Consider the following 121896-nt stretch of genomic DNA (forward strand, 5'->3'; position numbering starts at 1 on the left):
TTTTTATTGAATACTGTACATTTGATTTAACTTATATATGCAAAAGCAGAGTAATAATGTGTTCATTGAATGTTGTGTTAAGATTTGCATACATAAGTACGTCCACGTGGGGGCGATACTGACCGCATTTTCTGGAACTACTCCACTATCCTGTCTTCTGTGTTTGTGTGTGTGTGTGTGTGTGTGTGTGTGTGTGTGTGTGTGTGTGTGTGTGTGTATAAATGAATAAATCAGTAAAAAACAGCTGTTATTTGTTAAACTATGCAATGAAGTAAAAAAAATGCATCTTTTGACCATTATAATACTTTATTTATTATTATTATAACATTTAGATATCAAATTAAGTGATATGTTTGAAGTTAATTTAAAATAAGTTAAGATGAGTTGTTACCTTTACAATTAAAAAAAATTATTATCCATGTAGTTTGTCAAATGATAAATGTTTTCATGAAAAACTAATTCATCTTATTTCTATAACCCACTATTTCCCTCCAAATGTATGTAACAGAAGCTGTATTTAAGTTGCAATGCTGAGCATTACTATAGTATCCTTAAGAACATTTTCTGATGTCCAGCTTAAATCAAAAATATTGCAAGCATTGCTGCACACAGTCTCAAGACACACATCTGCAAATTTGTATTGGAAAATCTGTGTCGCTTTTAAATGCACCTCTAAATCTTGTTGCCTCCTACCTGCAACCTCAAGAACAATGAGGTCATGACTGCCATTACACAAAGCCTCTCTGAGCACTTGGACTGTCCACATGATTATTGCTATGGTATTGTCTGTTTGTTGAAGCGTCAGCCACTTGAGTTGAGTGTTAAGTTGACCATAAGTTTGAAAATGATGCATTTTGGTTCTTTGATTAGTTTTTGTTTCACATATTCAGACTGGTGTTTTGGGGGAATAAAGGTGTGAAACAAGCTCCAAATTTATCTAAAAATTATTTTATAAAAAATTTTAGTAGTGTGAATCTGAATGGATATTATGGATACTAAAAATATGAGTGCATATACTTTAATACTCAATTTATTTTGTTATGCTCATTCACTGTTTTGTCAATCGGGAGAGACTGCAGACCGTGACCCAGCCTAATTGGATGATCAAACCAGTTCAGGGTGACACGGAGTGGCGGCTTGACAAACCTGATCATCTGGATGGTCAGGGTTGAAGTGGTGGTGGTTGGCAGCTGCCCTTCCTCCTCAGCTGGGACTCCTGCCCCTGAGGTCAGGGCACCAGTCAAGGCCTCCAAATTGGCGGGGGGGGGGGGGGGGGGGGTCACTTGGCTGTGGAGGGGTGGAGAATTCTGGGTGTGGGTGGAGGGCAAGACAGCAAATTATCTAAAAAGGTTTTGAAGAGCACGATCTGGAGCCTTTCCAAATGACTAGTTCTGCATTATGTATTCTAATGGGGAAAGGCCTGAGGTGGTTTGGCTACAGATACCACTGCCAACTGAGACTGTCAGAGCACAGGCCAAGGCCAAATGTTCTAATCACCTCCGGGCTTCAGACGCCTGGCCATCAGCCAGATCTCCAGAACACTATCGTAAGATGATAGAACAAAGTTGTTCATTGCTAAATATCTTATTTCTGTAAAAATTGCATAGTAGCAGTTGCAAGAAAGCTAATTTTATTGGGGATTATGGCATATTGCATGAACATTTCTGTTTAAATAATTGAAAGATTACTAAATAAAAATGTACATTGACATTTTTGAGTATTTTCATTCACCTTTGATAACTGGATCTCTAAAACAGTTTAAATATTGAAAAATTCCCCTGAGTGAAACAAGTTAATCTTCCATCAGAAACATACCACCCATTGCTCCCAAAGGAGCTTTTCACAACTAAAGATCTTTGTCAATGTAGTGCACTTAAACACGAATAGATTTTGCTTGGGAGCCTGTTGGGGGATTCTCTCCATTCTTGAAACTATTATTCCAGCACCAGTGCTGGTCATAAGGGGGCTGCTGTTGTGTTTTTGTTCTGGCTAACTTATATGTCGTTTTGTTTTGTACTGGTTATATTCCTCATTGGATCCCATTAGCCCAAGTAGTCAAACATCAACTCCATCCCAACAAATGTGGTAGTACATTGTGTGCGCATTGCTTGCTTGTGTGAATGTTTGTGTGTAGTCATGAGTTTAATATATATATAGTTTTACACTCTTGAAAAACAAAGGGTTTAAAGGTTTTCTCAGCAGTGCCCTTTGGGGGTCCCCAAAGAACCTTCCATTGAACAATTCTTAAAATAAGAAATTTTTATTTATTTTTTTATTTGAATAACTTTTCCCTATATATATATATATATATATATATATATATATATATATATATATATATATATATATATATATATATATATATATATCCACCTTGGGCTGGGTGTAAAATCACAGCCTAAGGGATCAGTGAGGGACACATCGACTTATATCAAATCCCCTGCATTCTAACTTGGTGAATTGAAGAATGTACCAGCTTAACAGCAGGGTTTTTGGTCTGAGTTAATTAAGACCCATCCATTGGAAAACAGGGAGTAGAGATTGTCCTGAAAGGGCATCCTGGGTCACAAGATTAGCACCGGACATCCCAGATTTACTGATCCTGCTAAACAATGAAACTGACTGCAGGTCACTCCTCTATAGAAGCAATACAGCAATTTAAACAGATATCTATTTGAGATCTGCTGATAAGCCTTAGATTTCATTTAGCAGTTTCCTTTGGCCCATATCCCTTATTTCCGAACACAATGCATTTATATTTATATAATGGGGCGCTGAGATTATTGAATGTGGAACAGATTGTTTTGAGGTCAGACCTTCGTCTCTTTTAAGACACTGTGGGTAAAGAGTTGGACGAGGGGACAGAAGGTCCCCTTCAGCTGCATGGCCTGAAGCTCTCAAGACTGCTTCTGAATGGAGGTCATACCCGAGACTGACATTGATGTCATTCCGGCGAGGCAGAGTCCCCGCGCTCCATGCGGCTGCCTTGACACCTTAGAGCAATAAAGCTCCTTCTCTGAGCGTGCCCTTGATGAGCAGGATGGAGGCAGTGAAGGGGGCACCGCTGCCTGCCACTCAAGGCCCTGTGTGGGTAATGCCTGATCCCACTCATTTAGGAATGGGTATGTGAACACTGCAAGCATGTTTCATTTCTCTTACAATGTGTGTGTGAGACACTATTTCAAACATCCAGGTGTAAACAAGGATGTCTGAAATCATTCAAAAGAGAAATGGTTTAGTTTTAAAATATGTATGTGTAATTCTTTGCTTTTAAGGGTTGATTGACAAGAATTGTTTTTATTTATTTTTCATTATTATTATTATTTTTTTAACAAAATTTGTAGTGTCTATTACTTTACAAAGTACATAGTTTTTTTGTTTCATGAATGGCAGTTTTCTTTCTTTCTGGCAGTTGCTGTATTTGACTTGAACCACCCATGCCTTTTCATAAAAAGTATGAAAAATATCATTTAATTCCTAAGCCTTAATTCTTTTTAAAGGACCCTCCCTCCTCCATAAATATAACCTTTTAATGAGACCTTTAACCTTTTAACAGACCTTTTAACGTTCCTACATCTCTGGAACGTTACACACCTGACACATTTCTTTACTTTAAACCCCCCTAAACTAAAATACATATTGTATTTTTAACCTATTTTTATTTGTGAATGTCTTCCTTTATTTTACTTGTGAATACTTTACTTGTCTCGTTGAATAAATGTTCACAGCTGGTGAAACTGGATTAAACAACATATTGTCAGGTTGACCTTCTCTCTCTCCTCATCTTCTTGGACATAAATACGTGTACAGAACACCATGCGGTCGCTTGGCTAAGTCCATCTTTTCAACACCGATCTGCAGGAACGGATCCAAAGAGCGCGCGCCTGACGCTCATTAACTTTCCCCTTGGCGCGCTACAATGCGCCTCGCGAGCGCTTTGTGCCAAGAAGCAATGCTTCTCTTAACAAGGACTACAACTAGCCCGCTCTTCTCCAACTGGGAAAGAAATTGCTTTCCAAAATGATTGGGAGGAGGACGGTTTAATTAGAATTTCATTTGGGCTAAACTGAGAGAAACGATGTAGTTAACATTTGGTGGACTTAATTGGGGCCTTTTCTTCCTCGCCCCCTTAAAAATGCTGACGCTACCCCCGTTAATCTTCCATTTACAATCAATTGAGTTGACCAAACAAAAGTCTGGGTCTTTTTTTTTTTTCTGTCTCAGCCGGGCTTTTGTCGCTTGTAAATGCCTCAATTTCGGCTGGTCTGTGTCGTGTACATGCACTCCGCTGTTGACAGTTCATTAATGCGCTCTTGTCCCTATAATCCTCCTCGCCGCGTTACATGCGCATGCAGTAATGAGCTCCGTTGTCAATTAACATGTTTCTAGAAGCAAAGCTGGTTGCTCAGATGTTTGAGAGGTAAGTGCAGAAAAAGGCCAACGAGACTGCCTTTAGGTTATTTTCTTCTCTGCAGTCTTTTGTAGGAACTATAAGATAGGCAGCTTTGCACAAAAATTATTTTTTTTATACCCCACACAAACCTGTCTATCTTTATGAGACCCGCCTACACTGGTATTTTCCCAGACCTCTTCATCATCAGAAATTCTATGATCTTTTATGTCATCTTTTTTTATGTGCTATTTTGTTTAATCAATACTCGCATCAAATCGTCAACGCGTTAAAAATGTACGTAAAATAAAAGTTGCAACCTCTAGTGATTAGTTTAGTGCACTTTTAGACCACCTTGAATGTAATTAATTGTGAATAAAATCGAGCAGAAACCGAAAACCTAAGTAAAATGATGCATTTTGATACAGAACAAAATAGACAAGTGCTACTTATTTTTTTATTCAGTTGAAAAGACTAATATTTTCATATTAGCTAAATCAAACACTTCCAGTGGGCTACGTTTTATGCAAAATAACACATTGCATTAAATTAAATTGCAAAAATAATATAGTTTTTTTTTTTCTTTATTCTTTTAAATTGTTGTTTTACTAGTCTTTATTTAATAACTTTTTTCTGTTTTCGCTTTGCCCAAGAAAATGTACACTATAGGCTACTCAGAAAATGCGCATTATAAAATCTGTTGACTGTTTCGGATGCAGTGTCTGGAGACCCGATTATCCCTCACGAGTCATATCGTGATTTGTGTTTTAAAATCACGCCTACATTCCACATGGGACGACATTTGCATGCAGTTGAATGAAATAAAGACACTTCTGTTCACACACATTTTCGAACCTCTGCCTCTAAGGAGGTGAATAGCCCATTCAACTAGAAATATTAGTCTTTTTCGTGGTCCCAAGATGTGGGCATAATTGCTAATTGGGCTGTAATTGAGAGAGCGAGATTTGGGATCACGCGCTTGTCTCTCATCAGAACTTCTTTTAGCATGCAAGGATAATATTGTTCCAGGATCCGTGCGCGGAATACATTATTGTTTATTAAAGCTGCGTTATGAGGAGAAGTGTAGTCCATTTTCCACCTTCTAATGAACACGACTTGATGCGCTGAAGCTTCCCCTGGGGCTCTTTAGTTGATTAACGTAATAGGCTTTCAAGAGTCCATGTTTTATCTGATAATTTGAGCCATTAAACTGAAGTCAAGTGTACGGTCACACAGGCAGAGTCGTGTATCAGATGTCTGAGAGAAGCTTTGAACTCCACCAGACATGTCAGTAAAGCTTTAAATTTAACTGTGCACTGAATGGCTGCAGGCAAAAGATCGATAGTTATTCATTATATTTGATAGAGAAATTATTCTTGTTTTTCCCACTCTAAAATCACTCTAGCTGGAGGTTTATAATTTATGTGGCTAATAGTCTATTTCTTAACTCCCCTTCATTTTTACTTATAAAGACAAACTTTTTTTTTTTTTATTTTAGCCTATTTTTATTTTTTTTATTTTTTTTTACATTTTTTACAATAGCAAAAAAAAAAATAAAAATCGCGTTTCAATTAATTTTCAACTAACGTTAAATGCTGTGCACGGTTAGCTATATAAATATAAAAATCAATTAAACTTCATGTGAAACAGACAAGACACATTTTAATTATGAATGATAAACTCATTTTTTCCCCACAAAAAAATAAATAAATAAATAAATCCGACATTATTGTAATTATGATTTTATTATAGCATATTCGCTTTACTGCGTTAGCAATTGTCAACAAATGTACAAATTTATCAAACATTTCTTTTTACAGATAGGTTGCATTTATTTATAAAACACTTTTCCTTCATCTTGTCTACAAATAATTGCTTGGTAGGTCCGTATGGCAATGGTTTAATTAAATAATATTGAATTCTGTTTTATGTACAATTCCTCGATGATGTGGTGATTTTTTTCCCCCCATCCCTTCCATCGTCGTCAATTTCGGTGGAAGATGTTAAAGCACCACAAAAATCCAGTTGTTCATCAGTTGTCCAAGCTCAGTCAAAAAACTGGTCGAGTCTCAGTTTTGGTGTCCTCTGGAAGAATCATTTCCGCCGGATAAACTGCTGTTATCGTGCAATTTTCGTATGTGCTTTTTCAAGTCAAAGTTCCTACAGAAGCCTTTCCCGCAGGTCCCGCAGGTGAAGGGCTTCTTGTCGTTGTGCGTGTGCATGTGAAACGTGAGGTTATAGATCTGATGGAAGGCTTTGCTACAGACTGAACACTTGTACTGTTTCTCGCCACTGTGGGTCAATTTGTGATTCTTGTAATTCCCTGAAAAAAATAATAATAATAATTATGTCAGTTTTTCCCCCAACACGTCAACAGCTCACAATTAAGTTACATTTAACAGAAGAGATTCATTTCCAAGCCTTCACTAATCAGCACTCTGCATGTTGAAGTCAAGAAGTTGTCAAACTTAGTTAGGTCACATCGAGAACTGTCGATGTACAAAGGAGTTAAAGGTCTGTGTCTTGACCCATATGAAATGTAAAAATGTTGTAATGGTAAGTAGTTAACAGAGTGACAAATTGAACTCATTTAAAATTGATAAAGTCCTCATTTAAGAAGAAAAAAAAATAACGCAATCGAACGAAATATTTAGGGTCTATTTTATGCAAAAAAAATAAATAAATAAATGTTGCTTACCTTTTTGATGAAAGCCCTTTCCACAAAATTCGCAGATGAATGGTTTGTAGCCCGCATGAATTCGGATATGTGTGTTTAAAGTCGAGCTTCTGTTAAAAGCTTTTCCACACTGGTTACATTTATGAGGTTTCTCCTGTGAATGAATTCACAGCATCTGGTTAAGTAAATTATATCTTGCGTGTGCATTTTATTCATATGTATTCAAATGTTGGAGTAATAAAATTGCAGTTTATTTTTACTTACCTGTGTGTGAATAATTTTATGTCTACATAACGTGCTGGCCTGCCTGAAACCTTTCCCGCATACTTTACACACGAACGGCCTCGCGCCCGTGTGTACCGGCATGTGACGAGTCAGGTTATAGTGCGCGTTGAAGACCTATGGAAGAAAATGAAAGAGCTTAATAAATCGGTTATTTGTTTTATTTTGTGTGGAAATTATTTTAATTTCCCACATGTCGTCGTAACAGCTCAACAAATTGCGTAATTTACCTTTCCACAAACTTCACACGTGAAGTTCTTGGGTTTCCCGTCAGCAGAACAGTTATTCGTTTTGGTGTGCGCTTTCACTCCGTTCTTCTCGCTCAGACCGTGGTTCTCCCGCACAATCTGGTCCAGCTGCCCTGGCAGATGCTCTTTATGTGGGTACTGAGGTGTGGGGAATCTCTCGGGTGAAACGCACGCAAGTTTGGCGTTCTCCAACAAGAGGAGCTTCTGATGCGCGCTTATGGCTTGTGCTTGAGAGTTGGCGAATGCTGAGGAAAATAAATGTCCGCTCAGCAGCTCGGACTGATGATAAGCCGAGTCCAAGTAATTGAAGTAACACAAGGATCCGTTAGTGGGCATGGCCAGAGCTTGGTGTATCACCTGCGGTTTGATGACCCTGCTTCCCGGAAACACCGAGTGCTTGGTTCCCGCGTCCGATTTACTGCAGACGCCGCAGTTGGCTTTACACATTGCCGCTGAAGTGCATAGTGCTCCCCTGAAATTAACTTTCCAAAACTCGGAATAGTTCATTAAAGCCTTGGCCTGCAGGTCGTAGCTGAACGGCTGGATCGGGATCATGCAGGGAATCGGCGTACACAAGCCGACCGTCTTCTTCCCCTCGGATCCCTCAAATCCTCCACGGCGCTCCTCCGCGGCGGCGGCTTTTGGTTCCGACGTCTTGGACATGATTCTGTCGATGGAAAAGGCCAGGGACTTGGGTGCCGCTGTGGCCCCGCTCCTGTCGTCTAGTCTCTGGCAGGACATCACTGTTTCCAGAGGAAGAGAGCTCGCCATTTCTACTCAACTTGGTGTGAGCATCGACCAGCCTCCCCGTCCACTCCTGCTGAATTCCAGAGAAGCCAGGACACGAACCAGTTTAATAAGCACCTTGCTTTTACACTATCATCCATTTGCATTCAAATGGCCATCCCGGGAACAATAGCATCCAGGGGTACCCGATCAATGCTCATTAACTAGTACACACAAAATTAACAGGACATTACAGAGCTCGTTAAGCAGAGAATAAGACAAGACCCCTCCCAGAGTCGATTCCTATTCAGCACTTGCGAAAATCTTGCTGGAAACTTACGCCAGGGAGTCGATGTTGTAGTTTACCTTTTTCCTCCAAAGCGCACAGCAGATGTAGCCTATTTAGTGATCACGGCGTGACTGCACTGTCACATTTTACCCGCACACGTCCTCATCAGCGCGAGATCACTGTCTGGAGCGCTTAGCTGACATAGTGACATCACTAGCTACTACAGATTATCATTTAAGTTTCTTGCCTCAAATGGTCTGTCGCGCATCCGCGAGGTACAGGTGGGGAGCAGTGAAAGATAAAATAATGTCTGTAATTTGTAGATTATTTAATTACTTTATCCGAGTTCATATATAAAAATTAAACAAATAAAACGTAGCCTACTTTGTAATACTGGTTTATTGAAAATGATAGGTATTGACTATATGCTTTATGATTCTGTAATATTTGATTGATTTCTTTAATCGTGCGCTCAGTTTCACGGGAAATGCGCAGCTCAGGTCGGTTTAATTAGAAGGATTTGGGCACCGTCCGACCAGTTTCAATTTTCATTGCAAGTTGCTAATCCTTGTCACTGTAAATTGCTTTTCCATGCTGGTGTATACTTACTATTTGCACAATCGAGAAGGTGCCATTTCCACCTGTTTAAAGAGCAGACTGCGAGAGCAGAGCCTCCTTCGGATCCTATTAAACGTTTTTACTCCTTCACCTATTCAGAGGAACCAATTTTCCAGCGCAATTCAGAGTTCAGCCCCGAAAGAAGCAGCTCTTTCACTTTTAGCCACTAAAGCACTGCGTGGAACCTGGTTTTGTGTTTTTCTGAAATAAAGGGAAGGATTACAGCAGGGGAGAAAAGACTTTGCCTGGCCAGAGGTATAGCCCGAAATGAAAAAAAGCGAAACCCTTTTAAAGCTGTATAAAAAGTTTCCTGGAATCCAGAGTTTTGGGTGCTTGCTACAATGACCAGTCGCCCTCTTGTCTTTTTAAGAGGGCCAGCTTGAATTCATTTGTTTGCAGACGATTTCACCTGAGACTGACAACAAATTATTACAAAAAGGCCGAAACGCAGCTTTTCAAATTCAAACACATTGATTAGCTTTACATTGATGAATAACCTCTATATGGTTGAAGCTGCTCACACAGCATCGACTAATGAGGTTGACTTAACTTAACATGCAAGCACGACATGACAGTAATTAGTTTGTTTGGCTTTTACTGGAATGCTGTGGATTGACTGATTAATTTGTTCGTGAATGGGAATCTGAATCTAGTTTATAGTAGCCGTAGCCCATACATTTCTGCTGGCTTTGTAAATTGATTGCAGTTATTTGTTGTAGCTTAATTGGTGCTTATTTCCGTTATATTTAAACGAAATTAAACAAGCAAAAGAATCCCATTCCCCACACCTGCAGCCGCAACAGAGGACTTTAAACAGGTTCCACTAATTCTACTCATATGCAAATGGTCTAACTCTAATTTGAGTTTATTCAGGCACAATTAGCGGCTTGTCCACACAATACACATTGATCCTATTGCAGCAACTTCACTCTCAGCCCGCGCACCCGTTGAGAAATGAGCTCAAACTCCCATTCAGCGGATGAGCAAAAGACGGAGCACGATTTACATGACACATTGCTTGTGTATTAATGCGCGTTTTAACTAGACTTTAACTAGATTTTGAGAATAGGCTACAATAAAAACAGTGTTAATTCGAAAACTATATATTAAGAATTTGACATTTTGGTACTGTAGGGAACAAAATAAAATCTCGTTTTTGATCGAAATAATACTGCATCTTTATGAATATTCCAGTCGAATGGCCATCCTTCCAAGAATGAGTTACAGAATCTTGGAAGAGTATAATATATGTCATAAACGTCTAAACGAAAAAATATTTTATTTATTTATTTATTTATTTGGGGGTTGACTTAATATTTACATTTTTGGAAACTAAATCTTTAAATCCGTTAACCCTCATCCAGTGCTCTCATTACGTGTTATTATTTTTTGTTTTAAAAGAGCCAAAGCACAAGTTTGGTCTTTACGTCAGTGAGTGGACAGAATGAATGATGTGGTCAATCTGCATATTTGCGGTCTAATTCACTGTCTGACTGTTCATTTTCAGCAGGGCTACTTTTTCTTTGTCCAATTTGTTTAATTAAAACAAGTTGGGTTCTTTGATAATGAGTTCATCTTTACAACAGCAATAACAGCTTGCAAATCACATTAACAGTTTACATTAAGAGAAGAACTTAAAAGCATGTGTCCAAAACCAATGTGCGATGACACCCAGCAGCTTTTAATTCCAGGTGCACTATAGGTGTGTAACAGTTTAATTGTAAGATTTGCAGGACAGGAGAGACAAACAGAGCAAGACACAAGCACACCTCCAGAGGCACATTGTGCTACACTTTGTCGCAGGAATCCCACCCTTAGGTGCATTTAGAGACCAGCACTTCAAATCCACCTGTTCTCAGATCAATCAAAGAGTCTGAGTATGGATTTTAATTTAGCTCTGATCTGTGATTTGAGGATTCAGACGACAAATGTTGATTAGTTCACCTTTCATCATTGATTTGATTGAAGTATTCTGATTGCTTAAGTTAATGTTATCTTAAAAACAAATACATTTTGTCATTCATGTAACAATTAATGGAGTTGAAAAGATTACAATATGTTTGCAGCCAATTTATGAGATATTTGCATGCAAAGTAAACTAGGTGTGAAACACTGTGCTGTTTTGCATTTTCTTGAAATGGTTCCTGATACTCAATGTTGGATTAAATTGATTGTGCTGGCTCATGTTTAACATAAACAGTTCAAATGGCAGGGATAAAACATATATTATTACCATTCAGAAAGGTATGGCTTGTCAGAGAGGAGGGTAACTCTGTGTGGATGAGTTTAGGTTGCAAGTTGAAAATATGACACACACACCAAAACACAGATATAAATTTAAACTAAATAAACAAATAAAGTTCTGCTGAAATCCAACTTCTTAAAATGCAATAGCCAGATCTAATTCTAACTCAGCGTCCACTTGTCTCAAACCTTTATGCATTTCTTTCTTTTGTTTAACACAAAAGGAGATACTCTAAATAATTTATTTTATTTTATTTTATTTTATTACATTACATTACATTACAAAAGGCCCCAATATAAGCATTTAAACTGGGAAGTTACCAATTTGTACTTTACTATGTACTGTAAGTAATATTTATCATTTACTCTGTATTTGTGCTTATTTAATCTAAAGCTCTCTAAACACTGCCACGTAACCTAGAGTACACATCTCTGCAAATAGTTTCTTATGATTTCTAAAAAAATGCGAAACAAACATACAGTCTAATCAAAAACTGCTTGTAGTAATAGAAAGAGAAAAGAAAGTAGCTGTCAAAGTTTCTAAGAAAATGGTGACCAAGTAGAAAAGATGTGTTGTCAGGTAAATGCTGTGGACTGCAAAACAAAAGGCTGTTTTAATGCAGACTTGAATCCTTTTGTCAGCCAGGACATTCCAGCAGCCGTCAGAGTTTCTCACCTGCGCCTTACTGCCTGTCCGTTCACCTCTCTTCTGCATCCCAGAATCACTCAGATGTGCACATGTTTGCATGGTCACAGTTTTCCTTAATAGCTTTTTTTATTTTTTGTTGTGTGGTGTTGTCATATTCCTATCTAGTGCATGCTCTCTTAGCCAGCTCTTTTCTGTTATAAATTGTCTTTCAGTGCACCTTTCTTCTCTATTTTCCTTTTCAAGTTCTAACGTTCTTATAAAAAGGGCTGAGTGAACCACTTTTGCTCCTGTCTCTATTTTTCTGACCCTTGTCTGTGCACAGTACGTTCTCCATAATGTCAGCTCTGAATGGCGCAGTAGTCTCCAAAGCGAGGGGGGACTTGACCGCACCTTTGATGCTCCAAGCTAAAGGTTTGAATGCTTTTTCCAGAACAATGGCAAGAAAGGCTGACAAAGCCATGGGTGCAGGGCAACCTGAGTAACCCTACTTCACCTTCCTATTCACCATTCACGTCCCTCATCTGTCCACCAAATTAAATATGGTCCACAAAATGGACAAGGGAATGTCCCCTCCGGTGTTATGGGGACGGAGGAGACTCCAGGACACAGATGTTGTGTCTTGTGAGTAAGGCTAGGCATTAACATATTCACTTCAGGCTGCAGAACAGGTGGATAAGGGAAGAACGGGAATGAGAATGAGTGAAGGGTGGGATTCGAGCCATTTGATTGGCCACAGAGGATGTGTTCTCATTGCTCTCAAGGGCTTGATTATCCACTTTAAACTTATGTTATGCATATTTCTGTTTCTTTGAGGGGATGTCTCAAGTTATCAGACTTTTGCATTACATCACTGTCAAGAGGATAGGCGTCACGGCACCATAGACTTGTAATTATTTAATAATGCTGTTTATTAGTAATGCTGAGTATATATATATATATATATATATATATATATATATATATATATATATATATATATATATATATATATATATATATATATATCATTATTTTTTTTATTAGAATATAGCACAGCCTTTATATTATTGCTTTAAAATAACGTAATGATCTGAAATCTTTAAAAAGCACATCTTTGTTTGCCGAAGTTGACCAGCTAAAGCCATTTGGAAAAAAAAAGTCAAAAGTCAAAAACGGCAAAAGGTTTAAATTCCGCCTGCCAATAGTAAAATGAATATGCTAACTCTGATTGCAATATGTAATGGTGTCTCGATTTATCACAGCTCGCTTGAAGGGCAGATAGTCGAAAGGTAGCTACAGTATAAGCCAGGGCCAGATATGACACACTTTATCCTCTGAGCCATCTCTGATTAAAACAGGATGATGATCGTCATCTTCATGTCTCTGTCTCTCATTCACTCTCACACTGACGGCGATCCCATGAGCTGAACATAATGTGAGATTACTTCAAACATTAAGCTATTCATTTCACGGAAAAGGAAAATAAAATAATAATAATAATCAGACCCGCTGTACCCAGTCCTAATGCAGAGATAAGATCGTTGGCTTGCCTTTAAAAAAAAAAAAATCATAAGAGGCTTTGAATTGTCCTTGTTGAAGTGATCTGACATCTACCTGTTTACTCAGATGGTTTAAAGATGCAAGCTGGCACCCAATCGCTCCACACGAGCGCGCGCTACTACAGTCGTCATCTGCTCGAGCAAACAGGGTGAAACTACGCGCGCTGTGGGCCTCGAATTGAAACGTTCAAGTCTAACCCAACGTTGGCACACAAATGTAATCTTGTGCTACCCTGCCTGTGTATTCCTGTCTGAAGTTTCTGTTTTTCATTCGCCCACCGCATTCGTTCCGGAGGTCACACGCTGCGCTCGAAGCCGGGCCTCGCCTCGCATCCGCGTCTCCGAAACCCTCTCCCCCGCGGATGCGAGTGTGAACCTGGGCCCAGCTCTTGTTGCTCCGGTCAATTGGAGAATCTTTTATTTGGATACACTTATCATTCCTATTTCCTAACCTGATTGAGGCTTAAAAGCCAAAGCAGCTCAGATCGTGCCAGAATAAATCTCCTTGCCTATTAATCTGTCGCCGGGTCCTCTCCCTCTCAAAATTGTTGCATTGTGGCAGGATTTATGAGGAAATTAAATGCATGATATCCGAGCCTCTTCTTACGGCGACAGAGCATTTCTGTCCTCCTCTGTTGATTACAGTGAAATCAGCGCGAGAGTGGCGCCTCGGAGGAAGCGCACATTCCCACAATTAGGTCACAGCGGCGGGCCACGGGAACATATTCTAGCGCTGGGCCTCTCTCATTTGTCTTTCCCTGCCCTGTGCCCCCGCGCCAAGCAACACACCAAATTGTATCCGTGGGTTTGGATCGGAAAGAGTAAGGAGATGAAAAGGCAATTTCCATCTGCTAGTTAAAGCTCCTCCATTCCTTTCTCTGGTTCTGAGTGCTGCATTATTGCCCATAGTCTTTGCTCCAGGGGGTTCAATGAAACACTTCATATTTAACAATTATGTGCCAGTGGACAGTATGCAATGTTATTCAACAAGATCACGTATTAATACAGAATGACACATTATATAAGCATTGCTGGACCTTTATAGATAATAAAGACACTACAGCAGAACATATAGGCTATATTCTCAAATTCAGATCGTCGTATAGATATGTAAAAAAATATATAAAAAATATGTAATTGAATATTTTTCAAATACACAAAATTATTAAGCAGCACAGCTGTTGATGAAAGTGTGAAATGTTTCCTGAAACAAATCAGCTTATTAATTTCATTTCTGCTGTTTACTGGAGTATTGGCTGCTGAACGTTCAGTTTTCCCAGCAAAGGAATATATTACGTTTTAAAATATGTTAAAATAGAAGACATATATTTTAAATACATTAAATGCAGTCTTTGTGACCACAAGAAACTTCTTTCAAATCATAATACAATATTATTAAATAAAATGTGTTCCTTGATTGATGTATGTCCTCACTGACCACTCAATACTTCTGCATATCATTATAAAAAATAAGTACATTTATATTGAATATAAATCATTTGGCCAGTCAATCTCCTTCTGTACAAAAAAAATAATAATAATTATATCTGAAATATTATCTCTTTATTTAAATACATTTATATATCATTTGAATTTAAGATTCAGAGGTGGTTCCTCAATGATGTTAGTGATATTAAAATATGAAAAGTTTTCACTTCGTGTAATGTTTCATATTTGGTACCAAAGGTGTGTTTTTCTCCTAAAACCAGAGACCATTTCAAATCTCTTGGTATTTGTTTTTTTTCATCCAAGACTTGTTTTCGAGCAATCTGTTATAATTAAGATATTCCATCTTCTTTTAATATGTCATGGTATTAATATCTAATCCCTTACTGTCTTGAAGACCAGACTGATTTGTTTTGGATTGATCTGGTTGAGGAGATCTGCCTTGGGACTGGTCTGTGTCATCTTTAGTCGGTCAATCTCCATCTGTCCTGGAATATAGGCATTGAAGATGAGCTATGACTTAATCCTAAAATGTTAATCTCAGACTTTTTTCTTTTTCTTTTCTTTTCTTTTTGGTGGAAGTGGGTGGGTGTGGGGAGAGGTTAAGTCATAGTTGAAGTACTGTGTGCTTCATTTATACTGTTAGTACTGAATGAAGCCTGTGCTGTATGCAGGTGTTGCTTTTGAATTTGAAAACTTTGGGCATAACTTTATGTGTAAAAGTCTTAGAAATTGAATAAAGCATTATGACCTTTACTGTTATTCATTAAAAAACAAAAAACAAAAACAAAAACTTATGAGTTTTATTTTTACTTTTATTATGTAAGCCCAGATTCTTGCATTCCAACAGTGGGTTTTCATAAGGCCGACGCAAGATGAATCCACCATTTACTTTCCACAAAATCAAAGACTTCAGATAAGATTTCTGACAATTGGGACATGCAGCCACTGCACAGAGGGGAATATTAAACGCTGTATACACAAAACAACAATGGTAATGATGAAAACCTGCAAGCATTTAGAGGCTATCCTAATAGAAGGATCGGAAATGCTTTGTTGCAAAGAAACAAAAAGGATACAAACAAAAGCTTCTTTGTGACCCCCACCCCCACCCCCAAATACAGAATAAACATACTTTAGATTTTTTTTTTAAATTATGCATGGTTTAAAAACATAAAAAAAGTATCGACGTCAGTTTAACATATGGGAATCTATTGCATCTCTAAAATACAGCTACAAACATATCACCTTACCCAGTTTGTAAAAAAAAAGTGCCTTAAAACATTTTGGGTGTAAACACATTGTGGATTTGTGAGCTGAATATATAAACATCTGAACAAGTTAATACAATCAAGTCAGTTGGCCTACACTCCAAAAGAAAACAAGGTCTATGCACAGTTATGTACCATTACTGTATTTACAATACATTGAAGAAGCATTGTACAGGGACACGATGAGCAGTATTCCTTACCATCTCACACAACATCGTTTACAAATGGTACTCCATATTGCTTAGAAACATTTAGTAATGAATATCAGACCCCCCCCCCCCCAAAAAAAAAACTGTCTAATAAATTTTATTTTGGGTTAATATATGCTTTTGTTTCTGTCATCTGAATGGAAATGAATATATTTTTGTTTCATTTTAATTGAAGGTGGTCCCTTGATGTCACAGAGCATAAAGTAAACAACATCCAGACATGTATGAGTGATGGACAGTGGTACATGCATCATTTTAGGCCACGATAGATGTTGCTGAGCGAATTGTCCACACCTAATTGTCTCCAGCAGGATCTAGTCATCTTCCTCATCGCTGTCCTTCATGGATATGCCTTGCATGCCTCCCTCTCTAACAGATGCTGTAGCCTCTTCTAGAATCAGCCTGTTTCTCACCGTTTCATACATCTTGCTGTTCAGAGTGGAGTCCAGCACACCTTGTAGCCGGAAATCACGATACTTTTTCTGCAAAAACAGAAAGCATTGTGGGAATAGGTATAGAGGCATGAAGTGGATCTAGATTGTGTTTCTTGACATGTTTCTTCTTTTGTCTCTTGCATGAATATGGTAAAGCACTGACCCCAAGCTAGCACTGAGTGAAAACTTACATGAAAATAAACCATGATGTTAATCTTTATTTCATTCTCATGCAAATTCCTGCAAATACTTGGGCAGTTTTGGATCTATATCTGTTCTGCATTCAATTCAGATGGCCATCTTTACACACATTAGTGGTCAATGGTGGTGTAGGTTTTACCTTTACAATTCTGATGAGGATTTTCAGCTGATACACGTGCAACTGCAGGTCCATACGGTCTGTCAGCCAGGTGCCCAGGAGATTCATTGTGCTGGTGTACCATTGCTGAAACACAAATACATTGTTCTCCAGCAAAGACAAACACACATCTAGATGCTGCCACGCACAAACACACAAGAACATCTACAAAAACAACAAACAGATACCAATTGATGGCAGCAGATCTGTGTCAAGAGAGCAGATTATGTGAATGAAAATCCTTTTAGTACAAGATCTAAAAATACTCACCAACCTTTTCGAGCACAATTTTGAATCACCAAACAGACTGATAAACTATATACTGAATACGTTTTATATATATATATAAATTTACCTCAGTTTTACCAGTCATTTTCCTCCATATCTCCATATTATATAGGTTTTTTTTTTCTTATTTTTTTTCTTATGGTTTTTGCTGTTTAATATTTTTAACAAAAGATTTCAATTTCAAACAGATCAAGTCATCAAATAATCCTGAAAAAAAATGCATCACGGTTTCCACAAAATATTAAACAGCAAAACCAGATTTCAGCATAGATAATATATATATTTATGATGCAAATCAGTATATTACAATGATTTCTGAAGGATCATACAACACTGAGGAATGCAGAAGTGGGAGTAAGTCACACATGTGCAAGTCACAAGTAAGTCTCAAGTCTTAACCTTCAAGTCTCAAGCAAGTCCAAGTAAATTTTTGTGAGAATCAAGTCAAGTCAAGTCACTGCTTTTGTCAAGCAATTCAAGTCAAGTCATAGCTTGGGTCAAGCAAGTCACTGCCAAGTCATACAAATGTTTGATGATTTAACTGAATTTATATATTAAAATATCTTAAAACTACAGTAGTTATGGACTATGGGAGTTTTATTTGCAACTAAACAAAATACAGCTGAGTTGTTAATACAATTAAAATCTAAAATAAATAAATAAATAAATAAAGATGAAAACTGCATAGCCTAAGATGTAAATGTAACTGAAATTAGTCCAACATAAAATCATGAAAAGTATTTTGGTACAGCTGTTTCAATATACCTCATACCTGAAACCCATGAAAAAGTATTAAACAATTCACGTAAAATGGTTTCTATGCCGCCTTTCAACATGCATCTCCTTTATGGGACATGAACACATCATTAAAGGGGTTTTCCACCCCAAAATTTTGTAATTATTCCCTTACCTGCATTTCATTCCAAACCCGTAAAAGCTTTGTTCATCTTTGAAACAAAATGTAAAATATTTTGGATGAAAACCGGGAGGCTTGTGACTGTCCCATAGACTGCCAAATAAATAACAGTGTCAAGGTCCAGGGAAGTATGAAAAGCTTCGTCAGAATAGTCCATCTGCCATCAGTGATTCAGCCGTAACATTATGATGTGACGAGAATACTTTTTGTACACAAAGAAATAAAATATAACAACTTTATTAAACAAGTTGTCTCCTATGTGTCTCTCAAAATCGGCGTAACGCCATCAAAGTCCCTTTAATTTTGAAATAGCGTTATAAGGAATGCGGTCCTAAGTGCATGTCTCAGAATGCTGACTGTTTCAGTAAGTGATTAATGACAATTTTCATTTTGGGTTGGAGTATCCCTTTAAGTAAGATCCTTCCTTTTTAACAAAAGAATAGCAATAACAAAACCTAGCACCTGTTTATAATGTACATTATTAATATGTGTGTGTGTGTGTGTGTGTGTGAGAGAGAGAGAGAGAGAGAGAGGTGATTTGAGTGAGTGTGATTTATTAATATTTGTGAGTGAATGTGTGCATGGTTGTGCTTGCAGGTTTGTGTGTGTGTGTGTGTTTGCATGGTTGGGTTCATAACTGTAATTTTTTTTTTTTTTTTTTTTTTTATGTATCCCCATAAATTATCCACAGGCTTTTCACTCAAAGAGTAACACTGAAGACCAATTATTAGACAATGTACTGCACACATGCTACTGCCAAAAAAGCTGACTTTCCTTATAAAAAGTGAATAACCTTTTACAATGCATTCCACTTAAAAAAAAAAAAAATCCTTTGATACTGCTCACAAACTGTATTTTAATACAGCCAAAATACAGCCAATGTTTCTGTTGTAAAACAACGGGCTCAATATGAAATAGACTGAAAGCAGCCCATTAAGACTACCAGCTCTCCCTTATGTTAGTCTGTGCAGAAATCCTGATTCATAGTCATGACGTCGTCTAATGAAATCAAATACACATACGATAAAGACAATAACTGTGCTGTGATTTCGGCTATATTTGCATATAAAATAGAGTTAGAAGTGACAGAATATCTTGTTTAACTTAAAGCGCTGCTTCTCTCAGCTGCTCACTGAACAGATCAGACGCAGAGAGAGGGACCTCATGCTCGTGTGGCATTACCTGGTGAGTTTTTTAATGTTCTGGTGGCTCAAGTGGTAGATCATTGCATTAGCAGAGCAAGGTTGTGGGTTTGATTCCCAGGGAACACGTTAGGTAAAAAATGTTAGCATGAATGCACTGTAAGTTGCTTTGGATAAAAGCATCTGCTAAATGCATACATTTAATTTAAAATATGGTTTGTCCAAGAAGTCACTAGATTATACATTAAAATTAAATTAAAATTAAATGTATGCATTTAGCAGACGCTTTTATCCAAAGCGACTTACAGTGCATTCAGGCTATCAATTTTTACATATCATGTGTTCCCGGGGAATCGAACCCCCAACCTTGCGTTTGCTTGCTTGCTTGGGAGTTTTCTTATACTAAATTTAGCATCAAGTGTACTAGATTCACTTGTAGAGAGATATGGAGCAAAAGAACTGGTAGAACAGAGCTTGAAGTGTTAGTTCACCCAAAAATGAAAATTAGCCTATAAATTCAAGTCATCCTACATGTATATGACTTTCTACTTTCATATGAATCCAGTCAGAGTTATTTTTAAAATGCTCTTTGGTCTTTCAAGCTGTTTGATGCCACTCAGTGGTTGTTGCACTGCATCAGTCCATGAGAAGTTGAATAAAAAGCACATCCATTAAACAAAAGTGTCTCACCTGGCTCCATATTCAAAATGTAATAATCACTTGAATCTAGCTTGTGCTGACAATTGCAAAACGGAAGCAGTTCTGAGGGAATGAAGTATGGAGCCAGCTTTGCTCAAAAGTGACAAACGTGGAAACTCATGCGCAAAATTGACCTCACACGTCATTCCCCAGAACTGCTTCATTTATGTGAGCGCAAGCTAGATAAAAATGTTTATTACGTTTTGAATATGGATATTTAAAAAAAATGCATTGATTTTGCTTTGTTCACTCCACGGAGCCATATGAGACACTTATTTTAACGGATGAGCTTTTTATTACATTTCTTATGGACTGATGCAGTGCAACACCAGCTGAGTGCATCAAACAGCTTGAAAGATCAAAGACATTTTTTTTAATAACTCCAAATGAATTAATCTGAAAGAAGAAAGTCATATACACCTAGGATGACTTCAGGGTGAGTGATTTATGGATCCATTTTCATTTTTGGATGAACTAACCCTTTAAAGAGGCACTGAGAGTAAATTGGTGACATTACAAGGGGGGCTGTTCATAAAAGAGGTCCCAACAATCCCAGCCTTAGATGAAGTCCCTCTGTCACAGTCATGATCCTCACCCAAACCTCTCCCTGTCTCCACAGCTCCACCCAAGAACTGCTAATTGACAGTTTCGAATCCCATCAGCTATCTCATGTGCTCCTTTTGGACACTGATCATGAGAGATGTTGCCCATGTTAAGCCAGCAACAATCCTGCCCTCAGCCTGCGCTTCAAACCGTGGCACTTTCTGTCACATTGACGGAGAAACATCCATCTTTCCCAGCGGACATGTTGTCTTTACCGCAGTCACAATGAGCTTGCTAATGTAACCGTGGCTCAGGGTCTTTTTTTTTCTTAGTCTCAGCATTTTGCCCTGTACAGTTCTACTCACTGAACTCAAAGCACCTCCTAAATAGGCAGCGCATTTAGCTTTTGGGCTGCAGATGTTGGACCGTGGGGAGAATCTCGTTTGAAGTCTAATTGATTAGTTATGATCGAACTGGTCTGATGGTTATCTGAGCTGACTGAGTCTCAACGGTTTAGGTGCTGAGCAAATCGAGCCGGAGACACAGGAGATGTGTCTTCGGTAACTGCAGCACACTTGATAGTACCGTTATGAGGCCTTATGCATACAAACAATTAAAACTAAGAGAGAAAATGTTAGACTATTTCTGAATACCAGGGGTTTCATGTACCTATTGTTTTAGAGGGACACCAGTGAAATGACCAACATATATCAAGAAAATACTATATTACACACACACACACACACACACACACATGTACAGTATATTGTTCTGAAATCTAAGACCCCCTTTAAACCTGGCATTAACAATTTACATTTGTGACCCTGGACCACAAAACCAGTATTAAGTCACTGGGGTATATTTGGAGCAATAGCCAAAAATACATTGTATGGGTTGAAATTATCGAAAAATCATTAGGATATTAAGTAAAGATCATGTTCCTGCCTTCTGAATGTTCCATGAAGATATTTTGTAAATTTCCTACCACAAATATATTAAAGCTTAATTGAACAATAAGTAACTTTTTAGGTATTTTATTATCTAAAATCAATATTTTTATTCATAAATATGCCCTCAATGGTGTACAAATACCTATGCCAATGTTTAAACTAATCCTCGTAAATGAAGAATTTATTATCTTTATATACATGGGACGGGTAGGTCGACGGAGGCTTCCATGTAGTTCCGCCATCTTGCAAAACTATAATAGCAGAGAGGGACAAAAAGTACTAAGCCAACGCGTTTCCACAGCGCGTTTTCGGTCAGAGCCAGAAACGCAGGTGCAGAGCAGTGAGAGGCGCTTGAAACTGCACCGGCAAGTTTAAAAGTCTGGATTGCATTCTTATTATGGACCATACATATGCCGCGCCACAGGAGAAGAAAACATCGTCGCCAAAACAGTCAAAAATAGAACGTAAAAGGAAACGTGACCGTAGATTACAGAATACAAGAGTTAATGTCGGGGAAGCTTTTTCTAGGTGGAAAGAGCTAATGCTGGATAAAGATTTCAAAAGAGACGCTGAAGTGGCCAGTTTTCTTCTCGACAGGTAAGTCAGTGTTAACAATCTATATTAAAAATTTTTTTTATCTCTAACAATGCACATTATTCAGAAAATATAACGAATAAAGAAGACATAACTACTAATTACAATATTTCATGTTTTCCACAGTCAGTAATTCATACTGTAACATTCGTTTGTTTGTTGTCATGTTGCAGTTTGTTTGAAATAACACAGCTGTTCACCTGAAGGAAAACTCGACGAAGTGCTATTAGAAGACATCCCGTCAAAGCTTTTTGGTACATATCGCCTACAGTAGATGCAACGCGCATTTGAAAAAGCGAGGCGCTGGAGAGCAAAATTAGTTTGAATGCAAAATACAATTTCACCACTAGATGGGAGTAATTCCTACTTACTGTCCCTTTAAGTTTTGTTTAGTAATATGCACTGCTAAGAACTTAATTTGGACAAATTTAAAGGCACTTTTCTCAATATTTTAATATGTTGCACCCTCAGATTCCAGATTTTCAAATAGTTGTATCTTGGCCAAATACTGTCCTATCCTAACAAGCCATACATCAATGGAAAGCTTATTTATTCAGCTTTCAGGTGATGTACAAATCTAAATTTGTACAAATTTACACTTATGACTGTATGTTCTGAAACAGTGTCACATGTATACTTTACAATTATTATTTACACATTATTTTACAAATTATTTATTCATTTATGTTCTACTGCTTTTAATAATAATAATAATAAATCAACCAATGCTCAAATATTTTCCTTATTTGGAAAAAAAAAATTGTGTGTGTGTGTGTGTGTTCCACATGATATAAAACATACAAGTTTTTATATGATATGATGGGGTGACTTGATTAGATGAACCAAGTGTAGATATATGATGTCTGCAACAGTTTTTAGACAACTTTTTGTAACCTACGATGATCTTGCAGCCTAATTATCAAAATACATTTTTATGGACGTTCCATACAAAATCCACTTTGCACCTTCGTTCTGAAAAGGAGAAACACTTCTGATGATGATGGTAAAAAAAAGTGCAATTTCACCTTATCAAAAGCCTTGAGAAGGAAACATTACACAATTCGCTAAGCCAAATGTTTCATTGGTTAAGCAGTTTTATATGCGTTAAAGGGCAATCCACGGCTGTTTAAGAGGTACACTGGTAAAATTTTGCCACTAAGGTGTGTCTGAATAAACAAATGTACATTTTAGGATTCAATCTAAGCAGCCGAGCTTAGTGGCTTGTCCCTGCAGTGAATCAGAGCTTGGTGTTGCTCTGTGAGGGCTGGTGCTCTGTGCCTGTGAAAGATCGGGCAGCCGGGCCGCGATGGACCCCCACAGGGAGGCCAGACCTGGAGCAACTGCTCTCTCTCACACTCAGTCTTTCTCTAACGCTCACCCTGTATCTCCTACATTTGTTCCTATAATAGTGTGACCTCTCCGTCCTTTATCGTTTTAAAGGAATTAGTCACCCACAAATAAAAACACTGACATCATTTACTAAAAATGTGTCATTCTAAACCTGTATGATTGTTTTTTTCTGTGGAGCACAAAAGAAGACTGTTTTGTATATTATGAAGAATGGAAATTGGTTTTGTTAATACAATGAAAGTCAATGGGGCCATTTGTTTTTTCCAGAATATCTTTTTATAATCCACAGAAGAAAAAAGTTTGCAACAAAGTGAGTGATAACAGAAATTTCATTTTGGGGTGATAGTTTTTACCGAACTATCAATTCACTTAATGACATTATTAAAATGTAAAAATCAAAAATAATGAAAATAATTATAATTTAGAAGTTCCACTTGTGGGAACCAAATCAGATGACAAATCAAATGACATACAATGTGCACACTGGCGTGTTTTCTGATAAATCAGTATTTTAAACTCGTCCAGTAAGGATTTGTCCTCTTGGTCTTGGTTGTGAAATGAACAGTGCTGGCAGTGGGACATTGTTCTGCTGTCAGCAGAGAAACAGAAGAGTCTCCGAGAGCGTATTATGTACTGTGGCACTTTTTGGATATTGAGCAGCGGGAAGCTGGCAATAGCTGCTAGGCAAAACAGGAGTATCATGACTCTGAATGCATAATGAAAGAAGCGGATATGGGAGAGAAAAAAAAATCTGTGATCATCTAACGAGTTCCATCTGATATTGGAAAGCGAGAGGGCTGCGTGTACATACGTGTGTGTGTTGGACGCGTACGTTATGGTTACCGATACAACACACATGAACATCTGCAGGGCTCCCACACCTCTAGCAGGGAGCGCTGAAAGGCTGAGCGACCTCCTGCCCCCTGCCACACCACGCACATGCACAAGCCGAACTCCTAAGCTTGCGTTCACACTCTCATCTTTGACATGTTACAGGAAGCCATAGCGCCTAGCAGGGGGGCAACAAACAGAATTCAGTGTAAGGTTGCACATCCATCCACCCCCATTGCAGACACACACACACATGCTCGCGACTCGCTTTTAACGAATCCTGAAGCACCTGAAAGCTAGCGGCTCCTATTTGAAAACCAGGAGGAAGAAAGAGCTGGTAAGGGCCAAGCTCAGATTAGAAAAAACACACTCTTACAAAAGCAGGAATGCTGAGGAGGGGGCGGAGACTCGGTGGGGGGTAAAGGGGGGATTACAAGCAACCTGTGACTCTGCCTCTTTCTGCCCTTGCTGGTGGTAGTGGCTCTGTAAATGTGTGTGTGTGTGTGTGTGTGTCACTCGGCCTACTCTCAGAGGCCTAGGCTGTTTGAGAAGCGCTCCTGCTGGGACCCAGCTGTGTCTGCAATTAGCAGTAGGGATGGAATGATGATGGTTGCTAGCGCTGATGTTAATGCAAAGCGACAAGCCGGTGGAGATGAAAACAGGATGAGAGCGGTGCCTCCCCGTGCTCCCTGTCCTCTCTGTGCTCCTTGCGAATCAAAATCAAGAAAAAACACAAAAATCAAATGTCCAACCTTTCTACTAGGACTCATTACGTCCTTGTCTGTGCTTAATAGAGCCACCTCTCTCAGGCCAGCAGGACGTAGGGCACTCGTCCGTCTTGCTGGTCGGGCGAGTGAATCGGACCCCTTGCCGGGCCAGAGAGGGAGGCCCGAGGGCTGAGGAGTCTTTAAATCTGACTACAAGACATTATGCACTTAGGACAAAAGCTTGGGGTAATCCTACCTGCTTGCTGTTCACGGCCGCCACCGGCCCGTTATTGTTCGCATCATCCCTCCTAAGAGGAGGTCCATTGATGACTGAACTCAATCACCATGGTAACTCACACTGGTGACCCCACGCCTCCCGGTGCACGCTAGCTCTCCGCCGCAGGACCTTGCAGAAAAAATGCTGTGTAGGAAATACGCGAACCTAAACGCAGTCCACCAACATGGTGCTGCGTGAGCGTCCTCTCTCTCTCTTTCTCTCCAGAAATAGGTGCTTCTGAATGGCAGAACTGAACATAAAGTTTCAGGCTCAGCAAGCGAAACGGCTTCAAACTGCTTGCAATTGTGTTGTGGATACAAAGAGAACCCTGCTCGGGATTTGCACGCCTCACCAGATCCTTAAGTCCTTACTGTTTCTGAGCAAGCTCTGCTATACTTTTAAGTCTTTAATGTTTTTTTGTGTGTGTGCAAATTAAGGAATAACCTACTGAACGGTTTCTGGAGCAATTTTTTGGGCGGGGCCCAAAATGAATGAGCAGATCAAGAAGTATAATTGCAAAGAATGCATTTCTGCTATGGAAACCAGCACTTGTGTGTGACAGTGTCCAAACAGGTCCTTTCTTTAGAAAAACATGCTCCGAAAGAAGGAGCTTGTTGAGATGAACTACTCGGCGGGAATTACAGCCTGTGATCGTGTCATTGAGTAAACACACAATGAAGAAAAAGGGATGAGGGATAAAAACGGAATGGGAGAAAGAGAGAGAGAGTTTGGTCCGAGGGCAAAGTGAGCCATTCTGCTCACAAAGGAACGCTTAGGGGAGGATTGAGCCGAGCAGGAATGAGGAGCATAACACTTGTGGGGTTCGGCCTCAATGGGGGGAACGAAATGGAATAAACCAGCGAGCACTTGAGAGCCCCGCGGTGCACCTGAATGGATAAGGGGTGGGAGGGGGGTGGAGGGGGAGCGCAGAAGGTGAATGGGCTGCTTTTTTGGGACCAATTTGTTTCTTTTCACTCTTTTCCACTGCCTCTGTGCTGACAGATGTACAAAGGCGGACCCGCGCTGAGCCTCTCGTATACATGAACCCGCTAGCAGATGTCACTTTTGTCAGACAAGTTAATCAAACAAATGCCACCATACCTCACTTATATGTCACAGGGAGAGCAAGAGATGGAGAGAGAGCCAATAGACGGCTAATAGAGCCAGTTGAGAGCCGCAGTGCTCGAATACACTTCTGCTGCTGCACGTTTACTTTGCTAAAATCTCTAGCCGTTAAGTGTTGTTGCTGCGTGTTTATTTAAATTAGTCTCGGCTCACAATAAGTGACAATGAAAGCACCTCGGCCTCTGTAATTAACAGAAACCTGAACCACTAACATCTGCCCTGCATTCTGAAAGAGCCAAACCCTTTAACATATTTTGAACAAAATCTGGTCCCTTTTAGCCTTTTTTAAAAAAAAATTATACTGACCTACTAGCATTCAGATTATTTATCTAAATCTCCTTTTTGAATTGGTTTACCTCTAAAATAAAAGGATTAACTGGGGAGAAAAACAATAAGCATGCTTCCGCATCCCATATCGCATGATTATCTAAATGCAATCAGAGGCTTCAGTGAAATAAATAAAATGAAAACACATTTTTGGTTGTTGTTGTTCTGGATATCATAATCAACAATCAAAAAAACATTTTCTAAACAAAATTGTCATGATGGGGTTAAACTGGATAAAAATGTTGACAATATGTATTTTCTTCTCCGTGTTTTTTGCATGTTTGTGGATCAAAGTGTTCTTTTGCAAAACAAAATTCAAAGCAAAGCAAAAAAAAACCAAAAAAAAAACATCTTAATATATATATATATATATATATATTAATTTACCACAGCCCCAGAAAAGTTAAAAAATTTCATCCATTTATGTGTTAAATATATATATATATATATATATATATATATATATATATATATATATATATATATATATATATATATATATATAATAAATAAATTGGCATTTATAATAAAAACTTGTTGCCTACGTTTGTGTGCTAGCTAAAGTTGATTTATCTGTTCACTTGGGTCAGACAGATCTGCAAAGTGGTTAAGTGTCCCAGACAGTGAAGTGCTATTACAGGTCTGTGAAATGCAACACAAGCAGCAGCTCAGTCTAAACCCACCTTGTTTTCCAGTATCTCTAACCCTACTTGTTCCTTGCAGAATGATTAAACCGCATTAACTGTCACAGTAAAGTGCAATCTCGACGATCTGATAACTGCCAAGGTCAACAGGAATACTTCAAACCAATCAATGAGGGTAGGCTGCAATCTCTCCCAGAAGCAGATTAAGTGTATAATTGACGTGTGTAATCTGCCGTGTATCTGAGTCTCTCTGCTGGCACTTAGACACGCATGCATACACACACACACACACGTCTCAGTGAAGCGCTGGATTTGGAGAAGGCTTTTTTTAATCAATGATCTATGCGCTCCGCCCCAATCTGACAGATGAGCCCTCACGTTAAGCACAGCTGCCTTAATCCTGCTCTCCTCAGCTGTTCTTTCAAGAACTGGCAGGCTGGCGGAGTGAAATAAATTAATTTTCTCCCCCTCCCTCTCCCTTTCTGTCCCTCTCTCTGGTCCTTTTTCTGCAATTTGACAAACTTTATCCATCCACTGGCGAATGATTTGGGTCTCAGCAGGCAGCTTGTATCTGGAATTTGGCCTTCAAAAAAAAAAAAAAATTTCACAATCTTCTTTTTAATTAATTGAATTAATTACATTTATATATATATATATATATATATATATATATATATATATATATATATCAATCTTTTTTTTTTCAAATTGAATTAAGATAACTCTGTCTGAATATGTTAATAAATTAATATTAATGCATTTTAATTAATCTTAATTTATAGTTTAATTAATCTTAATTTACCACAGCCTCAGAAAAGTTAAAAAATTTCATCCATTTATGTGTTAAATAAATACATGAATGAACTTATCAATAATTAATCAAATGATCAATTAAGTTCTTCACTGTTTCTTATTAATTACTAGTATAATTTAACTCTCCATCCTTTTATGCATATCACTGGACTTAAATAATATCTATTTTTCTTTGTTTTCATTTTTAATACCTAATCCCATATGGTCGCTTTTTTCTGCATTATGAAATAAAGATATGAAAGCAGGGCACAGCCATATTTTGAATTAGTCAAACAGCAGGTATAATCTTCTTACTCTAGCCAATGTGCCATCTCTGTCTGTGAGAAATCAGCATCCTTGACCCCAGTTAACCCAAGCTTAGCGTGGGCCACATATATTTCAATATGACAACCATCCAATAACCACTAAGCAATTATACTACACCCACCTAACAGATCATTTCAAAGCGGATTACTTAAAACAATCAAAAATGAAAAAGTGTAAAAGGGGAGGAGGCCAAAATAACAAGTGAAAGCAAGATTTCGGCTGAAATTAGAAACCACAACACAGCATGAATGATGAAGAAAACAGCCCTTATAGAGACTGCAACTCCGGTCAAACTAAATTATGTAGCCTTTTAGTTATTAATCATTAACATATTAGTCAAATTGTGGATACATTTGTCTAAATTATTTCAATCTCACTGTGTAGTCTGAATAAACCAGAAAAGATGAGCCAATATAAATCTGACCAATATGAACAGACTAACATGTATTAACATATAGTGACAGTCATTTAACAAGAATCTTAACTAGCTATAATTAGAAAAAAAAAATTGTGATATGCTTAATTCAAATGTATTACTTAAACATTTATATTTTTTAAATATTCATGTTAGCATTACCTTCCTTTTGTCAAATGTGCTTTTCCAAATCAGCAAAATGTGAATGCTGCTGTTCTTTTAAACCAATTTAATTAGTTCCATTGACACTATAATCTCCTCTTTTTTTTTTTATAAACTGAGTGCTGTTTTTTTAACAGGGTGCATGTAGCAGGTTTAAAACAACAGAACGCGGTGTTATGGCTTATTGTGGAGGATGTTATGACATCTTTAACAAGTGAAATGACAAAATAACAAGAAAACATTTGAGCAGGTTGCCTGGAGCCCCCAAAGAGTGGTGAGTGGTGCTATTTCAATGGCTGTTTAGCATAACAGTGAGGACCAGAGTGTGTGTTAGCGTGCGTGAGACAGAGTGAGCATGCATGTGTGTATGCAAGCACACATGTTGTCGTTTTTCAACTGACTACGAAGGCCCGAACACTTCAGCGGGTGGAGAGGGGAGATGTGTGCCATGCGTGCCCATCTGGGGTTGAAGTTGGTGGGGTGGGAGGTTGGGGAGGGCGGTCTTGTTGGCTGGTGGTGTGGATGGATGTGTGTAAGTGCATGTAGGAGCTGAGTCTCTGGGGACATGGGCCATGCTAGTAGATGTACAAAGGAAGATTATTTGACTCTGAATAACGCCACTTGGCATAATGTGACAAAAACAACTCGACAGGAAGGATAAGTTTCATTTCAGGCGCAGAGAGATAGAGCAAGAAAAGAGGTGGAAAAACGTGAAAGGAAAATGGATAAATGGAATGAGAGGGTAGGTGAGACAGGACAGATGGGGATTTTTCTTGTTTGCATTCAAAGAAATGAAAGCAAATTCACAATGCAACTGGAAAATAAGCAACACCATCTCATTCCAAGCAAATAAACAAAGTAATAAACATGGGATCTTTTCAGACAACCCCCAGAAGGGGAGAAAGAAACCCAAGTAAAACCAGTACAAGCTGGCGTATAGTAGCAGATTCAAGCAGCTTTTTTGTAGGACACTCTAAAAACCAGAGCTCATATGTTTAAAGCATCTCATAGTAAGACACCCGATCCATGGTCAGTGGAAGTCAACACTGAACAACAATCAGGAGTCTTACTTGAATTGTTCACATATGACTCGAGGAGCCATATTCACAAAGCATTTCAGAGCGGGAGTGCTGTGTTCAGTTCACAAGAAGAGACATCAAGCAAACTGGCAGGAAAGATGATTCCAGACTGGCACTCCCGCTCTGTCTTTCTTTCTGAATATAAACACAAGTCTTTAGCCACACAATGCAAACACACTTCTCCAACAACACACACTTAACAAACTGGTCTACAGACATCACAAAAGGATTATAACCAACAGGATGACCTGGTCATCCCTTAAGACAGTGTTCTCCATTGTGTGCCCTCCCCTTCAGTGTTACTTATTCAACTCCTCTTTTTTGTGCCCTCAGTGTTTCCCCTCATTGTCTCCTTTTCTCTAAGCCTTTATCACAATAAGCCTAAGGTTTGGAGGGCTTCTCTCTATTTGGATCTCCTTAGTGGGAGATTTACTCTGGAAATAGGGCAGTTGCCTTTCTAACATCCCCATCCTAACTATCAGCTAAAATCAACAAAAAAAAAAAAAACATCCAACACACTCTGATAGTTTTAGTATATCCAATTTGTGTGGTTTCTACAGAAGCCCTTAGAGGAAATGCATTATTTTGTGCACTTTTTCATGATCTTGTCATGAGTTGTTTTCTTGTGATCACTACTTTTACAAAAAAAAAAAAAAAAAATTGTGAATTTTTTTTCTGGTTAGCTACAATCTCTAAAAGTCATTTGTCACACACACATGCAGATTTTCTAATGGCAATAAAATAGACCACATGTTCAGAGTCACTATAAGTATATAAACACTATTTGTGACATCTCAAGCATCACTGTAAATGTTACTAAAAATCTACACTACTATAAAAAAATAATTATTTTACATTATATATATATATATATATATATATTTTTTTTTGCATTTTTTAATTAAAAAAAATTGTAATAGTATTATAAAAATTTTAAATACTCATATTCTATTGTAATATATTCAAATGTAATTTCTTCCTGTGATGGTAAAGCTGAATTTTCGTCAGTCATTACTCACATGATTCTTCAGACATTTTTTAGCTGATTTGCTGCTCAATAAACTATTTTTATTGTTAAAAACAGATGTGCTGCTTGATATTTTTGCACATTTTTTTTTTTTTTTTACATTTTTAATATATATATATATATATATATATATATATATATATATATATATATATATATATATATATATATATATATATATATATATATATATATATATATATAAAATAGTTAAAAAAACATTTATTTGAATTAGAAATCTTATATGAAAAATGTCTATATTGTCCATTTTGATACATTTAATGTATCCTTGCTGAATAAAATAATGATTATTTTATTTTTCTAACTGACCCCAAATCATGTGTTGAGATCTAGGGGGATTTTTTTATACCGAGATTACAAGGAAATTGTGATCATGACAAAACAAGCCTGTCCACTTAGGGCTTCTGTATATCTCTATCTAGGGCTATGTAAACATCTGTAGATTCTCAGTTTCTCTCTTTAACTGCAGTTTGTTGTAGGTAGCTTGAACTACTTAAGCATATACATCTGCATGCCCATTTCTGTGAGAACACATCTTAAGATAATCCTCCTCAAAAATGTTGCACTAAGAATAACGAGCAGAGAAAAATAACTGTTCACACAAAAAAAAGGGATTAACGAGCAGAGCAAAGGGAATATTACAGCCAGAACATTCAGGAACACACACAGCACTGCAGAGTGGAAAGGTTAAGCTAAAGAAGCAGTGCAAGAGAGAAAGTTGAAGTCAAAGATTAAAAGATCGAGAAATTAACTGAGAAAGAGAGAGAAGCAGGGTCTCAAAATGTGACTTATCCCTCCTAGCTGGCTGTTATGTCACATTTTGGAGGGCCTCCCCCTTCACCGAAGGAGAAGACAGCCATTACTTACATCAAACAACCTTTCTATATACATCTCCTCATTGACCTTGTCCCGCAAGACATCCTGAGAGTGACGAGCGAATGTCACATAGCCGTCGGCAACATCCATCCCAGGTTTCTGCAGATGAAGAAAAGAAAGACAGAGATAGATGTATACCTGCTTAATGTCATTTCAATATTAGCATACAACAACTCCGCTCAAAAACCTTGTTAACTGCCAATATATAGGCAGCATCCTAAACATCATGGAACCTGCTTCTTGCAGTATTATGGATCTATATTTTGGCCAGAAGCAACATTTAAAAGATAAAACACCTAAATTATGGACTTGTCACTTCACACACTTGACCTGACACCTGACAGACGGATGAAAAGTGTGTTCTTTCTCATTTTCTTAGACGTCTAATAGGCAAAACCTGAGGTGTGCAAAATGAGCTGTCATTGTCATGATTCTACAGAGCGGCAGGATAACAATGCTATTTGATTAGTACGACTCTAGTCAACAAATAGCAAGTGAAAAATCAAGCCAAAAGTAAATCATCTGGGGTGTTTTGCACCCCCTGCTCAGCCCCAGTGGAGAATTTAACACTTCCTTAGCCAGCGGGCATATGAAGGTCATCAGAATTGGTAATTTGTCAGACGCTGTAAATTGAACTTACTTCCCACATCTATGGGTCCTTTCAGAGAGTGCAAATGAGCAAGTTTGTCAGACATAATTTATTTTGTGTATTAAGCAACAATTACCATGGAAACATAAGATTTGCTGACCCTCAGATCATAAAGAGAGAGTGAAAGAGAGTGAGAGGACGCTTCTGGCATTCGCTGTCAGGGTTTTAAATTAAAAACCCTCGCGTCATGACCAGATGTGTTGGCAGTTAAAGGAAACTCAGTGATGTGAATGCAATGAGTTGGACCCAGCGGCATCTTCACGATGGGCTTTTGTCGCACAACACACAAAATCAGACTGTCTGAGGGGTGAGCTTCACAGAGACCACTCTCTCTCACATATATATAAATGACCATTTGGTTAAGAGATGACCATCAATGCAGGCCATGGCAATTACAATAATAGTGTAACATGCTATTAATTCATTATTTAGATGATATGTTAAGGTTTCATGTCTACAAGAATTTTTTTTTTTATAAATTGACTAATGAACAATGAACTGTTTGATCGATAAATCAGTAAGCATCAGAAAAATCCTGTTGTCACTTACAGGTACGTCCACATATTTTGAAGCAGCTTTTACCTACAAATAAAATGGACATAAAAATGTAAATTAAAATAATAACTTAAAAATTAATATTTTTCTCGTACAGTATTGCAAAGTAAAAATATATATAACATTAACAAGTTCTAAACTTAAAACAAAGCTAAAATTATTATTTAATAAGTTTTAATATAAGATTAGATTATATATATATATGCATTAAAAAAAATTGTATTTGAATTTGTGTAAAAAAAAAAAAAGGTTCTTACTGTAAATGACAGGAAGGAGGAAAAAAGTGTGCCCTCATCATAACGTGACAACTTTGCCAGAACACTCTCTAGGATCACAACAAACTGTAAAAAAAAAAAAAAAAAAAAAAAAACAGAAGTAAAAATTAAAACATGTTGCCCTTCAAAATGTGGAATTATCATAACTGATTATTATTTTTATGTGAAGAATTTCAAGAGATTTAATAATGAATGTAAACCAACAGTAAGTTTTATCAAATTAAAATCTGCTTTTACTTTTTTAGGAATTAATTCTATGTAGATTAATAAATGAATGGGAATTTAGGAATATTGTATTCCTTGAATGCTACCTTTGCCACAAGTAAAGTAATCATTTCTTTCACCGTCTCCTCGATGAGATTGTCAATTTGCGAGTGGTACTGTCTCTGGAAAACAAAGACATAATGAGCACAAATGGCAACAAGATTTCTTGAGCTGTTTGTGGTTTTCACTTGGGATAATCTGTACAGACTCAGTCCCTTTGTCTCCATTTACCTCATATTAAATACATCTGGGTAATTAATTCAGTTCAGATCATTACCTGTCTCAAGATGCTACGGATATGAGATGTCTCACTTCTAGCACATGTATATTCAGAAGAAGCTACCACATATGGTAATATAATCAAAACAATTTAAGTGTCACAAGACTGGGGGAAACTGCTAGGATTGCTAATTATACCTTTGGGACATAAAGGTGAGAATTCAATTGAATTGTTAGCCACACTTACCCATTCTCTAACAAACTTTCACAAGATTGAGAAAAGGGATGAAAAGAAAGGTACGACAGACAAGGTGACAGTGACAATTAGAGAGCAACAGAGAGAAAAAGAAAACGTCTCATTCCAGCTCACAGTCAAATTAAATTCAACTTCTGAAACAATGGAAAACTGCCATGCTGGTGAATCATTCAGATCTACAGCAATAAATGCATTTAAATTATATATTTACAATAATAAAGAATATCTGTGTATACACATAAAAAAAATCATATATACCTACTGTATATATTATAGGGTGGTGCACAAGATGAATTCATGCATTTTAAAAGACTACAGAATAAGGGATTTAACAATTGATATTCAATCATAGATGTATACAGATCAGCACAATATGGGGGTGTTTTATTGGAAATTGTAGCAGAGAAAGTGTAGATTTGCAATGAAGAGAAAGAGAAAGAGAACATGAGAAAGTGTGGAAGGATTTAAGTAAGAACAGAAAGATACATTTGTTGGTGCTGTCTACCTCTTGACTGAGCTCCATGGCACATAGTTTGGCCGACTGGGCCTTGGCGTCCACCATAACATTGAACATGGTGCATATGGACTGAGGTACACGAAAGTCTGTAGTGCGTGGACTCTTCTGCAACTTCACCTCGAAGGCTGCTCTGGTCCTGAAACAAAAGAAAAAAGACTGAACTCTGACTGGTGGCTTTAACAATTAAGAATGGGGTAGGATTGCCCAAAAAAAATAAAAAAAAAGTCAGGAAATAAGACAAAATATATGCCAGTAATTGAGAGTTTCTGTGTTATACTCTAAGCAGCAACAGCAGGCGTTTTTAGTGGTACAGCAGTTATAGCCAAAATATTTATTCAGCAGAATCTTAGCTTTTGAAATGACTGAGATGCAATAAATAAGTGATTTTTTTTTTTTTTTTAATAAATTATTAATTTAATTAATTATTTTCAAATTCTTAACATATTAAGTATTTGTGTGGAGTGGAAGGGAAAACGGAACAGACTTTTTTACAAAGCCATATCATCTTCTGAATCAGCAAATTACCATGACGTTACTTACAACAGTTTTTCAAAGCACTTCTAATCACGTCTTCACTCACAGCAAGCGAGACAAAGAGTTTATCACACCTTAAGAGTGACTGGAAGAATGCAGCTAAGAAGACGTCCTGCTTGACATCCTCAAAACACATTCAACCGAAGGAGTACAGATGTGGGGCTGCACACTGAAAATCAGCTTGCCCTTTGCACTTAGTCCAATAGCAAAACTAACAGATTTAACAAATTAATATAAAATGAATTTGATTTGGCTATAAAGCAGCTCTACAGAGTGCAAGAGTGTTACCATTCAACTCAATACAGCTCCAGCCTTGTTCTCATATCATAGTTTCACTGCAGTCAAATCAGTAATATTACCATATATTACCTGGGTTCCAACTGTCAAGTCTCAAGTCTCACCTTTTTACACAGGACTCGATCATGTCACTGGACATGAGTTTGAGTCGGCTCTCCAGGTGTTTGGCGAACTCCTCTTCAGGCCAGTGCAGGTCTCTGATGAATGTCTGCAATGCATCCAGCTTCCAAAACAAATCTTCAGAAGTCCCCGAACCATTACTGCCAAAACCAGGACATGTGCAGAGGAGAAAGTCAGAGGGACATACAGTAAGTTATTTTCATCAAAGCTGTATATAAATAAGGGAATGCTCCGAGGTTGGGAAGTAGGAAGGTCAAAGGGCAGGGTTTTTTTTTTCTAAAGAAAACAAAACCTGTTTAAAGTCCACACTCCAGGGTGACACATTTGGTTTAGTTATTTTTACCACTTCCCGATCGCTGCAGAGTTGCTCTGATGGCTACAGATCAACTTCACCGGCGATCGTTCCATGGAAAAAATAAATAGTTAATCCTAAAACAAAATGATAAGCAGTCAGGCCTGGTTGTTTGAGTACAGGAGGTAAACATGTAAACAAGGTAAACATGCACAATGATGTCAAAGGAGAATTGCAAAATCAGAAGTAAAGGCTGTATGTGTATGAAGTGGCAGGAGAGGCTACAGTCCATGACAGGCATTGATCTGTTTGGATGGAGCCAATTTGAAATCCACATGGTCTGAAGTGAATGAAGAATTGATCACAGAAGAAAACAGAGACTGACTCTCACTCCATTCCTTACAGCCTGGTTATGAATCCTCAAACAGCCAGGAGGCCAAGGCATCTTCAGTGGAAACATACTTTAAGATCAACTGAAGCAATGTGAGCAAGATTTAGTTAGAAGACTCTAACAGAGAAGCAGTAGAAAGATTATTAATCAGTGTCTGTTGATAAATAGAATAAAATAATAATAAAAGAAAGACGGACACTCACTAATAGTCAATGATACTATCAATCTTTTATGTATTTATTCATTGATTCATTGATTCATTCATTCTAGTTGTTTTTAATAATGAAAGTATATTAAATTCAATCATATTTGATAAGCTTACTAAAATACAATATTTGCATATTCAAATTGTATTTTCTACTTTATAATTTTAGGTTATTTTATTATTATTATTATTATTATTTTTAATGAAGTTACTAAGACTTGTTTTGAATGTTTTGAAATGCAATTCTTAAGATAATAATAATAAATAAACTGGATTTATCTTATAAAACTGGCCAAATTAGACAGCAAACAAAAATTATGTTGAGCCATTGTGTGAATAAATAAATAAATAAATACAATGGAGTTTGGATTTGGGTTTCTCACACAATCAGTAAAGTCCTTTTAGAGTCTTATATTTCGTTTCCACTGAAAGCAGATGCCCGTTTTTCTGAAGCTTGTATTTCACTTCAGAGCATTGTCTGTCACACTGTAGATGAGGAAAACAGAACAGGGCCAAAAGTGGGACGGGGGGGTGATCTCCCTCAGTACTCCCGTCCTAACACCATATCATAAGACAGGCTACAGGTGGAGTGACTGCTACTACTCTAGGACCTTATACCCAGCAAATACAGCAGCAGGAATGAGGATGGACCCCTGTACCCTATTCTGTTCTAACAGAGAAAGAAAAGGAGGAAGATGTTGGAAAGATACAGGGTGTTAAAGCGGCATTATTTATTCATGGCATATACCAATGAATAGCATCTAATCATATGACCATGGTATTGTCAGTCATTTTTATTAAAGGCGAAATGTGTCATTTCTGCATCACTCACAGCACCAAACAAAATTGCAATCTGCTTGTTTTAGTGGCTTAAATTAACAATATTGGTTCAACCAATGGCATGAGTTTGGGGCCAGGGCTAACGGTTGACTGAACAAGAATTTGAATCAGATTTTAATTGTTTTCATTCTGGCTTGACATTTATGTGATCTCTCAGAACACATTAGAAACTATGGAAACTATGGGAATTTACAGTTTACATATCATTTTTTTCCCCTCAGAATTGCAAGAAATAAGTAGATAAAAAGTTGCAATTCAGTTTCCATAAGAAACTCTAAATGAGCAACCATTCAAAACACCTTTGCAACCAAGCAGCAGTATTTAGCAGTGTTAAAACTCTAGACTTTAGACTAGTCTGATCTCCTCTTCAGATTTAAGACAAGTCAAAATCATGTTTACGTGATTCTGTTTGGTGCAGCTACAGCAGAAATGACACACTTCAGCTTTAATATTGAGCTAGCAAAATGTGAGCATATTTCTATGGTGTGTTATTTGTATCTTCCAACCCTTCAACATGCTTAGGGCCTTTTTGGGTTAAAAAGTGTCTATCGGCTGTTTCCATGCTGTGGCCTTAGCATAACTGAAATTTGTAAACACTAATTTCTACAAAGTTGAAATAATTTAAGCTTAAGTCTGATATGTTATGACAGATATTTTGAGGTGGCTTCATCGAGTTTTGGCAACCTTTGGTGTTTACCCACTATTACACCTTAGAGATGGAATATTTACTGAGTCTCACTCAGCATGCATAATTATGTCTGCGTGTGGATGTGTAATTTTTTTTCCAACACATGCAGCGTGTAAGGTATTTCACTCTCGTCTGGAAAGCTGTAATATGCTAAGGTTTGGAGAATTGCTTTTTAATTATCATGTCTAAATTTAAGCTAAAATTCCCTTGGCTCACCTCTGTCAACCTCCTAAATCACAAATTCTTAATTCATAGGCAATATGTATGTAGAAAATTTCCAAACATGTAAAGAAATTAGATGATGAATGCACAGTTTTAAGAAAAACTTTGAGAACTGTTTGGAAATTAGATTTTATACTATAATTTTATCTTCATGTGAGATGTGATGCTTCCCTGTTTTATTTTTTGTTTGTTTTTTTATAGTTTTTTGCTGCAATATACTTCAAATTTTTATGAAGATACTATATAACGAAAGTTTTTTTTTAAAGTAGCTTGTTACACTAAGCTGCTTAAGAAAAAACAAATTAAATTCAAGAATATAATGTTGATTTTAAAACCAGAATTTAAAATCATATGATCCAATTAACAACATAAAATAAAATAAAATAAAATAAAATTACAAATGAAAAAAAAAAATCTATTAATACTGATCTTTTGCACAGCATCTGTTTGTCTATAGCAGAATGTCAAAGCATCTGTTTGTGTTTATTGTGTTTGTGTACATTATGACACACAACAATGATAGTAAATCAACAACAGATTGTGTTAAAAAGTAAATATATATATATATATATATATATATATATATATATATATATATATATATATATATATATATATATATATAAAATTTTACAATGTCATATATTTTTGTTGAGCTGCAGATCAATGTCTATATGCTTCTAAATTATGTATATATATATATATATATATATTAGTTGCATATAGAAATGTTCTTGAAACAAAAATATATGACATTGTAAAATGTTGTGTGATGCTCCATAATATCATTTTAAAAATTCAAGCTGATATGAGCTGAAAAACTTTTTTCTTACAACTGTAGATGCACCTCTAAAGACTTTCCAAATGAAAATCTTCAAATGAAACCTATACCTACAATTGTTATTGTAAATCTGAAGTTTAGTTAAGTGAATACTAAAGACAATTTATGTTCATGCTAAGGCCACACATGCATATATTAGATTCAAGTACAGACTCAGTACACACTCAGTATCAGATAAACCCGGTATCCAGTTGGGGGTGGAAAAGCTAGGCATTTGCATTGGTGGCAGATTAACTGACAATGGTAGATTTGGTACTTTAGGCATTTGTAGATTCACATTTGGTAGGTTGACACTGGGTAGATTACTCGTTAAACTCCTGCGGAAAAGGAAAAAAACAGAATAAAAGAATGCAGTGATGTAGATGCACAGAAGAAAGCGTGGGTGATAAAGAAACAGCATTACATACAGTATGTTTAGAGCACAAGATGAAGAATTAATTCAGAGATAAGATGGTGTTGTAGAGATGTGAAGTGCACATGAGAAGGAGTGAATCACATCATCACCACTTTGGCTCTGGTTTTACGAGAAAACACATTTGTTTCTGCTGAAGTGCAGATTGTTGATTCAATTAGCATTTACATTCTTACAGTCACACACTTTGTCTTATGTTGCTTTGTCTAGTGATTCCAAGTTATTCTGATGACTTGGGAATCATGTAAGAATGTTTGTAATGTTCAACAAGCATGGCTGGCTTGGTGTGTTAGAAAATTAGGGTTAGTTACAGAAAATGAAACCTGCATCTTGACAATAATTACTTTTAAGCTGTTAAAAAAACAAACAAGTAGGCAAGTGTTAATTCAAGAAAACAAAAAGACAGAAGACACTGTGGACACATTTTCATTTTGTTGGAATCCATCTAGCTGTGTTTGAACACAAGAAAACGTGTGTGTAAATGGTGAGACTGTGGAAGGCCAAGGGGCATGATTAATTACATGCTTATATATATATATATATATATATATATATATATATATATATATATATATATATATATATTTGTACTGAATTAACATCTCTAAAATAAAAGTCTAAAGCATAACGTGTTTTGCTTACTTGACAGGTTCCCAAGACTCTCGTTCAAATCCTCTGTGTATGGACTGAGCTATGGAGGACTCCATGAGATCCACATACCTCACCACTAGAGGGGCAAACAGGTCTTGAAGGTGCTTATGAAACTTCCCATTACATAAATTATCTGAAATAGCAAGACCAAAGTGGGAAAGAGAGAAAGAACACAGTGAATGACTGCTGACATACAGTAGTAATGGCAGAGAATGTGTGACTAAGCAAATCTGAAAAATGAAGCTGGCAAAAAAAATAGAAGTGTGACAACACTTTCATTTTCAGCAGATCAAACCAAATATCATATTAGTGGTTTTATTTTTGATTCATCTTATGGTTTTTGGAACATGCCTTAAAACTGGATTTGATCATAATAGGAATAAACAGAAGTAAACATAAAAACTTATTATAATATAAAATAAAATAAAAATACATTTTAAAATATATGAAAATAAAAAAGTTATTGCAGATTGTAATAATATTTCACGATAATACAGTTTTATCGCATTTCTGATCAAATAAACAGATCAAATAGTAAGCATAGGAGACATCTTTCAAAAACAATCATTCCAACCTTTGGACTGCTAGTGTAAAATGTATATATAAAAAAAAGGAATGAGATTATTTACTATCCTCCCATTATGCTATAGGGTCCAAAAACGTCTATGTTATTTTTATGTTAGATAACATTTTATCATACTACATCTAACAGCTCATTTAAAAACATATGGATTTGTGCATCTATACCAAGTAATTGGACACCAAAAGTGCACTGTATTGGTGGAAATTTTAGCATGTGATGACTAAGCATAGTATAAGCACAGCATCTCTAGTTCTCTTACTATCTCTCTCGCTGTACTCAAGGTCGATCATTCGCAGTAGGTGCCATGTTTGTTTGCTTCCCTGATTGCTCTGTTCCAATTAGCCACTTGAGCGGCGGTGGTTGTACACTTGGTTTGTCCGCGAGCGAGTGGCCGGGGCAGTGGGATCTCCCAGGCTCCTCTGTTTTAGACCTCATTAGCAACATGAATAGCTTCTGCTTTAGCGCCTGTCTGGTGTTAAGGCTGTTTCATGCCTAGCTCAGTGCTACAGGCACAGGAAGATAGTGACCTTCTATGTTGAATGTCCTGTTCCACAGATGTAGCTCATGCTGTAGGCTGATGCTCAATGGTGTTTACTTGTGTTTGTGTTTATGTGAGTGTGTTTGTGTGTGAGGAGGCCAGGGGGAGGTGATATGTGTCTCTGTGTTGTAGCGAGGACTAATATCTGTGTGAATTCATGAGAAATGCATGGATTTGGGAACTAGATTACACTTTTTTTTTAAAGACAAAATAAAATCTTTTGACAAAAAAAAAAAAAAAAGTTTCATGTGTGTGTTGTGATATATATCATATTATTGCATCAGGCTTTCACAGCTAATATACGCTATCGTGAGAATATTTTGTTTTATTCAGAGGACCAAACGAAGCAAAAATATTAAATTTGGAGATGATGATTTTTCAGAAAAAAAAAAAAATACTCAGTAAGTGTTCATCTTGAAATATAATTAACAATTTAAATTATTGTACGTTTGTTATAAAAAGTCCAGATTTCAAAGCAAAATTCATGTTACACAACATGAAAGTGGATGTTTTCAATACTACACAGACTTTTACTTACTAAAAAAAGTAAACCATGCATCAATGAAATAACAGAAGGCATGTAGTAGATAGTGTACAAAAGTTTTGATAATGTTTATAATTTAAAACCCTTAAAAATGTACATATCTAATATGACAGATTAGTCATTATGTGGGTAAAGAAGAGTTAACCAAAAAGAGGCTGATAGACCATTTATAAAAGACCATCTTTGCTCCCTTCTTTAAAAGAGATTATTAAAAATAATTCAATTTATTTATTTTTTTAAACAATCCCCCAAGGACCGATATAAAATAAACAAATGCAAGCAAAAAACAAGCAAATAAACAAACAGTTTAAAATTAATACTAAGCATGTTAATGTAATGTGAAATAAATAATAATAATAATTCAATTAAAAAAATCATTTAAAAAGGGAAATACTGCTAAATTGTTTATTTCATACACACAGTACACTCTTGCTTTCTCAAGCTCTAGCTCTCCCAGCAGAAAAAGCAATCCAATATCAAGAATAGGTTACCAGACAACAACCTGTCAAGCTGTGCAAAGAATGGCACTAGGATAATTAGTCAACTGCAGCCCATGGCAGTGTGGCTTTAGCACCATGGACAGCACCCCATTGACTTCAGTTCATTAGAGACGTGATAAGGCCTTGAGCAAACTCTTTACATTCAATGTATTGGTTTGACTCCCTGCAGGTTCTACTTTTTGGGCCTTAATTCTTCTATATAGTCTCTTAAAGCTCCGCTTTGTTGCAATTTGCAACCTATTGCAGGCAAGCAACGTCACAATTATGCCATAATGGACTGTAGATATGACAATTTCCAATTTCATTCATTTCATTGTCTTGTTTTATGATGACTATGATTACTCTCTCGCTCTCTCTCTCTCTTCTCTCTCTCTCTCTCTCCTTCTCTCTCTCTCTCTCTCTCTCTCTCTCTCTCTATATATATATATATATATATATTAAAATAAATTATTTATCTTAATTCAGTCTATGAGACACATTTGGTGTCAATAATTGTATTTAAAGTAGAATATTAATTTAATAAGGCATCAGATATATGGACCTGTCCAGAAAAGTTCACTGTAAATACTCACAGTCAATGCGCAGGAAGTCGTTGAGAAGCTGAAAGAGAGGGAAGCTGTCCCAGCTGTCTGGTGGTTGGATCTCCAGTGCCGCGTCCATGTCCACAGCATATAGAGACAGAAATGTCTCGGCATGTTCAACCATCAGATCTGACCACCATGCAAATGCCTGCAGTCAGAGGAAGAGAGACAGAGGCAACACAAGAGGCAGAAAAAAGGGGATGAAATGAAAGCAAAAATAAAAACAGCCTTGTAATACAGACATACAATGAAGTTAAGTCCTTTCTCTTATGCATAAGGGCATGACAGTCCACAGATCTATAAAAATTACACTGGTCTTCAAACAGTTTTGAGATCTTTGCCTGACTGTCCTGTGATGTAATTTTACATCTTTGTGCCTGTGGAGCATCATGCGCTTATTTCATGCACTGAAACTCCATGCTACTCCCTCTTCTAAAAAGCACATCTAATGTCTAATTCACTAATACACTGATTTTTATTTAAAGTACATCCTTATTTACTTCCCATTTTGCAGATGTGAAGTCCATGCACAGGAATTTATGCATAAATTCCCAGCATACAGCAGCAGCAGTGATTAGCAGCACAATCTCAGTAGTTATTGGTATAATTTTTCAGTTTAAAACAAAATTGTTTTCAAAGCACTCTTGAAAATAAAGATTCTTAATTAGCATTGTTGGTTCCATGAAGAACCTTTAACATTCATGGAACCTTCCCATTAAGGTTCTTTGGGCAATCTACAAAGGTTCTTCTACTGCACCCTTTTTTATTTTTAAGAGTGTAATTATGTCTTGTGTAAGTAAGATTTCTCTGCTGCTGATCCAACCGCTCTTCTGTGTGTAACACATCTGGCCTGTAGACATGCATCAAGCATGTTAGACAAATAAAATAAAAAATGTTAATGTAAATCATGGCTTCCTCTCCTTTAAAAAATCAAATACAAAAATCATACTGTTGTCACTGGCCACTCAAACAAACCTTTCATACCAATATAATTTTTTAGACCAGTATAGCAGATTTGTTTTCTTGCAACTTCTCTCCCAAAATTCACAGAGAATTTTTGCATTTGTTATAAAGTTTAATATTTGAAGTTAGAGCTGGCAAGTGAAGCTAGCAGACCAAACCACGCTGAAGGACACAAAACAGAGGAGAGTTTGATATTATCGGGGTTGTGCAAGAGTGAAAATGAGACCAAACTCATTTTCATTGAGGTTCTTTTTTTTTTTTTTTTTTTGAGGGGTCTGCTTCCACAGGTGAAGCACTGTCCCCTCATGCTTGTGGAAACACAAGCAACTTGCTCAACACTCCATAGGGACAGCTGATCTGGGGAAGGATGGGGTGTCCAGGCAGAGATGGGGAGGACGAAATTAGGAGGAAAAATCCCTCCATCCATGGTGCAGGGGCTGTGACATGCACATGGTGGGGGACTCTACGGTCTACATACCTCTTTACCCTGTCCAACGTTTTCCAGCCAACAAACAAGTAATGAAAAACAGTGAGAATTACATGAGATTTTTTTTGCTGTGGTTTAGTTTGAGTACTTCATTATCATAAAACCCATTAACATTAAAGAGCTTTAAAATGCAATTGAAAAACATTGTGAAAATACTTAAGAATGATTGACAGTGATCTTGATCAAAAAGAAACAAAAAATATGAATAATATTTAATAATTAATAATAAAAAATAATCTTATGCTTAAGACAGTTTGGTACACTTGTAAAGGTTCTAGGTTTTGGAATGTGCAATTGTCACTGATGCTGTAAAAATGATATACTATGTACATCCATTTAATCCACCAGATTTATTCAATTATGAACATGCAGTTTTGCAGCATGATAAATGACTGGACTATGTAAAATACTATAAACCATGCATTTTAGTGGACATATTTATAAAAAATGGTTTTATGTGCATAAAGGGATAAGCCACCCAAAAATGAATAATTCTAGTGAGTAAAGAATGACTATGTTGTTCCAAACATGTAGCCATTTCTGTAGGCAGATATTTTGTATAATCCTTTTGTTTGTATAATTAAAGTCAGTGTGGTCCTAACCAACACTGGACCTGACTGACTTTCATTCTATGGACGACGAACGAACAAACAAACAAACAGACAGACAGAAAGACAAACAAAAAACATGAAGACATAATTCAAAATATCTTATTTTTTATTTTGGGGGATCTATTCCTTTAATGGTTTAATGAACCTGGCACTAGAAGTGTAAATGGCATATACAAACTAAACCAAACTTAAAACAAAACAAATCTGAATAACAGACTTGACATAAACCAAAATGAAGATGCATAAATAAGCACAACTGTAGTAATTTTGTCCATTGACTATGGCCTGGAATGCATTCAGTCAATGTGACATCAATTTCAGTTCAGTTGATTCTGAAGATGAATTGCTGATTCTACAATATCTATCTATCTATCTATCTATCTATCTATCTATCTATCTATCTATCTATCTATCTATCTATCTATCTATCTATCTATCTATCTATCTATCTATCTATCTATCTATCTGTCTATCTGTCTGTCTGTCTGTCTGTCTGTCTGTCTGTCTGTCTGTAAGTTCTGAATGTAATCCTTTAATGAACTTAGAATGAACTGAACTGAAATCCACCCTGCAGGTGCCTGACTCCTGATTTGCTATGCCCATGTAATGCCTCTTTCAGTGCAGGTCAGATCATGAGGCTAGCATGCAAGAGCAGGGTACGTCATGGATGACAGCAAAAAAAAAAAAAAAGACTGTACCGCCTGACCTCCCGTACTTGGGCGTGTGGCCTGCAGAGCACATAATTTAAAAACACAAAAACACACATATATTCTGCTGTTTTCTGAGACAATGGCTGCTCTAATGGGGAATGTTACCTAAATAGTGCTAGCAGCCACTGAAGACCCTAACATAGGTTTTTCAATATTGCAAATATTTTTAAAGTTGTTTTTATTTCTTATTAGTGAAGCAATATTGTTTGTTTTCACATATAAATAAGTGCTTGAGGTAATTCTTTAAATGCTTGTGTTCATGCAATATGTCTGCCACGTCATGTCTGGCACACCCACCTCTGCGTGATGTTCCTCATTCTGCTGGAGAACCTCTATGACCAGCTCGGCCAGACGGAGCGTGTCCTCAAGCCTTTTGGCAGGTGTGATTAAGCGCCCTACATTTTCTGAAGCACAAATGTACCACAGTTAACATACAGACAAACACACACACACACACAGAAAACACTGGACTTTCCTCAGCCTGTCTGATGCCAAAACTAAATTGTGATTTTAAAATGACAATTAAAATTACAGAGCAGGTAAGAGATGGGAAAAGTTCAGGATTACATCTAAATTTTCATTTTAATTTCATAAATGTTCTCTCTGAATAAAAAAAAAAACTGATTTAATGAACCACAAATTAGCTGCTGCATATATCAACTCTGCTGTCTTAGTTAACGACTTAGCATAATCTTGACACTCTGTCAACACTGAGCTCTGTAGACTTGAACCATAATGAGTCAATAAAGAGCAATGTAAGTATAATGAGTCAAACCAAGGAACTGAGGTGGGGAAAAAAGGATAAAAACAACAACAGATATGTTATAGTCATCATGCATAATGTTCAGCACATGCAGGCATTTATATCATCTCATTTCCTACCTCTCTCTGTCAATACAAGCAGGCAACACAGGCAGGTACATACTTAAATGTACCCTTCATTGCATATCTCATCTATCATTTTATGACACAGAGAACTACAGAAGTTGATATGAAATTAATAAAGACATCCTATTACAGTTACTACAAACTGTTGTGAAAATAGATATATGTTCAGTGGTCTTTAGCATCATGAATACACACAATACGAGGCAAACAGCAGTTTATTACTGCTTGTTAAGGATGGGAATGCAAAGTAAAAAGACATTTATAAGACCAAGCTGTGTATGGATACATGTTTTTTATAGCTCATAATGCTTCAATATAGGCTGAGTGATTTTTGGTTGTGCATCTGTTGGTTTTGAACAAATAAATGTTTGTGCTGTCAGTTTTTCAGATCTTTCAGCACTGTCTTTTTTTTAATCTTTTTTTTTGGATTGTGGTAAATGTGGCACTTTGTTGGAGGAACACAAAGACAGAAGAAATAGGAAGTGAAGTCATTTGCTTTGTGACAAATGTCAAAACAATTAACATTACCCCAATCTGAGTCAACAGTGCTTTCATCACTAAACACAAAAGCACACACCTCGAAATGGGAATTAACCCTCTGACCTTTCCTCTAATTGTATCTCAGTCCTCTTCAGCTCTTTCCATAGGACTAAATACTGTCAAAAATTATAATATCTGTGGCCTTTTAAATGGTTAATATCCATGCTGGAATGGAATGGCATGTACTAATGCAAAATCAGGTACTTCAATAGCAATTGCATTTTGACATTTGAATTCTTTTTCAAAAGCATCCAAAAAAAAACTGGTTTAGATATTTTGAAATACCTTGTTTCCCCAATTCAATAAAAATAAAGGGTTTCTAAATCAATCCATGATATATAATGTAGACTGTATATTAAATATACATATTTTTTCTGACATTTTTGTAAAGGTTTCAGAAACCATCACACTCACATGGAAAAACAGCAATATGATGTGAACTGAAAAACAGTGCATTTAACAGTGCATCAGTATTGATATTTCACCCATTTCAGTAACACTTAACACAAATGTTTAATTTTTTAACACTAGCCTTAAGTATTATAAACAAGCAATGAACATTTATTCTTTTTTTTTTTTTTTTTTTTACAACATTTATTAATCTGGGTTCATGCAAATTTATGAAATATGAATTATGAAATAATAATGTTATAAAACAACGTGGACAAACATGAAAATGAAAATTGTGTTGTGTAGTGGTATATATTTATATGCAATATATACTTTTAATATATAACAAACATATTAATCTAACCTAGATTAATAAATGTTGATGAAAAATATCTAATGTATTAATGGACAGATAATGGATAATGTTAAAGAAAGTGATACTATAATCACGCACTTGATGCAGAGAGAGTATCACTTTAATTGTAATTAAAACAGGCAGGCAATCTGCTATTTTTCATTTATTTATCCAATCTGCTAATATGTATTTATTTTGTTCATTTAGAATTACTCTGCTTGTTCCATGGACTGCTAATGCATACATACAGCTCTTACCAGCTCATGAAAAATGCATCTTCATTAAGATGCAATGTATAAACTGTAGACGACATTGGCATAACATTGTCTCAACATTCCCATGTTTACCTTTACGTCTGCTAATTGTGCCATGCGAATGCTGAGAGTTGGTTATGTTAAGAGCTGGGGGGGAGGGGGGGGGGTCTGTTTTAAAATGAATTTATTAGTAAGTCAGACAAAAGATGTCACCTGGATCCTTTTGATCCCTCTGAGATTTTTTTACTAAAAAGAAAGAAAGAGAAGGAAGGAAGAAAGAAGGGAGAAAGAAAGAGAAAAGGAAGAAGAGGTCAGCTTTCACTTTGTTTTAAGATGTGAGATCTGATGGGGAAATAGAAGGAAAAGGAAAGAAGAAGAAAGAAAGATTCATTCAAGACCAGAGCTGTCTAAGAGTGAAAGACCTGCAAACGATTTTGTGAAAGAAACTCTACCAGAGTGGTTGTTTTAGGTTGAAAACAAACCTTTTTTAAACAGGGGTGTAAAAGTACAGTGAAACATGAAAAACAGTGTAAAAGTAAAACATAAAAAGTGAACATAAAAAGTTTTCCAGTTTGGTATAAAAAAGTAAAAAGTGATGAAATTTCTACCCTCAAAACTTTACATTTAGCAGCAGTTGTTTGCACAGTGATCACTAGCTACAAAAATGCATTAATTAACAATTAATAATTGCTTGAAAGGCTATTTTGTGTTGCTCAAAAACAAGAATAACCACATTAACAAATTAAATCTGTTGGCTATTTGTAAATTACATTTAAAAAGTTCACCATTTAAAAGTGACTGCAAAGAATTTTCACTTATTAAAAAAAAAAACCTTTTTTACCATTTTGTTTCAATCTTCAGGCATTTTTTAATAAAGTATAATTCCACATATAGTAAAAAAAAAAAAATACAATTACTCAAGTACTTTAACACCTGCTGTACACCAGAAACCTGTCTGAAACCACGTTTGACCCAAGATAGAAACAATAACCCAAACATACTGAAAAACTGTGAAAACGCACTGTGATGAGTGGATAACAAAAACATACAGCGCTCGCGGTTGAAAACATGATTAAAAACACAATGACTCTGAAAACTGCATCAGAATCCCTGTTTTGTTCATGGGTTGGAGATGATTTGAATATTTTTTTTCCACCCTTTACCTGGCCTGTACTGTAAACCTGAGACACATCGATAACAGTACAAGGGTTGGGAGGAGTGACTTACACAAAAGCAAAGTAAAAATGCATTCAAGTCACATACAGAAAGAATAAGCAAAACACAGAACAGCTGACAAACTGACTCTGGTCTGATCAAAGTGACAGGAAGACCTGTGGCTGAATACCTCAACTTAAGATCCAAGTGATAAACTCAAAGAAAAAGGCAAGCAGACTGCAAGCAAGAGAAGAGGATGGTGCCGGTCAGGGCGTGAGGGAAGAACTCTTTGTGAATGTGCTTGAGAAGGAAAAAATGAGAAAAGAAATAAACGAGGGGTGGCGGAAGTGATGGAGTGGCTCCAGATGAGCAGTGTACTCACGAATTGTTAAATCCATCACTTGTGACGCCAAACAGAAGACAGGATGCTCATACATTTCTCTCTTTTTCCCTATAAAAGAGGATCGGGGCATGCAAGAGCAAGGGGTCAGAGGAGAAAGAGAGAGAAAGAAGCACAACGGCTGCATGTGTAATAAGGGGGATTTGACCAAATTTAGTTGCATGCAAAGTTGCCTGGCAGGGTTGGCAAAATGCCTACTAACTGATCCACTGCATCTCTGTGGAATAATTCTACAGCAGGCTCACATAAGGACAAAATTATTAGTGATCCGTCAGTCCAGATATGATCTATAAATTAGTGTGCATAAAAATAAAAATAAAAATATGCACAAAGCCTTAAATTTAATTTCAAAATAGCATTTTTATAAACTTCCTCAAATCATATTATTGTAACAACTTGCCACTACTGATTATTTGGAAGGTAGGTTATTCATTTTTATTCAGAAATACAGTACTGGACAAAAGTGTGGAATAATAAAGATATTTTATGTTTTTAAAAGAAGTCTCTTATTCTCACCAAGGCACCATTTATGATTTTGATCAAAAATATAATAAAGAAAGTAATATTGTGAATCTTTCTAATTTAAAATAACTGATTTCTATTTGAATATATTAAATATAATGAATTCCTGTGATGGCAAAGCTGAATTTTCAGTAGTCATCACTCCATCTACAGTGTAACATTATCCTTCAGATGTTCTGATTTGGTGCTCAATTATTAATAATGCTTCTATGATATGATTGTTCAAGGATTCTTGAATGATTAGAAAGTTCAAATCAAAACAGATATATTTGACTGCAATCTTTTGTAACATTTTAAATGTCTTTACTGTTAGACATAGTTACTGTTTTGATCAATTGAATGTGTCCTTGCTGAATATTATTAAAGTATTTTATTTGTATTTATTAATTTATTTTAATTTTTATTATTCCAAACTTTTGACCAGTGATGCATGAACTATTTCCAGAATGACAAAAAAAATTGCACTGGACTAAATCAATTTGGTGCAAAAATAATTATTTGCAAATACTTTTGAAAATTTAGATTTGAGCTATTCTGTTTATTTCTACCATTATCCTTAATCCAGCTGAAGGTTTTAGTCTCTGGAAAGACTTGTGAGTGCGTTGAAAACTATTGGTTAGTTTGGGTTAATAACAAAAGTCACATTCAGTTTAGTATTCAGCAATCAATAGGGAACAACACAGACATCATTTGGCAAACAGATACTAAGGGCTTCTCCTTCTGTATCTGCTGTGCCCAGTCATATTTCTTCATGGACATGGACAGTCACTGAAATTTTTTTGGGGAAGGAAAGATTTTAAAAAGTACATTCCAGACAAAATAAAAACACTTGTCCTATAAACATGGCTATTATTTGATATCAAAAATCCCCTTTGTGTAAGTCAGAGTTTAGCTTGTCCATGTCTATAAGAGAAACCGTCTCACTTGCAACACACAAACGTGTGCTGCTTGAGTGGGCAATCATGCTTTACACTGTATATTGGCTTCTCAAACTGGACCAACAAGATAGGGCTCCAAATAAGAAGAAAAGCCAATAAACAAGAGGAAAGCACAGAGGGAGGGAGCAGAGAGAGAGAGAGAGAGACAGAAAGAGGAAAAAAGACACAAAGAAAACTAGTAAAAAAGGCAGTAATTCTGCAATAAACATATGAAGCAGGGGAGCTGGAAAGGTGATGAAGAGCTGGAAAGGAAAAGTGTATTTGTTGCTGTACAGTACTGCTTAGGGTGACCAGATTTCTCAAGGTTCAATACGGGACAGGACAGGGGCGTAGGTGGTGCTTGGGGAGGTTAAATAAGTCGGGACACTAAAAATAGAGCTAAAATACAGGAATGTCCCAAAAAATACGGAATGTCTGGACACCCTAGTACTGCTAGACCTAAAAGCTAAACCACAGGAAAGAGGCAAACATCCACACGGGGCAGCAAGAAACCACTGAGCAAAATAATATGGCACTGTGGCCAGGGTTTGAGAGAGGAAATTGAATGCATTTTTACTATATAATCTGCTTCAAAGAACTAAAACAAACCTGGACCAGCAAGACCTAATCAAAAACTCTTTTATTCTTTCTATTATTGTTATTATTATATTGTTAAAATTATCTTAAGTATCTTAGAAGACTAGTAGAAATAAGACAACATAAAAAGTCATTACACACTCCAACAGTTAACTAATGCTCCATTGTAATCATTCCTTTTACGAAAAAAACAAAACAATCATCAGTGGCATTTCAACATTGCCTTCATGGAATACTGGTTAGTTGAGCATCACTGTTGTTAAGCAGTGTTTCTAGGAGAGGAATATGTCAAGTGCTATATTAATAAAGACATCACAGAGAGGAAGAGAAAGAAACTCTACAAAACCGGTATATGTGCCTCCTACCTTCCACCTTGGCATATTCTGAGAGACGCTGATAGTTGACTAAAGCTGCCTGCTCCAGACATCTACGAATCACTGCCTTCACCTCGTCCTGAGGTACAGGTGTCACAATGTCCTTCATTAAAACCTGCAAAACCAAATATGAAATCAGATACATACTGTACATATTTATGTCTGTTTGTAGGTCTTTATTACTTTGTGTCATATGCTTTTTCAATACATGCAAGATAGATAGATAGATAGATAGATAGATAGATAGATAGATAGATAGATAGATAGATAGATAGATAGATAGATAGATAGATAGATAGATAGATAGATAGATAGATAGATAGAATAGGAACAGAAATATAAATAGAAAATAACACCACACCCTCTCAAGCAGTGACAACGTGGCTTTTAAGGCTCCTTCTGGGCGTCCAAATGGAAAGCAATACCTTCAGAGACAAAATTAGAACATTTAAATAAACCCTGCTGATAACAGCTTTGAAACAGAAATGAGACATTTTCCATCCCTATTTCAATTTGTTAGAAAAAAAGAAAAAGAAAAAGAACATCCTGTTTCGTCATTACATCCAGTAATCACACAATTAGTTTCATGCAACATTTGCATGTACATTTTGATTTAGCAGTTTCACACTTCTTTGAAAAAAGTAAAAAATAAAAAAATAAATTAATACCTATAGCACATATACCATTGTTATCTCTAGCTGATAATAAGGTGGTATATTTGATGCTGTGTTGACTGACAGTGATGTACCTGAAGTGTGTGATCTGGTTTTCGAGCAGCACGCGGAGTCGTTCTTTGATCTCCTCGAAGTGTTCCTTCTCTTCTACTGTGACAGTACCGATTCCATCAGGCCTGAGGTCAAACACAAAAATGAATGCAACTCCTTGTCTCATTAGACTAACAGGGTCTCATGAAACAAACAGGCCAGATGCATGGATATTATACAAACACTATAAATCATTTTCCATTTATGCTCTTTAGAAGATATGTTCTAATGAGAGATTAAGACAAACTGCTCAACATTTTAATTAACCACAAATTGTTAAAGAACAAGAAAAAAATGTTCTTTAAAAATATTTTCTGAGTCTGTATGTGCATATATGCTGTATGTGTAAATGCTCTGGGGACATTTTTAAGCAAAAACCTTATGTGAATTTAGTCATAGTTATTGCTACTTGCCTGGTGCAATTAATGTGACATTTTTTTTCGACCACAGATTTTCTTTTTTTTAAAGAGTCATTTGAAAGACACATTTTGTCTAGTGATATTTTGCAAGAGTCATTCAGCAGGATGTGCAACTGTGATGCTCAAACCACATATACTGTGCAAATAAACCATCATTTCAGCAGGATCCATTCCTAGTGTGTGTGAGTCTAACTGTTTATCTGTCTATGTGTGTGCCTGTCATCACCTCCTCAGGCAAGGGTTTTAGGAAGTGCCTAAACTCCCCCCTCCCTGTCCATAGTCAAATAAAGAGTTCTCCACAATACAAAGACACTACAAATTACCACAGCCCCCTGCTGCCAGCACTCAGGGGTTCAACCTCTCACCACACACACACTCACAGGTTTCTTATTGTGACTCCATAACAGAGAGCGAGAGAAAGACTGTGGGAAACAGTTCAACTGATACATCTAGTGCCACTCCTAAGCTTCTTAGCCAAATTACCATGATGTCCATCATCATTTCCTTTTGATAAATGCACAAAAACTTTAAAACACTTAAGACGCTGATATCTATGCAACTGATGCTAAATTGTCACACCTAATTGATCTGAGCATCATACGAGACATCTACACCTCTCACTATCTCTCACATCTAGTTGACATGAACAACAGCGGAAGCTTTTAAGGTATTTTTGTGAACAAGAAGGGGCGAATCGGTCACCAACCTGCCCCCAAAAACCCCCCACCAAGCAATGGACCCCGTCTGGTGTGACAGCCGCGGTGGTCCCCCCCAAAATCCCTGCCCCTCCTCCCTTGCTTTTTCCATGCTGCACTGGGCTGACATGGGGAGCGCACTGACGAGGAGCGTGTCATGTCTCCTGCTCCTCAAACCGCTGTCACAGCGACCCGCGCCTCCACTGTCACATACACTCTGCTCACAGCCCTGCTTCCGCCTACCATGTCACAAACGATAAGGAGCCTGGCCCTTTTGTCACATTCTGCATAAGAGTGTGTGTGCTTGCGTGTTAAACTGCATGCAGGTGACATACGTCGGCTGTGAGTTTGCTTCTGTTCTAGCTGTGTGTCACAACAAAACTGATGGATAAAAGACGGACCAAGAAAAAAAATATTTTCTCTCTGTGTGTCAGAAAATAAAGACAAAAAATAAAAACCCACAACAAAGCAAAACTAAAGCAAAACAAAACTAAAACAAAGCAAAACCGAAGAAAAACTAAACACACAACAAAACAAAAACAAAGCAAAGCAAAACTAAAGAAAACACAACAAAGTACTGAAAACAAAACTAAACAAAAAACACACAACCCCCAAAATACATGAACAAAACAAATACAAAAAACAAACAAGCAAACAAAAACTAAAAGCTAAATAACACACATACACGCACAAATAAATAAATAAGACACAAAAATTAAACAAAAACATTTTTGGACATTGGTCCATGGTAAAACCCTGCTATTCTTTTAAGCACTTTGAACCTATGCGGTAGATGGATATGTCAGACATTCATTATCAAGATATCAAAATATCAAAACATCATGGTATTATAACCATAACTGTACTATGGAACCTCTGGTTCCATGATGAGCATTTACACCATTTCACATCCTTTTAATAACACTACATGCCATCATGCATATTCATAATAGTATGTTATGAGACTAATATGGTTAACCAGATATAGTACTGGTGCATTAGTATCATGTCAAACAATAATTATCAACAGTAAACTATCTGTAACACTTGTAGATTATTTGGCTTTAAATATATATCAGAATAGAAGTCCAATGCCAAGATGTTCAGGCTGAGGGCCATGTCAGTTATAAAGATCGTGGTTGGCTGGACGTTGAGGTTTTGGCACAAGCAGACAGGCTGGAGTGAGGCCTTGGACAGTTTGGAAAGAGAGACAGAGCGATGACCTGTCATCCTGTCAGCTATGACCTTAAGGCACCATCCATATTGTCCCTCATCTTTCTCTCTCTCTTTCTCTCTCTCTACCCTGCATGTTTCTCACTGGTTCAACACATGTCTATCACTTTCTGTTTCCCTGCCTCACCCTTATTTTTTCTCTCTTCCTCACACAGACACACATTCGCACAAACAGTGGTGTTCAAAAATCTGCGACCAGACTAAAAATCATGTCTTTCATTATATAAAATAATTCCTCGACAGTGGTTTTATATTTTAATAATTCTGAAATGTAATAATGTAATGTAATATATATATATATATATATAGATAAAAAATTAATAATGTGGTGTCAGACTTTTAGACTGTATATAAAACTGCTACTATTTATTTTCACAAATACATTTAATATACAAGGAATAAGAATACAGATACACACAGTCGAACAGTCATCTAACACACAGAAGAAAGAAGAAATGACTTAATTGTAATCTTCCCACACGTACATCCCACAGTTTTATAGATTGAGGGTGGAGCTTAACGCTAATCCATACCCAATAGAGTAGGCTGCATTTACATTCTCACCTTCTGGAGCCTGCGAGCACCTGCGACTTAGACTCCCTTTTTCTCCAGACCTCCATGATTTTGTTCTCTTTCTTAGAGGGGGTCAAGGGCTCAGGGGGGGAGGGAAACAGAGAACTAAGCAGCTCGGTCTCTGACATGGGCCATTGTAGTAGCTCATTCACTCTTTGACTTCATATCCCACACACACACACATTCACAAAGGTGCACATTCACAAAGGTTATCAGAAGATGGTGTGAGGGTAGGTGAGAAATAACAGAAGATGATAAATATCCAAGTAATAATGAGAATAACCATGGGAATAAAAATATAGATTCAGACAAAAAATAAGACAAACAGACAAAACATACTGTGAGGACTCCTGTGAACCAGGTAATGAGGCAATCTGAGCTTCTTGTAAAAGCAGTGAAACTACTGTGGGATTCTGGGAGAGAAGCATTATTTCTTGTGACCAACCACAAAGCTTTGAGGAGAAAGAATGGGGCTTCTATTAAACACAGGAGAATGAGTCCGGCAGCCAAAAGAGAGCCTGTGCTGTTACTTTACCTCTGTTTCTGCCCATGTGTGGAAAGTGGATGTACAGAGAGGTAAAAAGGCAGGACAGTGAAGAGGAATGGAGTGATTTTAGGTGGAGGACAAGAAACAGAACTTCGGGTGAGAGTAGGATGAATGACAGAGAGAGAACATGAGAGATAAATGATTGGAGAATTAATGTGATTATAAATGAGAAGGAAATGAAGTGGGTGTTAAAGAGACAGAGTGAGAAATAGATAAGGAGTGTGAGATCAGCGCTACCTGTTGCCGTGAACGTGAGAGGCGCAGAAGGCGTAGCTGTAGTGCAGTAGTGTGGGGTCGATCATGGACCCTTTCTCTGCTCTCTCCAGCAGGTCATTCAGGTAACACAGGTGCCTGTGACACCCTCGCACTCCGTACCTGGCACAGTACTCATCTAATACGAAAACCTGACCTGGACTGAACCAACCCTGAGGCACACATTCAGACACAGTAGTGCAAATGTGATTATACATAATAATATAAATAGGACAGCTGTAGCTCTAATTGAATGATACTGAATTGAAAGCTTGGTTACCAAACAGGAGTATGAATCATTGAGTCTGTGGTCCAGTGTCAACCGCTGAACCGTCTCGAACAGCGAAGAGTGGTCAAAATTGCAGGGGTTAGCCGAGATGAACTCATCCATTCCATGTTTCTGTGCTCGGTCTGCATCTGTGTGTATGTGTGCATGTTAATGTATGGAGACAGAGACAGGCTTCAAAAAACATACACAGCTCAAAGTCAAAGGAGCACACACTCTTTAGAGAAAGGTCTAACCTGAGAAAGATGTCAGCCTAAAAAGTGTCATTGTCAACTTGCATTACACTGTATATTCAATCCAAGGTGCATTACGAGCAATGTTTGAAGTGCAAAATAAAAATCAGAGCAGGTACTCATGTTAAATAAAATTTTAAGCAATATATTTATTTACTGTGTCTATAATGATAATAATAATAATTGTAAATATATATATATATATATATATATATATATATATATATTTAAAATTATTATTATTATCATAATAATAATAGTGACTAATAATAGATTTTTCTAACATTTCAAGACAAGTGACTATTTTGAAGTAATAGTGATATTCATTGTTTTAACTCAACAACAACAACAACAACAGATGGTTATCTCATAACTCATATATCTTCACAACAACGTATAGCAATTATTTATATTTTTAACAGCCCTGTATATTTGCTTGCGAAGGGGAAACAATGATCTGTTTATATGCAATTTGCAATTTTCTTCCAGGACATTATCCATTAATTTTCTAGAAACGTACATTAACCCTGTGCGATGAAGTGCATTACACCTGCTAAAAAATTTAAATAAAATTTTAATTAAATTCCTTCATATTAATATAGGCCTAGTACATGGTATCTATTCTTGGTATCTCTATTCATTTTATAAGAATGCATACACAATGCATTAAAAGAGAAAGACAAATTGAGACAAATTGAGAATATTGTATGCAAACATCATTATAGTACTGGCTAGTATTTCCCCCCAGTGTTTTGTCTTTTTTGCTTTGGTAATCCTGCAAGACCTGTCTGAGCCAGTGTTCCTGTCTGGTCCTCCTAATCAAACAACAACTCTATGTTCACGCTTTCCCCCTCCTTCTTCATTCATTGCTCTGTCTGCAGGCCTCTGCCCCCCCTCAGGGAAGCCCTAATTAAAGAAACCCAGTGCTTCTAAACCTGGGAGAGAGCTGGCTGTGGAGCCCCCTACCCTCACCATCTATTGTCCATTAAAGAGACTAAATAAATTCAACAACACATTTTCCCTTTCCTCCGCAGTTGGTAAGCTTAGGTATTACATGTGGTCCTGCACAAATAAGCTCGGCCATTTCTTAATCCTGCCACTGGTCAGGGACTATTCTTATTCTAATGCCCCGTTTCAAGCAGGGCTTTAGAGCTATACTGTATGACTGAGCCATTCAGTAGAACCTCCTCCAGATCATCACTGGATAGCATGTTAAATTAGGAACAGCACTTCAACTTTTTATTTGTATAATGGAAGGTAAGTTTTCGAAATTATTAATGATAACTCTTTCATTTTGGCTTAAATTCTTGAACAGTACAGCAAATAATTTTAAAGGGACCTTAAATAGTCCACCCAAAAATACAATTCTTATTATTTGGTTGTTCCAAATTTGTATGACTTAAATTTCTTCTGTACAATGCAAAGCCATAGAGGTCTGGAATGACACAAGGGTTAGTAAATGATGACAGATTTTTCATTTTTGACTGAACTATCCCTTTAACAAGTATCATTATATAATATAGCTTAGCCAAAATTAATGAAATTATGATTCATATTTGCATTCATAAAATAGGGAGCAATAGTCTGAAACCACAGTGAAAATCTGCTATTAAAAATTAAATGTAACCTTTTTTATATATAAATACAAGATAAATATAAAAATAATATATTAAATATAATAGAAATAAAAAAAATATTTAAACAATTGTGTAATGAAAATATACAATAGAAGAATTTTCTTTGGTCTCAAACATTTGGACCCCACTGTATTCATATTAAATGTTTATGACGACTAAACGGCTAAGCAATATATATTATTAAAGTCTTAATAATGAAAGTTTCTATGAAGTTCTGCTTGTATGATATTTATATCATATGTAAAATCATTCCACAATCTCTGCATTGCATTTTTTGTTTGTCCATGGCGTTATAGCATATCCAAACACATAAGTTAAAGCCAAATGATCCTTTGAAATCAGCCACAGGTCAAAAAGGTGACATTGTGTCGCTCTTCTTTGTCTTAATATGAGCTTGTCATGTCTCTTTGACACTGGAATTGAGGGGAAGGTCTCTGGACAGTAACACACAATGACATTAGTCGGCTCTGTCCGAGTGGGGCAGAGGAGAAATGACACTGATTGATGGATTCTTTTCATTTATAGATCATCTCTCTCGGAGAGTCCGAAGAGCAGAACATTTGGGGCTATTTAGTGCTCGCTTTCTTTCCTTTTTTTTTCATTGCATGTGTCTGCACAAACACACACGATGGATGGATTGGGAGCCTGAGATTCAGCCCTGGGCCGACAAGAGCTGAAGGGGCCAACTGACAGGATGGGTGAATGAGGGATGGACAGAAGGAGAAAAAAAAAAGGAGGGATGAAGACAGGGGTGACAGCAGAAACATACTTTATTAAGTGGTTTCTAATTTAATCTGCTCACAAACTCCATTTCCAATAATATGGCCGTCCTCATCAGGCCTGCAGACAAGTCCATATGTGAGCCTCTCTCAGAGCCCATCGCTATTTCAGTCCTTATCACACTGGATTAGAAAAGCCTGGACTCTGGCTGACATCCAACATCAATCACTGCTTTCTTTGTTTGAGAATAATGAAGCAGTGAATGAATCGAAAGATAAAATCAATTATTATTAACAATACTTTTTATTATTTATTTATATTAAATTAGGCGGGGGTGGGGTGGGGTATTGGGACATGTTGCAGGTCAGGCTCAAACCTTTTTTGCCTATATAAGCATCTGTTGTTGTGTCCTTAAGGCTGTGTATACTGAGAGTATGCCATTGTTAGTATAATAATAATAATAATTACTATTGTTGTTGTTGCTGTTAAATGATATATCCTGTCTACACTGTGTGTAAGCTTTTGTCAATTATTATTATTATTGTTGTTGTTGTTGTTAAATGCCCTGGATGTTGTCTAGGTTGTGTCTCTGATTTCAGTTTCCCCTACACACAGCGTACCTTTGCAGGTATATACAAAGGGCAGACAAAAGAAGGAGTTTAACATTTCCCAAAGAAGTTGTTAGTCTAAAACTGTTAGTAGTTCTATAGGAAACACTAATAAGACATGAAAAGGGCCATTATTTGTTAAATGTGTCAGTGTGTGGCAAAAGGGTTTGTCTAGATGTAGCAATTGTGATAAGAGTTGCATAAGTTTAACTATTGTAAAATAAAGAAACAGTATGATATCATCTGCTGAAAACTTCTACATTCCAGCTACATATTTGCCAAATCTCTCTCTCTTCTTTTATTATAAAAAGAAACTCTTAAGAGTCACAGAATGATCAAATTGTGTTAAATATTACTGGGTCCACTGCTTCAAGGACAAAATCTTTTCAGTAATAATAGAAAATAAACAGCCAATGTTTCGGATTGCATCCTAATCCCCATTTAAAACCGCAACCACAACCATTTAATTTGCCACTGTCGTAACGTTAATAGAGAAAAAAAAAAATGAAAACACTGGTGGCATGACTTTCTACAGATGAGAGAAACTGGTGTGAACTAGCAAGTAGTTATTTGGTAACATTCCACTGATAGCTTCCAGAAATAATCAGGGTGAAGATACACTGTTTTATTCATAGCATGTCACTCTTAACATGCTAATTACCAGCTGCTGAGGGGTGCAGAGCACGACAGTGGTTTCACCGAATTCATTTAGCACAATAAATCAACAACTACAATGGAGAAAATCACTATAATTATATCATTTACCAAATTCTCCATTTGGTCGGAAATCTTTATTGTTAAATAAAGGCAACTGCTGTTGATTTCATCCAACAAGAAACTAGCTTACAAGGAACAGATGGATTTGATTTTGCACATCCTTTTTAATGTGAAATCCTGTTCTCAATTGAGAAGCCATTGATCCGATGAAGCCATGTTGAGAGAAGGCAAATACGCAACTGCCAATCAGAGAAAAATATTCAGAAAAAACATTTCACATGCAGTCTATTCTTTTGTATTTCAGACCTAAAGAAAATCAAAAAGAGAGAGATTTGCAGAAGGAGGGGTAATGTGAGTTTTTGAAGAGGAATAGCGAATAGCACATTGCTTGTGTCAGATAATCCAGAGCGGTTTATCTGATCTGTGCCTGCTACAGGGAAGCACTTACCCTTCAGTCCGGCTACAAGAGAGCAGGGTAAGAGGGAACAAACCAGAGTGACATATAGACTCGCATGGAGCAGAAGACAGAAGACAGCAAAGAGAGAGAAAGAGAAAGGAGGACAGAAAGCAAAGCATGAGAGAAGGAGGATCTGAAACATGTATTCACACTCACAGAAAGAAAAGAAAAAACTAAACTATGCAAAAAAAAAAAAAAAAACTGAACGAAACCCTGAGAGAAAAAGTAAATAAACACAGAAATGTGTGATGACTAATGAATAAAAGAGATCAAATATATGCAAAAGAAAATCAAAAGAAGTGAAAGATGAAGAATAACAACAAAAGAAAGAATGAATATTCAAAAAGAAAAGCATAAGTAAGTGAAAGTAAAAAATAAAGAACAGTGAGAGTGAGTAAAAGCTAATATACACAAAAGCAAAAAAAAAAAGAGTGAAAGAACAATAGGAGTGAATGAAAAGATGGCTTATATAAGCAATAGAAAAGAGAAAGAGTGAAAAGCAAAAGAAAAACGGCAAAAAATAAGTAAAGAACCAAACAGGCAGAAGAAAAGTGCAAACAAACATGTGAAAGAACAAAGATGCTAGTAAAAAGCAAGCAAGCAAGAAAGAAATAAAGTTTTTAATTAATTTTAATTAAATTAAATGTAATTAATAAGATTTCTTTTAATTAATTGATTAATTAAGCAAAAAAATAATAAAATAAAGGACAGGGATTAAAATGTATCAAAGCATAGAATATGTATTGATGAAACGATTTCTGACAGTATCAAGCGGTGCAGATGAACACAGAGTGAGAACAACAATACAGTAAGTAGTTACTGTACTCTGTTGAGCTTACACTTATAGGACATTAGTAAAAACATCAGCAGTGCACTGTTTAGAAAAAGAACTTATTTAACTGATGCTATACAAAGATTTCATGTAATAGTGTGATTGCTATGAAGAGTGTCATTACAAATGCACCTCTGACCGTGTGTGTGTGTGTGTGTGTGTGTGTGTGTGTGTGTGAGAGAGAGAGAGAGAGAGAGAGAGAGACTGCAAACTGCATGTGTCTATGTATTCATACTTACAGAACTGAGAGATGGGAGCATCAAGCTGTGGTGCTGTCCCTTTTTTGGCGTTGAGTTTCTGCACCTGGGTCGGGGGCACGGGTTTGTGGGACTGGCCTGTGGCACGATACATCGCTTGAACCCACAGGATTCGATCTTGCTCATCATCGCTGGCGAAGATCACAGTGTCTCCCTCTTTCACAGCATTGAAGAATGTCCGAGCACCATCCAGACCTGCATTCAACAAACTGTTATCCATTCATTCCATTTAAAGTAATAAATTACTGTGTAATCAAAAGTGCACTTTTTTTTTACAATATTACATAATATTTACTTTAAGTTTTCAACAACAACAATAAATCAGGTTAATCATAATTAAATGCTGTAAAAGATATTGCTAATTCCACAGATTCGGCAATGTAATGTATTAATTCAATCACATTAAATAATATTTATCAACTAAGATGAACAATGAATAATAGCATATTTGTAAACTGATATTAATCAAATTATATATATATATTATATATATATATATACATTTATTTATCAAGATTACTTATATCATATAGTCATTTATTAATCATTTACATTTACATTTATTAATTTAGCAGATGCTTTTATCTAATCAAGATGAATTCTGTTATATTATATTAATTATTAGTTAATTATTATAATATTACAATGATTAGTAATCAAGATTAAAAAATGCTGTAAAGATATTAGTAATATTAATTATTAGTTGCATGACAACCAATGCTTTAATTAGTATTGATGTTTAGAATCTTATTTTACAGTAATTTTACAGTATTTTTTTTTTTTGTGTGTGTGTGTGTGTGTGTGTGTGTGTGTGTGTAACCTAATGTAGTTATATAAAAAATATATTTCTACTTTATTTTTCAGTTAATATAGATGTGGCCACCTGAATCTCACAACACATTTTAAGGGTAATTGACCTAAATGAACAGATATTGTTTTGTATTGATATAATTGTTATAATTTATTCCATTTATGTCACAGTATTTCGTATACAGTGTTTGATTATGTGGAGACTATAACAGATTCATTAGTCAAATATCAGATGGCATAAAAATGATAAAAGATGTAACTGCGCACACTACAAGATAGATCAGACAACTCATGTACACTGTGCATAATGTTTCATGCAAAGATACAGAAGGTTTCAATGAAAGATAATTGATCTAAACTGATTAATTACCAGTGTTTATTTAACATTAATAAAATGAGTCACCTATTCCTTGGGAATAAATGTGTATGGATCCTAGAAACACATGCCACCTGCTGGTCTAACAGATATTTCTATCCACCTTATTTTGCAATGCTTTTCTGTGAATGTGCAAGACATCAGACCCATTAGCCACTGTAGGAAAATAAACAGAAGAATAATAGAGTGCAGTAAAACTACCTGCGCTACAATGTGGTTATAATTATGATGATAAATCAAAATATAAAAACAAATACCAGTTTACAGAATCAAACAGCATCACAGACTGTTTTCTTATGGGTAAAATAACTGGAAGCGGTTGACACCGGAAGCCTTGCACATTGAAGCTACAAATGGCCAAACATTATGTTACAATTAAGGTGGACAGAACAGGTGAAAACAACATTCCAGTAATTTTTTTCACTGTCATTTATTGTAGCATTTCGATTGGCTGCAGTGACCTGGCTGAGGGTCGGTGTAATCCACAGTGTATCCGTCCAGTTGGAGAAGTTCAACAGGTTCTGCTTTCTTCTCCCTGTAGCTACACATGGCAAAAGTATACTGGCTCACCTGGAAAACAATATTGGCACAATAAACCCACATCATTGTTATGAATTATGAATCCTAACCCTAACCCAAACAGAAATATCTACTTCAGGCTAGTGATACGGTTCAAACGGAGGGTGGCATCTCAGAGGGAGGCTGTCTTGGTCACTGACGGTGTAGGGTTGGACTTGCAGGGTTTTGTCCTGCCAGTCAAATGGGACTGACAGAAGAGTGTGGGATGACACGCTGTCACTCTGGATGCGAGTCGTGCAGTTAGGTGCCAGTCATACACACGTTCTACACACACAGACGTGCTGCTGTCCAGACCTTCTCTGGCCTCATCCGCAGCATTACACCAATCCCGCGCCTCCATCACCTCTGTTGAAAGTGGCAGCCCTCTTTCACTCTGTCTCCCGAGTGACATGATAAATTCAATGTCATGTGTGTGATGGGCACTTGGGCTGGCTTCGGGGCCCCAATCTGGCTTGGTGGCACCCAGGTGCCTTCGGGATGCCACTGGGGCACACCCCCCCCCCCCCACCACGCTTGCACACACACATATGTACACACACACAATCTCCCATCAATCCACTGAAGTTCGGGCCTGTCAGAAGCCGGAACGGTCGCTGGTGGGGCCATTGACCCGCTGTCAAACCGACAGTTAAAGGATTTTAAATGACTTTGCTTTCTGATTACCCCTGCATGCTTTTGCTCTTTTAAATAACCTTGTTATTGTCGATGCTTGGCAAATTGCATTGTGGGTGAAGAGAGCCGGAGAGTGGGCACAAATCGATCACTAACGGTGGAAATATAAAGCCGGATGCCAGACACACAACCCGAGCCCCTCCAGGTCACTCGAATGCATTACCATATTCAGATGCGTAAGCCTGAATGCCTGAGCCAGAGCATGGTAGATGAGAAGAGATGAGGGGAAAGAGGAGGCGAGCACAGAACGTCTGCCCGCTGTTTTTTCACATCGCTTACAAGCCATAAAATAATTAGACTTCAGTTTGAATCATAATGCTGGCTTTATGCTGTCATCTTACTGACAATAAGGGCACCAAGAGGCACAAAGATAGACAATGTGGCTGCTAAAAAATTATATGACTATTTATCTGACTATCAGTGCTCTATGAAGTATAGAGATGTTAAAATAGATAACACTTTTCCATATTCTTAGACTTAAGTAACACCGAAGAAAAGAAATGGCAGGGTGGAGCCAGGGGGAACTCTGTCACCACCTTTTCATGACACCTTGTTTCAAAGCCAGCCTGTGTCAAACAGGAGCCCTAAATGGTCTACAGGGTGTGGTAATAATCCGAATAATGCAAGAATGAAATCACACCTGCCCTGTAACACAAACCCTGCATTAAATGCAGGGGCATTTACATAGAATCGTTCAGAGTGTCAATCAAACGCTGGCCAGCCACTGACAGCAATACTAGCATGCAAAATATTTCACTAGTAAAGTGTACTAGTACTAGTATTTCACTAGTAAAAAAAATAAAATAAATAATAATACAATGTATTTATTTCATACTAAACATAGTTTAAATATTAACATATTTAATGACGTATTACACAAGACTTATTTAAAAATTAAAGATTAACTTTTTTACTACTACTACTACACATTTCTTAATATTCAGTCTAAAATGTGTTTTAATGCCACTATTGATGAGGATTTTTAATAATATTGGTCTTTAAATGCAAAATATTTAAAGTGTGCCTAAAGTATACTTGCAATAGTTCCGCTTTAGCACGATCAAATATACTTTAGTAAATTCAGTTGGACCTCAGCACTACTTCTGCACAATTAAAGTGCATTAAATACAAAATTAGTCGTTTCAATTTAGCAGACTTTAAGTATACAAGTTTAGTATACTAAAAGTACAATTGCAGGGTATTTTTGTGAAGTACATAAAAATGTAAATGTATTTGTAGTGTACTTAAATGTACTTCATATATATTTTAGTATATTTATTTTTCAATAGGTTTATTCAGCAAGGATGCAATAAACTGATCAAAAGTGTCAATAAATACTGTTATTATAAAAATGCTGTTTTTACAGTATAAATTATATATTTATACATGTAATACATTTTAGAATGTATTTAAAAATATATATTTTAATAATATTTCACAAAATTAGCTTTTTACTGTATTTTTGATCAGAAAGATACAGCTTTGATTAACAAAAGAGATTTACCGACTTAACCTACTGCCACCCCACCATTTTTTAACAGTTGTGTATATGAAATATTAATAATGATAGATAAAAAAGGATACAATGATGTTAATAACAAATATTAAAGTATTAAATAAAGTAATAAATAACAGTAATAAAGTATTTCAAAAATATACTGAACTGTGGTATAATACATTTTATATATTTTTATTAAATCTAAATAAAAGGTTCAAAATGCCATGCCATATTCAGGAGTTTATGTTGATTTGTATGCTAACATTTACATTTACGAGATGAGGATTAGACAGATGGATGTGCTGATATTTGTGTGAATACATACATAGGATTTAACACGAGAACAACAGAGAAGAAACAACAAAAAACAGAAAGGAGACAAACAAATGCAAAAGTGTGAAACCAACAAAATCAAACAAACAAAGCACAGACACAAAAAAGCGCATTCTGGCATATTTTCTTAACCACACTGACATTCGAACACACAAGCGGGGCAACGTGTAATGTTTTTCGCTTGCATGCACACAAGCACACAGACACACATGCACACAAACGCAAAGGTAAATAAATAATGTCAGTGTATTGACTGTTGTTTGTCACTTGCTGTAGTCGTAGCTGCGAGCGACTGGTGGGTGTGTGATGTGGGCTCTTTTAGCTGCGAGTGCTGGTCCTTTACTCTGTCAAGCCGCCTGTCAACTTTTAGCTCTCAGACATGTTACAACCCACCACAGAGGAGCTGACTGAACAGCAAACAACAGAGACAGATATAAAAAGGCTCCTCCATCGAAGTACCTGACACAGTGCTTTATCAGAAAGAGCTGTGAATCTAGTCTACTTCACTGAAGCAGTTTTGACACATTCAATGGAAATGCACAGCACTTGATAAAAAAAAGACAATCTGAATCAAAAGGTGGATGAAACAGTCTCATTAGACACCTAGGTTTTGAAAAAGCACATACCTGAACCAAGACGAAGAACCTCTTCTTCCATCTTTTCCACAGGTTTTTCCCAATGGCCCAAAGGTAACTGTGAATAGATGTAGAGCAGGTGTCAAGATATAGCATGCTGGATGTGTTGTTCTTAAATTGGGTGATAATGGGCCACTGTTACCTTTCTCTCTGACTCAGCATTACAGAGTAACTAAATAAATTACGACTGGGATATTTTAACATCATAAATACATGTAAAAAAAAAACAAAAAAAAAAACACATACAACATATAGAAAAATATACGTTTACAAACATGTGAACAAAAAATAAGTGTCTCAGAAATGCACTGAGAAGACATTCACATGCTATAAACAGACAAAATACGTGTTTGGTTATTTAATGATGAGCTATATAGTTCCTTTCATAATACAAGTCTGTACACATTGTTTCAAAGCAGCTTTAAATAAAATTGTGTTGTTAATAACTATATTTTATCTTCATAAATTATAGTTGCATTTAGATAACATAGTTTACATTTTGAAACAATACAAGCTGTGAATATTTGATATATAGTAGGCTATATATCTCCACATAAAAGAAGACCTGCATATATGCGGACATAGTTGGACACACTTATATATTCAATTTTATAAAAAGAGCTGGCAAGAATCAGGCAGTTGAGATTTGTTATATAGTATATGTTGCTTGAGTGAATATTTAAAATGAAAAAATCTAATAGAAGGCAAATACATAATGCGACTTTATAGAGGATGACCTATGAGTCTTCCCTCAGAAAGTAGTGCGAGTTTTAATGCAAGCCATGAAACAGATGTGGATTTTTCAGGTGTAGTTTTAGTGCCCCCTAAAGGAGAAAACAATACATTGCACTTTAGGCAAAGGCTCAATACACAATATCTATTTTCATGACACTGCTATGACTGATCTGATGATAGGTAAGTAGATGACCACTTCAAAAAAAAAAAAAAAAAAAAAAAAAAAAAAAAAATATATATATATATATATATATATATATATATATATATATATATATATATATATATATATATATATATATATATATATATATATATATATATATATATATATATATATGTATATTATATATAAAATTTTATTATTATTTTTTATACTGCAAAATCAATCCACATATATTGTACATGATTTTCTGTATAGATCTTAAGGTCACTTCAGTAGTTAATAATTTTTTACTCTATCCACTAGATGGAGCCAAAAGATTTTTGTTTTGAGGCTAAACGTCCATTTAACCAGAGAGTTAGAACTGTTGCCTTTCAGTGTTGGTGAAATGGGTTGTCCCGACTCTATGCATGTTGAATCTATTCAACACCTTCCTAAAATCTATTCAATTTTAAGTCAATGTAGCATCGACTGAAATCAGAAACTATAATTATGAGGATGTCACTTACCCACAGTGCTTCATGTTCTGTGGTTTGTCCATACGCACAGCCAATTTGATCTTCAGGCCATCTGGGCAACCTTTGGCAACAGTCATTTTATGGAGCTCACATTGTTTGGGACTATTGGGTGTTGGATGCAACACAACCTGGAATCACATTATGACAGACATTATTTTTTTTAATTATTATTATTTAACATTTTTATATATAACTTAAAAATGTAATGTGAAACCACATTGAAATTATAGAAATCTTTTTATTATTATTATTATTATTATTAGTTTTTTAAAGTAAATAAAAAATATGTAACATGTTTAGGAAATATTTTAAGTTCTGTCATGAAAACAAAAGGGGGCATACTAAATATGAAGTGAAATTCATGTTAACTGAACTTTTCACTGTTATACTGATAATATCATTTGAAACTCAAGTTTTAAAAGAAACTTTAATTTAGAATACTGATAAACATAAACATTTTCCTCAGTGGTCATACTGTTTATATTGCATATCTATCTCAAATGGGAAAGTTGGGAAAAGTGGGACACTGCGGCTTTCCAGTAATATCCATTCCCACCAGTGTTCTGATTCATCGCACATCAGATCTCATTATTTTCTCTATCTCCCACTTCACTCTGAAGTCATATATCATTTGCATGAGAGCCGACATCAACACCTTATATTTCTGTTCTTATATCAGTGCAGGCTTATTGTTTAGAGAGAATGAGTGATAGAGAGTCAAAGAGATCGAGAGAGAGAGAGAGAGAGAGAGAGGAATAGAGAGACTCTTTGCCTCATTGACTCAGCACTGGATCAAATCCATTAGAACAGCTACAGGCAAGCAGGGGGGCTGCTCATTTTGGAGAGCTTAGCAAAACCATTTTAGTACTGATCACCTCCTGACAGCAGAACTGAGCTGAGAGTATGGGAGTATGGGCTAGAATGAGCTGTGATGGGTCCAGTGTGTGTGTGTGTGTGTGTGTGTGTGTGTCTGACCCGTCCCAGCTCTTTGTCCTCCAGTGCCAGCACTCCTGTACTCTCTGTGAAGAGTTTCACCTTTACAGCTGGAAGTGGGTGAGTGGTGGTGAAGTCTCCTTGAGTACCCCAACTAAACAATACAGAGAGAGAGAGATTAAATCAGTGGTTTTCAAACTGGTTTTGCAACTAGGAGTGTAAAACTACATGAATAAGATGAAAACTGTATGCCTAGGTTTCATAATCAATTATGATGACTATTATAATAACAACAACAATAACAACATGTTACAAAGACCATATCTGCAATTATTAAATCACCCTGCATTTGTTCTAATCCTGTATACGTTTTTGTGTGTCCTGTATCCTGTACTTTTTTGTGTGTTTTGATTACAAAAGAAGACATTTTGAAGAACGTTGGCAATGAAACCATTGAAAAGTAACAAAAGTAACAAAAATGAATCTGCATTGAAAAACTGAAAAAACTCTGATATGTATAAGCTGAAAATATTTTCTTTTTTTCAGAGGCTTGGTGGTTTATACACACTAAGAAGTGGTGCCTGTGTAGAAGACATAGAACTGAATCGGGCCTTCTAATGAAATGGCAAAAATCCAATAACAATCTAAAAAAAAGAGCTTGTCTAAAAATAAATACCTTTTATTTTGTGTAGAAAGGCTGAATCAACAGGAAGTATTGCAGCTTTGTTGGCTTGTCTGGCAATGCACTGTGTGTGTACATGAAAGTATTTGTGATGCATGTCTGTGTGTGTGTGTGTGTGTGTGTATAACGTGATCCCTTGAGATGAGGGGGCAATCATCCAGCCACAGTGCACATGGGGAACACAGTGCAGTAAACGGGTCTCCATGGCAACCCCCTGTGAGCCTGGCTCCCTCTAGAATGTCTGGGCTAAAGCTGAGGGAATGTGGATGCTGTGTCTTTTGTATGGTTGTGCATGTCTGTTTGCTGTGTTGGTGTATAGAGCTGTTCAACCTTCCTTCACATCAGCATCTCAGAGGAGATTCCTGATGCATATTTGTCTTATGGCATTGATACAAACTCTTTAGAAGTAACAGTAAGTTCTGTTAGCAAGTATGCCATCAATACAAGAATATGGAAAACAGGTTTCAGTGGAACTTGCTGTATACATGAAGGCACAGCATGTGAACTGTGAACAGCTATAAAACCCTTCTATTGGTGGATGTGGTGGTGGTGGTGGATGAGGAGATACCCCCTTTCATGTAAAGTGCTTTGAGTGCTTAGAAAAGTGCTATAAAAATGTACAGAATTATTATTATGTCTTCTAAGGTAACATTATTCATGCATAAATATTTTTTGTTGTAATTCTATTAATTCTGATTTTTTGGGGGGTAGATGTTTGGGTTTCAGTTAGCTGTTATAGCTGGATAGTTAGGTAAAGATGGTGAAACATGAATGTCAATTTCAATGTAAATGAGAGAGAGAACAAATGTTGTTCTGCCACACACTGAATGCTTTTAGAATGCTATTAAACATGTTATTAAGGTGCATACGTCTTCTTACACATATTTCACATATGCTTTCTCTCATTTGCTCAATGAGTCATCACTGTGTGACCATTTGAAGAGCAACTCATATTTGTATTCATTTGCATGTAAATGAAATTCACAGTGCTGCTAGTACTAACAGAGCCAGCAGGTGGCAGTACACGATCTAACATTTCTATGTGCACCATATCAATGTTTTAGGATACCTAATGTGAATGACTTCTAAACGCTGTTTTCATTCCTCACTTTTGAGCTTCAGTCATACTGTACACACCAAAAAATTCACCAGGTCCATGTGCCCCTGGTCCAGTAATCCTTTCTTGACATGGTTAATAAAGAAGAATCAATCTGCTGAGAAAAATTTATGTGATATGTCTAACTAAACAAAAGCAGATTGAAAGATACACCAAATAATATTTCGAGCATCTTTAGATCTTTATTCTAGCCATGGCCGTAGCCAGGCTTAGAAAATTAGTGAAGTCCAGGGGGTTTCTATAATAATAAAAATTATAGAATTTTGCTATAATTATCCCTATAAATACAACGTAATTATTATAATAACCCCCTGGACTTCACTAATTTTCAAAGCCTGGCTACGGCCATTTTTTTATATATATCCTATTTATTGCATCAAAGTTTGTTAATACTATATTTATGTGGTGGATAATTTTATCAGTTGTTTATTATTCATATTGCCCACCAATATGTAGTAGTAGCCATTAAAGAAAACATATTTTGTGTAAAATGTATATTTAAATATTGCAATCAACTATTTATTTAACATTTATTAGTTGATTAGGAAAATAGACACTGTGTAAGTAATACACATGACCGATATGCCACAGGAGGTTGGTAATAGAGTGAAAGCCACAAATGTCGGAAGACGGAGTGGGTCAGATAAATTTTTGAACACTTCATTTGACTTTGTATATTTTGGAAATCTTTTCAATTAAAGTAATCTTCTTTTCACTTTACTATGTAGGCCCAATAATATTCAAAATTATTAACAATCATTAACCAGATAAACATCACAAACCACTTTCATCCTCTTAGCAAGTGAACTCACACTTAATAAAGTCTGGGTCAATTTTTTTCATAATGTCTGATAATGGGGTCATGTCTGCCACACTTGTCCACACTCTGATATGCATAATATGGCTGCCAAGTGACAGATATTGGTAGGATTTTCTATTTTTCCTTGTTAAGCACAAATATTTTTCTTAACTATGCAAAATTATGGTTAGCAGCATATGGTATTGGCTTTTGTTTTCCCTGCTCTCCATAACACTTGTAGAACAAAACTGCCACCCATTTTTGGGTCACGACCCACCAGTTAAGAGCAACTAAAGTCAAATGTTCTGCCTCTCTATAACAAATGCAGGTTGATACAAGAACTACTGACAATAAACCTTTATTTTACAGTTTCTGTAAATCTGGTTGATCAGGGGGTCACGGCAGCATTCAATCACTAAAATCCATTGCCTGAAAAGAACATCCTACAATATGAGCACTCGAATCCAAACACAGGACCAATCTGGTGTACTTGACCAGATTCAAATGACAAATGTCTTGAAATTTTCATTCATCATAACCACGCCCCTTTTCATAAAAGTGCAGTTATGAAAGCAAAAGCTACTTCAAGTCAGGTCTTTGTAGCCCTCTTAAAGTCTTGGAGGCTTTCAAACAGTAGCTATGTTGTTGTTGTTTTTTACCTACTTCCTTGTTGTTCTCACTCAAATCCTCACAAATGCACATATGTGCTTTAATTAATGAGATGTTTTGGAATCAATCCCTACGGTCTTAAGTCTGATCAGACAGGCACAGAAGTCATGTCTCTCAAGAGTTTCCAGTCATTCTTTAGTTTTCCCAAATGCCCTCTCATCTATCCTCACACGGCTCTACCCCTGAGACCCAGCAGGCTTTTAGCATTACAGCAAGCTTTGGAGAAAATGTGAGAGCTTGGTGATCTGGTTGCTTGTCAGATTGTATGATGTGACCTCAGAGAAATTGAGGGCAAAAGCCAAGGCTCATCAACAGTCTATGTAAGGCTATGCAGTATATATCTTTGCAGACTGTTGTCATGTTTGATTGTGCTGACTATGCATTTTACATCAGCAGCCTCTCACTGTCACATTCTGACATTTTCATTTACACACTAAATTTAATTGTTCTGAATCTGCACAAAACCAATCAAGCCCCTGTGCTAACGCTTGCAATTAAAAAAAATATATTATTAAAGTTAAAAGGTTTGGACTATGGATGTTGGTTTTCTGCCTCGTAGTAAAAAAAGGCAAGTGTGAGATAGTTTAAAATAGAAATGAGATAAAGTTACAATAACAAGAATGTCATAATTGTGAGACATACTGTAAAGATACATTGCACAATATAAGGCCACAATGTGACGAGAAAGTTTAAGATTCAAGACATACTGTAAAGTCAAAATTACAAGATATAAAGTTACATTGTGATATAAAGGTCACACAGATTCAAAAAAAAACTGTGAGAAAATGGCAGTTATAAGAGACAAGTAAAATATTTGAAGATATATCCATGAAGTTATAAGAAAATGGGTCACAGTTGTGATATGTTAACAATGTAAACTGTTGCACATTTTAATGTCTGTCACAATTAGATTTTATTGCAAGAGAGACACAATTCGAGATAGAGTTGCAAGATTTAAAGTCAGCTATGTGAAAATCACAACTGCAAGATATAAAGTCTAATTACAAGATATAGTCACAATGAGAGATATAAAGTCAGTTATAAGAAGCAAAGTTGCAACTGCAAGATATTTACAATTGTAAAGTGTTGTAAATTGTTAAGTCACACTGAGAAATATAAAGGAACTTATGAGAGAATAAGAATTGTAAGATAAAGCCATATTACAAGATAAAAAGTCACACTTGTGAGATATAAAGTCAGTTATGAGAAACCAAGTGGCAATTGCAAGATATAAAGTCAGTTATAAGAAATAGAGTAGCAATTGTGAGATGTTAATAACTGTAAACTGTAAATTGTTTTAAATTGTAAAGTCACATTGTGACCGCATGTCAACAGAAAATAAAGTCACAATGAGATAAAAGTCAAACAGATAGTCACATTGTGAGATACAAGTCAGTTATGAGACAAAAAGTTCCAATTGTCAGAGATAGTCACATTACAAGATATGAAGTCAGTTACGATAAAGTTGCAATTGTGACATCTACTCAAATTACAAATTATAGTCACATTGCGAGTTAAAAGTCACAATGTGAGAGAAAAAAAAATCATATTTACATGTCGGAATTGCAAATCCGTCATGGCACGAGTGCAATTGTCTTTTAAAGGGAACGGAAGATGAGACTCTGATTGGTTTATTGCATGTTACTCCCAAAAAACACCCATTACTCATTAAGAGTATAGGGACAACCCGTTTAGACCAACCATTTTTTCGTTGTTAAAATAGCAAAAGTGGATTTGGACACCCCTTGAGTGCACCTGCGCCGTGCGCTTTTTGCATTTAGATCGTTAAAATAGGGCCCATAAAGTCAAACTGTGTGACAACCGTCAATTATGAGAAAGACAATTGTGAGATATAAAGTCATGTTGTGAGATATAAAATGTAATACTGTAAGATATAAGCTCAGATAAAAGAAACAAAGTTTCAATTGCAAAACATAAAGTCACATTGTGAGATATAAAGTTATTGTTAACTGTTGACTGCTCATGTTTCAGAGTGAAGTCAAGGTAATTTTGCAATAAGATGATAATTTAAAGGGAACTTTCATTAACAAGAGATGTTGTTCCACTACAAAATAAATGATTTGCAATTCCAGAAATGTGACAAAAATCAGTGTGAATGTAAGCTGACCAAATGAGTGGGTGAAGTACGTTCAGTGAAAAGTGTGAGAATTCGATTTTCTGCCTATGCGTGTTTGGTGTTTTCTCTCTCTCTTACCCTTGAATCAGTCTCCTCACACACAAACAAATGTGATAAGTCTAGTTGAGTAATGTGATCAGCATATGTTTTTTTGTAAGCGTTGATTACAAACCCACAATTGTTAATTCATCATTAAGCATTACATCTCTCCACAAACAGAATGGGCTTACTGTGTACACAATTATAAGATCAACTGATGATGTAATGAGCTAAATAACACACACACACACACACACACAGCTTCAGCAATCAGCATTTGATGGGATTTGAGATTCAGTTCCTCCAGCTCAGAATTGAATGAACAGTTCAGTTCAGTGTATGCATGAAGTCAAGCAATCAAACTTAAACAGGTTAGTGAAGGTTAGTGAACATTGACTATTTTAACACCAGACAGCAGCTTTCAAGGCTTCGGGACTCTTAAAAATGATCATTTTTATAACTTTTTCAGTGTATGGGCCTTTGCTAAGAAGTTGTATTCAATAATTATAATTATAATGATAATGCTTGACCAGAAATTTCAGCAAAACCTACGTTGGTTTGGAGGCCTCTGCCTGGTCAGTCTGAAGTTTCTGTCCGCCTTCCACTTCCATGGTGCAGTAAACAATCCGGTTTGGTGCTAAAGACTTTAGACCCTGTACCTCCATAATCACCACCTGTGGGGAAAAAAAGAAGACAACTAAAAAGACAACTCCTAAAAATTTGTGAAACGTTATTCAATCACATAGTCTGTAACACCAAAACCAGTTTGGTATTTTGTAAGATTTTATCAAGAAAGCAATGTAGACAATGCCTTTTCTAAAAATAAACTGACCGTACAAAAATAAAAGAAACAAACATTAACAAATATTGTAAATATTGTACAAAATAGTCAAAAAATGTTTTACGACACATTATTTTTAATAGAGATCCTAAATTGTGTCTGGTAAAAAAAAAAAAAAAGAAAAAAAAAAAAAGAAGTCACCTAAAGAGTCACAATATAATTGGCTCATTACTCATATTATATAATGTTCAGCTATAATGCTTGTAAATAGTCTGCAAACCTGCATAAATGAATCAAAATGGTAGAAAGGGACGTATTACAGACAAAACAATTCACAACTTTGAATCATTTTGAAACTGAATACATAAAACTAGGATCAGGGTAAAAGCAAGATTCAAACTGATGTGAGATGTGTCAGATAAAGCTGTCATCACCTAGGTATCAGTGACAAGTTGTACGTGTTGAACAAGGAGAATGTGTTGTTATCACACAACATACATCACATGGTTTTACTGCCCTCTTCTTCAGGGAATATCTCCTCTCAGATCCTGTCACTTGATTAAAGCTAGATTTATAGCAGGCTGTCAGTGCCACTCAGGATTTTCTGTCTGGTTTGTGATAAGTAAGACTTGTCTACACACACACACACACAGAGAGAGAGAGAGAGAGAGAGAGACTATCTACTGCTCAGAAATTTAGAATTTGCCTGTCCTCTTTTGAACCTGCATGATGAACAGAATGTGACATTTTCGATTTGTTGCTTTCTGCAAATCAAAGAACAATATATTGCTAATCGACCAACATGGCCTGTATTATTTGATGTTGATATGCAACATGCATTGCGTTAGCAGCGCAAAAGGTTGTGGGTTTAATTCCCAGGTAACACACATACTGTTAAAAAACAGTGTTAAAAGTGCTTGCTAAATGTAAAATGTAAATGTAATTGTCAAGCCTGTGATGAATGTCAAGACCATCAAAGATTCAATTATTTCATCTGGACATTGTTGTGTTCTGATGATCAGATCAATTTTTATCAAATCACAAGCTACAACAAAATGATGCTGAATAGGAAAAAGACATTGTTGCATTTGCTTCATATGCCCATATAAATTCTCTTTTAATTATTTCAGTAAATTCTCTGATATAAATTATATTTTATTTTCTTAAGTGTGGGCAATGAGATGTGGTATTCTGGAAAGCTTAGTGTTATAAAAATCTAAAGCAAAGCTAAAAATATGGGTAGGACAAATGTTTAAGAAAAAAAAAAGTTTTATACAATATTACTTGAAATACTGAAACTGCACAGGTACGAAGCTGCAACATTTGAATTATCAGCCAAGATCTTTAACCACTTGGTAACAGCCCAAATGCTGCGTTATACTCTTAAACCCTATTCAGATGGAGAATTTTGTGTCTCAGAGGTGTAAACTCATGTATGAATTTTACTCGTGTTTTTCAAAACCAAACAAAAAAACACAGAGAGAATTACGTAATTACCTAAATTTGTTTTTCTCAGTGGTCCTTTGAGAAATCTAACAATATCTCAACTGGAATATCTGAGTATATGCAAGTATATTATTTTCTTTTCTCTTCTCTTTTTTATTTTTTGTTCTTTTTGATTCACCTGAATTATACCTAAATTTAAATTTAGACAAAGAAAAAATTTTATCAACAAGGAGAGTCTGATAAAGAAATGACTTGCAGTGCCCAGAGATGTTCAGAAAATTAATCCAATCCAAATGGTTATTTAGAGTGGCAAGAGGTTTTATAACCATAACCTAATTTGATCCAATTAAGAAAGTTAAGCAAGAAGAAGTACCTCCAGTGTGAAAGACAAAACTACGTCAGACTTGGAGAGCTGATTCTCGTCCTCCTGGCCCATGTCCATGATGGAGGTGTTATGGCCTCTCTTGAGCTTCTGCAGTTTAAAATCTCCTCCTTTTGACACCGGCATGCTCTCCAGATTAGCCATCAGCAGGTTCACTGATGACTTCAGCTCCTCAATGTACATGGCCTCCATGTCCCTGGACACAAACTTAGGGAACCTGCCAGCCTATTCAATAAGTTAGAGACAAACAACTGTGACCAAGAGGGACAGGACAGGATATTGGGACATTTGGGTCTTAGGATAGGCTAGTCTATAAACCTGAAAATTACAGTATGCTTCATGTGTAATTGTTTAAAATGGGATTACTTACTTTTGTGAACTGATCAGCCATTTGGAGTCTCCCATCCAGCTCTCTTCTGATCTGGGCAGCCTGTTCATCAGGATTATCCAACTGTAAGACAAAGACATTTTAATGCATTTATACTGACATCCCAATCACTCTTCATTCCTGACACAAGATCAACCAACATCTGATCTTCATAATAAATAGTGCCAAAATATCTCATAATTTTAGTCATACCAACCATGCCAAATAAACCTCAATCAAACTGTGTTTAATATTTAATGCCTGCAAATGGCTTTCTGCAAGCCAATTTCATCCAATACATGCACAGCTCTGTCCATTTGACAGCCCAGGGCTGTTATTAGATTAGGGACCAAAGAAGATCAGCCATTTGTAATGCTAAATTTTTCAAAATCAACTTCTTCTATGTTTGCCTGAGGGTGAGTAATTTTTCATTTTTGGGTGATCTATTCTTTTTAGCTAACACTGAGCTCTCCAAGCTAGAAAAATCATTCTTGCTAAGAATAGAACAGACCTCATAATTTATTTAATTAGCTATGTATTTCCATCATTCAATGCCCAGCCTAATAATGAAACTATCAGCTGACGCCCTGAATCTTTCAAAATGTTGATGCAAAAGTCAAACAGCACATCACTTTCATCCAACAAACTTGTTCGTTTACAATTCCAGACCAAGAGAAACAACACCAAAGGATGCATTGGTAAAACTTTGGAATAGGGAACAAAAATTTACTATTAAAGGTCCTATGACATGAAAATTTCACTTTCTGAGTTCCCCTAGCCTGTATATGGTCCCTAAGTTTCTAGAAATTTGAATCGGTGTAAATTGAGATTTTTCTATCTTTCTCTGCCTTTGAGAAAATGGAAGCTCAAACGGGCTGATCTTGAATCTCCTCGTTGTGACGTTTCAACGAGAATTGTTACCTCCCCTTTCTCTGCTTTGCCCGCCCAAATATTTACATATAATTCAGTCGCAATGTCAGCACAGTCATTTCAAACAGACTTTTATGATATGGATTCGACGGCACTGGCACAAACAGTGAGTAACAGTGTTCATTAATGCCTGATCTGTGATCAGTGATTTCTGATGGGTAGCCAATCATTCAAGTTCACACAGACTTTCTTTCTAAATCGTTTAATACTGTTTATGCCAGTGACTAAACGATCAACTTCACTTTGTTTCTCTGAGTAGCATGAAACAAATCTGTTATTTAAATTGTGATTTAACTACAGAGAGCGATCAAAGAACGCTCGCTTTTTTCCCGAGCTGTTAGACATCGCGAGTATATCTGCACACTTGCCCAAACTGCCATTACAATGAATGACGCTGTTATGCTGCACAACGGAGCTCTTACTGTATTCATGTGTTTGCTGTTAGCCGTGGTGAAAGCATTTGGTGAGAGAAAACGTGATGCAATAATGACGAGATCACTGCATCCACGCGATAAACAGACTCTGTCTACTCAATGCTCATCACTGCAGCCTTTCATGTGATGGGGAAAAGATCGAAAAAATAATTATATAATCAACACTTCCACGATTCGTTAATCTCGACAGCTGTAATAGTAAAATATATATATATATATATATATATATATATATATATATATATATATATATATATATATATATATATATATATATATATATATATATACATATTTGAGAGGGGTTTCACATGTAATTTGCATTTCGAATGCAAAGATGTCAGCCAATCACAACAGTTGTCGTTTACTCAGCGTCTCACAGCAGACAAGCCCCTTCAAACAGAGCATTCAAGCCAGAGGGCTAATGTCAGGATATAAAAATGCTTTTTATTTCTAGTTGTTTAGTTTAGGTATGGTGTAGAATTAAGCGATCTAAAATAAATTCATGCAGAACAAGGTATTAATATGTGATTTATAATAAGCAACTAGTTAATAGTGAGAATTGGTCATTAAAATAAAATGTTGCCGATGCATCTTTAAATTCCCAGTATGTTCTGTACAAAAGGGTTCTGGACTAAAGGTGAGTTCAGAGCCTTATGTTGGAAGAACTGGCCAGTCAGTTGCTTGGTTGGGTGGAGGACCATCTGGACAGGCTGTGGCCATGGTGTCCCCGTTCCTGACTCCAGCTGGGCCAAATTCAGTACTCATATAGCTACAAACACCTACACCCTTCCATGAGGATTCCTACAAGCAAGTAAACACACACACACAAACCAATGCACTTGCCACATACACATTGATCACACAGAACAATGAAACACAATTAAAACACATGCTCCCATTACACACGCATGAATTCACGTGCCCATGAAGTTCTGTCCCACACATACATTATATGAACACACACTCAACTGCAATGTGCCAATATGTGGTTGTTTTTATAATGAAATGCTTAATGTTAATGCATAATAACAGGATGGGTGTCCAAGACACAGATAAAGCCTAATCTTCAATATACAATAATACTTTCCACAGAGAATGCAACTGTGATATGACTGCTAGTCTGACAATTTCAGGTTTATAAGATGATGTTGTTCAAAACCAAAGTCAATGAGGTCCTAATCATGATATTAATAAAATGTGGCAGAAAATCTGGCACATATTATAGTTGATTCTGCAACAAAAAAAATTTCAACACAGAAATAACAAAGCAAGTATATACACTACGATACAAAAGTTTGGGTTTGGTAAGTATTTTTTATATTTTCTAATAAGTCTCTTACTCTCAACAAGGTTGCATTTATTTGCTTAAAAATACAGTAAAACAATAATATTACAGATTAAAACAACTGGTTTCTATTTTAATTCATTTTCAAATGTAATTTATTGCTGTATTGGCATAGCTGAATGTTCAGCAGCCATTACTAGAGTTTTGGCTGTTCAAGAAACACTTCTTATTATCACCAATATTGAAAACATAAAATAATAATAATAATAATAATAATAATAATAAATTGTGGAAACTGTAAGAATTATTTTCATGACTCTTTAATTTTCCAATTAAAATAACTAGAATTAGAAATATTTTACATGATATGGGTCATTTTGACCAATTTGATGGATGCTTGTTAAATAAAAGTATTAATTTTCTTTAAAAATAAAAATAAATAATAACAACAACCCCAAACTTTGGAAAAGTAGAAAAGTAGAAAGTTAATTTTGCTAACTTGAAGACACTAGTCTGACTGCTATACTGTACACTTTTTTTTTTTAATTATTATTATTATGACACAATGCCACAAACTTCAGCATATCCAATAAACCTTTTCTCAGAAGCCTTTATTTTAACAGCCTAATAACAATTAATGAAATTAAAAACAATTGTTGTCACCCATATACAATTTGTATTAGATTGAGAAAATCCAAAAATGACATAGTTTTTGTGTTGTCAACTGCCTTTTAAAAAATCTTTGGGAACGTTAGTGGAAACTTTTTTTCTTGTAGCTCCATTAACTACTTATAAATTTACTTCTGAAAAAAAATACACTTAGTAAATAAAAAAAAATTACAAAATACATTCCATTGAAATATTTAATTCTATGTATCAAACAAATCTGACTTGACCACTACCCAATGATTCAACTTTCCCTAAATGGCATTTTTGAGTGTGGTCACAAACATGCTAACAGTGATATTAGCTTTTCAAGCTGAGACCAAGCAGCACAGCATGGTTATTCTCCTGCTGCTCTGGTAGACTGAGCCAGTCAATGTTAAAGATGAATCAACATTCAGTCTTTCTCACAAATGCCTCACGTCACTGCTGCCTCTTTCACTGTGTTGACATCGCTGTGCCAAACCTGCTAACATAAAAGAAACTGCCACCACAATCATTTAACTGCTCTGTGAGACTTTTAATTAGTTCTCAATTTAGATATCTGCTCTTGCAATTAAAGTGAAAATGAATGTAAACCAGATGTATGGCATTGTTGTAAGCAATCAATGGTTCTATTGTGAAATCTTTGATACCTTTGGAATTTATAGAGGCTATTATCAAGTCAATTGAGCTTGATAAATGTAAAAGATGGGTTGTGCCAAACAAGGCCTTCAGATGAACATCAATAAATAAATAACCAGGAGTGCCATGACACTTCATAACTTTATTGAGATTTTCATGTACCAGCAAGGAAGCAACCTGTGATGTCACTGCCTGATGATAATCTGATTTGGTGCAAACAAGACATGTGTAATTAAATTAGTGTACTTGATCTAAGCCAGCCAAGACAGAAAGATTGTCTGGCCTGTGTGTGTGTGTGTGTGTGTGTGTGTCGTGATAAAAAGTTGAGACCAACTGAAAACTGTTCACTCTAAAGCGCAATTAGTTTATTACATATGAAAATTATTATAATCAGTGGCTTCTCCTAGTTTTCTTAGATATATACAGTATAGTGCCAGTTTTCAGGAAGTGAAGATTTTGTTCTCTTTGATTCATTGGAATGGCAAATATTTTTGAGTGGGCCAAAATTCCTCCACAGTTGGGAAAGGCTCACTGCCAGTTAATGCAAAAAATATATATTGCAGTTGTTGCTGCCAAGGGTGGCAGAACCAATTAATAGGTTTAGGGGGCAATTACTTTTTCACATAGGGCCAGGCAAGTTTGGACAGCATTTTTCCCTTAAAAAAATGAAGGTCATCATTTAAAAACTGCTTTTTGTATTTACTTGGGTTATCTTTGTGTAATATTAAAATATGCTTGATGATCTGAATTATTTAAATTGTGACAAATATGAAAGAAAATAAAAATACTTTTTATACAGCACTGTATGTCTGACACAGAGTCAACAACACCTACAGCATCAGACTCCTATACTCTGCCCACTTGTTCACAGTCACCAGAGTTCTGATCGCCTGCACCTGTCACATCCAATCAGCACAGACTATATTAACCGCTCACCTCAATTAACTGTCGTCTGGTCTCGTTGTTCCTTCCTGGATGCTAACCGACCACTTAACTGCATGTCTTACCTGTCTTTTCTTCTTCCGTTCAATATTCATCTGCATCAAACCTCCGGATCTGGCTCACCAACACCAGTTCATCAAATTCTACCTTTACAGATGTTATTCTAATAAATTTCATCTCATTCAATCTACTTCACAAGCTTTATCTCCTAAGGAAACATTGTCCTCAAGTTCACTGTGTTCACTCCATACTGGGAAAAATGCTGGCCTGTGATGTGCAACAATGGAGTGAGAACTTAGAGTCCTGACACCTCCAATCCACAAGAGATTTCTCCAGAATACCAGGCGTTCCAGGATGTCTTCAGTAAGCCACTGGCAACCAAAGTACCACCACATCGGCCATGGAACTATGCGATTGACCTGCTGCCTGGGGCTTCATTACCATGTGGTAAAGTCTACTCGTTGTCCATCCTGGATCAAAATGCCATGGAGGAGTACGTTGCGGAGGCTCTCAAGCAAGAATTCATCCATCCATCCACTTTCACTGCTGCTTAAAGTTTCGTTTCATTGGAAACCTGCATCGACTACTGTGCTCTCAACTCCCAGATGGTCAAGTTCTGGTACACTCTTCCTCTGGTCCCAGAATCCCTGGAGCAGTTACTGGGAGCATGTATCTTCATAACACATGCCACTAAAAATATCTCGTCGCACCCTCATTCTTCTATGGATTTATGAAATAAGGTGTTCTGGGAGTTCCTACATCGTTTTGTCTACATCAGGGTTCTGAACCCTATAACATCAAAAGAGCCATTTTTGCCCCTTTTACACTGAATAAAATTCAAGTGGAGCCACAAAACCTATTTGATCTCTTAAAATGAAGATAACACAGCATATAGTTTTTTATTCAGTTTTGTTACAGAGCAGAGACATAGCAATCATTTTAGAGGTGAGGGGGACAGAAATGTCAAATATTCACATTGTTTTGGATAGGAATAAAACATATCCAAAACGAAGTGACTATCTTGTTTCTTTTAAATTTTAATCAAGGCACTGGACCTTGAAGACATCTACATGGACACACTTGCCCAAAAAAGTGCAGGGGAAGAGTTTAGGTTTTATTAAAAGTTGGGGGAATATGTCCCCCGCATATTCAATGCCAATGCTACAGGGAACCACTCAGGAGGGGTGAAAGAGCATCTGCAAACTGCTGGCAATCAAACTTGCCTTTGAGTGGTGACATTAACTGGAGGGAGCTAAACATCCTTATGAGGTCATCACTAACCAATGCAATTTTGAGTATTTCCGGGAAGCCTAAAGACTAAACACCCTTCAATTTTGCTGGGCTCTCTTTTTCACCAGATTCAATTTCACTGTGACTTACTGGCCAGGGAATAAAAAAAGAAAGTGGACACATATCTACCACCCTGACTCAGAGACAACTCCTCTGGAACCTATTCTCCCTCCAGCCATCACTGTCAGCCCAATTGAGTGGTCCATTGATGAAAAGACCCTCATGGTCTTAGCTCATACATCACCTGGCTCTGGACACCCAGGGAGCCAGCAAACCTTCTCGGCCAATATGGTCCAGGACATCTCACACTTCGTCTAGGGATGTTCAGTCTGTGCAATATCCAAGGTCCCTCTCCACCTACCTAAGGAAAGCTAGACACCCTTCCTGAACCTAACAGGCCATGGTCACACATTGGAAATGATTTTATCACAGATTTACTTTCTGTGAAGGGAAGTCATGGCCTAATGGTTAGAGAGTCGGACTAGCAATCGAAACGTTGTGAGTTCGAGTCTCGGGCCAGCAGGAATTGTGGGTGGGGGGAGTGCATGTACAGTTCTCTTTCCACCTTCAATACCATGACTTAGGTGCCCTTGAGCAAGGCACCGAACCCCCAATTTCTCCCCGGGCACCGCAGCATGGCTACCCACTGCTCTGGGTGTGTGTGTTCACTGCTCTGGGTGTGTGCACTTCGGATGGGTTAAATGCAGAGCACAAATTCTGAGTATGGGTCACCATACTTGGCTGAATGTCACGTCACTATTCTTCAGATACTCACATTTCCTCATCATTGTAGAGCACTTCTCCAAAGCTTGCAAGTTGATTCCTTTGAAAGTACGACCTACTGCCTTTAAAACTGCTGAAACCTTCTTCCAGCAAAACCACATGGTGGTCAGTGTGCACGTGAACTGAAATCCACGTAAGTGGTAAGTGTGCACGCAAGACTCTGCACACTTTCTGAAATCCATGTAAGTGGTAAGTGTGCACGCAAGATTCTGCGCACTTTCTGAAATCCTGCATGGTAGGGGTTACGCGCTCTGCTTCGTTTCCTTTCTTAAGATGATTAGCGCTGGGTTCCTTGGGCTTCATTCAACCAGTGTGTATTTGGTATACACCTCAAGCATCGCTTCCTTCAACATGAGGGGCTGTGTAGGCAATTCTCGTGGTAGTTTAGCAGCGCTCCCCTTTTCCAAAGAAAAAGGGTCGCCTATGAGCATGCTGCTCGGAGCTCGGAGTCCTCCTCTCATTGGAGACTGAATTCTCGTTTTTTTTTCATCAGAGCGCTCCAGTACTATATACTGTTTTTGAGACGCACTGTGAGAGCAGACATCCTGCTGAGGCAGGGGCTGAGGCTCGGGGAATGGCGCCTTCACACCAAGGTGATGAAGCAGAGATGGAGAGGTTGGCCAGACTTGGGTGGAACGGTTTTGCGGCTCGAGAGAGCATCGCACTATCCCCTCTGGCTTCCTCTGACTCATCCAGCTCCATTGGTATTGCCATGGTACAGGCGTGGCCGAGGCTTCATCTGTACATTTCTTCCTCCAATTGCTCTGCTCTGCTCTGTAGCCCTTGTGTGACAGGCAAGACTTGGTAGAAGAAAGTGCTAGGTTCTTAGCCGTATCCCTTTAAAGGAATCTTTTGTGATTCCAAGCCTTCAGCTCTACCTCGGGCCAAGGCCCTACAGGTAAGTTGGGTATGTAGCTTAGGCCTTTGGCCATAAGGGATAATGTCATAGACAGCTGTGACGTCTCAGTGAGTCACTGTGTTTTTGTCTGAGATGCAGGTGATTGGAAGATTGGATGATGTGGTGTTGCACCTGCACTGAATCAACGCTCTGTTAAAAGGACTTGTTTGAACTGCTGGAGGAGAGAGATTTGGTGCTTGTTGGTGTGGTCTGCCTTTCATGGAGCTACCAGGGTTCTCGAGGGTTATGGGGTTTGCAGGAGACCACTGCCGCACTTGAGGAGTTTTTGTATGATCCGCCTTTCCTAGATCGGATTTTGGACATCATCTTTCGTTGGTTATATTTTGTTACATTTGTATCACTTACATGCATGCTGACACACTGACTATACACTTATACTGACTAATAAACATTTTATGTTTATTTTCTATAGTTTAATAAATGTTTGTTTTTGCAAATTAAGTGGTTGTGTGGCGTCTCCCTGATTTTGTTGCGTTCCTTGCCGAGGAACCGTAACACAGCCATCTAACCATCCCAGGGGCGACTCCCGATGAAATGGTAGAGTTGGTACTTAGTGTTTGCCATGATTCTGGCCTACACTCCCCTCAGCATGGCGGCGTAGGTATACTGTTCCCCATAGTGTCCCCTAAGAGGATACAGTTCAAAGTTCCCTTGACAGGGAATGTCTCAGGTTACGAATGTAACCATGGTTCCCTGAGAGGGAACGAGACACTGCGTCCTCTAGCTCCCTGCCATGCTTCGGACGCAAGCATCACGAAGGAGATAAGTGACGTGTCCTACGGGCGCGTATTTATAGTCGCGACGGTAGTGACGTCAGAGGCTGTCACCGGCCAACACGTTGGTGTTTTTCAAAGTATGCTTCATACACGGGTCACGACGAGGTGTTCCTCATAGTGTCCCCTAAGAGGACGCAGTGTCTCTTTCCCTCTCAGGGAACCATGGTTACATTCGTAACCTGAGACGTTTTTCCTTTTTTATATTTCTATTTAGCTTTATTTGACTAATCTTTATTATTATTATTATTATTATTATTATTATTATAGTATTTTTACATAACAAACATATTTATTTCAGTTAGTTGCAAGTTTAGGAACAGTTTTAATCTCATTTGTTAATGTTTTTAAGTTTAGATTTTTTATGTACTATAGTGTTTTTATTTTATTTTAGCTTTATTTCATTTACAGAAAACAATTTTTAATAGCTTTAGTTTTATGTTTTATGTTTTTTTTGTTAACAATACCAACACTAGTCATCTGTCAAGAAAATAATTCATGAGATGGGATAAACCATGGATGAATCTGAATGCAGCAAACAATAATGCTATATGTCAAGATGCAACAACTGACTTTTTATATGTAGCTTCCATTGTAGGGACTGACATACAATTCAAAAAATATTATTGCAATTATTTGTCATCAGTGTACCATAGCACTGCCACAGTATTTTGTAGCACATTGACAACACAGTCCCTCTCTCCGGGGATAAACCTAAAATGACCTGCTGTTTCATGTTATCAATTGTTCAAGAGAGCTTCTTAAACTCTGGTAGTTAAATATTTAGTCTGTTTGGTGAAGTTAGTTCTGGGACAGAGACAACTCAGTGGAGCACTGATAAGCGTAGGTGTAACTGTGGTTATCATCCAACATCGCATGATGGAGAAGGCGTACAAAGCTAGCAGGGGGTGAACTTTATAGACATCTGATTTCATGTTTTTCTGATTCCAAGGCACAGTGTTACACCCACAATAACTCTGAACAATTAAAGCAAAGTCATAGAGAGTTTTAGTGTACACATCTCTGCAACCACAATCTTTCACAAACCAGTGGAAAAAGTAAAGGTCTCTGCTCTTTCAACCACTAGGCAGCGAAAGTCTAGGTTAGTTTTTACCTTTATCACATATAGAAAATGGAGAGATGGGCAATAGTCAAATCAATGGAAAATATAATTGAACCAATATTCCAATTTCAGCAAGTTTTTGAGAGTCACTATTACAAGCTGAGAAAAACCAACAGAGGAAGGGAAGCAGAGAATAGAACACTATCAGGATCTCTAAGAACCAGTAGTAGATTTAGGCACCATGCAAGGGCCCTGTGCGCCCCTGCCAATGATTCGACCAAATTATTCTAGCTTTAGCCCTTATTGCCCAGGGCTCTGCTCCTGATCAATAGTGAGGATGTGGGTAATAAGAAGTGATCCATTCTGGTACTGAGCACAGGCAGGGGTAAAGTGGATCTTGACTAGCCAAGCTCTACCATGATGAAAGAGGGGGAAATGGCTGGCGTCCACACATCAAAAATGCATGTGATGAATCCATGCATGAAGACAATTACAGAAGCATGGGTTATTGCAAGAATATGGCTATGGGCAAGAAAGCACATTATACACACACACAGAGTCTCTTGTAATACAGCCCTATCTGAATGATTTTTAGAAGCAGTCTGCTGTTACCTTCACATCTATTTCTTTGTTTAATAAGTTTACACATTCTGCATTTCAGCATACACTGTATATACTGTCTCTTTCTCTCTCTCTCTCTCTCTCTCTCTCTCTCTCTCTCTCTCTCTCTCTCTCTCTCTCTCTCTCTCTCTCTCTCTCTCTCTATATATATATATATATATATATATATATATATATATATATATATATATATATATATATTCGATACATTAACCAATGGTAGCATATCATATATACGTATATATACACAAAAAAACAGTGTCTAATACATAAAAACCACATGGGAGATACAGTATATAAGTACCATAGCTAAACACTACAAATATATATATATATATATATATATATATATATATATATATATATATATATATATATATATATATACTCTTATTTTTCTTTATTGTAATTTTTCACTTGTATGTATCTTTGTATTATGACATGGCACTAATGAGCTAAGTGTAAAGCACTTTAGTACTTAGAAAAGCACTATATAAATGTAAGGAATTATTATTATTATTATTATTATTATTATTATTATTATTATTATTATTATTATTATTATTATTATTAAGTGGCAGTCCTAACTTACAAGAAGCCAATAATATGACAATAATAATGTTTGTCTATATTCGTCCTTACCATTAATTGCGAAAAAGTCAATTTTATAATATGAAGTGTTTTTGTTTTGTAAACATTTGTATTTCAGTCCTTTTTCACAACAAATCCATGTGAAATCCCTGTCGGCTACGCGGCTTACATGGCAGTTTTTAATATTGTAACTATTTACTGTAGTTCTGCCATGGTGACTAACCAATTCAATCCCATTATTCTGGACACAGATTCAGCTGACGACTGTGCAGATAACACACTCTAAACAATCTCTCTATCTCCTCAGTTAATTACTCTTTACCACTGCAATCAGCACAGGAGTGTCGGCTTGTTGAGATACAGAAAGAGAGACAGAGAGCAGACAGATAGATCTGTTTTCATGCAGATGAGCGGAAATGTACAGACATGGGTGGGAGAAACACAGCTCTATTTTATCATTACTCTATTTTATCATTACTGTACATTTCACCAAATAATCCCTAGTGCAAGGTATTCTTATAGCTACAGCAAATGACTGCCATGGTCAACAGGGTCCTTTTCCAAAATGGGTCTCTAAACATTCAATGGTTACTCTCAGCATCAAAAATAAATAAATAAATAAATAAAAACCTTCGGTTTAGGAAGTTAAGGAAGTTAAACCTCAGGTGGGCACTGACATTTTACATTTTACAAATTTTACAGTCCTGAGTGATACACTGCATTTATAAATTCATGTTTATCAAAAGTGTTTTGCAGCCACCAATAAAATATCTGACTGTATAACAGTATAGCCTGGCATTACTAGATTAAAAGGCTCCATGATAAGGTAATTACTGTCCTATATATAACTACAATGCGATAAGAAAACCTAAAACTACTACATAGCTGTACAATTTGAATTATGGAACATGAAACATGAATCAACATGACTCAACCAATCAGAATTAAGAATTCAACAAAGGCCTGGGAAGAACAGCTGATGGGCATGAGAGTGTTTTAAAGCTCTGTGTGTTCATGGTCTCCATGACAACTACCTCAGGTCACAGAAAGGGTGATTTCTGTCAAACAAGTGGCTTAAACGCACAGACCCTCACCAATGCACAGCCACACCGCGGACATCAAACGCACCACAAAACACACACGTCATAGTCGCTAAGGGATTCAAAAAAGCACAACATAAATGTGTATTTATTTTTGGAGCTTTCAAAGCTGCAATTTCAGAGAACGCAGATAGCACAACGAGGTTTGATGAGAGTAAATGAGTAGCAACAGCTGTTCTCACTGCACCAGCCTATCAACGTCTGCCCATTTAAGCGTCGTCTAAAGAAAAGCCTTTGAAAAAGCTTTGTAGTTGTTTAGCCATTTCTGTGTTGACTTTTGGTTATACGGAGAGTGTCTCTGTCATGAATGCGTTCCAGTAAGGACACCATTTGTTAAAGTGCATGTGTACGTGTACAAAACCGCTGCTGATTTGTCTTTAGTTTGTATTCACTTAACAGCAATCAACCAGAGAGCGCACATCCCGGTCAAGTCCGCTTGCTGCTCCTCTTGTATTTGCAATTCATGCCAATTACATCAGATTGGGCTTTCATTATCAAAGCCAGGAAGACAAATCTCATTCAACAGAATAATGCTTCCTACATCAGGACGCCCACACCAAATCGCATATCCTGGGCGCATGGATGAAATCCAATTTGTTCCAGTTTAAGTCATCATTTCAGGGTAAAATGCATTTGTTAATCAATATGTACTGTTGAAATTACGATGAGAATGAGTGAAAGGAGGAGTGAAGAGGAAAGAGTGAAAAACCATAGGCCAGCAGTGGGCTCTTTTGATGAGATTCCCAGGGTCAGACCTCCCACCTAGTGTGGCATCGGTGTGGCACTCAGGTCACGACTGACATGGAGTTGAAGAAGGATCCTGCTGTGTTCTGTGAGGTGGATGCATCATTCTATGACTGTGCCCTCACCAGGGGACACCATTAATGAATTTGATTCTACTGTACACCATGTGCATATGAGAAAACTAGTATCAAGCTACTGCTCTGTGTTCACTGTTAAGCTTTCTGAAGTTCTGACATCTGTCTAGTTGAATTGAATTATATATATATATATATATATATATATATATATATATATATATATATATATATATATATATATATATATATATATATATTCAGCAGATTTTTCATTTTATATACTGTATATATATATATATATATATATATATATATACAGTATGTAAAATGAAAAATCTGCTGAATATTTACTATCCAAGATGTAGATGAGTTTTTCCAGTCCATTAATTAACATTAATTAACTTAATAATTTTGTGAAGCAAACAGCATATTTGTTATAATAATCATCATCATCATCATTATCAAGTCTTTTTTAACTACAAAGCATAGCTTCTAGCTAAAATATGGGTCCTCTATCCATAATATTGCTTTCTCCTGTGAAAAAGGGGTCTCTTATGAATCAGGAGAGAAATATGCACAAATCAAGCACCGTTTACAAGAAAAAACTTGAGAGGACAACAGAGGATGAACTTATTCACTGGAGAATATATTATTAAGGATTACTGACTCTTTTGGTTATAAGCACGCAGCTTTTTTACTTCCCAAATTGTAAATTGAGATTGTGGATTATTATTATGTTGCTGTTTGAATTCTGTTGGCACCCATTCACTGCAGATGATCCATTTGTTAAGCACATGATACAATGTTACATTTATTTTCATTTAATTTTAATGAATTACATGACATGTTATTTTTATTGAATAATTAAAATGTAAATAGTTTTTTTTTTAATTAATTACAAATTAATGTTAAATTAACACCCATGATAATTATATATAATTAACTTCATAAGCAACAGTTGCACAATAGTTGCAAAAGTACCATTAGAGTGAGTTGAGGGCCCAAAATTAATAAATTTTTGATTTCCATTGATTGACTGATCTTTGTTTCCAGCATCGGTTTTAATTGTCTGTCAGGCTCTTGCCATCCACAGCCAGTATCTTGAAATGCCCTCAGGAAATAGTCGATAGATTGGATTAAACTCCTACTACCCAGGAGACAGCCAATGCACTGATACTGAATGCTTTTATACACACACACACACACGCAGCTGTTTAATACAGACTCTGCCTATCAACAAGATTTACTTTAAAAAGCAGGATGGGGCTTGGAAGTCCCAGCGGAAAAACAGAAATAATGACTTGCTGTGAAAAATAAAAGACTTAAGCACCCTGCATAAACTAGCAGAGAGAATGACAGAGAGAAAGCAAGAGACAAATATGGCAGCTTTTGTAACCACAGGACTGGGGTGCCACTGGGTTTGATTTGAGGTAAGACTTGGTCGGCGTGTCCACCGTTGCTATGGTTACTGAAATATTACCATTCCCACACAGTAAGCAGGATTCACAAGGCTAATAGAAAGATAATCAAAATGGCACACACTCAAATGAGCCCGTTTGGCTCCAATGTGAACGCAGACATTGGATAAATTTTGAATAGCAGACTCCTACACTGACACCTCCTCCGGATCCAGTGCTTTTGTTTTCTGACCAAAAATTGTCACAAATCCATAGAACACACTGGGGTCTAAAAAGATGTAATTTTGAATGTTTCGGGGTTCTTACATATTTCTCCATTTTATTTAATTATTTACTTGCATATATCATTCCATGAAATACCAAAAAACTATCAATTAAATGTTTACATTTAAATAAATACTTTTTTGGTATTTCATGGATGAATAATATATTACCGTTCAAAAGGTTGGGGTTGGAAGGTTCTAGATTTGTTAAATGTTTTTAAAAGTATATGCTCACCAAGGCAGCATTTATTTGTTTAGAAATATTGTTAAAACAATAATATTTAAACTTTTACATAATTCTTTTTTATTTTAAGATAATAAAGTAAATTATACTTGTGATGCAGGAGCAGAGCAAGGGGGTGGCCAGGGGTGGCCACAAAAGCTTGGCCGCCCCTTTGGCCACCCCACTCAAAACTGCAGTTTTTGTCCCTTTTTTTTCTTGATAGGAAATGAATTTATTTAGATGTGGAACCAGCATATTTCTTTATGATCACATCAAACAGGATAATTTTCAGAAGCACACTTCAGCTTCACCTCAATGTCAGGTGTGAGTCAAACAAGCGCTGAAAAGCTACAGCAGCCAAATGAGCTTCAGTAAAACACAGTGAAACACACTTTCCTGTGCACACAGACTGAAGTAGTTTAAGTATTTGGTTCTTTTAATTGTGATGATTTTGGCTCACATTTAATCTCAACAAGTTAGAATATGGTGACATGCCAATCAGCTAATCAACTCAAAACACCTGCAAAGGTTTCAAGAGCCTTCAAAATTGTCTCTCAGTTTGGTTCACTAGGCTATACAATGATGGGGAAGACTGCTGATCTGACAGTTGTCCAGAAGACAATCATTGACACCCTTCACAAGGAGGGTAAGCCACAAACATTCATTGCCAAAGAAGCTGGCTGTTCACAGAGTGCTGTATCCAAGCATGTTAACAGAAAGTTGAGTGGAAGGAAAAAGTATGAACAGCAGCCTTATGAGGACTGTCAAGCAAAATTGATTCAAGAATTTGAGAATGGACAGAGGCTGGGGTCAAGGCATCAAGATCCACCACACACAGACATGTCAAGGAATTTGCTGAACCACAGACAACATCAGAGGGGTCTTACCTGGGCTAAGGAGAAGAAGAACCGAACTGTTGCCCAGTGGTCCAAACCTATTTTCAGATGAGCGCAAGTTTTGTATTTCATTTGGAAACCAAGGTCCTAGAGTCTGGAGGAAGGGCGGAGAAGCTCATAGCCAAAGTCCAGTGTTAAGTTTCCACAATCTGTGATGATTTGGGGTGCAATGTCATCTGCTGATGTTGGTTCATTGTGTTTTTTGAAAACCACAGTCACTGCACCCATTTACCAAGACATTTTGGAGCACTTCGTGCTTCCTTCTGCTGACCAGCTTTTTGAAGATGCTGATTTCATTTTCCAGCAGGATTTGGCTCCTGCCCACACTGCCAAAAGCACCAAAGGTTGGTTAAATGGCCATGGTGTTGGTTGGCTTGATTGGCTTGTAAACTCACCAGACCTAAACCCCATAGAGAATCTGGGGTATTGTCAAGAGGAAAATAAGAAACAAGAGACCAAAAAATGCAGACGAGCTGAAGGCCACTGTCAAAGAAACCTGGGCTTCCAGACCACCTCAGCAGTGCCACAAACTGATAACCTCCATGCCACGCTGAATTGAGGCAGTAATTAAAGCAAAAGGAGCCCCTACCAAGTATTGAGTACATGTACAGTAAATTAACACTTTCCAGAAAGGCCAACAATTCAATTTTTTTTTTTTTTTTTTTGTTCTTATGAAGAATTCTAATTTGTTGAGAGTGAATTGGTGGGTTTTTGTTAAACGTGAGCCAAAATCATCACAATTAAAAGAAACAAAGACTTAAACTACTCAGTCTGTGTGCATTGCATTTATTTAATACATTAATTTCACAATTTGAGTTGAATTACTGAAATAAATGAACATTCTAATTTATTGAGATGCACCTGTATATTCTGGCATTTATGTCTACTGTTGACTTCCAACCTTTTTCACATTTTTATAACTATCTGCATGTCTCATCCATGAGTATGCAGTGCTGGAGAGCAAGCATTTGGGAGTTTTGAGAAGCTGAATGGGCAAGAAAGCTATAGTGAGCCCCTTTATTAAAATATTTCAATTACAGTTAAGTAGAAATTAATTGTACTCAGATGTGCTTTTTGGCACTAAAACATGCCTGTACATTATAGTCAAACACATATTTGTATTTTTATTTGATGAACAGAAAGTTCAAAATAACAACATTTATTACTCATCTTACTTACCTTTTGGAATGGTCTTAAAATACTGCCTCCATGGGCAACTCACTGGGTTTTGGAGCAGAGCTTCTGATTATACTGACTCTATAAATGTGACTGTCGAGCACTGCTCTGATTTCCTTTATTTGTTTCTCTCTTTCTGTCTATTGGCCTTCTTTTATTTACAGCCAATTCTGTACTCCACTATTCTCTTCATTCATTCTTTCTATGCCATTTCTTGTTGCCTGAAGTCAACGATTTACTATCCACATCCTACTGTCAGTGTAAAAAGCTTTTCTACAAACTCGCACATTGCTGGTTTTAACACAAACAGGAAATGACCACAACCCATAGAGCCTAGGATGACACCACCTTCTCATTTTATATTATTCTGTAGAGTATTTTGAAATTATCCATACTGTGTAGACAGAGTGTGACTTCTTTACGCATGATTTGCAAACTCACACCTCCTCAGTAAAGGCACTGTCACATTTCCTCAGCCTGCTGCAGGAAGCTTGACAGATGCTTTTCTGGTCCTTGCAGATGCTTTCTAAACCCGTTTTAAGCTTTTGAGATAACACATAATTACTCTTTCTTTCAAGCCAACTCTTACAGAGCTCTTTGGGTTTAGTCATTTTCCTCCAAAAAAAGAAAAGCATGGCAAAAATCTGATTACTGAGCCAAAACTGGACTCAGATAATCACATATATCTCTACATTTTCCTCGTCTTGTAGAAGACACAAGTGCTTCTCTCACACTGAATAGACTTGCATAAATGTCCCCTCCTTACCTGACAAGCATTATACAGCAGCTGGTGCTCGAACTTCTTAATGCCAAGAATCTGTTGAAACATCTCATACAGCTGGTCCTTGCTGAGAATGAGCTCGGAGGCAGCGCTGGCTGTCATGCGCTGCTGGTGTTTGCGTGGGTCTTCCTCTCCCCTGTAGATGGTATCAAACTTGGCGATCCACGAGCTCAGGACCGTCTCCTTGCTCAAACCATCAATCTCTGGCAGGCTGCGGACACGTTTCTCGATGTGCTTCTTGAAGACCTCACGGGAGTCACTGGCGGAGCAGCCACCGCTTTGGACCATACGAGACACACGGTCGCTTTTAAGGAACACCTTTGATCAAAGAAAAAGTTTGTTGCAGTAACAAATGTATTCTTAGTAAGATTGTATTCATTTGATCGAAAATGCAGTTTTATACATATAATAGTGGTGTAACGGTAAACGTATTCATGTCTAAAAAAAGGTATATGGGTCTTTCGTTATGCATGTGTATTGAACAAACATTGTTTTAAACACTGCATGAGCAGAACTTTATTGGAAACTTCCGGTTTAATACATTTTAACTTTTGATAAAATACAAAGTCTCGTTTTTCAAATTATGTACAATTTATCCAGGCAATTCAAACTATAAATGCTGTTTTGATTGCTATATAAACGCCTATATATATTTACCTCAGGCAAGTCAGTGTCCACAACTCATTAGTGCAATATAAATAAAGTCTAAAATTATAAATGTCTTTAGTCAAAAAAAAGTGTTATTTTTGATAGGATAATTGTTAAATTATGAATTAATTTTACTTTTTCCATTTACTGACCAACAAACATTTGAGCATTATAATACACTTTATACCATGGTAATTGTTTATAAGTATACACATTCCAAGTAGGATTTCAAATGTTTCAGTAAACAGAAAGCTATAGAGATGTTTGCGAATCAAAAATAGACGCTGAAAAACAGATATTATATTATATTATATTATATCAGTGGAAGGGATGAGCTCAGAGAATCAAGGCCAAGGCTGCTTCTATCAATTTCAAGCAATTTTTCTGGTTTAAAAAACATTGGCCACAGGTCAGCGCAACCTTGTTAAATGGCTATCAAGACACTTGAAAAATACTTTGTCCTATTAGACAAGATTTTCCCTGTGTCATAAAGTGCACAGTCCTGATTCATAACCAGACAAAAATGGGTACGAATCTGGCAGTGCACAATCTTTCTGACAATCTGCAGTAGGGTTTAAGGTTATATTTATTTAAGAATCTGTTCTTTCACTCTTTTTTTATTTTCTGTATTTTCTCACAATTCACCTCTCATATTTTGATCTCGGCCTACTGTATCTCTCTCCAGTGGACACGATTCCCTTATCATGCCTGGATAAGCAGGGGAGATGAGTTGACAGAGAGGGAACATCCAGCACATATTCAATAAGAGTATCAGGTTTTAATTGAATTGAAAACCTGACTTTAGCTTTGACCGAATACAAAGGCATTTCGCCTATTAGTTTCACCTCATTAAATTACTGTACCACCCCTTCTGAGAGCAATCTCCTTTTCACCCAAAACCCAAGCCTGTGTGGCAGGTTATTCCCACTTCACCTTTTCTAGGTCATAAAAGATAATATATCATCTTAAATACGATTAAAATATGTCACTTTGAGCTTACATATTTATAAGAGAGGAAGGTTTCACAAAATCCTTTGCAAGGACATAGTACCTTCAACATGTTCCTTCCTTCCTTCCTTTTCTTTATTTATTAAGCACTTTTACACAACTTGTCATTGAACAAAGTGCTGTACAAACACATAAGCAATCATAAAAACATACATCATTTACACCACATATAAATAATGAATTAAACCCCTCAGTTTGATAACCTACAAAGCAACTACTATACCCCATTTAATGCTAGAGCTAGAAGGTATTCTTCAAGCTTATGTTTAAAAACGTAAATGTACGTTCCAATCTAATAGAAAGGGGTAGGTCATTCCAGAGTTTAGGAGCTATCGCTACAAAAGCTTGATCTCCACTTCTCCGCTTTGTTCTTGGAGTCGTTAAACCAGCTGGTCAGCTGACCTCAAGGACCATTTTGGTGCATATTTCTCAATAAGATTTGCCAGGTACAATGGAGCCATACCATGCAGTGATTTATGAACCCAATACTGGGGTAATATGGTCTCGCTTACGAGTACTCGTCAAAAGTCTCGCAGTGGCATTTTGAACAAGTTGTAAGCGTTTAATCAGTGACTTATTTATGCCGACGTAAACCGCATTGCAGTAATCTAGTTTTGTAAATATAAATGCATGAATGAGTTTTTCGAGGTCACGAGTGGACAGAAATGGTTTCACTTTCGCTATTAATCTCAAATGATAGAAACAAGACTTAACAACAGAATAAACTTGTCTCTCAAACCTGAGATCACTGTCGAAAAGAACACCTAAATTCCGGACTAATGGCTTACAAAAGGGTGCTAAATCACCCAGATCATTAAGATTATTTGGAACTCCGAACCAGACGACTTCAGTTTTCTCTTCATTTAGTTTTAAAAAATTTAAAGATAACCATGATTTAATGTCATGTATACAATTTCGCAACAACTCTATTTGGTTCTTGCTGTTCTTTTTTAGAGGGAGATAAATTTGCATATAATCTGCATATCAAATTTGCATATCGTGTTAAGCTGAAGTCACTTCAAACATTTAACAGATTGACTGCAACTGTGTCCTTATGTATTTAATATATGCACAGACATGGATTACTCCGTTCAGTGTTCATCAAATCAGCATAAAACAAACAGCTTAATATTTCTAAACAATCCCCTTTACACTGCATTATATTAATAGGAGAGACAATGTCCCCAAAAGTTAAGTAATGGTACCTAGCTGAGCATTCAAAAGTACTTTTATTTTCAAAAGCATAATGTAGCTTAACTCTTTGGAATCGATTAACCCGTATACGCGTTATGAGGCATTTTCTCCCGATAACCCCGAAAAAAAATTAAATTACACTTTCAGTTTTGATCATACAGATAAGAGCAATACATCAATCGAATCAGTAAAGGGTCTACTTTTTTTGTTTTGTATACAGAAAGAATAACAACAAAACTTTGGACAGGTGTGCTGTCCGCAGCCTTTATCTGCGCTGATCTTCGTTTTATATTTATTTATGTGTGAAAGATTACTTTTAAATTATAAAATTCACCTTATATTGCTGCAAATATCAGACTGAATGTACTGGAGAATTCTAGTTTTAGTTCAATTTCTCTTGTGGATAAGAATTAATCTGTCTGCACCAGCACTTTGTTTCATTAAAATAGGTCCTTGTCCTTTTACATCAAACAGAAAGACATTTAAACAGTGTATTTAATATCAACATAAACATGGTATTCATCAAGGATTTTTATTTCTTGAAAGAAATTATGTTTTGCGTTCTATGTCATGATGAGCTAGTCTGAGATCCATTGCAAGTGCAAGTCCAAACTTTTTGCACCGATAAATAAAAAAGAGCCTAACCTCGTAGTAACTTTGGACAGCATTGATGAAGGCTTCATCGGCTACAATCTGAGTATCTCCACTCAGGAAGGCCTGGAAACGATCTTTAACTGTCTGAAGGTGTTGCTTGCTGATCTGAGAAGAGAAAACATCAAGAAGACCGAAATGTAAATATATTATTGCATTTTCAATTCATGTGACATAAAAAAAAAAAAAAAAACAATCCAGATGTTAACATCATCTGTTCTAGCTTGGAACATCTTCATTCATATGAGGAAATGATGGATGTGGCAATGTAATTATTTGGTGACCAGGTGCTGGATTCACAAAAAAAAGAAAATTTCTCAAAATGAAATTCTAAGAAGTTTGTAAGAATGTTTTTCTTAAGAAGAAAACAGGATATGGTTATCTGCATGTTTTGCAGGTTTAACTAAACACTTGCTGATTAACATGCTTGCTTATCTTTGTTGATATACTGTACGAATATTTGGAGGTTGCCGTAATGTGAATTAAGAAGTTATTTGCAATGATTTTAAAGAATATTACTTTCAAGAATGTGAATTATTCTTGTTTTTTTATCTTAAGAACAATCATATTTTTGGGATAACAATATACAGGTATTCTTAACTTTTTAAAGTAAGATAATGAAACAATAACAGTTAAGAATTTTATTTTTAAGATTGTTTCGTGAATCCAGCTCCAGAATTACTCTGTAAATGTTCCTTTTGTCTCATTCAGTAGAACCTGGAGTAAGTTTTCATTGTACTTTGACCTGAGATTGGTCTGAATTTCACTTAATGTTATAATCGACTTTTGATGAAGAGGTGAATGTGGCCTTTGAACCACAAAAATAAATAAATAATAAAAATCCTCGCTAATTCACATAATAGCAACAGACTTTCCCCCACTAAATATTAGACCTCTTGCTAATTTCAAATTGCAAAAACAGATCATATTTCAGCCAAGAGGCCACATAAAACATTTAGACTACTGAAAATGAGAGACACTGTCCATCTTGAAACACTTCTCATCCATCTGGATAGAGACTCGATTCGGAAGAAATATGAAACAAGCATCCAGATTACACTGATTGCCCACAGAGTGCTGCAGACACTAATGAGTTTTGCTCATATGGCTTTGAAACAATGCATTTTATGTTTGGAAGTTTGACTTTATAACAGTTAAGCCTTGTCTTATTTCCTTAATTATCATTGATGATAATCATAATGATCAGAGCTCTTATTATGTTCTGCTTGGCCGGTATTCATGTTCCATTTGCAACACTAAGGTGTTCTTCCCATCACTAATATTTACAACACACAATTTTTTAAGAGGCTGAGAGGAGACTGAATCTCTTGTCTCATGACAGAGTCAGGGAATTGATATTTATACAGTATATGGATGGATGGATGGATGGATGGATAGATAGATGGATGGACGGATAGATAGATGGATGGATGGATGGATTAATGGATTATTGACTATGAATTATTGAATCCACCTTGTTGATGAAATAAATGTGAATTATTTATAATATAACAAAAATAACATATTGACAATAGCCATAGGTGACTCATCGCTTAGTCCTTTGATGTAAGTGGCACCCAAAAAATAATAGATAATATTAATCATTAAATATTTTTTTTGCAGTTTCTTGCTCATGTTCTTGGTCTTTCTAAAATACAAACACGTGCACACTGTGAACTGGTAATCAGAGGTTCAAGGTAAACATGATTTCCTTTTAATTTTGCCATTGATTTAATTCAGTGATATGCTGCATTTAGTTAGTTTTCTTTTGTTTGTCACATCTGACTGGTAAACAGCAGCAGGCCTTTGATATGTTAGTGTGCCCACCTCCAGGGTCTCAAACCATATGGTCCCTGTTTTCAGCATGGAGATCAGTGTTTATGTGTTTGTTTGTGCTTATGTGAATGCTGGACATCCTTTTAAAATCCCAGGTGTTCCTCCTCATCGATTGTGTTGCCATGGTCACTGAGTATACATGAACACACCCCTTTCCCCATTATCCCCTCTCAGGTTATCCTACAGTATGACCTCATAACAATGAGAGGCAGCTGCATTATCTCCATTACTCCCGTGGTAACCGCAGGAGTGATTAGAGTAGATAGGTTGATGTAGAGCAATTAAAGTGTATCTTCTAAACACTCATCATAATGTTCTCTCTATGTCACCATGACAATGTGTGCCAGTGTTGAGGCTCCTACACTGCTAACCTCATGAACGATAGCATACTAACCTATTACTCCTACTATCTGTGCCATGTATGGCAATAAGAGTAGTATGCAACATACTATTCCAAATTCAGCTGAAAGTATTCTGTGTATACTAACTGGATGTTAATAAACTAGCATGTTACTCCTACTATTTGTGCCATATGCTGCATAATAAAGAGTAGAATCCCAGCATACTATTCCAAATACAGCTGAAGTTTATGTATATTAGTAGGATATACTAGCCTAAGTATACAGTATGTACACTAATAGTATGCTAATATGCTAATTCTCTTTTTTTTCTGCCATACACTGTATGCTACTTGTATAAATATACGTTGGCTTAATTTACAATAGCACTCTAGAATATGACTCTTATTTATGCCATATAGCAGAAATAATATGAGAAAAAACGTACAAGATTTACTCTCACAGAAAAAAGGTACAAAGCTATCGCTGGGGCAGTCAAAAAGTAAACTAATATGTACACTTTAGGTACTAATATGTCTAGCCAAGACAAAATGGTTGTATGCTATTCTGAATTTAGCTAACATATAGTGAAAGTGAAGTGAAGTGTGACCAAGTATGGTGACCCATACTCAGAATTTGTGCTCTGCATTTAACCCATCCAAGTGCACACACATAGTAGTTAACACACACCGTAAACACATATCCGGAACAGTGGGCAGCCATATTGCTGCACCGCCTGGGAAGCAGTTGGGGGTTTGGTGCCTTGCTCAAGGGTCTCACTTAAGTCATGGTATTGAGGATGAAAGAGAGTGTTGTACATTCACTTCCCCCCAAATACAATCCCTGCTGAGACTCAAACCCGCAGCCTTCGGGTTACAAGTTCGACTCTCTAACCATTAGGCCACGACTGCATTAGGCCACAACTGCTATGTAAACAAGCATTTTTTTTCATTTACTAGCATATATTATGCACTATAACAGAAACAGAGGCGTATGCAATTTTGACATTGCTAAATCATCTGAAGTCAAACGGGTTTCATTTTTGGGTAAATTATCCCTTTAAATTCAGATTTAGTCACACTAAAGTCCCTTTAAAGTCAATTCACTTGATGGCCATCTTAAAAAAGCACTCAAGCAGCTATTTTGGGCCAAGTATTAGAAATAGCAAAATCTCATAAACTGCTGAATGGTATCATACATTTATGCTAAATATCTTACATTTCTTAAGCTAAATTAATACAAAAAATATATATTTCAGGCTGATTGAGCCAATGTGCATGTGCATCACTCTGCTGTTCCTAAATATATATAAAAGAGAGCATTAAATTTGTTGATCTAATGCAATGTGTTTTCAACACCACAGCTGGCATAGCAAGCATGACGTCTTGAAAATCATATCAGTGTTGAAAATCAAAGGTGTGTAGTGTAATAAACAAACAGCCTGTCACTGGAGACTCATGTCGACTAATGTTGTTGGAATTAATGATTGAGAAGAATTTAATTGGAAACCTTTAATGAATCATTCACCTCTGCTCCACAATCCCTCATTCCTTCCTGTCAGTCATTTCCTCTTCTTTAATTATTTGGAAATGGCTAATTTCCGCCCTGTAAAGATTAAACTATCATATTGTTAAACTTCGAGTTATGGCTATTTTACTGCTGCTGGCACAGGCTGGTGCAGCTGGAGCGCCCAGACTGCAATAAATAGAGCTAATGACTCTCACGCCCTCCGTTCAGACACTTCCCTTTCTCTGTTCATCCGCTGTGATGTGAAACTCTTGGGTTGTATTAGTCTGTTAAAACATTACTTGCATCCCCAGTGCTTTCCTCCACTGGATTGGGGGTTGGGACATACGGGGGAGGGAGAAGATAAGCTTCTATGATTGAACAGACAACTAGAAAAAGTTCATGTACTAGGGATGAAAAAAAAAATCACTAAGCTAGAGGTTAAAACAGACTCCTGTTGACTTCATTAAAGCTGACCTAAGCCCTGCACTCAGAGTTTTTCAACATGGTCTGTATAAACTGTTGATCTTTACAGTGCATCCTCTCATTCAAGTGCCAGTCCTTGATATGACTTTTCTAGTGTGGATGCTGGAAACGCTCCTCCACAGAGGGCTGTTTTTCACAGAGCAGTGTCTCTGCTTCCCTTCACGCTCAACAGAGCGTTGCATCTGGTTTTGTTCGACAGTGAGAGTCAACATCCCATGTCCATGGCTTTTTTTTAGCTCTGTTTACCAGTGAGAGAGATGGAGACAATAATGAGCAGAAGCGATAGAGAGAGAGAGAGAGAGAGAGAGAGAGCTCGTGGGGTAGAAGAAAGGCTTTCCAAATGTCACTCAGTCAGAATGCAAGAATGTATTGTTTGAGTTACTGTAGAGGGGGCTTCAAAATGAAATAATTTCAAATATGTATAGTTGTGCAGACAGCGAAACATTTTAAAGAACATATAATATGATCTAAAATATACTGGATAAAGATCAAGCAACAAGTGTGAAGCAGCTACTTCAAATGGTTCAGTACTGTTGAAAGCAAACCACTTGTTGGTTTAGATACTGCAATTAATTATTTGAGTGCTTTAGTAAATCTTAACAAATCAACACATTTTTACTTCAAATGCTGTCATTGTTGTTTGAAGTCAACACGATATGTCATTCACAACCCATTTTACTTCACTAATAATACACGTTTTCAAGTAAAACTGAATATTCAATGAGAAAAAAAAAATTGTTGGACTTGATTTTTTTTACTAGAGTGGCAAGACTGTTAGAGGGAAGGAACCGAAAGATGCTGTTCACACAAAAAGGACATTTGTTTCAAAAACAGAGCAAATTATTACATTTTGGAAAGTTACAAAGATATTACACAAAAACCTACAATAAAAAAGAGTGAATTTAGAACAACTATGGGCCATTGTTAGAGACGTGATGTGGAGCAGAGTAAATTCACTGTAAATTAAGGCTTCACAGCAGTGGCGTAGCCACGGGTGTGCCAGGGTGTGCCGGTGCCACCCAGAGTGGCAGGTGGCACACCTAAACATATATGCAGAATTATTTTTTATAGTCTCAATAAAAAATGTTTACTAAACTTGGGCTATTGTTGTTTACTTAGAAAATATATACATATTTTAAATCAAGCCTTTCACGCTTAAGTTACAAATAGGGGTGCTCCGATCACGATCGGCCGATCGTTTATGTGCATCTCGTCAGTAAAGCCGGTTCTCTAATCAGCGGTTAATTCCATCAGGTGCGTGGTTTCACATAGAGCAGCTGTTACTACACAGAGCCGTTGTTAACTGAGAAGATGAGCAAATCCACTTCATTTTCAGCGTTTTTTGGCGCATCTTCTCAGTTAACAACGGCTCTGTGTAGTAACAGCTACTCTATGTGAAATCACGCACCTGATGGAATTAACCGCTGATTAGAGAACCGGCTTTACTGACGAGATGCGCATTAACGATCGGCCGATTGTGATCGGAGCACCCCTAGTTACAAATATTTTAACTGATCCCTTGTTTCCATGGCGACGTGTCATGATTGTCACGTGACACACCTCAGACACTAATAAATGTATCGGTATTCGTTTATTTAGTTTTTCATTTTTTATTAAAATATATACACAAACTTGCTTACCATGTCAAGTATCTGATATTCCGATTCTTCGTTTAAAACCCTTAATAAATTATCTTGATCTATAACGAGATGAGCGCTGCAGTTCAGAGTCCTGTCAGCCAGGTTTAACGCACAGCACTTCAATTCCACAGTTTCTCCCGAAATACATTAAAGTAAGAGGCTGTTGAACTGGACGAAGAATAAAGCAAACTTTATTGTTCTGCTATGTGTGTCTGATATATGAATAAAACATTTTACAAATTACATTTGATTAGATAGTTTTTGCTGCTTCCATTGACATCAGTGTGTATTTTACAAACTACCAATGTATTGTTTTACTAGTGATTATGTATATTTAAATGTATGAAACCTAAAATAAACATTATGTGGTTGAAAACACTGCACTACATTAATTGTGATATATGACCAGCGCTGAGCGCATCTCTGGCTCAGTGCAGCCAACGCGCAAAAGCTGTTTGAATCTGGCAGTTCTGTCTGTGATGCCACTGAACATTCTAAATCATACTCTCAGGGGCACAGAAATAAGAATCCAATATATGGTGCAATAATGCTAAAAATTTAATTTACATTTAAAATTATTTTTGGTAAAATATATCTGCCGACATTTGGACTGCCAACCAATCAGCAAACAGCAGCTGACTGTGACCCCTGCAGTCTATGATATAAACAGATCATTTTTGATTGCACATTGCTAGCTAGCAATATGTTGCAGAGCTCCTTTCTTTATTTTTTTTAGCAAAAAACCTCGGCTTGATGGACAGCCAGACACAAGGCCCAACGTTACACACCTGATGAGGATGTTTCTCCCTCCCCGGGCTCAACATCAACAGTGTTGCCAGATTGGAAATGTCCATGTATCGTACCAGAAGTTCAAAATTATAGTATTTGGAAGAAAATTACTACATTTAACAATTATCTACATTTTGACACGAGCTGCGAATTATCACTAGGAGTATGGTTGGACGGAAGCAGTGTGACAAAAATACTATCCCATAATTTTGCACAGTAGGCCTAATCTGACAATAAATGTGGCACACCCAGATTTTCATATGCACACCCAGAGTCTCTTTTCTGGCTACACTACTGCTTCACAGGGTTCATGGCTTTTATAAAACAGTATGTGCTTAGACTACTCACTAAATCAAAATTTACTAAATTAATTTTTAAACAATTTCTTTGGTGCAGTAATTCTAGTAGAAGAATGGTTGCCAAGCAACACAGAGAAAAAAGGCGCGTTCCGATTGACAGGGTCCCTACGCAGTGCTCACTGCTCCGCTCAATTGGAACGCCCTCCAATGTCATCACAGGGAGGCAATGATGGAGTCTTACATATTATAATATAACATAAATATTGTAATTTGTTTTATTTCAAATTTAAATACATATATAATACATTTACAATTATGTATCTAATAAATTTAGTCAAAATGTATAGGTTTAGACTGTCAACAGATTGTTGTGGTCTCATCTCTTGAGCTTTCTTTCCTACATGCAGCCCCAAAATTAACTCTCCTGAAGTAAAAAAGTGAAATAAAAAAAATGTACAGAGCCTCAGCTCTTTCTTCCTGGTTTTACTCAGTTTCACTCATTTATACAATACAATCTGCAAATGTAACCGCCATAACCATTCATAAATACTCTTATTTGTATAATAACAACATTTATTGCAACCCCTCTATTGAAGAGCCTTTAAAAACTCTAACGGCTCTGCTTTATCATTAATTCTGACTAGTGATGCGGTGTGCAACGACAGTTGGGTGATTTCCCCTCTCCACTTCCTGTGAATTGATGTATCGATGGTCCCTTATTACCTATTCCGTTCGCAGTGCCCTTCGAACATGTTCGCTCACTTCGGAATGGAATCTTACTTAAGATGGTGGAATACCCTGTGAAGTCCACTTCGCAGTCCTCTTTCAGTCGAATGGAACGCACCTACAGTGGCACAGTAATACTGATGGAATGTCATCACAATGCGTAGATGCCTCATAAGTGACTGTTTCTATGGGCCGCTATATGTAAGCCGTTCGCCATTTCGTAATGGTGAACTTGACGCCAATTACCATAGTAATCACTGAATATTCAAAAGATGCCACAATCCTGCACAGAACAGCTCAATGGTTCTGTGAGAAACTACAGTATGATGAATGGCGTCAAGTTGACCATTCCAAGATGGCGGCCGCATCTACGTGCCTGGAGCAGTTGAATGGGGCATCTATACATATCTATGGTGGTCACAGGTTTATAGAGTAATTTACAATGCCTTTCGAAGACAGCTTAACCAATCGCTATCTAAACTATCTGTTTTATAAATTAAATTCAAAAACTATTGTGAGTAAAATATATTGACAAATTGTGCGCAATCAATGTTTTATTACCTGATATTGTGACTGGGTGTTAAAAGTGATTGGATTGTAATACAAAGCTTTTTTGTTGTTGTTTGAAAGCATATTTATTAAAAACTCATTCCTAAAGCACATCTCTATGGAAGCCCGTTTCCCCATTAGAGAGAGAAATATATATATATATATATATATATATATATATATATATATATATATAGTGTGACAAGCATTCCCGGAGGAATCAGCGTCGCCCTGGCAACCAACAGAAAGCACCTGCACATCCTTGTCACCGGCTGATCGGTCACAGCTGCTCCCCATCAGTCTGCACATTCTTTAGCAGAACACGCTGCACTCAAACAAAGAGTATAGAAGTAACAAGAGGCGAAACTCAATAGAACGTTCCATAGCAACCAACGCACCCATGCGCAGAGCTGCAGCTCCGCCATCTTGGACTGAACGCAACACAGCTGTCATAGAATTGAATGATACCGCTCCCATTTCAAAAGCGGTTGAGGGAATTAAATAGTAGTTTATTGTTTTTAATATCTCTATAGCAGACATCCCATGTCTCTAAATGTGAAACACAACTTGTTCAGATTTTTCGCTTTCATTTTCTTGCGTAAAATATATTTTTTAATATATATATATATATATATATATATATATATATATATATATATGTATTTATATTATATAGAATATAAATAATAATATTTTTTAATTTGTACATTTTAATAAACTTATATAACTTTTTTTCTGTTTCATTTTCATAATTTATTTCACTTCAACAATAACCTAGCATATGTCTTCTTTAAAACAAGACCAACCATACAGTAAGTCTATATTCCAAAGCATTCTTGAATTGCAACCATTTAAATCGCATATTTTCAGAGATATATGAACACCTGACCTGGCAAATGACCGCTTTATTAATTCATTGTTATCACTAAATTAACCCTTTAACTGTCACCCTTTTTCGCATAAACATGAAAATCACTATCCAAACTTAAAGACCATTTCGAGTCTTGACCCAATTTTAACCAAATACATAACGTTAGCAAACTGTTACTGCGGTCATGGGATAGCTTAAATTAACGTTACAGCACCTGTACTATGCTGCCCGCAGTTGCAATCAGCTTCCAGAAGAGATCAGATGTGTTAAAACACTATAGTCACATTTAAATCTAGACTCAAAACTCATCTGTTTAGCGGTGCATTTATTGAATGAGCACTGTGCAATGTCCGAATTGATTGCACTATATTTTCACTGTTTATTTTATTTTATTTTTTATGTAAAGTCTGTTTCTAACTGTTTTTAAATGTTTTAATCATTTTAAAAGTTTTAAAATTGCTTGTTTTATTTTTGTTATTATTTTTCTTCATGATTATTTTACTTTCTTTTATATAAACTTGCCTTGCCTTGCCTTATAGCTTGTTGTCAAAACTGCAATGGAGTTTCGCCTCTTGTTACTTCTATAATCTTTGATTCAAACAAACCGAACCGAATGCAACGCTGGTCTAATCCCTCTCTCATTTCTTCGCAGGAAGCAGCAAGTGATCGACAGCCCACCCACTTTGGAGCACGTCAGGACACCCACTTTCACCTTGATTGGCACCGAAGAGCACAGAGAGCACACAGGAAGCACCAGCCACCAGAAAGCGAATCAGCACACTTCACCAGGCACCCTACACTGTTCAATAAATCCACCCTCTGTGGCATTTAATTCACACACCTCTTGTCGAGTGATACTTCAACCCGTGACAATATACAGTATATAGTCAAACTGTGAGATAAACCCGGAAGTCACAATTGCACACCATTCAGCAAAGATAAATTAAACTGATGAAAAGGGAGTAAACAATGAATGAAACATAAAAAATGTTGTATTTAAAATTATGTTCTTTTGGACTTTGAAAAAAAAAATGTGTCATGATTTTCACAACAACATTAAGCAGCACAACTGCTTTTAAAAATAAAGTATTTGTCTTGAGCAGCAAATCATATTAGAATGATTTCTGAAGGATCATGTGACACTGAAAACTGGAGTAATGATGTTAAAGATTTGTTTTTGCCATCGCAGGAATAAATATATAGTAAAATATATAATAAATTAACTTCAAAATATATTAACATAGAAAACAGTATTTTTTTAACTGTATTAATTTTTCACAATATTATGTTTTTTATGTTTGTTATTTTGTTTTATTTTAGTTTATATGTTTATATTTAAACATTTTAAAAATCTTACCAATCCAAAACATTTAAAGAGGGGGTGAAATGCTCGTTTTCACTCAATGGGCCCTATCTTGCACCCAGCGCAATTGACTTTGTACACCGACGCATGAGTCATTCCTATTTTGCACCTGCGCAAAGCGCGCTTTTCCCTCCACAGAAGCACGTCGCTAAACTAGTGAATGAACTTGCGCTCCCTGGGCGGTTCAGCGCAAAAAAGGAGGCGTGTTCCGGCGCAAACAATCCCTGGTGCTATTTTGCTGTTCCATTAAACAATTGCGCCACTGACCAGAAAAAACCTAGTCTAAAGTCAGTGGCGCGTTGCGTGTTGTTCATTATGCTATTTTAAGGGCGCATGCTTGACCATAATGTATAGCGTGCACAACGCGCATACACTTTGCTCATGTAATCTACACAGATGCAACAGTTATTTTTGCAAATCATAAATTGTTACACTAAAAAAAATTAACACATGAGATGACGGAAATCATGGTGTGTCACAATGATAGGCATAAAATAGGCATAAATCTAGCTTACAAATTATTCAGGCTAATTGTAGTAATTAAGGATCAGACCTGTTTGCCCTATAGTGACAAGACATATATGTATATAAGGACATCTGACAAATTGGTTTGTCCGTCAAGAACCAGGAAAAAAAAATCGATGAAACATTTGTGGCTATTTCCTCCCACGTCTGTTTAACCGACGCTATTTTGGCTGGGTTTCTCCCATCCCCATACAACACAACTTCTCTGTCTTTCACTGCTCTTACAAGAACATCAGTCTCCTCGGCTGTGAATCGCTCCTGGCGTGCGCCTGGTAAATACGCCATAATAATAGCAATCCATAATGGAACTTGCGCACCTGCTTTTAAAGGGAATGTTGGATGACGCTCTGATTGGTTTATTTCACGTTACGCCCAAACCACACCTATGAATAATGAAGCTACTTCAGACCAACCCATTTTAGATTTGCGCCGGGCACAAAAGCCATTTATCCCGCCGGGAAAATAGCAACAGCGCCGAAACCCGCCCACAAAGTTACTTGCGCTTCGCGCTTTGACACTTGCGTTTCAGATCGTTAAAATAGGGCCCAATATCCTGTTAATCTTGAGTACCTATAGAGTAGTACTGCATCCTTCATAACTCCAAAAAGTCTTTAGTTTTATTATATTCATAAGAGAAAGATAGTCTGTACCAAAAACACACTTCTTTTGTGACATTTCGCGTCGCTCTCGCTCTGATCAGTGATTGTCTGTGCTCAGCCTCTCAGTGCTCTCCTCCATGGGAGCGTGCACTCTTCTGGGAGAAGTGCCCTTAGGACCCATATAAGGAAATTCCGCTCCATTTAACGTCACACAGACCCATACTCGAAAAAAACTTTCGAGTAACAACTTAATTTTTGAAACTTTGTCCATGTTTAGCATGGGAATCCAACTCTTTTTCCACCTTCTTGTAGTTTTCTCACTTTAATTAGACAGAAAAAGCTTTTTTTGCACTAAAAATCTTTTTGTCTGCACTGTTTGTTCACTTACTGACACTCACTGATCTGCACTCTATCTGCCAAGTACTTTGCGCTGCTTTATTTAATTTTATTTCTAATTTTATTATATGTCTTTTTTACATTCCCTTATTGTATAGCTGTATCTTTATATTTGATCTAGTTTTTTAGGCTCTACTGTTAGTGTTATCTGTATGTATGGGGAGTCTGAAAGTAATGCAATTTCGATTCTCTGTATGTATGTACTGTACATGTGGACGAATTGACAATAAAGCAGACTTGACTTGACTTGGCTTGACTTACTCTGAGGCACCAAGTCTACCAAACATCTCAGCTCCCATGTACAATAACTTAACTCTGGAACACAACAAACCATAATACATGCAGGTCATAATAATATTAAAACAATGTTGTAGTATGTACATTCAGACTACAGCATTGTTTTAGTATTATTATTGTTTTAGTAGTATTATTGGCAACGTTCATTTATTTATGCTCTGTACACTTATAAGACTGCCTGTCATTGTTTGTGCATTCTTTTGCATTTATGATGGAATGTTCTTATTTGTGTGTGTGTGTGTGTGTGTGTGTGTGTGTGTGTGTGTGTGTGTGGGTGTGCGTGTGTGTGTGTGTGTGTGTGTGTGTGTGTGTGTTGTGTGTGTGTGTGTGTGTGTGTGTGTGTGTGTGTGTGTGCGCGTGCGTGTGTGTGTGTGTGTGTTCCCCAGGTGCCCACTGGGCTCATGTTGATTGCGTGAGAATGGTGGTCTGGGGTTTCTCTCTGAGAAAGGATCCCATTAGTGATCAGTGCCCGAGGTAAAGAGACAGACTGCTTTCATGTCCCTTGAGTCTCTGCCTATCTGTCTGTCTGCCTTTCTCACTCTGTCTTTCTTTTCATGTCTTCTTGATGTTATTTCAGTTTATGAGCAATGCTGCCTGTTTCTACAGTATACCTTGATGATTGGAAAACTTTGGATTCAAACTTTGAATGAAACCTTTCTCTGAAAGGTAAATGTATTATGTTGTATAGTCATTAATACACTGCATTCCCTGTTTGTATAAAGCAGACTTTTTGCCATTTTGTTTCTTTGTTTATGACTTGACAGTTTTATTTGTAAGTCTGTTTATGCTTTCAGAGAGAGAAAAAAAGGTATTTGTGAATTCATATTTTAAATTTACATCTTTATTTCTCATTATTGTAAATTTCCCACAATTTAGACTTAATATCTTACAATTGCGGCTTCATATTTCACATTTGCATCTTTATTTCTCATAATAGCGACTTCGCATTTTACATTTGCATCTATTTCTTGTAACTGCAACTTTATATCACAAAATTGACTTAATATCTACAACTGCGACTTCATATTTCACTTTTGCATCTTTATTGCTCAAAATCTTAAACTTTATGTCTCACAATCGTGATGTAATATCTTACAATTATTTCTTTAGATTTCATATTTGCTTCTTTATTTCTCAGAATTGTAACTTTCTTACAAATGTGACTAAATATTTTACAATTCCGACTACTTTTCATAACTGTCTCTTTATGTCTCAGGCTGTGACTTTAACACTTTTAAACTACATCACAGTTAACTTTTACATCGCATGTATTTCTTACACTGGTGCAAAAAAACAGGCTTCCACTGTTTCATAATCAACAAATTGTTATGAATAAAAAAGTACTACTCTCAGACACCCTTAATTTGAACCCATTTGGAAAGGATGTCATTCTTAATCCAGTGGTACTTAATAATTGAAATCTAGTTCACTGATGATACTTTTTCATACCTTTAAACTATCTAAAACATCTGAACACACACTGCTGTTTACCACATATATGTGTAAATGTATCTTCAAACCTTCTGAATTCACACTGAAACTCTTGGGCAAATAGAGATTGTTATGTAACAGATCACAGAAGGCAAATGAATGTGTAATCCCAGATTACAAACAAGCAACAAAGAGCACATGAAAGGGTCATCCTCCCACCGCCTTTACGCTGCTTTATTCAAGCACATGTTCACAAACACCCGTTTCTACAATAAACACACTCACCATGGAAACACATACAGTATATCTGTGTGTGGTTTGCTCATTACTACTGTAAGATGTTTGTTAAATCCTGAAATGCAAGTATGCACAAATGTTTCCACTTGGTACAGTTTGTTTCAAAAACTTAAATAAATAAAAATAAATAGAATCATAAAAGTGTAATCAAATGCAATTAATATGCTGTAATCTAGCGTTCAGTGCATGTGATGTGATGCTCATGTGGAAAATACAGGTTTGAAGCAGGGATTGAAATGATGACATAAATAAAAAGAATAATAAAATAAAAATAACAATTAATTAAAAAAAAACTATACAATTAAAAAAATTATGTAAGACATATGTATTAAAAACAGGTAATTTGCAAATAAAAACAAATATTTATGAATTCCTTAAAAAATTATACAATTCAAAAAGCAAACCATTTGCAAACATAAAAAAATAATAATGTGCTTTTGCACATCCTGAATTAACAACAAGTATGAATGGCATTTATCTTTTACAACAAGAACCACCACGTACTTAAACATCAATTCATATCAAAAGAGTTTCAAATATTCCTTTTCAGTTTGAGCTAGTTCCAGAATTGTTCTGCATGGATTTTCAATACCTAGTTAAAGTGCCTCTCATACTTGCAGCTGACCCAAGATCAGCCAGCATTTGATTGTGCATCCATCATGGCTATCATAATAGCAATCTTCCCCCCGCCTACACGTCAAGATCTTCAGCCCACAATGAAAGCCTGCTGACCTCAGATCAGGCCTATCCCACTAGTAGGGCTCTTAAGGCCTTTTCGGTGTATCCGTCTACACTATACATTTACTGTAAGAGGCACCTCAGCAGACCGTTCACAGACAGAGAGCTCTTATCTGAGTTATGGTTTGTCTCTAACACAATGGACTTTCAGATTCTGCCCTCCCGAGCACAAGAAGGGCATTGAAAATTGCCTCTTTGCTCAGTGAGGGAGTGGAAAAGAAAATGGATTTGTGGAGAGATATATCAATACACATGTCTGCCTCAAAATAACAGAAATAAATAGAGCCTATAAAATAGGTATTTTTTATAACAATGCAATGACAATACTGTCATTTTTTTTAAAACGAGGATTGTAATTAACTCCACATCTACTGCATCTCAAGAATAGGCCCTGCAATTGAAATGGAGCAAATAATTGTATCTGAACATCTTGACAAGACAGACACAACAGATTAGTTTCATCATATCACCTCTGAAAATGCTGCTCGTGGTGCTATTATTCTCTCTGTAAAGTAGATTGTGGTAAATGATGTCATACAATAACTCAATCAACTCTTGTAAGGGCATCATATTGCACAGCCAGCAGCTTATGTCTCGAAGGATCGTCTGAGGGCAACTTTCGCTACACGCTTACAATTTCGATTATTCTCATTTTTTGTCCAATGTTACAATATACTTCTATGAAAGGTGATCAGATCATGATGAATATTAATAAAAAAAATGTTTTTGCTTCAAATCAAAGTTTGTAATGTTGCGATTCACCGTGATCTGGTAGGTTTGGTTCATGACTTATAACTCTTTAAAAAAGTCATAAGCGGCATAATTGACTGGACTTTAGATGTTCAAGTGTGCTCACTGTAACTACCTTCTCTGAAAATACTTTCTTTTGTTCTGTTGTCTCTAAATGTGGGTATATTTGTGCCGGTCTGTCTGTTTGTGTGTGAGAGAGCTTTAACGAGAAAAGAAGGAAGAGAGAGACATTGTAGGATATATTGTTAAAAGCTTTAATTAGGCTCTCAATTCAGTGTGTGGGTGGCTGCACGCCGGAGACAGCGAGCGGCAGCAGTGTAAGACACCTGACATGGTCCTACTGATCATTAAGTATGTGACAGCATGCACCTTGTCATCGTGACTAATACTACCATTTCTGAAGCAGACAGCAAGGAGCACCATGAACAGTTTCCATATTTAGTTGCCGGCATGAGCTGGTCCCGCGTTAAAAAAACAGCAGACTTGCTTACAATCATAAGACGGGTGAATAAGCATGTCACTGCATCATAATTAAAGCAAAGACAGAGGGAGGGGAGGTAAACAAACACTAATATTAATTTGATATTTCCACAGTACTTAATAACAACAACAATGATAACACACAGTATTGTATTATACAGCAAAGCTAGTAAGATTTAGTGGACTTATAAAACTTTAACGACATTAACCGCATATACTTTGTGAAAGTGCATAATTGAAGTTGCAGAGAGGTATTAATAATCTGTCTTTGAGGGTTGACATCATAACATGGTCAAGTTTACATCCTCACATCTAACTCATTTATGCAATAAAAAAATATGAATATTAATAATAATAACCAGCATGAATCAGCACTGTTGCTTTGAGTATACTCAATAATTTATATATTTATTATATAATATTCCATGTCTATAACAACAACACGACATACTGTAGGCTCATTAGAAAAATACAGACTGTATGAACATGCAATTCGCTGAAGTTTTTTACAGAATTTATTGCCATTTGCAGAAAATATATCGCTCCCGGTAAAAAACAACCAATCAGAGCTGCGGTACATAACTTTTTTTTTGTGTTCAAGGTTTACAAAATGTATATAATAAGCGAGTACACCATGAATCCATTTTCCAAACCGTGTTTTTAGCCTGTCCTGAATCACTAGGGTGCACCTATAATAAGTGTTTATATTCTGACTATTTTAGATTGCTTCGGGGGTACCGCGGCGGAGTAACCCAGTACCTTTGTGATTCTTCATAGACATAAACAGAGAGAAGTAGTTCCGGCTACGATGTTCTTCAGCAAGACACAAGCAGTTCAGTTTATTAACCGCTAGAGCGTCAAAAGTTACAGACTGCAGCTTTAATACTGTTAGTTAGGTTTGGTTATGTTCAAACGTGATAGAGCATTAACATTTTAGTACCACTCACCAGACCTTTCATTTCTGAACTACATACAACAACAAAGTAACAGAACCAATTACACAGAAGTCACTTTCAAACCTAGCGTCTTTCGTTCTGTGCAGCAAACTTGAGTGAGCAACCTGAACCCGATATGAAATGTAAGTGCGGAAATCTTTCAATATCATGAACTGCCTTTGAAACAACTGGAATTCACCAGAGAAAATAAGCTGAACAATGGTAAATAGTGTGAACACATCTTAGATGAATATCAGTTGAAGAATTATAATGGGTTTCTCAGTGTGACACTGGCAGATATCTCGCTGAAGATGTCTGAATAATGATTAGTGTAGACTACTATCTCTGAGCACAGAGTTGTGTTGAATTTCCATCTCCTCTCAAAGGAAAACCATCACAACATTTAGGATATGACTGACCAGTGCACCTTTTATTGAGAAAACCAAGTCTTGAGATGATTAAATGATTATTAATTTAATAATTAAAGAACTATAACAACAAGGAATATATAGTGTAACAAAAACTCAATTGTATATCTAAAGAAACCTGCTGGTTCTTGATCTCACATGAGTCTTATCTGTGCGGACACAACAACAGCCGGAGAATAACTTCCCACAGAGACTCTTTTTATTGTCCCAAGGCACTGGCTCCGAAGAGAAAATCAGCAAGCAAACAAGCCCCTGGGGGCACAACCAAATAAGACAGACTTGTTTTCGACCTCAGATTGTATGAAATGAAACTCACAGTGAGTCTTAAAATGAGGCGGAGCTGAAATTCAAACAATATGTAATGTACTGGCTCTCAGATATCCACTTCACAGTTGTACATTTTCCAAGCTGAAGCTACTATATTTGATAAACGATTTTGAATAAGGCACTCATGGATATGATGAACACATAAATTATTCAAGATTCTGACATAAAAGACAACTTCATTCTGCCAGAGCTCTGCCTTTGATTACAAGCCAGGAGAAAATGTCTCAAACACCAACTCTCCATCTCTCAAACATTGTGCTAATGTGGTACAGCTGCCTCCTTGTTAGTTTTTCGAGAATAAAGACTGTCAGAACCTGGTTTTGGCTTATGTTTGATAAGCAAAATGTCTTCAATTAATATTAGACAGAAGCATGTTTTGCATGCAACTCTACATTGCAAAGGAGAGATAATGACAACAAGTCAGACAGATTTCATCATTCTTGAATAACAATCAAGTACTTTTTCTCATAGGATCTGAGTGAATGCATTGTGGTATTGCTATTTTCACAAGGGATACATACACCCTTGTTGATAGAAATTTCTGGAATGGTCTTCTGCCATCTTAAATGCTTCAATGGTGGTTTTACAGTTTGTCCAACAGACCACTGACATGTTTATGACATCCATTATGTTCATAAAGTCAACTTGTCGGCAACATTGCCCTGAACTCTCAAAAACTATCTGGGTATATGCATCTTTTTGATATCCTTAGACAGCAAACACATTAAACAAGCAGTCAAAGTTACACAAAGGATATATCTTGGAGGTCTTGGATGGTTTTCCTAAAGCACAATAGTAAACAAGTAGCCTATGCATAAGTGTGAGACTCTCATAGTAAAAGATTTTCTGGTTGCTAATCATCTTAGTAAAAATATTGAAAAGGGCACCTCTGCAAGTGCTCAGGAAAAATGACATGTTGTAGCAACTTGCACCTGTCATCTACCCTTAAGATTTATTTATTTTTTAAGTACCAGAAAAGATGCGAGATGGGTAATGTTTATATATATATATATATATATATATATATATATATATATATATATATATATATATATATATATATATATATATATATATGTTTTTATTTATTTTTAGAAACATTGTTTTTTATTATTATTATTATTGCATTGGAAAATAGGAATACATTTTAAGGACTGAATCAATCATCTCTACCACATGCTACAACTGTGTTTTTGCACAGCTAGAAGAGTGTTGCTCACCAATTCTTCATTTCAACAACAATCTGTTGCATGTGACTTTGCCCTCTCACCTTTTGCTGTCGTCTCGCCATGTCGGTCGGCTGCTTCGCATTAAACGGATAGGCAATACAGCGCATCACAAAGACGTAAAGCTGAAGCCTCTTCTTTTTCTCCTCTTCTTCCCTTTGCATCTTTTCTAATTCATCCTTTTCATTCTCGATCGCCACTGAGGGGCTCGGGCTCGTTGGTCGGGCATTAGCGATTCGGCTTGGCTGTAGACCACCAGAGCTTTCGCTGGACCTGCTTGGAGACACCCGAGGACCACCAGCCTTGGGCGCAGCCACCACTTTGCGCTCTTCTTCCACAACCTCATCCGCCTCCTCCTCGCTGGAGGATGGGTCCAACATTTCAACGCAAGTTCTTGCTTCTCTGAAATCAAAAGATACAAATCAAGTGGTCTTTTTTTTGTAATAAAACATCTGTAACTCGCTTCAGAGGACGAAAAAGTACGGAAGGGAAGACGCTTATTTTTCCACAGTCTACAATCCAAACGAGACATCAAAAGTGTCACTTACCCTCAGCGCGAGAGAAAAAGCTGCTCCAACCGCCAGCAGTCGTCTACCGAATTAAATTGTTGCTGCTTACGTGTTTTTTTCGTTTAACTCTCCGTTTACCATAACGGATTTAATGGAAGATAACACGGGGAGTGTCGGAAAAACAATCCACTGCTGCTGTTTTGCTGGTTTCCTCTGGCAGTCTTTCTACCGACTATAAAGTGACAATGAGATCAGCGCGCGCTGAGAGCTGACCGTGGTTCTGAACTGAAGCTGTAGGGGGAGGGGCTCATTGACGTGGTTTCCGTGACAGCACTATCGCTGTGTCTCTCCCTCACGATATTCACCACGCTTAACCGTTAACAACTACAGCACTTCCTGAAACATTAGAAAACCAATTCTGTTTTTCGTATTAGAGTATAGAACTTTAGGAATTTATCTACGATTTCATTTTTACTGATTTAACTTATGCCAACCCAGATGCATTTTTGTCTGTTTTTAGTGTTTTGGTTTCCAAACCTGTTCAGCATCACTGGTACTTAAAACATAGGCTAAACAGTAACACTGTATTAAAAAAAAATATAGTAAATGATAGTAAATTTGTTTCCATCCATTTAAATTGTAATTAATTTATTTGTCATTTGTACTAGATTGTATGATATTATTTTATGTTTAGGCAGTCACTGGGCCTGTTCCCAAACCCACACTTGCACTCTTTGAACTTGACCACTTGTTTGTATGACATATTTCTGGTATTTAGACCAAGTATTAAAATTGTTATGTAGACTGTAAGTGTGCATTTTGATTACCCAGTGGAAAAATAAATAAATAATTAAAATTAAAATTAAAGGATTGGTTCACTTCCAGAATAATAATACAAATAAAATTTAAAAATCCTGATAATTTACTCACGCCCATGCCCCCCAAGATCTTTCTTTCTTCAGTCGCATAGGCAATGGAGGTTTTTGAGGAAAAAAATTCAGGATTTTACTCCATACAATAGGCATTAATAAATGACCAGTCAGTTTTAAGGTCCAAATTGTGGTTTCAGTACAGCTTTGAAAGGCTCTACACAATTCCATCTCAGTAATAATGGTCTTATCTAGCGAAACGATTGGTTATTTTCTAAAAAAAATAAATAATAAATAACAAATGCACATCTTGCACTAGCTCCATGCACGCTCATCTCATTTTCTCCTCCAACTTCACAATCATCTGACATCGTTGTTTTACCTTTAAAAAAAAAAAAAGACAAGTATTTGCTGTAAAAAGTATATTCATTTTACATTTTTAAAGAAAATGACCGATCATTTCACTTGCGATCAGTTTAGGCCAGGTTTCCTTAAATCTTGCCCTGGAGGGCCAATGAGCTGCAGAGTTTAGCTCCAACCCTGATCAAACTCACTGACCTGTGATTTTCTTATGATCCTGAAGACATCGATTAGCATACTCAGGTTTGTTTGGTCAGGGCTAGAGCTAAACTCTGCAGGAAAGTGAATCTCGTGGGCCAGTTTTGAGGATCCCTGGTTTAGACCTTCAGCCCATTGGCCACCACTGAAGTCCATTATATGAAGAAAAAACCTGGAATGTTTTCCATGAACATCTTGGATGACATGGGGGTGAGTAAATTATCAGGAAATTTGTATTCTGGAAGTGAACAAATCTTTTAAGTGCTGTAAAGCTTGTACAGAGCTTCATTTACACATCTAGATCTTCAGTTCCTAACAATAAACCTCTAAATGTCTGTTCAGTTCACATGTAACAGACAGCACAATTTAATTGTGGTACTTCTAAATAAGTGATAACAATACAATGTTGAGGGCTTTATATTGTATATGTATCTAACTGGAAATTTTTACTTTGATATCTTGTATTTCACAAGGAAATGCACACGATTTCCTTAACATGATGAATGATGGGTATTATGCTTCCGAGGTGCATTGGAGGATAAGAGATAGTGTGGATATGGAATTAAGAGCACTGGAATTTAACAGGCCTGGTTCAGTCATTTCACTTATTTCCTGTTGCTTGCGCATACTCTCAAGTGGCCAAGATGACAAGGATTGGCCAATAACAGGTTTAAAGGTTTAAAAATAGCATGTTTCAAAGCCACAAAAATTTTCCATTATATCATTCCTATGGTATGGTGAGGTTTTCATGTCTAGTCAAAGATGGAATCCCTCAGGTTGTGTGCATCGTGAAGAGTAGGCCTAACACTCCCTCATGTTGGTTTGAGCAGTCATTCACCTGTGTGTAGGATGGCTGAAGAAGGTGAATATATACAGTATATTAGATGAAAATGCAATAAACTTATTACTTCAGGTCATAACTTTGATTTGATTTACTTAAGATTAAGACAAAGTCTTCCATTTTTTTCTGTGAATAAGAATAAAATGTTCAGGTAGAAGTCTTTACAGCCAGAAGAACCGCTGTGATTTCTTAGGGGTTTTTAGAATAGCGGTTTTGGATTTAGGAGTTAACAACAAATACCGCAGCAATGTATTATAAAGTTGTTGTGTAGCTAACAAGATACTAAATAAAATGATGTGTGTTTACCTGCTTGATTAATTGTACAACTAAATATATATATATATATATATATATATATATATATATGTGTGTGTGTGCGTGCGTGTGTGTGTGTGTGTGTGTGTGTATTTAAATACACAGCAGCTATAAAATGCATGTTGGAATTATGACTGATTTTTTTTGGGTATAATTCAAGTAATGTTAACCACACACAGTGAAATGAAACTTATTTATGAGAACTTTCTGAACCCTCTGGGTTGGCATAAAATTTGGAATCATGTCTGACTATCATGCCAGAGGATTAACACACTAGAATCTTTATAAGATTTTATTTGATGCAGGCTAAGCATGCTGAATGTCAACATATTCTCTGAGGGACTCTCAGCATAATTGCATCTT

The 121896-nt window shown here is 36.6% G+C and overlaps 3 protein-coding genes across 28 annotated transcripts in view; 1 reads left to right on the forward strand and 2 right to left on the reverse strand.

Annotated features, from left to right (window-relative positions):
- The window catches only part of LOC113055248 (uncharacterized protein C3orf14 homolog), a 2339-nt gene extending 1413 nt beyond the window's left edge, over window positions 1–926 (forward strand). Inside the window, exon 4 of the mRNA XM_026221375.1 lies at window positions 1–926. This exon is cut by the window's left edge and continues 247 nt beyond it. The gene's annotated coding sequence lies outside the window, so the exon portion shown is untranslated.
- A 5199-nt stretch (window positions 927–6125) lies between these two features.
- LOC113055249 (fez family zinc finger protein 2) lies at window positions 6126–8807 on the reverse strand. Its single transcript, XM_026221376.1, has 4 exons — window positions 7580–8807; window positions 7332–7466; window positions 7089–7221; window positions 6126–6713 (listed from the first exon to the last, which is right to left on the reverse strand). Exons 1-4 carry the CDS (start codon window positions 8366–8368, stop codon window positions 6460–6462), a joined length of 1311 nt encoding a protein of 436 aa, XP_026077161.1. The 5' UTR covers window positions 8369–8807; the 3' UTR covers window positions 6126–6459.
- A 7098-nt stretch (window positions 8808–15905) lies between these two features.
- On the reverse strand, window positions 15906–119456 carry LOC113055250 (calcium-dependent secretion activator 1). 26 transcript variants are annotated; one of them, XM_026221378.1, is made up of 35 exons: window positions 118990–119456; window positions 118486–118843; window positions 99604–99717; window positions 96094–96426; window positions 78513–78593; window positions 78134–78367; window positions 76086–76207; window positions 70133–70244; window positions 69149–69285; window positions 67733–67799; window positions 64486–64594; window positions 62821–63033; window positions 61741–61752; window positions 57372–57508; window positions 57077–57264; window positions 53357–53458; window positions 52970–53033; window positions 52600–52723; window positions 50181–50249; window positions 48857–48889; window positions 46514–46620; window positions 46205–46234; window positions 44887–44895; window positions 43437–43593; window positions 40691–40832; window positions 39801–39953; window positions 36142–36297; window positions 35195–35342; window positions 34681–34695; window positions 34262–34336; window positions 33933–34016; window positions 33670–33702; window positions 32463–32570; window positions 17362–17466; window positions 15906–17069 (listed from the first exon to the last, which is right to left on the reverse strand). In XM_026221378.1, exons 2-35 carry the CDS (start codon window positions 118819–118821, stop codon window positions 16902–16904), a joined length of 4077 nt encoding a protein of 1358 aa, XP_026077163.1. In that variant the 5' UTR covers window positions 118822–118843; window positions 118990–119456; the 3' UTR covers window positions 15906–16901. The 26 variants fall into 26 exon arrangements, with proteins under 26 accessions (XP_026077163.1, XP_026077164.1, XP_026077173.1 ...); XM_026221379.1 differs by lacking the exons at window positions 61741–61752; window positions 118990–119456 and having other exon boundaries at window positions 118486–118821; XM_026221388.1 differs by lacking the exons at window positions 50181–50249; window positions 118990–119456 and having other exon boundaries at window positions 118486–118821.
- Between the last annotated feature and the right edge of the window lie 2440 nt (window positions 119457–121896).

This window comes from Carassius auratus, chromosome 36, assembly GCF_003368295.1.
Source record: "Carassius auratus strain Wakin chromosome 36, ASM336829v1, whole genome shotgun sequence".
Lineage (NCBI taxonomy): Eukaryota > Metazoa > Chordata > Actinopteri > Cypriniformes > Cyprinidae > Carassius > Carassius auratus.

Coding starts and splice junctions, on each gene's coding strand:
- LOC113055249 (XM_026221376.1), bottom strand. CDS start 8,368: ATGGCGAGCTCTCTTCCTCTGGAAACAGTGATGTCCTGCCAGAGACTA. Junction 7,467..7,579: donor CGTGTGAAGTTTGTGGAAAG/GTAAATTACGCA, acceptor TTTCTTCCATAG/GTCTTCAACGCGCACTATAA. Junction 7,222..7,331: donor ATAAAATTATTCACACACAG/GTAAGTAAAAAT, acceptor ATTCATTCACAG/GAGAAACCTCATAAATGTAA.
- LOC113055250 (XM_026221378.1), bottom strand. CDS start 118,821: ATGTTGGACCCATCCTCCAGCGAGGAGGAGGCGGATGAGGTTGTGGAA. Junction 64,595..67,732: donor GGTTCTTCGTCTTGGTTCAG/GTATGTGCTTTT, acceptor ATTGTTTTCCAG/GTGAGCCAGTATACTTTTGC. Junction 48,890..50,180: donor AGTGATGGATTTAACAATTC/GTGAGTACACTG, acceptor CTTTCTTTTTAG/TAAAAAAATCTCAGAGGGAT.